This window comes from Amphiura filiformis, chromosome 1 (genome assembly GCF_039555335.1).
Source record: "Amphiura filiformis chromosome 1, Afil_fr2py, whole genome shotgun sequence".
Taxonomy (NCBI): domain Eukaryota; kingdom Metazoa; phylum Echinodermata; class Ophiuroidea; order Amphilepidida; family Amphiuridae; genus Amphiura; species Amphiura filiformis.
Genome location: NC_092628.1, coordinates 67892717 through 68011635, shown reverse-complemented (window position 1 = coordinate 68011635; position 118919 = coordinate 67892717). Strand labels below are relative to the sequence as shown.

The window sequence follows — 118919 nt, the reverse complement described above, 5'->3', positions numbered from 1 at the left end:
AAATGGTTAGTTAGTAAGCTAGTAAGTAAGCTAGTAAGTAAGCTAGTAAGTAAGCTAGTAACATTCACACTTATAGGCTGATACCATTTCATGGTTCAGCAAAAAATGACACCTGGGAGCTATTTGAGATGGGGTACACTTTCACTAAGCAAATGTTTAACAATATAATACAAAAATGTATTGAACTACAGTGTATTATTTAGGAGAAACCATTCATATGAAACTAAACAACAGGTTGAAATTATTTCAAGTATTCAGTTTTCTTTGCCAATATGTTTGACTAAAATATCTGCCTTATTTATGTCTTCAATATCTCTGTCTTTCCTTAAGTCCATATGCCTTGCTTTAATATGAACAGTATTTTGTATGTATATACTTTTGTCACAATCAAGTATTTGTAAAAATTGACCAAAAATATATAATTTGAGATTTATTGAAAAGTATATTTAAAATAAGAAATATAACTATATATTTATGAAAAATAATTGTTGTGGATGTTAGCGCAACAAATTGGTATCTGCAGCAAATGCCTCATTGGCGCGCTTCTGCAACACATTAAGTCAAAAAGACTACTAACTCATATTTTCTGTACAAAGTAATTTACCAAAAATATGGTTGATTGAATCATAAAATTAGAAAACTTAATAGACAAATTCAGTGATCTCAGCTCAAGTGTAAAAAAAATATAATTCTTTATAAATTGCTTTTAATTAAAAAAAGTGAAGGATAAGTCATTCAAATTGTCATTTGGTATTTTTGAAATGAAATATGTGGCAAAAAAAACAAAAACAGCTGTATCGACGAAGTTCAAGCCCCATTCAAAAACATTATACATGTAGCTATATACTGTCAGTATATAGGTATAAATTACAGATCCATATGTAATTTATATTATACTGCACAGCATATAAATTACAGATTCATTTGTAAATGTCTTATTTTGTCTTTAAAAATACACAGCTTTCGACTGGACTACCAGCAGGCTATGTTAACACATCTATGACAATGACAAACTACCAAAATCTAAATTTTGGATGATTTTTTATGATGGTCCATCCGGATGAGCAAATCACTGAATGGGCCTTTTATAATAAGTTTATTAAGTGAGTAATGATAGATGATTATGTATTTGCATCGTCCTCATGTCATCACATTGTATTGAACATAGTGCTGTCGTCGGCACCGTTTTTTAATGTCGACATGTCGATATAATTCGTATACCGACGTCGACAGTGTGTCGACATAAAAAAAAATTCTAAAAAAAATAAAAAATGACTTGTTATTCAAGGTTGGAAACCAGAGAAATACTGCTACTCAAAACAAACAAAAATGCCAATTTTTTTTTTTACAAAGTTGGATACAGTTGTATATTTTAATTGATTACCTTTGCTTCTATTGAACAGCTAGCAATGCATACTAATTCAATGTGTCCCTGACTGTTCAATAGAAGCAAAGGTAATCAAAATATACAGTATTTAGTAATTTATTCAACTTTGTAAAAGTAGCAGTATTTCTCTGGTTTCCAACCTTGAATAACAAGTAATTTTGGGCCTATAACTTGCTTTTCTGGCCAAAAATATTTTTTGAAAATTATAAATAAAATAAAAAATTTTTTTTTAGGAATTTTTTTTTTGATGTCGACATGTCGGGATATGTGCCGATGTCGACATTATGTCAACATAAGGCATGTCGATGACGGCACTAATTGAACACATTAATTTGTGTTTGTTTTGAAAATGGTAAATTATTTTATTTGAAAAAAGTTATTGAACAAGAACAATGATATACTGATTATATACATGGCTAATATTGTGTACATTCATTGTATTTGGAGGTTTTTATAAAACGGGTGTTTTTTTCTCTCTTTCTCTCATTTATGTTTCAACACATTTTTCCCTGGGGAGGGGGGCACTCAATACATATGTGTTGTCATCACCGAGCAGAAATCCAGTGATCCACAGGAAAGGGTACTTTTTTCAAGCATAGTCGCGGTCCGACCACGAATAGGGTAGCTATTTCATGCTTTTAGCGAAATTTTAGTCAAATTGAAAAGGTGATGCTCCAGGTCAGTGTTTAGGGTGTGAAATTTGAGGGCCTGCTTGATGATGACAACACATAAAAGCATATAAGTGGCCCCCTGGGCATTTTTCTTGTATTGGGGCATTCTACTAAATGGAAATCAGTGTATATTTTATGCAGGGTTAGTGCTAGAAAAACCTCCAGTGGTCCATTGCATCCCTATCCCTCTCAAAAAGTCTTGAGAGAAAAGACATGAACTTGGATCCAGTGCAGGCCCTGCTATTACATGTGTTGTCATGTTTATTGATTCATGTAAATAATGTTGCAATGGTCTAAGTGCCTTATTTTTAAAAAAATTGTCAATCACTTGGTTTAGCAGGTCTAGCGTTTCAAAAATGTGTAGAGCTAAACATATCTCTCCCAAGTAAGTTCAGGATAGCTGTCAGGGGAGGTAACCTGATATTTCATGAATTTTTGGTGAGCTACACACTGAACCATCTAACATAATTAAGGACCTGCCAACATTGCTGGGGTATCTGTAGTGATATTTTTCATGAAATTTTAGAAGTGGGTTAAAAGGTATGAAAACAAGCACACAGGGTCTTAATTAGGATGGTTTTACACTATAGTATGTCTCTTAAGTTTAGAGTAACACCGTGATTCAAATTGGCATGTATACGCGGTTGCGTCACCAGCGTACGGACAAATTGCCTTTCTACATGTGTGTCCGTGTGATTGGGTTAGTATGCGCAATTCAAATCTGCCGCTCGAAATGCAGCATGGATTTGCTCTCAACTTGAGATGAGACAGACCATAGAGTGAAATACTCGCGTAGGGTACTTTATGAAAGCATGTGTATGATATGATATTCAAGTTGAAATACAACAGTTCCTCCTGTGGCCGCCGGTCGGGCCTAAGATTTGTGTACAAATACAAATCGCTCATCCTATGATTGTTTAAAAAGCAAAGCCATAGTGAGCAAAAAAGGTCTGGTTTGGGATTGCAATTGAATGAAAACGAGCATAATTTCTTTGCACTTATATTTCCATTTTCATTTTTTAGGTGATGGTGTAGAATATTTCTAAAATACTTATTTTCTATGTGTGAATTTTGCAATCCCTTGGGACACTAAACATTCATCTACTTTTAATACTCATTCTTAGTCAGTGGGAGTGGTCTAGTTCGTAGACACATTTTTGATTGGACAATCGCAAGATTTGGTGCCGTTTATCAGGCCAGAGCGACCCCACGTCATCATGCGTCTTGATAATGCCTTACACGCTTGTAGAGGTGCTTGGCGTATGTATTGCGCTGTAATGCGTGAGACTAGTGCGGAATACGCGACGTGCTAGCAGTACGCGCAACAGAATACGTGAAGTTGTAAACAAGTTTCGTTCATTTTATAATGAGGGGAGTTTTTATGACGGTAACTTAGTTTTTGCTTTAACAAAATTGTTTACAGTTATTAAAACAATATTTAACTGACTAAGAATGACTGAGAATAAGCGATAGGAATTTTTATTTTGCCTATCCTCTACCTGATGATGAGCGACAGGCAGGTCCAATATTTTTATCGTAGTGGATACCGGCTGCGCCGGCATCCACTACTCAAAATATTGGACCTGCCTGTCGTCGCCGGTATCCACTACGATAAAAATATTGGACCTGCCTGTCGTCTATCACACGGTAGAGGATAGGCAAAATAAAAATTCCTATCGTTTATTCTCTATACACCCACCAGTTCAACTTCAGAGAGAGGAGTGCAGGTGTCAAGTGGAGCTGGTGGATGCATGAGTAAAAGAAGGTACAAAATGTACTCCATTACCTGATGTTAACACTACATGTAAACATGTAAAAAAAATATAAGTATTATTGATTCTTTTTGGTATGTAAAATAAGTTCAAAAACATAAGTATACTATAAACTTGAATTTATTTTATTTTCCATCAAAATAACAATTTTCTTGATCAATTTGCTAGTGTTATTGTAACTTATAGGTAATAAAAAATATACAACATATATGAAATGTGTCTAGTGTTATATTATGTCATGAAGTGAGTGATGCTCAATAGACGGGATTCTATGGGTGGATATGCACGTGGATATGGTTAGTGTTGAAGACAGTATGAGGCTAGGAGGGGAGCTAGCCTTTTATACTTTTAGTATGGGGAGACAGAGCCTAATTTTCATCCGCATTTGTAATTTTTTGTCCCATATTTAATGACATTTTACTCTTTGCCATCTATGTTTTATCCCCGTTCACAAGATTCAAGACTATGAATGAAGTAATGAAAAGTTTTGAAAATTTTCTATCGGACCAATCAATTGACCCTATTGGTCTGTGTCTATAGTAGTCTACTGTAGTAGATCACTTTAATTTATCATCCCCTCCCTCTGACCATGGAAAGGCAATCCTGTTCTGATCCAACAGCTCAGCCATCCATGAACCTCTTTTCTCTGGGCAGGGCAGTCACTGGAGATGTATTATGTTTTATGCATGGAAAGGTATGAAGTGTTTATCAAAAAAAAGGGGGAATGCAGAGCAGTCACGTCGATGTCTATAGGGGAAGTAAAAATACCTTGGCATTCCCTGGTCAGAGGGTGGGGACAAAGGTTAAATGGTGCAAAACTTTTGGAGACCTGCTATACCCACTGAATTCCATACATGGATAACGGACGGCGACCAAAAAGTGAAACCACTTGGCTGCCAAAAATTTTACATTTTATAACGAAAGATTATGCGCACATTTTGATTGTTAAATTAAAAAATGCACACTGCGTGCGCAAAAATTTAGTCACCAGCCAATTAATAATTAAATAACCCCCCTATTTTGGGTGTTAAAAAATTATCCCCCCCCCCCTATATTTTGTCTAAAGGTTTTATGCCCCCCCCCCCCAGTATATTCATGACCCACCCACCCCTTCCGAAGAAAATGACAGCCCCCTAAAGGTCTTTCACTGTTGTAGGCTGTACAGGGGTAATTGCTCCAATTTTCGTAATGGATGCAAACTGTTCAGGTTCATTCAGGAAAAGAATAGTTTAAACTAGGCCTATCTGCTATGTAAAGTTCATGAGATAGATGCTATAAATTGAAGCTGTGCCTCTATCGTTAACCTTTTTCCTGTGTAACATGATATAAACTAGACATTGCAGATAGTGCAAACTATTCTTTTTCCGAAACATCTAAAGCTAGGAAAACAATTTGCCTAAACTTTTAAGGAACCCCACCCCATTGTCCTCATACACGACAAGCTCTCCAATCTCTGACGACCTTTTGTACCTCATCTATAGGTCCTACACGCACAAACTTTACATTAACTGGAATCTGTGGGGCCAGACGCATAATTTGACATGTTTGAAAGTGTTATTGGAATCAAATTAATTTTTGCCCCCTATACGATGGGCCAGTAGGGGAGACCGGGGACAATTGTAACACGGGGCACTTTTTGCGTTTGCGAGTTATGCAAGATTATGTGTATTACCCTGCTCCATAGACAATGTGTTGTAATTTCGTTCTGGTATACCAGAACGAAATTCAAATTTCACGATATCTTTGCTAAAAAAATTAATCTGCAAGAAATTTTTTTGTGGATAAAATTATGCAGCCAGAGGTTTCCAGTGATATAAAAATCGCAATTTTTTTAGAAAAGTGGGGGATGATGCTGTGGCTCACGAAATGCCCTTTTAACTATTTTTTTTTTAATAATGGTATATATTTGGAAAAAATAATGGGTCAATCACTATTGTTAACAAAGTTTTGAACATGTAATCTAATTAGTGTGCAAAATTTCGCATTAAAGATGGCAACCTGGGTTGGGGACGGTTGTAACAGGGTCAATTGTAACACCTATTTTTATCTGAAATGAGGAGAAAAGGAGACAGAATGTGTTAATTTTCTATCCCACAATGCATCAAATGCCCATTTTCCTTACCAAAGTAGGCCTACCATAGGCCTAATTTGAAAATAAACAATATTTTTATCTCCACTGAATTTTAGATTGTTACAACTGACCCCGATTTTCAAAATATAGGGGCCCTACATTATGTTTTCTTGACCCAGAGATGTGTAACAATTGCCCCTTACCCTGGGGACAATCGCCTGCTAGCTCCTGCTGAAGTATTTTGTATTCAGAAGTACCTGTTTTAGGCATATAAAACCTGCTTGGATATTAAGATAAGACCCGAATCTCTCTAATTTATGCAAATTTAATAACCTGCTACCTGTCAAGCGCCAGTTACACTCAAAAATGCAAAATCTGTTACATCCATCCCTCCCCTAAAAGTGCAGATTAGCTGGTTGCCAAATCATTACTCAAACTTGCCGGATATAACATGATATTTCCAAAATAGAACCAGTCTATAAAGTAGGCCTTGCGCCTATTCAATTGGTCTTTAGTTCCCGCTTTTAGTTTTTATTTGTTCTTTTTATTCTTCGGTATTCTTTTTTTCAATGTGTCAACTCCAAATTTCTCCCTCGTCACCCACCCCTTTAGTAAGGAAGTATAGGTGGCGGTTGTTACTACCGGCTTTCTCTATCCGGCTAATTGTCACCAGGGCTGTAAATAAGACTACCGGCCAACTTGAAATCTCGAAACCGTTGTTTATAAAATCGAACAAAATTGGTTGAAAAATAACAGAAAAAAAGGTTGGATCCCCTAAACGTACAGACTGGTCATTTATAAATCTTATCAAGATGACACATAGACGTAAACATAAAGAGTCAGCACGTCATCAACTTGATCAAGTAAGTTGAACTCATACTCATAGATAGTGATCATGAACTGAGTGAGCTGTGTGAGTAACATGTAAGCTAAAAGCTTACATTTCGTGACTTTTAAACTAATAGTTCACCATCCCAGTGGGCACAGGTTAGGATTTCGACGTTGAATAAACGTTGATCCAACGTTGAAGTTTCAACCTAAGCTGATTTCAACATGATTTCAACCTGGAGGTTTAGTTGAAATCGGGTTGAAATTTCAACGACCGTTGATAAAAATTTAAAAAAACATTTAAATTTTAACCTGATTTCAACCAACTTTCAATGCAAAAAATAAGGAGGTTTGAAATTAGGTTGAAGTCCATTTGAAAATACAACATGAAATTGAATTCAACCTGGTTTTTACGTCGAAGTTTCAACGTGATTTCAACGTCAGGTGTGCCCACACTGCTGGAATGTAAACTTGTATGGCTCAAAATTCGGACTGCTTGATTAAGGGGGTACTACACCCATGTGATAAATTTGTGACAATTTTTGCATTTTCTCAAAAATAATAACACACTGGTAACAAAAGTTATGTATATTATTGGGGCAAGGAATCAATTATACTACACTGAAATTTCAGTGACTCAAGACAAGCAGTTCAGTATACATGATAAGAAATGAGGTACATCCTAGCGGTACCTTATCATAAATAACGAACCGCTTGTCTTGGGTCACTGAAATTCCAGTGTAGTAATTGGATTCCTTGCCCCTATAATATATACATCACTTTTGTTACCGGCAGTGTGTTATTAGTTTTTGAGAAAAATGCAAAAATGTGCAAATTTATCGAGGGGTGTAGTACCCTCTTTAAAATGAGTTGAATGCTTTAAAATTATTAATCATCTATGCCGCTATTTTGTACCAAAATGCTTGCAATTACAGGATTATTGGCGTGAATTGGAGGAACTGCAACAGCTAAGCTCCACACTATTGAATGATCTCATGAAACTAAGACTGGAACCATCCATTTCTAGGTAAGGTACTTGGAAATATTCTATAATTTGTTCATTTTTTATAATTCTATGTTGAAAATCTTGTTTGTATGTCACTCATGAAGGAGACAATTCACTGTAGAAGTACTAGGTAGTGATGTAACAGGATTAATTACCATAGCAATGGGTTACACTATTTTTGAATGTATTGCCCTGCACTAGGCGTTATGCCGGGTTACGGTTCGCTATCTCTAAGGTTCGCTATCTCTAAGGTTCGCTATCTCTAAGGTTCGTTATCACTAATTACGAAAAAGGTTCGCTATACCTAAGGTTGATATCACTAATTTTGAAAAAGGTTCGGTATTTCTAAGGTTCGATATCACTAATTTTAAATAAGGTTCGCTATCTCTAATTTTAAATAAGGTCCGCTATCACTAATTTATTGAAGGTTCGCTATCTCTCTAAGGTTCGCTATCACTAATTTAAAATAAGGTCCGCTATCTCTAATTTTAACAATCCCGGTATCCCTAAGGTTCGCTATCTCTAATTTTAAATAAGGTCCGCTATCTATAAGGTTCGCTATCTCTAAGGTTCGCTATCTCTAAGGTTCGCTATCACTAACTTCAAATAAGGTTCGCTATCTCTAATTTTAAATAAGGTTCGCTATCTCTAATTTTAAATAAGGTTCGCTATCTCTAATTTCAAATAAGGTTCGCTATAGCGGTCCTTATTTAAAATTAGAGATAGCGGACCTTATTTGAAATTAGAGATAGCGGACCTTATTTAAAATTAGTGATAGTGGACCTTATTTAAGATTAGTGATAACGAACCTTAGGTATAGCGAACCTTAATCGAAATTAGTGATAGCGAACCTTAGAGATAGCGAACCTTATTGAGATTGCGATCCTTAATTAATTAGGGATAGCGAACCTGAAACAAAATTAGTGATAGCGAACCTTAGGTATAGCGGACCTTTATTGGAATTAGTGATAACGAACCTTAGAGATAGCGAACCTTCAATAAATTAGTGAAAGCGGACCTTATTCAAAATTAGTGATAGCGAACCTTATTTTAAATTAGTGATAGCAAACCTTATTTATAATTAGTGATATCGAACCTTAGAACTAGCGAACCTTATTCTAAATTAGTGATATCGAACCTTAGAAGTAGCGGACCTTTTTTTAGGTATAGCGAACCCTTTTCTCTATTAGAGATAGCGGGATTCTGATCTCCATAGACTTTACACGTTAGTGATAGCGAACCTTAGAGATAGCGAACCTTAGAGATAGCGGACCTTAGAGATAGCGGGATGTCACCTTATGCCGTACAGTAATAAAGACCTGGATCATAGAAATTTCACATCATACTGATCGCCCACACCTGTAAGATTAGTGTCTTTGAAAAGAGCGGTATTTTAGTCATCTATCATACACAGGTGATGAATGTATTCTGCTAATATAGTGCAGGGCAATACATTCAAAAATAGTGTAAACCCATGGTAAATAATCCTGTTACATCACTACTTATACAGCAAATTGACCCTACATAATGGTAAAAGTGGTAATTTAAAAACTAATTTTTGTTGTGTAATTTTCCCACTTTGCCAACTTTCGCTTGTTCAATACATTTCGTGCATTTTCATGTTAGCTGCGTAGATTTGTGTGTATGTGTACTTTGCAATGTGTTATACATTATGCCGGTGAATACGCCTGGGGATCCAGGACCTTTTTTAAAATGAAGGTGCAGTCTCATGCCTGAATATATATACATGTATGACTAATACAATACAGTACTTTTGGTAATCACAATCAGACACACCCCATTGAATTACGCATGGACAACATGATTTTGGACCCTCTTAGTCTATACTTAAAACTAGCACCATTTTGTTATTTAGCTTCCTTTTTTTTCTTTTTTTCACCAAATGTCTTTAGAACGACATGTAACAATATTTGTTCTAAGCGCTGAGAAATTATCTGAGAGCACTCCTAAATATGCTAAACATGTATACGACTTTCTAGTTTCTATACTCAATCTGTTGCATAATTTAATTTACCAGTTGCATAAACCCCAGCTGCACATAAGGTTTGCAATTAGGGATTAGACATAAAATAAAAAGTGCTATAGAACTTGTTTTTTGATCATATGTATTTTCTGAAATTATTTGTAAATTGCAGTTCTACAAGGAACATGAGAAAAATAGACAGAATTATCGGCAAAGCTGAAGAACAGATTGAAGTTCTCCGCAAGTGGCATGCAAGGTACTCACTTTAATTATTATTTTGTTTGGGGTTTTTTGGAGGGAGGATTTGTTTGTTTGATTTTGTTGTTTTTTGCTTGTTTATTTGCTTGTTTATTTTTTTGGGTGTCATCATTGTCATGTGTCATTATCACTACTAGTTGGACCAAGCACATATTTCAAAGATCATATTGAAATATGTACATCTGAATTCAAAGTAATTCTGCAGTTGACTTATTTTCTTGCTCTTTATTTACCAGCTTCATTTCTAACATATTTTACTTTAGCCTTGTCAATTATTAATCCTTTATTGCTCTTATACCCACATCTAGACAACATGCCAGGCATCGAAGCAAGCACACACCAGCTCCATGGCCAGACTCCGATAAGAAAAAAAGGTTAATCCAATTCACTATCAACAGATGCAGCAGGTAAACAAATTAATGTTTTCATTCTAATAAGTTACCCAAAAAATTGGATAGCAACATTTGCACAGTATTTTTGTGGAACATGAGAGCACATCAGACACATTGCATTCTTTTCCTTCTGATTTCATTTGCAATATAATATAAATTTTATGGCAAATGTGACCTGCTACCACAAAATCGGCATAAAATCGCTGCGACTTTATACTCATTTTGTTGAGGTGGTATTTTCGAGATATTTGGTCTGACTAAGTTGATGTTCATTGTTTGCTGCCACCTGTAAAAACCATTAGTATTATCCTTCGTGAATCGTGAATGGCCCATTGTGCCCCCATTCACAAAGGACATACAGACATACTTAGTGGCTTTAACAGGTGAGTGAACACCAATGCAGTAGCCAGGGCGTATTGAGTGACTAACACCTTGCGACTTTACGCTGATTTCGTGGTAGCAGGTCACAAATTATTTTAAAAAAAATTTTTTTTTAATTTTTGATATTTAACAGTCCTGTGCATAAATTTTATTCACAATGCAATTCGATGTGTCTGATGTGCTCTCATGTCCCACAAAAAATACTGTGCAAATATTACTATCCGATCCCTTAACCCTAACTGAACCAGGTCTCACTAAATCTCACTATTTAAACCACTGCAATCAGCCAAAATCATATATACCCAGGGAATTGCTGGCCAGGCAAGCATCACCTGTGTGGCTACAGGCTGGTGATCTCCTGCGTCAGGCTGTGTGGCATCACTAGCATGCGAGGGGTCCGAGGTTCGAATCCCGGGGGTACCACATGACTTCTTTCTTCATCTTCTCTCCTTTTTCATTTCTTCTTTTCCTTCCAATAGCAAAAAAACCTTGTGTCCAGTTAGGGTTATGGGAGTGAATATTATTCATTATGTAACCATACTGGACATTTTCAATGCAAAACAATGTTGAAATTAAAAACAGCTTTTCCAAAACATGCACAGTTCACCATCTCAGGTTCAACACTGTAACGTTGTTCTTAATATACTAACTATTGTTTAATCATACTGTGATTAAATATTCCACAACTGTCTGGAAAGATATTGCAGGTGTTAATATGGTATTACTCTGGCCATTTACCAAATTTACTAGCGAAAAATATTCATATTAGAAAAGTATTGGCTCATTTACCATATGATCCAAATAGTAAATAATTATGTAACATGGTGGTGTGTGGAATAGACAAAGCAGAAAAAGCCGCTGTTATTGCAACTTGATGCCCAGTTGTTTTTCCATGATTAATTTAGATTTTAGACAATGAACGGTGTGCACAGAGTGCAATCATGTGTCAACTTCCTCCACACACACATACACCCCCTCACACTCATTGGTACTGGGTATAATATGCACACCTTCACATGCACATTGTGCAACAATGCACTGAAAGGGACCAATAAGCAAGTGTAATTGTAATTTGTTAAATTTTAGTTATTTTAATCCTTTAGTCACAATTTTAGTCACAACTCTGATGAGTGAGAAACACAAACTGCATGCAGATTAGAGTGATAGGTTGTATTCAAAAGAAATGTAAAAACTTTTTCAAGTCTGACGCCAGGGTCTGACGTCCCTGTCAATCAAACTCTGCGGTCCATGATTAGTTACCGTCACAGGCCGTACAGTTTGATTGATGGGGTTCGTTAAAGACACAAAAAAATTTTTAATGTCTATCTTTTATCACAATTAGACATACCATGCAATGTGTTACTATACCTGTTTACTTCTTACTTTTATCAATGACCATGTTGTTTACAGTTTACCACTGAAGTCCTGGATGTAATAGACAGAGGTCAGGAACTACATCTTCCAATCCAGAAAAAACCCTCCAAACATCAACATGAGTCATGGTGTCACAGGTCACATTCGCATGTTATCCCCACAATAGAACACTGGCAGGATCAACTTATCAGCCTGAGGGTAAGTAATCATGATCAGGGCTAGGAATTGGGCTAAAATGTCCAAAATACTATTTATTACATCTTGTTTTAATTTTAAATTAAAAAAAAAATCTTTTAGACAGTTTCAATTCAAAGACATGTTCATTTGTGGGCTTGCTGATGTTTTGAAACTAGTAAAGTCGATTAAGACGAAAAATGTGGTTTTTGAATTTCTGAATGTGATCTTAACAGGATGTACATGTACAGCATTAAAATGCTGTACATGTACATCCTTTGAAATTGTATTGGGGCTTACTTCTAGGCTTATGAAAGTTGATGTTAACGTTCCCATCACATATTTTTGTCAAGAGATGAGGCAACTCTTTTTCAATATTCATTATTTGACTTCATTATTACCTACATTGTCGATAAGACCGTGTCAAAACAGGGTCTAGGGATTAATACTTACAGACTTTTATCAACATATTGAGAAAACATTTCATTTTACTTGAATAAAACGAAATGTGCAAATTTTGTAATTGCCATGAACAATTAAACATGATGAAGAAATCTTAAAGATGTAGGCTACTATTGACTACATCTTTTAGTACCCCTATACATAACTAAGACAAGACCTCATCAGCAGGATTGTATACTGTATCTCGTCTGACTTTTTCATGAAAATAATGAAAGTTTTGGCCAAAATGAAAAAGTGATGCGGACAGGTGATGGGAAAATTGGAATCAACTAAACTTTCATTAGACTTTAAAACAATCATCACTATAAAGTACATGTTGGTGATATTTAGGGGGTAAACCTATGAAAAATTTAAAATACAGTGCAATTTTAACTAGAAAATGGCATCTCTGGTGCTTGTGGCTATACAGGTCCAAGTGTACATTGTATAATGCACAACAACGTGGTTGTAATAAAAGAACAAATTTGACCCAGATATTTCTGTTCTATATTTCATTTAATACTCTTTTCCAATTAATATTTCACATATATATGATTCCTTTACCATCATTCCAAATCCAAATTACAAGCATGCTGTGATACAAATTACAAATATATACTTACATGTATCGTATGACCAAAGAAATAAACAAGAGAATGTACAATCCACCATGATAGAATGTCACCCATTGAGGGGGAAATAGTGTACCCTTGATTCCATGTATCCAGCAACCATTATATTTTTAGCACATGAAACTCAAATGTATAAAGGCATATTTTCCAAAAGTTCTGGAGGTACACTATTTTAGTCCCAAGACATGACTGTCCAATATGGCAGATATTCCAAAACATATCAAATTGTTAACATTCAGGTGTTGAGGTTATTGTGGATTGAAAACAATATAAAGACAAAGGCCAGAGTAAACTAGGTTTGAAAAAGACATAAGGCATCTAAAGTTTTTACACATGTAGATCTATATTCTGTACAAAATTCTACTTCAGTGAAAACAAATATTAGATCCAAAATATCCATTTCAAAACCTCCATAAATACATGTTCAAAGGATTACGGGTGAAATTACGTACATTATACTGATTATAAACTCCTCAACAAAAGTTTGGAAAGTTTTTTCAGACATCTATATATCTCAGATTGTTTGTGATTATGATATGTTCATATCGTGTTGCATGTCAATGAACAGCTAATTCATTTCTCTTTATAGTGACACTACATGTACATTTAAAACAATCACCTTTTTCACGGCTGAGTACACATGTTGTGAATGTAGTGGGGTCTCAAACAGAATGTGCCAAATTGACATTATTCTGGCTGTGCAGCAAGCTGCATTCCCATATCTTTGCCGTCTGTGACCTAATGCAATCCTCCAAGATAACAACGCTAGCCCCCACAGATCCAGGGTAATCAATGACTACCTACAGAATATGGGAGTAGAGAAAATGGAATGACCTGCCATCAACCCAGACCTCAACCCGATTGACCACTTACATGTATGGGACCAGCTTGGTCATGCTGTGCATGGCAGAGTAGTCAAATTAATGCAACCACATTGAATGACCTGCAACGAATCCTGGTTGAAGAATAAAATGCCATCCCACAACAATGTGTGACCAGCAAGCCTCATCAAAATGATTTTGGTGTGGACCAGGAGCCAAAATGTTATGACCAGTGGCCTGGGTAAATGGCTCCTGGGTGCCTGGTTATTTTGAAGCTTGGTGACCAGGCTGGTGAGCAGCATGAGAAGGAGGTGCCAGGCTGTTGTGGCTGCATATGTTTTTTTCCACCCACTATTGAGGTTAGTGACTACATGTAGTGGTTGTTTGAGTAATGGTAAATTTGGCACATTCTGTTTGAGACCCCACTGCATTCACAAGACTTGTACTCAGCCGTGAAAATGGTGATTGTTTCAAATGTGGTGTCACTGTTAAGGGGAATAAATTAGCTGTCCATTGATATGCAGCACAATATGAACATAATCTGAGATCTATGCTTGAATAAACTTTCCAAACTTTTGTTGAGGAGTTTATATACAATAAGCCAAAGAATTAAGGTACCAGTTGTGTTCATCCCTGTATATCCTAAATAAAGACAAGTTTGTCAAAATTTAAATACCTGTACTCTTTAGCTCTGATGTAAGACCTTATTTTTGTTGAAATTGGTTTAGAATTAAAGAAACGGTGATCTAAAACCTACTGAAGAAACTAAATCAAAAGTTGCACTTTTGTGTTCTAATCAATGAAAGCATGACGCTAGTTATAACGTGCGAATCAATGGAAGCATTTCGTGAATGCTTTGTGTACAAATCAATAGGCAATTGCAATGGAGCAAACTGCAACTTTTAAATTGGCATCTTCTTTGGGTTTTCTGATCGTCATGTTTTTATTTCTAGAACAATTTCAACAAATGAGGTCTTAAATTTGAGATAAAAGATGCAGCTATTGGCTGCTGGTTCCAATTATGACATATCTGTCTTTGTTTAGGCTATACAGGGGGTGACCATAACTGGTACCTTAATTTTTTGGCTTACTGTAGTGTACAGTATTTTAATTTAAAGCATATCATATCAAAAATATTCATTCTTTTTCAACACAGAAAAATAAAATAATCACAACACAAATATTTTTGAAAACAAACAACAAAATCCTGTGAAAGCAACAGCCCACTTGTAGAAGATTACTCCCAAGTCCAGAAAAACTCACTCATTTTTTTAAGTAAGAAAATATCCTGTTTTGAGAAATGAAACATAGCTATATCTTAATCCTTTAGTTCTAACTGGCAATAAAAGTCTAATTTTAATAAGTTTGCACTGCAGTTTGGGGGGAAATGGGCCAAAAACATGCAATTTTGCATGATTTCTTATAATTTCAGTCATTTTCAGTCAAATTTATAAAAGATATTAGTAAATGTGTCTTCCCAAAATTTAGAATGCATAACATGAAATTAGTCTGGGTGCAAGTCTTTGGGTTTGATTGTCATTTACAAAAAACACTCTAAAAATGCATTGTTTTTGGCTCTTATCCCAAAATTAGCAAAAAATGCTTTAATGCCAGGTAAAAATAACTAAAGGATTATGATTTAGCTTTGTTTCATTTGGCAAAACAGAATAATATTTTTAATCCCAAAAAGTAGTGCTATATATTGTTCAAGAGTAGAAAATGACAAATCTATTGTCTTGAATGGCAACTAAAAGATAATAGCGTATCAAAAACATTACAAAGTATAACCAAAATTAAAATGATGGCTTTCACAGATTTAAGATTTTTAACAAGAAGTTTAACTTAATGTGAACAGCCACTAAAATTCACATAGTGACAGATGTTGATTGTAAATTTATCAAGAATAAAACAATAAGAAAACATAGACTTGCCATTACATGTGTCTACATGTATTAGAAGTATGCATTCGAGAAGTTATTTCCAAAATATTAACATACATTAGTAAAATTTTACTTCTCACATAATTATGTAGATCAAATACCACAGTTTTATTGTCACTATGTGATGACAAGTTTTGTGAAATCTCAACATACATGTACATAATGTAGTCAATGTGGATCCACTAGACTACATTATGTACAATTGTACATGTGTGATGCAAACGACGAACGAAACATAAAAGGATACACTGTATATGATATGACTGAAACTGATGTAATGCGAGTACAATGCTATGGAGAATATACATGTAAGCTGGTTCAAAACCATATGCTCCTGAGAATATTTCATGACTTTTTAACCTGTGCCATCTGAGCAGCCATCATGATCTGACGCATTGCAAGAAAACTATCTGGTGTTGACTTTATTAGAGAACCTAAATCTGATGGCGATGCTGCCATTTTACCAACAACACTCTCACTTGGAGCAGGTGCAACCGCTTTTGACAACTCACTTTCACCAACTTCCAACAGGTCTTGAGGTTCTTGTTTAATAACCTCCTCCAAAGTATTACTTGTGCCATGATTTGACTTACGTGATTCAGCATTTGCAAGAGATATATTAACTCTAAATGATTGACTAAAATCTGAAGGCTTGAGCAACATTTGACCTATTATTTTGTGTGATATTGTGATATTATTTCCCAAATCTGATGCTGCTGGAATCAAGCACTGTTCACCACGTTGAGGCAAAGTTGGTTTAACATCACCTCCAATAGCAGTTTTATCTACTTTCGAATTGCCATTCAGAGAACACTTTGGCCCTAATAAGCTCATTCCATTTTTCATCAACCATTCCGGATCAGCCTCACTCTGATACACTTTCTCCTCTTCTAGTCTTGCTTTTTCATGTTTTTCATGCATTTTCAAGTGACTTGTTAGTTGACCTTTCTGATTAAATCTCTTGTCGCATACATAGCAAGCATAAGGAAGGTTTCCAGTGTGTAATCTTGCATGCTGTTTCATCTGACTACTTTGTGTAAAACCTCTGCCACAGTGTGGACATTCATATGGTTTTTCTCCACTGTGAATTCTGAAGTGTTTAGTCAACTCATTTGGACGGGCAAAACTTGCCCCACACTCACTGCACTTGTGGTTTTTGATACCCATATGACGCATGAGGTGAACTTTGAGATGCGATGAAACCCGAAAACTTTTATCACATCCTGGGAAATCACATGAAAAAGGCCTTTCATCTGTATGGGTGCGCATGTGATCACGTAATGTGGCTTTTAAAGGGTACGTTTTGAAGCAGATTTGACACGTATATAGGCGTTCTTTTGTGTGTGTCCTGCGATGCGTCGTCAACTGACTACTTTGAGAAAAGGTTTTGTCGCAAAGTGTGCACTTGTAGGGACGTTACCCGGTGTGTGTGCGCATGTGCATACGTACTCCATCGCTACGTGCAAACGTCTTATGACACACTTCACATTCATAAGGACGCTCACTAGAATGCGTTACTTGATGATCTCGCAGAGCATCTTTACGAGCAAATGTCTTTTCACATTGGGAGCACTGGAAATCTCTTCTACCTGAGTGAATTGTTTCATGTTTCTTTAGTTGTGCGCTCTGTGTGAACGTCTTTCCACATTCTTCACATTTAAATGGGCGTTCACCAGTATGTATTCGCATATGAACCTTGAGAGCACTTCTTAAACGAAATTTCTTCAAGCATACTAGGCACTGAGGCATACCTTCTTCTTCACTTGGGTTTCGTGTATGACACTTCTCATGATACGCTAAAGCAGGTTTACTTCCCAATCCCATACCGCAATACTTACAAACCCAGGGTTTCTCTTTGGTGTGAGTCTTTTCATGATTTTTTAAGTGACTCTTTCTGATAAATGCCTTCTCACACACTGAACATTTATGCGGTTTATCACCTTCCTCGGGGTGGTGCTGTTTCATATGCCAGCGCACATTTCCACTTGACGTAAATCTTGCCTCGCACAAACCGCATTGAAAAGGTTTTTCTCCAGTGTGCATTCGTTCATGATCTCGAAGCGCTGAACTTTGCGCGAACCCGTGTTTGCAAAATTTACACATAAGGTCTCTCTCCTGTGTGAGAACGTCTATGTTTTTTCAAGTCGCCGCTGTAGTAGAACCCCCGATCGCAAAGATCACACTTATAAGGGGCATCTCCTGTGTGCTTTCTCTTGTGGATTTTAAGATGCTCTTTTCTTGTGTAACTTTTACCACAATGACAATAATGGCGCTCTTCATCTTTTGAAGGAGTCTCTTTCTTTATCTTGCTCCTTTCTCTTATCGTCCGTCGAACAACTGGCGTTGATTCAGTTTTGATTTTAATCCTAGCAGCTTCCTTTGCTAGTGTTTGTTTCAAACTTACTGTGTGGAGGTATTTTGACTTGAAATGTGCATTTATTGCCCAGCGTTTCTGATGACTTTTGATGTGTTGTTGAAGAAGGTCCACGCTATCATAGACTCTGCCACATCTCCAGCAATAGTGTGGACATAGTGCTTTCAGCGATGGATGAAAAAACTTTGGTAGATACTTCATCATGATTCATCACCTGTTCATCATCATTGATGGGTTATTTGGTGGGTGCATTGCATGACACAATCCTGGAGCCAAAAATAATGCATAATATATGTTTCTTATTAAGCTCCAAGTTATAAATTTGACAGCTATTAAATTACAATTAAAAACAGGGAAAATATGACACAACATCCAGTGGGGGAATAACACAAACGGTATACAAATGTAACTTAGAGACCTGCTTTCTAATAAAAAATTTGTCTTTTTGAAATGTCAGGTTTTTTAACTTTGTACCTTTTGGGTTATTCCCCCATTGGATGTTGTGTCATTATTTTCCCAGTTTTAAATTTTATTCATTGTTAGTGTGACACTGTTGTATCCCTTTGGATCCATCCTTTGGTTCCCTGCTGTCAGTTGGAACAGATTTTCTGTTTTTATAACTATTTTACAGTATAATTTGCCCACTGCAATTTTTTAGGAAATGACCAAAAACCCAGTACGATAAATCAATAACATTGCCTTATAATGTGTCTCGTCTCATGTTGAGAGTAACGCCATGTTGAATTTCGCAGTGGCAGATTCGAATCAATGTGTTTACGCGGTTGCGTCACAAGCTTACTAACAAATTCCCTTCTATGCATGCGTACATGTATATGCCCCAGGGGATTAGGTTTACCGTTAGCACAATTCGAATCTGCCACTGTGAAATCTATCCAACATGGCGTTACTTTCAACTTGAAAAAACTGTTCTGGCTCATGTGATGTGCATTAGCACTGTAAATCTGGGTCATTCACATATCAAATCAATGAATTTGTAACCAATACTCTTTATAGATACTAAATTGGATTCAGACTTTGTTTAAATACCATTTTATAGTCAGGTGCTACAGATGTGTACACACTAATTGTACCAATGATGGTAAATTAATCGGGTTATGTACTATGATAGAAATGTGGTGTTTTTTAATTAATCTTTCAGGGAATGTGCACATGGTGGAATTAAAGTTGTAATTATACACTATACAGCTTACATAATTTAAAAATAAGCAAGTAGTACATGTAGAACTGTAGTCCATTTGGCTTTCTCAAGACAGTAGCGTCCGTTAGTGATACAAGCATGATTTAAGGCAGTGCATCTGTACTCTGTAACATGTGATGCCACGGTAAGTGACTGGGTCATACAGATACACCACCTTTGATCGCACATGTATCACATGTAGATGCTACTGGCTCAAGGATGCTTCATTCTATATAAATCATTGCTGTTATCTTGGTGTCAACCACATTGGAACCTGTGTTGGGGCATCACTACTGACCCCAGGCACTGTCAATGGAATATCAGTATAATCAGGCTCCTCTTCTAATCCCTTTTTCTTCCTTATTCCCACAGTGATGCCATTCCTAATTTTCCATCGTTTTATCCATCCACTTGAAGCTTTGAAACCTTCGATCCCCAGGCGTTCGGCAGTTTCTTGAGCTTTTACCGAGATCTCAGTAAATGGCATAATGTGACCTTTATCATATTGAGTTTTAAAATAACATAATACTTCGCTATCTAGCTCTTGGCTCAGCATAGGATGCCCACCATGTAACTTCCTCTTATTCTTCATTTTATTATCCGTCTCGCTCAACTTTTTCAATTGTTCATATTTGCTATCCCATTGACGTAATGACTTTCTGTCACATCCCCAGGTAGATACTGTCATACATGTATTTCTTCCAGCACTGCGGAACCAGTCAACAATTTCTACTTTTTCCTCTACAGTCCAAGATTGTCTTTTGGTTGGACCACGAGGGTATGTGCCTTTATTATCATCATTATCATCATCATCATCATCATCATCCAATGTCTTGCCCCTTTTCCTCTCATTAATAGCACTTAAATGTGAAGCATACAAGTCATAGTTTTTATCCCAGTGTGCTATTGTCTTTCTATTACAGCCCCATTTTGCTGCAGTCAAGCTTGGTTTACTACCATTTGCACGATGCCAATCTAACACATCAATTTTCTCTTTCAAACTCCTTTTCTTCATCTTGAGTGATGCATCCTTTTTTGAACTTACTACAACTTTCTTCCTGCCCTTATCCACTTGAGTTTCACTCTGATGTACTGTCTTTTTATGTTGGTCAAGTTTTTTCCTTTCTGCAAATACCTGTCCACAAAATTTGCAAGTAAATTTCACCGTATTTGGATGTTCTGTTTGTTTGTGCTTCATCAATTCATTCAGTCCGTCGCCTACATAGCCACAGTCCCAACATTTCTGTGGATTTGTCATACCAGCATCATCACCTATATTTAACTGCACTGCCTCACAATCATCACTGAGCAATTCTGGTGGATTAGGTCTTTTATGGCAATTAAAACTCTTGATCCTTCCAAAACTTTCCCCACAGTACACACAAACATGACACGACTGACTGTTCTCCTTGATACAAGTAACACCAGTCCCTGTACTCATGTGTTTACGCCTAGCCTTCACTTGTTCCTGGTCAGTATGAAGATGAATAATAATTTCAGATGTGCTAGCTTTGTTAATGGTAACCTTACTATTATCCATGCCTTTTGATGAGCTACAGCTGGCCTCTTGTGATTGACTTGATGACATCTTGATATCGGATTTTAGCTGGTGAAGATGGCTTAATGGAATTTCACTGTCAGCCATCTTGTGACCAAAGTTGTAGCTTGCTCCTCAATAGAGAAATTGAACTGGATTTAGTCTGTGAAAATACAAAATATGGCATCATCATCCAGGGATCTTCTATAAATATATGCAATAAGATATTTATGTAGGTTGTACAGGAATTAAAGATGTCACGCTGCATGTGCGTTTTCCGTATTCCGACTTTCATGGAGGCTCAGTGATGATTGATTCTCCTACTATTTCCAGTGCCTTGTGGGCAAAGTAGACAAGAAAGTCCAGATATTATTATGGTGTAGTGTATGTAGGTTTTATGATTGTACATGTATGTATATATCAAACAATAGGGACAAATATAAGCCTCTAAGGGCTCATATTGAAATACCCTACCACGTTTTCACACAGAAAGAAGGCAGGATTCCCCTCGCTACGCGCGCGCCTTAGGAAAGCTCGGTCAGGAAAGCTCGCTCCTAATTTAAATCAGTGAAGTGGCTAATTGCAGTGCTATAATCACACAGGATTTTAACAAAAGAAGGCTAGCACAGGAAAGCTGCAGGAAGGCGCACACCTTCCTGTGTAAGGGAATTTCAAAAAGAGCCCTAAGTTAGCCAAGGGTTTTTCATGCGCTTGATTTCAGAGGGGCGTAAGTTCATAACAGGAACAGCCATGCAGAAAATGAACAAGCGTACCGGGACGTAGGCCTACTGATATATAATAGAATATCGATTCACGGTCAAGATATGAAACTTGGCTTAGCTCGGGAGTCGGGGGTCATGAGGGGCGTAACGGGCCGGATGCCAGGGGGCACAAGTCGTTTTCGGCAATCCCGTCCGCATAATGGCTCTTAATCAGTACTATTTAGTTCTAATAACTGGTGACATTATTTCTTTGAGGCTTACTGTATTTTGCGAAACAAAACAGATTTTTAAGGTGTCCCTAAACTAGTTTATGATTTGTTATTATTCATGTGTTTTATGATTTGTTATTACCGTAACCACTCGGGTATAAGCCCACCCCCAGTCCCCCCCTAGATGGCAGATTTCACTTCAAAAATGGGGGTGGGCTTATAACCGGGGAAGGGGCTAGTACTTGAATTTAGTAACAAGAAAAATCATCCCTATTTGTATATATGCCCAATGTACCAGTAATTTCTATCATCTTAGTCAATTTCTTAAAATTCTAAGTGTGGAATGTTAATTATCAACTGATATTTTTTTTTATTTGTTCTTAAAGGAGGATTTTGTGATCCTAGCATCCTCTTTTTATGACATTTTTCAGTAGATATCCAACGAAAAAAGCTTATTTCCAAAATTTCAGTTGATTCCGATTTTGCGTTTGCGAGTTATGCATGATTATGTGTATTACACTGCTCCATAGACAATGTGTTGTAATTTCGTTCTGGTGCACCAGAACGAAATTCAAATTTGGCGATATTTTTGCTAAACGAATTAATCTGCAAGAAATATTTGGTAGGCCTACATAAACATTATGTAGCCAGAGGTATCCAGTGGTGTAAAAATCTGAACTTTTTTTGGGAAAAGTGAGGGGATGAGGCTGTGGATCACGAAATGCCCCTTTAAATGTGAGAGAAAAGCAAATTTTAGTACTGGGCTTATAGCCGAGTGCACCCTTGTTCCCAGAATGTTTTGAAAAATAGGGGGTGGGCTTATACCTGAAGGTGGGCTTATACCCGGGTGGTTACGGTATTCATGTGTTTCATGTGTTTATTATTTAGAGGTTAATAACTGCGCATCGGTTATTTGGAGGGCATTGTGAAAAATCTATAAACATTTTGCCTTTGGAACTGAGGGATATTCCGAGGTCCAAAGCAAAATGTTTAGATTTTTCACAATGCCCGACATATTACCGATGCAAAGTTATTAACCTCATTCATAACCGTCACTTCACCTTACAAAATAACACAAAATTGTGCTCAAAAGTTGATAAAAGATGATTTTGACATCTTCCCTTTCCCAAAATCGATCAGGCTAAAACATGACGACCAATAACAAAAGTGCGTATCACAATCTGTGCAAATATGGTACCGCGCAATCCAAATATGGCAGCCAACAACACGCAAACGCCGGTCAATTGTGTGCGACATTGGAACAATTACGCATTTTGCTGTCAATTGTGAGATATTAATGACCTCGATTTGCGTTCGCATTTTCACAAATAACTAAATGTAATTGGATCGCACACATCGCGTTTATTAATGAGGTTATGAATCATGTGTTTATGCCCAAGGGCATAATAAACAACCGTTTTAGTCATGAAAATATATGAATGAACCCCGTTCAAACATACCAGAACATTTTGTGATTCTTATTTTGAACATCAAAATAATAACAAAAAATAACAAGGATTATAACATCATTAAAAACCATGAATTTTGCTACCCTGCGATCGCACATCATGTTCATACATACGGCTACGCACTATATATAACAGCGCGTGTGAATGGTGTGATTGGTCGAGAGCCGGGCATATAAACAACGTATATATGCCCGGTCCCTGATGTGAGATCGCCGGGCATGCAGGTAGGGAAAATGAAGGAAAATTCATGTTTTTTATTTTAATAATGTTACATTTTGTAGTTGTTACCGGTACTTGTAATTTTTTGTTATGAAATAATCACAAAATGTTCTGGTAAATTTAGCACTGCTGGTAGTCCGAATAATCAGACCCAGAACAAATGATTAATTTCTGACATTATCGTGTACTGGGTCTGAACTGTTTTCATTCGAAATCTTTATGGCAAATTGGACAATAGAAGCACATGGTGCTACTTCACAGTTTTTTAATCCCCTATTCATGTTGCGTGAATCACTGATTTAGTCTCTATTGTGGACCATCCTTTTGATACTTGAGTATTTGGACAAGCGGAACAGGTTTGACAGGCCCCTTTGTCTACCTCTCTGTTTGTAAACAAACGAGGAGGTCGAAATCGTCCTCCTCGCCGAATACGAAAGTCAGCATAATAGTACGGCACTACACTGCTGGTATGTATGGGGTTCATTCATATATTAAATCATATATTTTCATGACTAAACAGTTAATGTTTATGCCCTCGGGCCGCAAGCGGCCCCTTGGGCTGTTGGGCGTAAACAACCGTTTAGTCATAAAAAATATATGAAATGAATGAACCCCTAAATTCATGAATACAAATTTACAAAATAAAATATCAATTTTCATCTTGCAAGATAAATGAAAATTGATATCAATTCTTACATTAGTTACAATTCATATTTACCTTTAATGATTATATACTTGAAAACAAAACAATGTACACATCACATTCATAAGATAATCATACAAATCTGTAAAGCTACAGTTGTAATGTGTACTGCATCTGAATGCGAGACGTCTCACCCCGAAACCTATTCGCCCCAAAAAAGTTCACCCAATACACATTACATACCACGACCAGTTCGCCCCTAATACACGTACATACCACGCACCAGTTCGCCCCAATTGACTCACCGTGTATAACGTTGCCGTAGCGTGTTAAACATGATGTAAATTACTTATAAATCGCCAGTATAGCTATGTAATAATTTATATAATATATATGGCAAAACAAAACATTATATAAAAGAAAATAAAAACAACAAAAAACTCTTACTCTTGCGAGTTTTGTGTATTTTTATTTTACCGACTCAAACTCAGTTAAAATAAGTTTGAGATGTTCAACACTTTCAAAACTTGCAATCCTATAAACATATTAAATCAGAGAAGATCTTCTTTGACATAATGAAACTATTAAAAGGACTGAAAAAAAATATATTTGGCAATTTTGCGTACAAATAGCAAAACAAACGCCAGCAGCAGCTTTGAGATGTTTTGTGGGTTCCGTGCTGTGCACCGGGCTGTACACTGACTTTTGCTCGCTTTTTTTTGCACCGCTGTGTAAGCGGCGGATATTTGCTGCCACTTCCGCGAAAACGCCGGGTGTGATATGTGTTCAATCCTGGTTCAATCAATGGTACCGTGACCAAAGCACGCAAAAGTGCCAGAACACACCGACGGCGTACCTTGCTTGACAAGTCCCCGCGGCCGTGTGCCTTACACACTGATGTACGATCGATTGCTTGACAAGTAGGCCTAGTATGCTCTCAATTTGATTAAGACCCGGAGGTAGTGCCACAAAGAAGAAAAAATGCAATGATTTTGTTTGCAAAACTGGTTAAAGCCCAGTATTAATACGATTTCTGTCAAATTTTAATTTGGTTATTCTTTGCCAAATATTATTATAGTAACAACTGTCAGGAAAGTTTTCTGGTCATTCCAAACTGTGATGTTCTAAAATAATCAAAGATATAACAATTTTTAAATTCAGATAATTATATATTCATCCTCATATAGCTTGATATGCGCGTTACAACTCTTTACAATAACTTATTATATATATATATCTTTAATTGAAATGCTATTATTTTAATTATATAATCATAATTTTATAATGTTTCAGATATATTGTACATTGTAAATGACAGTTATCATGATTCATTTTGTTCTTAATTTCTGCAACTTGACTGTCAATCACAGACTAATTATGATTGATTTAAACACCACGGGACATCTTACTTTGTACGATGTGTCCTAATCCTCTCAATATGCCAACAATTTTAAGGCGGGATGTTTTAACTCGATGATGTTAATACAAATGTCGGCCTATATTTATTGATTTATATCATACGCTAATACATAATTATTCCCGGAATATCATGATTATATCGTTATGAACACGGCAAAGTGCCGAATACGCAAAATTGCTGTTCTGAGTAAACGCCTCGGCGTTTGAAAATCTTGGTACCATGCTCGACCAATGGGCTCAATCGATCCAATTTTATATCACAATTTTGCCCCCGAAATACCCATGACCGCAAATAATTAATTCCTCTAATTTAATTTTCTAGATTTTCTGAAAGTAAGACGAACTCAGTTTCACCCCATTCAAACTTGCTCAAAATGTTAATCAATGTAATTTGTCAGTCGAGTATACCTGTCTTAAAAGGGCATTTCGTGATCCACAGCCTCATCCCCCCACTTTTCTCAAAAAAAGTTGAGATTTTTATACCACCGGAAACCTCTGGCTACATAATGTTTATGTACAAAATAGTTCTTGCAGATTAATTCGTTTAGCAAAGATATCGTGAAATTTGAATTTCGTTCTGGTGCACCAGAACGAAATTACAACGCATTGTCTATGGAGCAGTGTAATACACATAATCATGCATAACTCGGAAACGCAATATCGGAATCAACAGAAATTTTGGAAATAAGCTTTTTTCGTGGATATGTACTGAAAAATGTCAAAAAAAGAGGATGCTAGGATCACGAAATACTCCTTTAATTGTTCATCGAGTGGTTACGGTATTTATTTTATTGAATTCATACTAAAATATGCAACGAAGGTACCATTGCGCCAATTCACCAATTCAAACATCTATTTATTTTTGGTAACAAAGGACCACTTCGTATAACTTCCAAATCTGGGTGCTTGATGTGTGAAAATATTGGACCCAAAACATAATAATGATAAGATTGGATTGCTCTTTGACTTTGTCCAATCAGGGATTTCCCTTTTAACAAAGGAGCACCGGCGCATTGCAGCGCACTGCTGCACAGTAGCATAATCTATCGGCATGATGAAATAACTGTCAATTATATACAAATCAGAGAGTGATGAATTTTATGATGGGCTACAACATCACCTGAATTCAGAAAGTCAATAAGAAGGAGAAACGTATCTTGATGGGGGATTTCAACGCCAAAATAGGCTCTGACAGTAAAGCTTGGACCCCCGCAATGGGCAAGTATGGTATTGGTAAGATCAACAGCAGATGTTGTTGAAGATCATCAACACCGCCTGGGTTGAAGGAAAAATCCCTGAAGACTGGAGTAAAGGTCTAATAACCCCTGTATACAAAAAGGGCGACAAACTGGACCCAGCCAACTACACACTCTAATGACGGCCTATTCATTTTTTTGAATAGCAAGTCTATTCATTTTTTTTTAAATAGAAACTCGTCAATTTGAATAGATCCCTTATCATTTTTAAATCGAATCATACCGTTTGATGCGATTTAGTATCAACATCGCAGAAAACTTTGAATCGACACACTCGTCAAAATGACGCCAACGATAATGAGGGATTTCATTGGTCAAAAGTACGCACGCTGCTGTATCCGGTGTCTTTTGCTTCTTGGTCGGCCGCCGTTACACATTTGTACAGTACGGTGGAGACATAGGCACGGATAAAAAACACAGGACAAACGCTATTTAACACCATAGATTATATATTTTCAAGCAAATACATTAGAATTTTCTTCCATCCACTTTTGAGACCGTAATTTTATAGATAATTTCTGTAGTATGTGTCACCATGCTCTCAAATACACTTGATGGCTATTCAACACCACGGTGATAGTCTGAGAGAGGAACAGTGTTGGTTCAGGATTTCCAGAGGCACCTCAGATGCGGTATTTACAGTACGCCAAATCTATGAAAAGGCTAAAGAAAGACGCATTCCAATACACTGGAACTTTGTAGACATTTTTAAACATTAAATAGGCTATCGCCCTTTTTTTACATTTTTAAAGTAAAAACAAAATTGAAGAAGAAAAAGTTTGTTCTCAGAGAATAAATAAATTGAATATCTCTCGTGTGAAATATTGTATTAGGCCTATATTAAAGCCACGATTTCTCCGTGATACGGAAAAATTCACGGAATTCGGGGTTTGCCCACGGAAATTTGAAAATGCCACAAAATAGTAAAAAACTGTGTAAAATGTCTAACTGTTGTGTTGATTTGCAAAATAAAACAAAGAAAAGTGATTATTTGGCAGTAATCAACCATTAAACAACCCATTTTAGCATTAATTCTAGGCCTACTACAGTAAAGGGTAATCACTTAAAAAACATGTTGTTTTCAATTTTCAGTGCTTTATAATTATTGGAAAACGGAAAATCACGGAAATCGTCCAATTTGTAACACGGAATTTTAATTTCGTAACACGGAGAAATCGTGGCTTTAGCCTATATTATGTTGTAAAAGAATTAAATGGGAAATATTTTCCATTTCGGATTCTAGCGGAAAGAAAACACATTCGGATTTATGCGCATAAAAGTAACATTTTCCAATTCGCGCTCAATTCTTTTTATTCTGTTCAATACTGTTCATGAAGGTGTGCGTTGTGTAACTTGGGGTGGAGGGGTGTATAACATAGTTGTTTTTAAAAGGTTTAGTATGCCTACAACGTCAGAAATCCCATTCTTGCATGAAAAGTAGCCTATACATTACCGGATACATTACCATGCATGAAGATATAATAATGTCTATAATACATGCTGCATGCATGGAAGACACCATTATCAGGAGTAGGCCTAATGTTGGAAACTCCATTCTTCCATACCAGAAGTTCAGCTTTTTCCTCTGGTCTTAAATTAAAATAAATATCTTGTTGTTTTCTTTGGTTTTAGATTTCAATAACATTTGTCAAAGTGTCAAAGTGATTTTCCATTTCTGCGCCAAATTTCAAGTTTGAGCATATGGGTGACCGATCATGACGTTGTGTGTGTGTGGGGTGGGGGTGGGTGTGGGGGGGGGGGGGATTTATGGGCGCAAAAGTGACATTTTCCATTTCCGCGCTCAATTCTTCTAGTATGTCAGTGTGTTATAATTATACTGCTGAATGAAGGTGAGCTTCAGTATGTGGGGGTGCGTGTGGGCGGGGCAGGGTGTGGAGGGGTGTTATTGTTAAACGTTATATGCCTAGAGCGTCAAAAATCCCACTCCTACATTAAAAGTATACAGTACCATGCATGATGATATATAATAATGTATGTACGTTCAAACGCATGCTGCAAGACACCATTAAATCTTTTGGCTGCCTGCAGATCTGAACATATAGGACTTTTCCCACAAAATGGTCTTGGGAGCAAAAATGTGCCTTTTGCATGAAAAAAAAGAAGGACGGGTCTTTGGATGTGGGTAAAGGAGCTCGTTACTAATAATATTTTGCCAAAGGATAACCAAATTAAAATTTGACCGAAATCGTATAATAGGCCTACTGGGCTTTAATCAGTTTTGCAAACAAAATCCCAACTTTTTCGGCTTCGCGTGCCTCCCAATATAGGCCTACGTCACATTTCAAAACACGGCCCGTAATTCTCGGGTCGTAAAAAACATACTCGATAAAATAGGTAAGTAACAAAAACCCATATGGATGGAAAAGTACATGAACAAAAATAAAATGTTTTCATAACATAAACATAGTCAGCTCAACCGAATCTCGTGGCTGAATCACAAAGGTTTCTAAACAAATTCATAGCATTACACGTTTATATATATATCACCAGCCAAATTGTTACAAATACTCAACATTTATTTAAAAACAGCACTGCCTACTGTCTACTGAAAATACAAATTGTATTAGTTACGAACAATGGATTGTAAAAACATGACAAATTCATAAAATAGTACATAAATACATTTTAATGGCATAAAATTCATAGAACACCGTCAAATTTGTTTACAAAGACATAGCAGTAAATAAACAAATTAAACAACACAATGTAAAGTGATTCAATAATATAATAATAATTAAGATATGATTAATACTAGTACTATTAATTCAAATGATAGTTATTTTTTATTGTTATCATAAGAAAATAATAATAATACTATAATTTTTACTACAATACCGTATTAATTATTATTATATGAATAGGTCGTATTGATTATTCCATAATACCCCGGCATAATACATGAATATAAATACAAACAATTGGAAGTTGTATTGATTGGCCATATGACCGCATGCACTGCATTCACGGCACTTTACAGTTTACACAGTGAGTCAATTGGGGCGAACTTGTCGTGGTATGTACGTGTATTGGGGCGAACTGGTCGCGGTATGTACGTGTATTGGGGCGAACTGGTAGTGGTATGTACTGGTGTGGGGCGAAACGTCCTGACACCCTGCATCTCTAGTGGTAGCAGAATTCAGCAGCTTGAGAAAACAATTAGGACAGGTGTTGCCATTTCCTTTTATAATTGAGGGTCAATGTGGCAAAACCAATCAATACCTCACATAAGGTTGTGAAATCGCCAGTGGTCCACTACAACATACAAACTACAAAGACTACAAAACCCACCCAGTTCTTCAAAATGTACTAAAGTGTCGCTTAAGTTAAAGATTATAAATAAGCATGATTACGGTGCTACTTTATTTTCCTTCTTCAAATGTTTTTTATCATGTACATGACATGGTATGAGATCAAATCACTTTTGATATTGGAATTATACATTTAAACATCAAACAATAAAGGAATACAATAATTTATTTTATTTTATTTTACATGTATTATTTTTGTTATGATTACTATAGTCCAGTTTTTTGTTATTTATTCAGGGATTTGTTTTATTAAGTTTACTTTGGTATATTTTGTTTGTTTAATTCCGGGGGGGCACTTCCATAACGGATATGCATCATGTGCCTCGGGATATACCCCCTATTTCAAACCGACGTGTACCCAATGACCCCCCTTTTTGTGTTATTGTCCTACCTAATACCCAATGACCCCCCTTTTTTTTCTATTTCCTGCTACCCAATGACCCCCTTTTTATTTCCAAAGTTAGGTAGTATTTGTGTTCTCCTCAAGAAATAATGGGATTTTTCAAATTCAATCATCCAGTTGCTTCCAATTGTATTTTGTTCCCAAGGTAGCCAAGTTTCTTTTTCACAGTTTTAGCACTTATTTGTGTGTACTCAATATGACACCTTTTTGGCAATCTTGTACCCAATGACCCCAATTTTACAATTTGTTACCCCAATGGCCCCTTTATTTAACGTTAACGGGGGGGTCAGTCCCATTGTGGCCTGTACACCATCCGCGATAATGAAAACGCGTAAAAAGGGTGGTTTTTCGAGGAAAGGCACGATACGCGCAGAAAACAGAAAAAAGGGTAGCAAAATTGCAATGGCTATAATACGCGGAAATGAAATTTAGAGTATGAAATTTGATGCAAGGAATAAAATCCCTGTTTAGGGTATCGTTTTAGCCAAGGATTAAATCCTTGTTTAGGGTGCTTTTCAAAAGTTGATTGTCGCAGATGGTGTACAGGCCACAATGGGAGTGACCCCCCCCCCCGGGCCCAGGGGTTTAATTAATTACCCTACACTAGTCCTCAAGCAATTTGCCAATCCCATCGCTTAGATACACCCTGAGCTTGGGCAGGGGCGTTGCTAGACAAATCAGATTGGGGGAGTGCACAGCATATTTTGCTGTCGGAAATATTTTTTCACCTAATAAAATTGTAAATTGTAGATCTCAAGGGTGCTCAAGAATATAGGGGAGGGGGGATGAGGATCAAATTTTTTCCTCAACTTTTTTTCTTCATTATAGTGACTACTTTTACATTAACAATATTGTATAACAACAACAGCCCAAGTGGAGTTGGTAACAACTGCACATTTAATTTTTATAATTTGCAGACAATCTTATGGTTTTGCTGACAACAGTCTCTTTTTGTTTGGGGGTGTCTCACCCCATCCCTTTGGGGGTACCCTGCTAGTATCCAAACTTGGATACTAACTCATGAAACTGTTACCAATTTAGGGATGCACCATTAGATTCTCAGGGGGTAGGAAGTTTTTGGAAAAAAAAATTCACAATGAGCAAAAAAAAAAAACTTTCCCCACCAACACTAAAAAAACCCGAAACTTTCCCCACCTAACTCACAGTATACTGTATAAATGCATGAAAATTTTTAAAAAAACTTGCCACCTTTGGCGACGAAAAAAACAACAACTTTGCCATGTTGCATCCCTTAATATTAAAGGCCGCATGTATAGTCTTCAAATCAGGAATGCCAGAAAATTATAATTATTGATTAAGGCAAAAAAAAGAAACAAGTTTGTTTCCAGTAGCGCGCATTGCTTTCCGGCGGCCGTTTTTTTGCATGTTGCTTTTACCTGTTGTAATATGTGACATGATCAAGGGGAATGAGTCACATGTCGACCCTGGTCGAAAATGAGTTTTACATTTGTTTCTTAAGGACATTTAGAGCTTTCAGAGACTGAAAACCCCATGTTAATACGACTTTTCTTTGCTAAGTTATGTCAATTTATCAATCGCTAAAAACAATATAAAACAAAAGAATTATAACACTTTCTCTGCCAATATCTCAAAATCAATATTAGCGACATCAGACTCATTTCCCTTGATCGTGTCACATATATCATTAAAACCAGAAAAAAGGAAAGGAAAGGAAAAATAGAAATATTTTAATCAGCAGTTCAACCAGGAACAATTCTTATATGCAAATCAAACATTTGAATTTTTTATGTTTTATTTTTTTATAAAAATGTTTAAAGGATCAGTGGTGTTGTTTGCATGTGTTTTTCTTGTATTATTCAAATAAAAAGAAATACCGAATTGCAGGTAGCAGTTTGTTGTATTTAAAAATAACACAAAGCGCATTGAACTTTATAGACCTGCAACTGGAAACAAGCTTGTTTTTATTTTGGCATAATCTTGATATTTTTTTTTCTTAATTTCTTACCTATTTACAGAACACAAAGTCTTCTCGTCCGGATCATGTGAAGATGGTTGAACATTTTCGTAACCTCTTTGATGTGCCAACAGAAGAGGGTGTTTATGCACGCATGAATGATGTGTACATCCGATTGGCTGAAATGCAAAATGTCTACCGCTCACTCAAAGGTGTACTAAGATTAAGTAAGTTTTATGTGACATTAGTTTAGTAATGGAGGAAGGGGTTCAAAATGTCAATTACGTATTGCTACTAAACAATTCCAGTTTCATTACAGACACGGAGGGAGGTATTGGGGAGTATGTGAATTTCAGGGGTAAAATCAACAAATTTTGCGCAAGATTGCAGCAAAAAGTGGAAATGTTCATAATTTTATTTCAGGTTTTTACTGGAGTAGCAATGGGGGAGGGGGCCGCCACTGCCCTTTGAAAAACAAATGAAAGGGGCCAGAAAAGTTTTAACATCCTTGAAAGTTTAGGTTTTACAGGGGTCAAAAATATATACATCCACACATCATGTCCCAAGCAAGCACAGTGAGCAAATGTTCCATATAAAATGTTCTGCTTGCCGTAAACAAATCTTAATGAAACAATTTAAGGTTTGAAAACTTGGATCCCTAAATTGACACCCCTCATTGGCAACTAGGACACCAAAGGTGTGAAATTATTCTTGTCTACAATAACTATATATTATTTTTAATATTGCAGATGATGATGCCCCAATAAGCAGTGTACTAAATGGTGTCAACAGACTATGTGAGCTTCATTCAGGGACAACAGCCCAACTTTTATCAGAACTGATGCAAGAAGAAAGACTGGATAGGTATGTGTGGGTGGGGTGTGTATGAAAGCTAAAGGGGATGAACCTGTGTTCACAGGCCAGGGTGTCCATCTCTTTCAGAGTGATTGGGCCAGGCTCCTCCACGTAAATGCTGCTGCTGGGGGATTGCTACACCATCTCCACCTGAAGTCTGTTACATTGAATAAAGCTGTTACCCATTTGTACATGTGGATGGGGAGAGGTAGGGGTGAAGAAGAGCCTTGCCAAAGTGCACAACATGTATTTATGTAAGCAACTTTATTTATGTGTGTTTGTGCATGCAAGTAAGTGGGGGTGTTTATGTTTGTGCATATTGTGGGGGTGTGGGATGGGTTTGTTGGGTGTGTCAGGACATGTATGTTCTTTTAACATTTTGTAAAGCATGGTGACCTTTTGTTTTTCTGTTACAGATTGATTACCAAACTAGAACATTATCATAAATTCTACCCAGTATTTGATGCCATGGCCAGGGAACTGGTGCAAGTTTTAGGTATGCATTTTTACTTTGTTACCTTTGCCTGTTGAGTTCAGTCACAACATTGAGTTGGCTATATAGTTCACCCAGTGTGTTGGTTGTGAAGTACTAAAATCATCCTCTGTGCCCATTCCAACATTCCAACACTCACACAAGACCAACTTGGATTTTTTTAGCATATTTGAATCAAATTGTATGCCTGCTTCATTAATTGTCGTACGCCATGGAATAGAGTAAAGATTATAAGAACGCTTCCGTCTGAAGTTCCGTCCGTCTGTCCGTCCTTCCTTCATTGTGAAAAATTATAGGCCTATCCACATTCTCAAATTGTGTTTGTAGTTGCTATTATAAACAGGAATAAATGTAATAGAGTTGGTATCATTGTGTGATGTTTTTGTTAAAGTTTGTTCAACAGAAAAATTATATCGGATTATGTTTTACTTTTGATGTTATGTATGTTTGTTAATTGGTTTTAATGGTTAAAGTTTCTTTTAGTAGAGAGAAACTGTAAAACTATACCATTGATTTAGAAACACTGTATATAATTGTTCCTGATTTTTCAATTGAGCACACATTGTTGTCTTTGACTAATATACTCTGAGTAAATAAAATGAGAGCTAAATACACTCAATTAGGCCAGGCAAATTTGTTGGGGAAATTGTAATATATAATACACCTACCCATCGTGCAGTGGGAGTTTTCATGATATTTTGCCAAATGTAATCACCACCTGCACCAGAAAGTCACTTTAATCAATTTGCCTTGTGGGATATGGTGCCATCAATCCCATGTCTAGCCACTAATCTACGCTCATAAAACTAATACCATTAGATTAAATGTCCATTAAAATGGTAAAATTCCAGATATTTGGGTTGGCCTTTTGGAAATGGTCCATGAACAGTTGATGAACATAGAATGTTATACATGCAATGTCAAATTGGGGGGCAAGGGGTATCATTTTTTCAATCAATTTAGTATCCTTTATATTATGCCATTGTGTCGTTATCATTATAGAATAAAATTTCCTTTAAAAAACAACAAAAAACTGTAACAATCCTGTTGACCCTGGCTGGAGAAAATTATAAATGACTGCAAATTAGTCTCTGAGTAAAGTGTTAGGTCAATGAATTATGCAAACCACACAAAATAACGTTGCACAAGCCAGTGATCTCCTTGCAATACAAACCGCACAAAATAGTGTACGACACGTTAGGCGGTCTACTTATTATAAATATGACCAGCTCCCATAAATTTTACAATATACATTTACTTTTTGCCATCATGAATATGTCATATGTTACTGGTTCACACTTGGTTTGCACACCTGTTAGCAAACCCAGTGACTTTGTGTTGTAATCATTTTGATTGTGGTTCCCAACACAGATAGTTTGAACCAGTTGACCTGGTAACAATCAATTTTGATGTCACACTACAGCAGCAAATAACAGAACTGCTTTTAACACAAACACACTCTCTCACCCCACACACACTTTTTATGTCTTTTTCATTTGTTTTGCAGATGTCTCCTCAATGTCTCAAGTAGTACCAGCAGTAAGAGCTTTGAAACTACTTAACCCATAGATGACATTTACCAACATCAAATACATGTAATTTGACATGGATATCATTGACTCAACACCAACTCATGAGTCTGCCGTGATCAATGCAAACAGCTCATTCATCTATTACCTTATAGTAGGCTAAACATTTCACTTGTTGCAAATGCATATGTAATATGAGGTGACAGCAATGTTTATAAGCAAAAGCAAGGGACTGGTGTATCAATATGCTTGAGGGAACAGCATATGACCATTTCACTTTTCAAGAGCCGTATTGCCCTATATCTGATTTGGTGCTCAACAAAATAGAATGCGCTCATACTGCTGGGCAAAGAATGTACTGCCAAACAACCAACTGCGACCTCATCTGTAGGGTGCTCAACTCTGCAAGCGTGTTCAATTGGGTGATGATGTTAGTAGGTGCATATCATTCAAAACATGTGGACATAAGAATCATTGAAATCCTTGCATGTGAAGTATCACAAGAAATACATTTCAGAGTTCTTGCAGCTGTATTGTACTGTTATAATTTAGTAACTATTTTTAAAAGCACTCAAAGATTCAAGTCCTTGCACACTTGTCGATACACACCTTGATGCTCATCATCATGTAAAAAGCCACGACCAATGTATATAAGAACTGTCAACTTACGTAATGACATTTAATTGACGTAACACTTTTAAAGACACAGACTCAATGTAAAGACCGATTCTTGTTTGCCTGTGCCTGCAGTAACCTCATAGTAATTAGAAGTATGCTGTATTTTTATGTTACACCCATTTTTAGAAATGGTAATAAACAAACCTTGAGGGAACCAGTCGAATATAGATTGTGCAGTTCTATGAAAATGATGAGCACTGTATATTTTAAGCTAAGACCCTACAAGATTTGCATTGCTTACATTGCCTCTTTTATAAAGAATTGCTGCGGTCCCTGTAATTTCATACTGGTTATCAGATGAGGTAGGATGTCAGTGTCTAATACCCAACCATCTGTCCTCCCATCATGGTACAAGGGACAGGATAATATCTTCCAACAGATGCTAAATTATAACAAGTAGCTCTTACACTTCTTATTGGAACCCAGTGAATTGCTTGATTTTACAGTCGAATTTAAGTTGTGCAGTTCTATGAAAATGATGGGTGCTGTATATTTTAAGCTAAGATCCTACAGGATGAACTTGGAATTAGTGTCTTAAGGGGTACTACACCCCTGTGGTAAATTTGTGACTATTTTTGCATTTTTCTCAAAAATTAATAACACACTGGTAATAAAAGTTACGTATATTATTGGGGCAAGGAATCCAAATACTACACTGAAATTTCAGTGAATCAAAACAAGCGGTTCAATAAATATGATAGGAAATGAGGTACATCCTAGCGGTACCTCATTTTCTATCACAAGTATCGAACCGCTTGTCTTGGGTCACTGAAATTCCAGTGAAATTTATTGAGGGGTGTAGTACCCCCTTAAAGGCTTCTTTTCATTTAGCTTGAAATACCTATTAAGACTGAAGTGAGTTTTTGTTTGATTTTAACTATACAGACAGCAAAAGAATTAAGGTACCAGTTGTGTTCACCCCTGTATATCCTAAATAAACACAAATATGTCAAAATTAAACCAGCAGCCATACTTGTACCCTTTAGCTCTGATTTAAGATCACATTTGCTTAAATACTGCATCTTAATGTTCAAATCAATGGAAACCATGACACTAGTCCTCTTGTTCAAGAACACTTTGCAAACATCATTAGGGCATCCAATGGAGCAATCTGCAACTGCTGAATTTGCATCTTTTTTTCGGATTTTGGATCACCATGTCTTTACTTCTTGACCGATTTCAACAACCGAAGTCTTTTAAAAATCTGAGCTAAAAGATGCAGCTAATTATATCTGTCTTTGTTTAGAATATACAGGGGTGAACATAACTGATACCTAAATTCTTTTGCTGTTTGTGTAGAAGCATGGAAAAACAGTGGCATAGTCAACGGGTATTGTATATTATGTATAGAAGCAATTGAGTAACATTTTAAAAATTGTATTATAGTATATGTAAGATATAGGAAAACTAATAATTAACTGGAGGTACCCTCTCCACATAATTTTGAATAAAACACAACCTGAAATAAAACGCATTACAACTTGTGTGGTTATCGTTCTCTTTCACATGTTCATATTTCAGTACATGTTTAAGCCTAGCCAGTGTACATGGTCCAATTCAAACAGTTTTGGCTGTGATTCACATTTTTTACAATAAGATGTAATAGTGTACCTTGGGTTTTGTTGACAATATCATCATTTTTAAACACAGCTATACAGTATAAAATTATGATCATTTCTGGAAAGAAACAAGGTTTGATTCGAAACACTAAAAAAGAATATTGCACATTTTGTACGCGAATATATATTATTTCTGTCCCAGATGATACAAATTTAGAACTTTGACTGAAAATAGCTCCAAAACCATGTCATGTTGGTGATAAAACAAATTTTAAACAAAGATAGTAAATGTGTATTAAATAAATAAAACAATGCAATGTTCTCTTTTGGTATTTCACAATCCCTTGAAATTGGAACACAAAATGTTCCTATTCTCACAGTGTACAGGATGTCCCAATAAAAGCAGACTCTACAAAAATGAGTTTTTAAAAGCTGTCCCATATCTTGTGTTCGTGCTACAAATGGTAGCTATTGTTCCTGAAAATTCCAAATTTTAAGTGTCAAAATACTTTTCAAGATACCGCTTCCAAAGTGAAAGTTTTTAGAAATACATCCTGCCATAACTGGAGATGCATGTAACTACTTTTGTGGGTACTGTATCTTGCAGATATTTGCTCAACTGAGTTAGTATTTTTGCAGGAATAACTGCTGACACATGGTGCATCACAAAATGAAGATTTTAAGAGGTCCAGCAGTCTTTTATGTAGGTATGATTTTAATCGGAGTGCTTCAGTTTACTATTTGCTGAAGTACAGAAACGTACTATTTTTCCTTTTTATGGGTGATTGTCATACCTTGCTAAATTGAACAAGGCGTTGACTACAACTACACTGACCCCTGTGAGAATGCAGAACACAAATATCTAACCCATAAGTGACAATTTTGGTGTTGCCATTTTTCATGCATTAAAAAATTAATATTTCTAGATATATTTAGCAAACCCCAATGTCAAATGATTAAAAAGATTTGACCTTGTAATATGTGAAAAAATATTACATGAAGCGACACTAAAACTGCCACTTCCACAGTATCTTCTTCTTACCCCCATACTGATTTAAAATATACCCATCTAACTAACCTTGACAAATAATACTAGATTAAACTAGAAACGTCGCGGTTTTCGACGCAAGGCGTCAAATGGGATGCCTCCACCAGGATGACCCCAAAATGACCTTGCAATGACCCCTTGGTGACCCCAGAAGACCCTGAAATGACCTTCTAAAAATTTGGCTCTAAATGTTGAGTGTACCCACCAAGTTTCATGCCCATACGACCAATTTTATTAATTTGACCTCAGATGACCCCTTGGTGACCCCGAAATGACCTTCCAAAAATTTGGCTCTAAATGTTGTCTGTAACCACCAAGTTTCAAGCCCATACAACCAATTTTATTAATTTGACCTAAGATGACCCCTTGGTGACCCCGGATGACCCCAAAATGACCTTCCAGAAATTTTGCTCTAAATGTTGACTGTACCCACCAAGTTTCAAGCCCATACGACTAATTTTAGTAATTTGACCTCAGATGACCCCTTGGTGACCCCGGATGACCCCGAAATGACCGTCCAGAAATTTTGCTCTAAATGTTGACTGTACCCACCAAGTTTCAAGCCCATATGACAATTTTTAGTAATTTGACCTCAGATGACCCCTTGGTGACCCCGGATGACCCCAAAATGACCTTCCAAAAATTTGGCTCTAAATGTTGACTGTACCCACCAAGTTTCATGCCCATACGACAGTTTTTGTAATTTGACCTCAAATGACATTTGACCTCAGTATATGACCTTGAACCCCACCCAAAAAAAAAGTATCCAGAGTTTTTGACCATGACCCACCTATCCTGAAAATCTGAAGTCAATCCGCCCATCCATGCCCGAGATACAGCATCCGGACGGACGGACGGACGGAAGCTCGGAAGCTCGGACATTGCAAAAACAGTATGCCTCGCGGTGGAGGCATAAAAACAAGTATCAACATGTTATTGCAAATTACCATAAAACTACTATGACTGCCAGCAGATAAGATCTTAACACTGCACAAAAGGAAAGGTCCACATTTGCTTGAATTGTCCTATCGTTTTACACAATTTATTACAATCCATTGTTATATGATAGCTGCAACGTGATAACTCACTTGTGAAATGGGGCTCCAGAATTTTTGAGATTTCAATTACCTTAAAATTGATGCAGGTCAAAAACTTGTGAATTCAGAGAACATGCATAAAGCTGGGGTTGTGTAGCTCTACACCATGCATAATTTCTACTTTGAAAAACACAACACAGTACTGCTTCTTAAACCAATCATCAACACCCAATGAATGACACACTCACTTCAGATGATGAATGTGTCACGGCATCACACCATTTTACAATGTAAACTGTCTCAAAGAAAGGCCACCTTTTCTGACTGCACCAATTTTCTTTCAATTAAAAACTGAAACATTTTGAATCCTCCGATTACAAGTTACAAATCGAACTGCAGCTATCAAAATATATTGTGTTAAAGTAGGAAGTTTTCTATATGCACTGTTTATTACCATCCTAGAATAGAACCATTGACCTTTTTAATACTTGTGCTGAAAGAACTGACTATGATTTGAGAGGTAGAAATGCTATCACTGCCAACAAGAGCACACACAATCTTAACATCATGCCACAATGGGTTTTGACAGATTTGTAATGCACCTGTTGGGAGTGACATTGTATCATCACAATTTTCCACAAACATATGCCTTTAGCTGAATGCAAGACTTATAATAGCCTATTTCTCATTTAAGAAATTTGGAGAAAGGTTTGGAAATCAATTCAGAAATCACATTTGACATGAACTGATGTGACTATAACAATGTAGCTACAGTCCAAGTTAATAATGTGTATTCTGCATTGGTTTATTTCATATGCTAAAATTGGGGCAACAAAGAGTACTGTATGAGGATGCTAATCTTTCTGCAGATCACAGTTCTTATACCAGGATGGTCCGTGTGTTCACTAACTGGCTGTCATTGAGTAATATGGTAATGTGCATGACAGTATCTTATAAATCTCAACATTATTTTGCAAATTACAATATCATGATGGCAGGCAATGCCTTGTTACAAATAAATAGTAATTACATTTACATAATACATCTTTTATGTATGGTTTACAGAATAATATCCTGTACAATATTTTACACATGGTGTTGTTTTTATTCATACTCAAGACTTGTGGAAAAAGTGCTATTTACAGTTATGTTTTATCATGGTAACTGACCTACAACCTTATACTACAAGCTCCATATAGCAATTAGGCAGGGACTGATCTTATACTACAAGCTCCACACAACAAACAGGCAAGGGGCCATAGTTTTGTTTAATAGTGTGGTGTATCCTTAGTGTAAGACAATTAACAAAATATCGCAGAATAACGCTTACAATTCCTCATTGTAATCTATACACCAAATTCTGAGCTCTCAGTTACACACAGAACAGTGCTCACTCGCAAAATTGAGATTCCTTCAACATGTTATGCTCCAGGAGCTTTATGGAATAAATGCCATGAATACACTATTTGGAGGTTAGCAAACAAGCTATGCTCCAGGAGCACTGCATGTTGAAGATATCTCAAAGATTTGTGCCCACTCATGGAAGGAAAGACAACTTAATGAGTAATATTGTACTGTTAGCCTACAAGCAATGACTGTAAAGATGGTTTATTTTCCCACCATAAGCTTCATAATTAGAATATTGAGCACAGGTATAATTATTGAAAGTCAGGTTGCTCTAAAAAGATACAAACATTCAGTAGTTATCCTGTACTATTCACTCAAAGGAATCTGATTTGACCATTGAATTACACAATTCAAACTGTCCCAAGTTTGCACGGTACTCATGGAAGTGAAAACAGTACCTTCAGATTGTTTCAGCATAGCCCTAGCAACTTCAAATTGAATCAATTTTAAGGTTGCATTCATTTGCAATCTACATGTACTGTTTTATTAAGATGACGCATGCTATGGACTACATGTGCAAAACTTTCTGAAGTATAAATGTCAATTATAATTGCATTTTGGCCTTCACTTTAGACGTGTCTAGAAACTGGCTACCCTAGGGAGCTCCAGGTGCCTTCAGGAGTTGAATTGTGAACTATACATTATTATTTAGCGCTAGCTTTGGATTTATAATTATTTTTATTTTTTCCCTGACTTACCCAGGTGAAAAATAAATTCAAAAATATCCAAAGCTATCATTAAATAGGGCACATCCACCTAATGAATGTTGCATCATCCTTAAATTTCATTGTTACACACTAATATACAATATAGAATAATTTTGTAGGGCTATTTGGCCATCTGTTGGTTAATCTATTTGTACTTCCACACATTCTGCGCTATTGCATGTATGTTGAAATATTCCTGTGCCTTTGTTTTGTACAATACAATGAAACTGAAAAATACCAGCGTTAATGCTGTTTTAGTACCCATGAGTAACAATACAACATGTCAGATTTTCCACAATCCCAATCTTATTTCTCTGGATTTAAAATAGACAAAAATGAACCAATCGATAGCTTTTGAAAGTTCATAAGATAACATGGAAAACACTGTTATTGAAGAGTATTGTAAAATGTGGCCTGGGTCATTGTTACAGATATCATCCACTGGAGATCTACCTCTTATTCTGAATTTTTGTCAGTAGATATCATGAGCCTTTGCAATATAGAACCTTTGGAATAATAATTCTTTGGGATATAGCCCTGGAATAATATATGGACCATAGTTGTATTAATGTGAGCAAAATACAATCAAGATCTTGTCTAAATGTCAATGAAATACAGGGAACTCAAAACATCAAACAATGCAGTTGTTTTTGAAAACATACACATTTGGATTTCTTAAGCAAACTGAAAACTGCTTGTTTGCAAGGCTTATCAACTCATACTGATGTTAGATGTTGAATATTGATTTCATGTGACAAATTTAGTGCTAATTATTTTTTATTTTCTAAAACATGGGTATCTACTAGCAACTGCAATGTTTTAATGTGATGTGTCACAAATATTCCATTCCTTTCACTAGTAGTCAGATCTTGTACTTTTTGATATGCAATAACAGAAAAAATAGTACAAGCTTTTTACCATGAAGTAGGTCTTCACAACAAGTTCAGTCAAAATCCTCTTGGGAACAATTTAAAAGCTCGCATACCTTCACTTTCCATAATTTTAAATGATACATTTGAGTTATTAACATATCACACATATGGGCTCCCTTGGAATAACTGGACTTTTTAGCACAAACAAAAAGTGCCCTCTCCTAAAAATTCCACCAGCAATTAAGGGAATGGACCATTCATAATCTCATTCCTATTGGGATTTTCAGAGGAGGGAGCTTTCTACTTGTACATGCGATTTATGGTAAGGCAAAGAGCCCAATTGCACCATTAGGTAAATATCTTTACAGTATTATGCTCCTGACATGGGCCCTGTAATATTTATCATAACCATGACGATTATGATAAAAGGTTGAGGTTAAGATAATATATTCCTAATCCAACCATTCCGCTATTAGGAGTAGGGTTATGCTTTGTAAACTATATTTTTAATGCCCATGCTGGCATATATACACAAAGGTATGTCAGTCACACAAAAAGGAAAGTAAACTTAGCATATGTGCTGTGCCCACCTGAATAAATAAGAGTTTCTCTTATTATGAATCAAATCCAGTACGATTTAACCGATTATGATCCTGGAAAATGATATTAAATCACAGAACCCTCTAGAAATTGAGAGGTCATGTCATCCAGCAGCAACTCGAGTGGTTTGTGGATCATCTGCCCCATGAAATAATTAAAGGTTAATGAACGCGTATTACTTATTGCTCGAGAAATTAGACAAAATAATGCATGCGCTGCTGTTGATGCGTCTCGGGGCTCGTGCATTAGACGCATCAACATCAGCGCAAGTGCATTATTTTGTCTAATTTCTCGAGCAATAAGTAATACAAGTTTATTAATCTATTTCATACACGAGAAGGAAAAAATATGTGATTATTACTTTTTTATAAAACAAATTATCACTAAAAATGTTGGAAAACAGAACCAAATATAAATGCATCAACCCGCCCAAAAATGAATCAATCCTACGCGACCTTGAACATCGCTGCTTGAAACACTGCGCCGTAGTAATGCTGGAGTGCACAATATACACAATCAATGCATGTTTCGTACTTTTCTAACAGCTTTTCTGATTGGCTGCTTTGATATAGGAGTGTATGAACTAGAGCTCTTGAATGTCCCAAAATAGTTTTGACTGGACTCAATTTAAGAAACTAATTAATCAGATACAAAAGTCCTGATGAACTAGCTCAAGAATAGCATCGCTGAGATTATATGCAGAAGAATGTTTGTTTGCAAGATCTTTCAAGCTTAAGAGGCTTTCATCTATCATTACTGGCCTGGCCTAAAGACCACTCTATCCAAACAAGTTTGTCATTAAACAACCACCATGAATAATAAATACCTCTTCTCTTAGCCATGTATTACTAATACATGTTACCTAAACCACCACCATGTTTGCCTATTTATAATAAATACAGAATAAAATGATTACGGCATATACACTAAAACAATCAATACTGCAAACGAATCACAACATAAGAGAATTACAATGGTTTGTCTGGCTACAGTGCCTGACATACATGTCATATTGTGCAAGCACTCTAGGCTAGATTTTACAATATAAGGTATGCCACTCACAAGCTGTACTTTATTCCGCACCATTCTCAAAATAATTAGAGGGCGTATGACAGGAATGGCGTACCAGATTCTCAAGTTGCGTTGCACTATATGAACAAAAAAATTAAGCTTTTACAAAGTTTTCTATATAGTACTTGCATGTTTGTTGCTAATGACATGTGCAAAGTGACTAAATAGTTACTGCCAGTTTAAAGAGATGATGACTTGTGCGGCCCATACACATTCAATTTTATTGGGCAATAACAAAGACCCTAGACAAAAAATCTACCACTGTGTACTATTAATGATCATGTGTACAATGCATGCACAACAATGGTAGATTTTATGTAGGGTCTTTGATATTGAGGGATCGGATAGGAATGTTTGCACAGTATTTTTGGTGGGACCCAAAAGCACACCAGACACATCAAATTGCATTCTAAATGAGAGAAAGAATTTTAGGTCTTTTGGGGGAAAAATTCAATACGAAAGGTCAACTTTAAGTACATATCATTAAGATTATAAAGTTTACTTCGAGGACTGTTAAATGTCAAAAATATAAATTGTTAAGAATTTGTCATAAAATTTGTATTATATTGCAAATTTCAAAAAATTAAAATTATTTGATGTGTCTGGTAAGCTCTTATGTCCCACAAAAAATACTGTACAAACGTCGCTATCTGATCCCTTAACATAACCATGATTTAAGCCTACCAACTTTGGGCATTGTATTAAACCAAACTGGTTTTAAAACTTGTCAGCAACTATTTACCACTTGCAAAATAAATAATGTGACAATGTATTGGAAACGAGATCCAAATTAAATAAAACACTATTAGCACACTGTGTTAGAAGATCAAAAGATTTCAAGACATCAGAGGAATTGATTAGACAAGTACTATACACTAAAATAAATAAGTTGCATTTGTACAAATCATGATGAAAGTTGAAGGTTTAACAAGCCTATCCAAATAGTACAGAGTATAGGACCATCCTATGTCACAGGAAGCGAATTGTGGTAATTTATGGACATTATGTGGTGTTGGCTATTTATGATAGAACTAGTGATGACATTTTGATCAAGTTATTCAAGGGCGATTTATGTGTACATATCTAGACATTAGATACCATCTCCCATATGGTATGATCAGAGTAAAAACCATATCTAGGGTTTTTTTTCACATGTGCATCACAGGAATCCAGGAAGAGATTCAAAGCATTCCACACTACTGAACCGACCATTGCATCAGTGTGACAAAAGTATACAATATGGGTGTATCCTTCATGAAAGCATACCCGACATTGGCCTATTGTCAAGACTCCATTGAGGCATTGTAAGCTTTATACCATAAGCTGTAGGCCTATATCTTGATACTAGGCTAACCCTGGTTAGGCTTACTTGAAGATATACCCAAATCTGAGTTTTCAGGGAACTTGTATGCACACAGAGTAGAGCTCCACTAATAACAATGTAGGGGTCTCTTGTACACAATGGAACTTGTACACATCAATATGCTAAAGGCAACCATCTGATGGGAGCTATGAATATCTTCTTTGAATATCTCCCTTACCACATTTACATGAGGATCTTTCAAAGCTCTACCTAAAGCCACACGAACATGCATCTTCTATGCCAAGAGAATACATAAAATTGGCCAATTATGCACTACATCTACTTCAGTAGCCAAAATTACTCATGCATGAATAGAGAGATGTGTAGCATTTACTGATTTTATTTCAAGGGTCTCCATCCTGGATAGTACCTTGGATTTTCGCCCATCCTCTCTGAACATTTGCACCAACAGCATATCCAGTTAGTTTCTCATGCACTCTGTGGTCTAGAATTGTAGAAAATGAAATATTTTCTTTGGAAGAACTACATACTGCTTTGAATTATGTTTTGGACAAATTATTTCAAAGCCTGCAATTGCAGGATTTTTAAGATTGACCCACCCTTATACTTTGTTCAACTGGTAATAGACAAAAAGTATTTGGTTTTTGCTAATGCACACATCAACAGAGTCCCAACTAATGCTCCAGTAAATTTACAAAGATCTCGCCGGTCACTAATACACATGGGAACTCTGCATGGGTGCTGTACCCAACGGTTTGTATGTCATTCTAAATCAATATATAATTTGTGTCTCGCCTATTACTAGTTGAACAAAATAGAGTACATGTGTTCATTTTTGTAACACAATCCCACTTCTTGAAAGTCGGTTTACTATTGACCATACCAAACTTGGGTGTATCCTTGGTGTAAAATAGTCATAATTTAGACTAGTGTGAAGACTCCATTGAGGAATTAAGCAGCTTACGAAATAAAGCTAAATATAGTTCTTCAATAGAAAATTTCTGTATTAGGCTAATTACAGACTCTTTTATACAAAGGATAACCACAAACATGATCAACTTCATTCCATTCAGCAGTGTTGTGATCCACAGCTTGGCAACCCCTAGTATAGCAATAAAAAGCCATTTTCAAGTAGCATCCATTTCTGTTGCACTTCTCCTGTCAGATGGTGTCATCCTTTCATCCTCCAGTTATCTTTCTCTCATCCATTTCCTACTCCTTGATTGCCATTTGGTATTGATTGTCATGTCACATGACCTGACCACCTCCCATTATGATATTTTTTTTTCAGGTTGTCTTAAGTTTTTGTTCTGCCACTAGCCAAAAGGATCCATTAATATGTGGCATGGCATTCAAGCAGTTTATTCTAATTTGAATTTGACATGATCTTGAGATAAATTGCTTGTGTTAACATGCACGTTACGAATCCTTAACTGTAGTTTCACCTCTGTTATGCACTCGCAAAGAATACATTTGTTGCTCATTGAATATATGGTCATTGAGGGTTCTACAATTATGGTGCTATATGTCATGAAATACAAGACATCAAAATAAATAACGATAAACTGGTTGACAGACATCAGACGTAAGGATAGACAGAGAGAAAAGCAAGGCAAATAGTGGCACTTGGGGTAACACATTACAGCACTGTACAACAGCGACAATAACGTGTTCGACCTCCGCCTGGGATGCGAGGTGGTGTGACTGGCGCAAAGTATGCATGAACAATGACATCAGGAAGTTGGCCCTGCAGAGGAGAATAAGTAACATATAAAAAGAAAGCAATGAAATAAATAAAGACAAAAAATGGTAACCCCCCAATAATTGGTATGAAATACAGGCCATATCATATTAAAAAATAAACTGGATGATGGACAGACAGACATATGGACAGACATAGAGACAAGCAAGGCAAATATTGGCACTTGGGGTAACGCATTATAGGATTGTGCAACAGCGACAATAACGTGGCCGACCTCCGCCTACGGAGGGAGGTGGTGTGACCGGAGCAAAGTATGCGTGAACTTTGACATCAGGAAGTTGGCCCTGCAGAGGAGAATAAATGAAAATATATATAACAAAATAAAATAGGTAAATAAAATAAGAAAATTCCATGGTAGAAACAGGGTCACGGTGCATTATAAGAAAATTTACACAAATTAATAGCCTTACCAAAATTCCTACGTTTTAGTTCACTTTTTTCCCTATATGTAAATGTTAGCTTCCAATTTGCCCAACATCCAGAGTCTCAGGTAGCCACCCATCTGCCCGTCATCTTAGACGGGAAGTTTGCTCATGGAACAGGCAAAAATTAATACCTATGACAGATGCTGTATTATAATTGTTAGTATTGAGAAGGCTACTGACCTTTTTAGTAAACCAGATTTGCAAAAATAAGGTCATAGCAACACATATTTGAACTCTTTGAATGGGCTGTAGAAGGCTGGTAAATGTTTTGAAGGTCAAATAAGAACAGGCAATTTTATTCAAATGACGGGCAAACCTCAATTTCTAGCTAAGACCCTGCCAACATCACATGTAACTTCTCCAATGCAGCTTTCAATTTGCCCAAGCATGGTGGAAATAGCTATTGCACAACTGGCCAAGGGTTGCCTTTTTGATATAAATGCTCCAACCCCATGACAGTCCCACATATATAGATGAACCGAGATATCAGTGGCATCACTTGAAGCACCTAAAGTGAAACTTGTATTTACTCAGGTTTGGCTACACCTGCTATAGTAAAACAAGTCAAAGTTTACTATATATATTAAATATAGGGTCCACAACTTATCAATTTTCCCCTAAATACTTTTTTAAATAAATATTTGATGAAATGCAAACACGTAAAAAGGTATGGTAGCCTTATGTGTTTTAAACAGATGGACCAAATTATAGCATCACACGTCTTTGCGTTTAGACACAATGCTTCATGATGTAAAAAAAAGAGACTGTTTTAAACAGTGTTAAAAGTTGCATCTGAGTCCATAGGAGTCAACTCTCAGACCAGGTCTATTCATGTGTTTTTTTAAGAAAACCTGACTGCTATGGACACAGGTGCAACTTTTAAAACAGCCTCTTTTCTTACACAATTAACCACTGTGACTGAATGCAATGATGTATGAAGCTATAAATTGGTTCACATGTGTAAAACAAATAGGGTTATACATACCTTTTTACATTTTTACAATTCGTAAAATTTTATTCTTATTTTGAAAAGTTTTAGAGGGAACTTATAAGCTGTGGACCCTATACATTGTATATTGAATTCTATTACCCCCTCGACCCATTATTCAAAATGGCGCACTGTGATTTGTTGAAACGCGTCACGTGAGAGCCCATTATTCTGCAATAATGGGTCAAGCGCCGTAACACTGTCACTTACACGTACGCGCTCCACCTTGAAGTAAACAACTTAAAATAAATATAAACAAAAAATGATATTTTCTCTTTAAATTATCTTTAAATCGCACTATTTTCTGAAAATAGAATAGAAATAAAGGTGCAGCATTATCCTTTACATAAATAAAAGTCCTCGGCAGTAAAACGTTTAAATAATGGGTTCGGCCGCCTCACCCATTATTTACGCTTTTACTGCCTCGACACATTATTTGCGTGTAAAGGATAATGCATTACCCTTTATTTCTTAAATATAAATATGATTTGTAATCCAATGTACTATTTTCCTATCAACAGGAAAATTGAAATTGTTAAAAATTTCCCATTCATTTTTTTAATGGCCGTGTAATTAGACTTGTAATAGCATTAATTACCACTTGTAGTATAGACTTACCCGTAGTCTCCTGATGCCAGCTCTTGTTATTAGTTGACAGTCATATAATTCAATACGTTGTAAGCTCTGGCAGCCTGTTAGATGTTCCAAAGAGGCATCCGTGATAAGCGGACAATTGTCTAACTCAATGACTTGAAGTTGTTCTGTAGCACATGCGCTTGTACCGATGTGACGTATTCCTTCATCTGTGATCAGTTCACAGTGTGATAAGCTCTGTGAAAAAAGGAACATGGTGTTAAATGAACCGCCAGCACCAATAAACACTTTCTGATCAACTTGAGAGCAGGCAACTTGAGAAGTACTTGATACAAAGGCGTATTTATGTGAGAATGGATGCTACCTTTATAGCTTAAATTGTCAGCAGGGAGGTTAATCGCTTTCTGGGTGCTTCCTCGTCAACAGCTTCACAATGATTTTTTTTTGTCTCTGCTATTAATGCCCAGTTATGCCATGTTGTAAAAATATTAAAAAAATAGGGATATTCTAGTTGAAATCCATACACCTTTGGATGACGTGCCCTTAATCTCCTATCCTTTACAGGGGTGTAGATTTTAAATGGAGTCGCCCATTCAGGTAACTCCATTTGAAATTCACAATCTCTGTGTGGCAGGTTAAGGTCATGTCTTCCATATGGGGGGGGGGGGCATGGATTTCAAATGAAATAGCCTGATATATCTGTTTAAATGAAGAGTTTTTTGGTGTCCTTTTTTTTGGGGGGGGACAGCCCTTGGTTATATCCCTGTCCTCATACCCATGTGCATCCACCAAAGTTACTGATGAATTATGTGTTATCCAGAGATGAAAATAAATGTTGATTTGAACTGGGTTTTTTTTACTTTAACATCTCATTAGGGTGAAAATACTGTGATCCACTCACATTATTTGCATAGTCTACACAGAATTGTCACTTATAAGTCCATCATTTTCTGCGAGTTCTCAGAAAAAAAATCTATCAGCTTCATATTTCCCACTTTCTTGTGACAACAACACACATGCATGCCAAAAGACTTGGGCCTTATCAGTAGCTACAGGATTTGGACATGATTATATTTACTCACCAACTTTTCCATTTTGGGACAGCCAATACCCAAATGACTTAAAGCTGCATCAGTAATCTGAAGGAAACAAATTTATGTATATCATAAAACAACTTGATTAAGGGGGTACTACACCCCTGGCCAATTTTGTGCCTATTTTAGCATTTTTCTCAAAAATTATAGCTCATTGGTGACAAGTAAGATATGTATATTATAGGGGCAAAGACTACAACTACTGCACTGAAAATTCAGCAACTCAAGGCAAGTAGTTATTGATTTATTGATCAAATATTGGTTTCCCTCATTTTTGACTGTAACTCCACAACTGTTGTCTGTGCTGAAATAAAATGTCCAGTGCAGTAGTTGCAGTCCTTGCCCCTATAATATACATATCGTACTTGTCACCAATCCGCTATAATTTTTTAGCAAAATGCAAAAATAGGCACAAAATTGGCCAGGGGTGTAGTACCCCCTTAAGTACACAAACCACAACTGATCAGCGTAATGTCATGCTGGTCTACAATATGTTATTTTCGTGAAAATTTGCTTCTGAATGTGCCCATAACATGATACTTTTGAACGTTAGGGAAATCTTACTAATGAGCAGCACAACATTAGGCCCAGACCACTAAGAAGATGCATTTGTGTTTCTCTCCTAGCTCTAACCTTCAAACTTAAACAGTAACCTCTCTTACAGACCTTTTCAGGATTTTATGAAAAACTGATCATGCACGAACATCAAAATAGCTTCAACCAATCAATTTCTGGCAATTTGAACACTTATTCTACTACTCAGTGGACACCATGTGTATTCAATACATTATATCAAGTAAGAGCAACACGGTATATATGATTGGTGAACAGCTGCTGAAAAGGTCAGCAAATGTATTTTACTGACAACTTTTTCATTGATATAAATCACCATACAATCCAAATGAAGTGTGAAGAAAAAAACAATACCTTGCAAATTTCTTTATCTAAATTTTATTCAGGATTTTGCATGGCAGATGATAAACTGCTACAGAGAGTGAATACTTATATTTTCAAATTTTAAACAAATTCAATTAAATGCAATAAATGTTCATCTGCTACATAGAACGAGCAGCAAGCCAACCTTATATCACACCAAGTAAACACTTACCAACACACACTCTTCTAGGTCCATTCTTTCCAATTCTGAACATGTCTATGAATGCAAATGTAGAAGGGGAAAAAAGAATGTTACACACTTTCTAAATATTTTCCTTCAATATCCGTATATATGCCCCTGCAGTATATAGCACAAATAGCTACTAAGTCAAGTTGTTATTTAGCATCACTGAAGGGCAATGTCAACACTATATACAGCTCTTCATTCATACAATCCTGCAATTTGCCAATGACATTGACATAGGCAGATTACGATATTCCATGATAATAATCTTTTAAGACATTTTTTGGGGTGCTTCAATTTTATCCCTGACATGACATATTCTCCCCATTACTTCAATCAATTTACTTCATTTCCACCTACATGCCTGATAACTGATGTTTGTGATTCCTGCTAGAAGTTTTCAAAATGCGGTGTGTGGTGCAAAAGGGCAACCCCGAACAGGCACGCAGGCCCACTGGATGGGGTCCCTTATACACACACCAAAATAAAAGAACTAAAATTACACAGTACATAAATTTTATAAACACATTTAAAAAAACACTATAAAATACATTAAAAATACAATATGATACTAAACTTGAGTTGCCAAATATAGGGTAAAGATATTGCATAATTCAATAAACATTGGTGAAATTGCATATAGAGCTATGAGCAATCACCATCAGTTTTGACCACATGCTGAGACAATTATTTTTTCAATTTCCTGCTAACGATTCTCTCTTTTTGGAACAATTATTGCTGATTATATTGTCCTATCTATTCCTGAACATACAAGTGTCATCCGTTATCCATACTAAGTGTACCGGTACTTATTAAATCATCTCAGGTAAAATATTTTATAATATTTTCTTGTAAAACATCACACATATAATATAGCATTTTGTATAGAAAAAACTTACCCTAGCTAATGCTTGAAAACCATTATCTGTAAATTGTGAACATCCAGCTACTTCAAGTGTTCTGTAAAATCATTTGACAAAAGATGGCAATTCCTCAATTCAGTGTACAATATATACTGGATGCACCTCGATATATAATGCAATTTTGAGATACATTTTGCATACATTACATTGTGTCACACACAGAGAAATTATTTTTGGTATAATATTGGCATGTGATATAAATTTCTCCATCAGGCGACGAAAAATGAAAACCATGTTCTACGCCCCGACTGACCCAGATGTTGAACAAATTGGGGAAAAAATTTTTCCTGTACAAATGAATGCCAACCCAAATTTCGGAAATTTCAGGAACAAATTTTTTTTTGTATATTCTCAAATTGCAAATTATTTACAGATTTTGGTGATTTTTTGTTTAAAAAAAAAAAAAAAAAAAAAGAAAAAAAAAGGCCGACCGACCCTACTTGAAAGGTCCGTCCGCCCGTAGAACAGGGTTTCTTTTTTTCGTCGCCTCACTGTCAGAAGTCATTGTAATCTGTTTCCCCAAACTGCTATTGTTTGGAGACATGTTTTACTTCCCTTTTTAAGATCCCTGTGCAAAAGTTAAAAGCAAAACCCAGTATTCATACCTTAGTTTATGACAAAATTACTAAGTGCTACAAGAGTTTGGTCTGTAAGATGGGTACAGCCAGACAGGCACAGGGACTGTAGTTGTTTTGCACCACGTGCTAGCTTCTGCATTCCTTCATCTGTCAAATTCTGCACAAAATCAAATTAAAACACAATACAATCTTCTCAGTAAATACAGAATTATTTATAGTTAGATCAGCTTGTTATCAGTGGGCCTTATAACATCGCAGATTAATATTAATATATTTTATTTTGAGAATGGTCTTGTGACATCTTGCAAAAAGCATCACAAATTATTAATTCAAGTCTATACTTTTGTTTACTTTGTTTGACACTTAAAAAATAGACCAGACAGGTCAACTATGACACTCGTAATGCAGGTTTACTTTTTGGCGTTGTGGTAAAAGCCTAATCAAACTATTCTTGAAATAGGTATTCATATCAGTGGTCAAGGCATTGCTTTCCACATTACGTTGAATTACATATTGTTAAAAACATGTAGAAGAAAGAGAATAAGAACATATATATATATAAAATAACTTTCAGTTTTATTTGTTTTCATCACACTGCACTCCCCCATCAGGGTTGTACATTGTTCTGTGATAATGAAACAGTGTGTACATTGATATTTGTCATTTTAACTACAACAACTTTAATTAAATTATCAGGTGTAATAAAGTAATTCTTAGATAGATTTTTTCCAAGATGTACAAGCCCCGTTTTATTACAAAGTCTTTATTTTCCTTAAAATAATAATGCCAAAATACGGTCACATGACACTGTGACCTTAACTTTAAATGAAGTTTAAGTTAGTACATGTAGAACAAGCAATAGTCCATCTATAAAGAAAATATGGTAGCAGGTACTTACATTACACTGTTGGAGATTGAGAGTTGTTATGTTTTTGCTATATGCTCCTAGATGGTGAAGAGCATCATCTGTAAGCTGTACAACAAGAGGGAGAGATGAATAATGACATCATTTCTTATCAACAAAAGATGCACAGGTTTGTTTTCATTGGTCCACTTGTATATTCGGATATTCAAACAAATGGTGTTACAGTTACAGTTTATACAAGAACATTTCAGAAATCTGAATGATGAACTGCACATCTTAATCCATTTATTTCTGCATCATTTCATTAGAGCTAAATCTAACGGTGCATGCATGCCCAAGGTTTATGCACTGAGATAACTATTTCAAAAAGTATTGTACAGATCTGAACAAACAGGAAATTAACCATGAAAATAATGAAATATCAAATAAATTGAAATGTGTCTAAACAAGGTCCTATTGCAAAATCCTAGATTGACGGTTATTACGAATATCATGTGTGTATTTGCATGCCTTGCCCAAACAAAACCTTGGTTGCTTTATATTAGAATATGTCTCGCTAAGGGCTCATATTGAAATTCCCTTACACATGAAGGTGTGCGCCATCCTGCAGCTTTCCTGTGCTAGCCTTCTTTTGTTAAAATCCTGGGCAGGGTGTATCACTGATGCATACAATCCATCCGTTTTATGACCAAGCTTTCCTGAGGCGTGCACTTAGCGAGGGGAATCCTGCCTTCTTTCTGTGTAAAAACGTGGTAGGGTATTTCAATATGAGCCCTAAAGCTTCTATACCACTGTCAGTGATTTGTGTGTGTGGAAGGGGTCATGTGCCTTTGCACAACCTTTGCCAACAAGTATATTAGTACATACTCTGGCCAACGCTTCTATCATATATTGTTATCTATAATATGTGGGTGTAGGGGTGTGTGTGTGTTGGGGTGTATACATATCTTACCTGAGTACAACCTTTGCCAATGAGTACTTTTATATTAGGACATCCTCTAGCCAAAGCTTCTATACCGTTATCTGTGATTTGGTCGCACCATGATATATTCAAAAGTGTCAGCGCATGACAACCATCACTGTTGTAACAAAAACACCACCAAAAACAATTCAATTATAAAGTTCTTCAAGATGATTTTAAAATCTTCATTATTCTATCATATTCAAGGAGAAATTGCTGTTATCTTTATTTTTGCTTGTCTGCTATAGCCATGTTATCTGTGACTTACCTAAGTGATTTCAATGCCTGGTCAGTGATAACTGTACATGAACTCAGGTCAAGAGCGTGTAATTTAGCGCTGTATTTACTGAGGCTGCTAGCCGTATTATCTGTTATCTTCTTGCAATCATCAAGCACTAGGTCCTCAATGTTTCTGCAATTCTGGGCGAATGTGCTATGATAAAAACACAATGATAGAAACAGATAGATTGGTAAATGAGACAAATGTACATTCCTGTTATGTCTAATCATGGCCTGCATACTCACTGGTTTATACAACCATTTGGTCCCAGTTAAAACAATGATTCACCATGTATGATGATCAATGATCATTAAAAAGTTGACATGATATTATTTGTGAACATTATTAGCTACTGACAGCCACCAATCAGTGAGCACCTGCTAGGCGGGCATTTCTTGTCAATAGGATGCAGGTATGGGTTAAGATTCCACTCCTACTGATTGAAGGAGACTCTCTCAGATGACAGAGAGGGGATGGTACCACAATCCAATTGGCAACTAGTAAAGCATGCATGGATGTATTCAAAAGTTGGCAAGAGTATGTTGGGTATACAATTTTGGAGGGGGGGGGGAATACATTAAAAAGACTGTTTGACTAGCTCATCTTTTCTTGGTGTCATGGGGGCCACACCTGTTGATCAGTTTCAGCACTTTTCCAACATGGCTGTACCCTACTGCTGTATTTTACATTGTCCATCATTGTTAAAGAGTCGATTTGGGGTTAGGACATCTATGCAAGGTCGGTATGCTTTAAGCACTTTCAGGAAACAGATGGGTGACATGGAATATAAAATTATATGCATGCAATGCATCAATAATTAGTAAGCTTCACACATTTTTTTCTTGTTGGTAATGAACCTACAAAAATTAAAATGCAAATACAACATGTGACTTCTTTGAAAGAAGACATACAATACATGTAAATAAGACTTCTTTTAAAGAAAAACATTTTAAGTTTAAACAGCAAAATTTTATTGTATGAGTGACATGGCTTTGTAATGTGTTTTAACACATTACACAAATTATTAAAATAATTTGGTGTATTTTAACATGTTTTCTTGGTGTTAATACATATTGCACTACAAAATTTAAAACAGAGGTACACAAAATATGACTTCTTTGAAGACATTAAATGCAACTTGTTAGAAAGAGATACATTTTACTTACTTAAGTGCTTCATCTGTGACACTCTGACATCCTCGAAGACTAAGGTGTTTTAGGAAACCCCCACATCTTTTAGATATATGCTCTACTACTGGTCCCTGTTAAGAAATTTAGGAAAGTAACTCAAACTTAATTATTTTTATAGTAAACAATATATTCTGAGAAACTGATCCCCTCTACTGTCGCTTCCCGGGTTGTATTATAAATTGGGCTTGATCCTCGGCCACACGACAGCACACTTTCAAGCTAACAAAATAAAACCAAAGAAGAAAACACATTTATAGAACACATCATTGCTGTAAATACATGTATGTTTCTTCATTTTAAAGATCCATTCATTTCAACTTCAAAATAAGCACAATACAATTTTTATAATGATAACAAAATCCATTACAATAGATAAACTCCTCAGGTTAAGGTCATTCTCCTGCTATAGACAACTGATGTATTCAACCTGCTAGTAGTTTTTACTGGCAATGTCTACAAAGTAAAACTCGATTGTAAGTATCCAGCATAACATGATATAAAACTACTAAAAGTTGTAATATGTGGGATTTTCCCCACTAAAACGGTAGTAGTAACATGACGATGTAGACATGGTTGGCTACAATTGACATGGCACTTGGCAGAAGTACTAATAGTGGAGAGCATGTTTCCCTTAACAATTTTTTCTGCAAATTTTAGACACATATAATTGCCTTCATAGTTCATTGTGTTTACCATGTATGTACATCAACCATGTCTCTATAGCAACAATTATCTCTTTTCCTGATGTATCCAGCGCTTAAGAGACTTGGCATTTTGCACTTTATGTTTGTCTTGTTATTTTTACAGATCAATTCCATTTTGTTGTTAACAAAATGACTTTCTTGATTGAAATTGATTTACTAAAAAGTATGCAAAGTAAACATCAATTTAACAGGACAGAAAATGCATGTAGTCAAGAAATATATTATTTATGATGTGATCAAGCAATATAGGTCGCAAGTCGGACATTCTAGTTTGCAGATACAGGGGAAATATGTGACAGTATTTCTTATGCAATTCTTGTTTTGTGATGACTAAGCTTAGAATAACTTTCTAACAATAAATGATAGTTGTACAGGATTTTCAGTTAAATTAAGCTAACAAATGTCTGCGTTTCGAAACATAAAAATGTGGAATTTGATTTGATCTGACTTGAGACTGATTTTGCTTGATCACATCACATTTGAGTCTATTGGACATAGCCCCTCACATACGCCTCATATCTAATTTGAAGGGAAAGAAAGAAATACAAGATATGTATGTAGGACACAGAGCCAACTTGGTATGGAAGAACTGGACGGTGGATGAAACCTAAATTTGATTTGAAAGAGCCAAACCGATTTAATTGGTAAAGCATAGTAACAATGTGATAATAGTTGTCACAGCAAGACATCTTTCAAACCTGTATAATTCAAGATGTAAACAAACTACAGATATAGGTCAATGAGTGCTGCTAGTGATAGACACATAGATAATGAAACCAATTGTACTTATTGCTGCCTGGTGACATTATATACCATAGTGCCTCTTGTTTTTAAAATGATTTGTTTACCCATTGACTGAAATACATGAATATCACTAATATTTTAGGTAGAATAACGTACAAGATCTTAATGGTGACTAGTGGAAATAAAGGAAAGGATCAATATTAATGAAGTTGGTTTTTTTTTTATACAATATTAGTAAAACTACAATAATTTGATTGTTCAGTTGTTGAGTGTTTCTAAGTGTTGTGACAAATAAAAAAAACAAAAAAAACACATGTTTGTAACCTGTAGGTGCCCTGAGAATGTAGATGTAAAATGCATTTTTTATTTTTATTTTTAGAGCCATGATGTATGGTATAAACATATGCCTCAAATTACTTACATTAAATGTCAAATCAGTGCAGATTACCATGTTAAGTTGAAAATTGATAGCTTTAGGAAAACTGATTGTTATTCTTTGCTTGAAAGCGAAATTTTTCTTTCCCAAATGAAAAACGAAATGTGGTGAAATGGCTCAAAAACCGAAATGTGCACGACCTACAGGAAACAAACTTGTTTTTTAAGCCTTACAGCAGCTACTGTTGTGTCAAAATTAATCTATAATTTCACATTTCCTTGACCTGATGATTTGATATATAGACACAGTGGACTTATTATTATTTGTCATCATCAATTTGAACATCTATGTGACAGGAATAGTATACACTCTACAGCATGCCAATAAAACTATAATTTATAAGTAGAGTAGTTAACTGGCCATTTAATATACCATGAACTCATATCATATGACATTTATATACAGACTGAACAAGGTAAACAGTAAGAACAAAAAAACGTAAATGCATTGTTTTTACACTATGACGCCACTGAGGCACCATGTGTTATTGTCACCACAAAGATTCAAAATACAAGATTACATGTGAATGCAGATGTGGCACATTCATGTACAGTGGTCATTTTGTTGGGTAAATATTATGGTATTCTGTATAGCAAATTTTCACCTTTTTTATTTTCACCTTTTTTTATTTTAATCTTTTTGATCTTTTTATTTTTATTTTTTGATCTCATAACTAACTTAAAAGCCAATGCCCATATAAAGGCATAAAAAACTTTTGGCGTAACATGCCAAAACAATTAGGGTCAGCTGATCAGCTTTTTGATGTTTTTTTTTTCCTTTTTTTCTTCTTGTTTTTAAAGGAATCAATGTCTCAAATGACATCACTTATAAAGGATATTTGGAATGCCCCCCTAAAAAAATAAATACAATATTTTAAAAAATGTAAAGAAATAAACGCAATATGTGACACGATCAAGGGAAATGAGTCGGATGCCGCTAATATTGATTTTGAGGTATTGGCAAAGAAAGTATTATAATTCTTTTGTTTTATATTGTTTTCTGCGATTGATAAGTTGACGTAACTTCGCAAAGAAAAGTTGCATCAACATGGGGTTTTCAGTTTCTGAAAGCTCTACATGTCATCTTTAGAAGCGTATGTAAAACTCATTTTCGACCAGGGTCGACATGTGACTCATTCCCCTTGATTATGTCACATATATGTACATCAGTACTGGATTTTCAAAATAGTACTAGAATAAACAAGAAATGTCTTTAAAAAGACAATGCCACGGATGAAGACCATGTTTCATAATTTGAATTGATAGTTCATGATATGCTGGTAATTTGTTTACCTGACATTATGTTTGAAAATATACCTTCTGGTCAAGGTCTGGCCAATTATTTTTTGTCTGGTAACAGTAAGGTGTGGGTCAACCTCGTTTTAGGGCTGGTCAGAGTACGCCAATCAAACAAATTTTAAGCCTTTTTCTACAATATAGCGAGTTGCAAGTCGCAATACACTGACACCATAAAACTGTTCCAAATTTCTAAAATTAAAATCACTAACACATTATGTTTCAAATATAATGCAATTACTTCCAATTTGCTTTATATGTATTTCCAAATATTTTAATTGATTGATTGTAGTAAATGCATTTAATGGATATTTTTATGGCCTACCTTATAATGAAGTTAAGTGTGCCACATAATCTTTTCTGCTTAATATTTAGAATTTTACTATGCATTTCACATGATCTCATCATTTTTGTTTGTTCAGTGAATTTGCTAGACTTACTAGCTTGTTTGCTTTCATAGATGGAGCGCTTATTTATTCCTACCCTTGATTTTTGTTATCACTTAGGCTCATCGCATTACTTACAATTTGTTCCTCTACACAATTACATTTATGCCTGAATAAAATAAAACTGTTTTGAATTGGAAAATTTACTAATAGGATAAAGTGACTTGTTGCCAAGACAACATATTTCTACCTGAAAGCAGTGACACCCATATTTGTAATACAAAAACAAGCAAATTTTGCTTGCGCTTAATTTTGTAAATTTGCCCACCATATTATAAGAAAATCGCTTGGCAAGGGATTTAGTTTTTTCTTACAATGGTCTTCTAAAGACATCCTTTTTTGAATTCAATTAATTTTATTGTCAAAAGGCAATCAACTTACGGTAAATTGTGAAAGTAAGATTGTACGAAAATACATTATCTGCGTTCAACAAGTAAGATGCACATGATAGGTAGGGTTGCAAATATGCATCACAAAATGACATGGAGAGGTTGAAAGAAAATACATGAAACTGCACAGGAAAGAAGTCAAGTGAAAATATGAGGAATGGAATCACAGAGCAAGTGAATGTCTGGCTGGCTGGCTGATGAAAATGTCTAGTAAAAATAAAAAAAAAAAAAAAAAAAAAAAAAATAAAAAAAAAAAAAAAAATCGCATTTCGCATTTGTTTTTAAATTTCTCGTCAGCTTTGAGACAAACCTTTTTTTTTTTTGGCCTAATCATTATATTAATTATACTGTAAGAACCAACTCTGGTGAACTATTCTGTGAGACATGTAACTTAATTTTTGAAATTTTAGTGAAAGACTGGTTAATCCTTTACTTCAAAGTGTTTGTATTATTTTATTTAATAACAGTTTGTTAATAAAGTGACACCTTAAAACACTCAAAATATGACATGTTTCCTTTACTGAGATATTATTTGAGATGACCCACACGTTCAATCAATCAATCAATCAATCAATCAATCAATCAATCAATCAATCATTGACAATCAATCAATCATTGACAATCAATCAATCATTGACAATCAATCAATCAATCCCAAATCAATCAATCCCAAATCAATCAATCCCAAATCAATCAATCCCCAATCAATCAATCCCCAATCAATAAATCAATCATTCACTACATTATGTCACCGTTTTACTTGCCTCTACATCAGTCTGGAAGTCAAACAGATCAACTCTCTGCCAATTACTGCCATCTAAAGCTAAGACATTCCAAGCCTACACCATGAGGAAAAATAAAAATAAAAAAACAACTTTATAATGACATCAATGTTGGTGAATAAAGGTTTCTAAGCTTACGTGCAAGAAGCAAATACTACTGAAAATACTTCTAAACCAAACTCTAGTCCAAACATTAAACCAAATCCCAATTTAAAATATTAATATGAAATTTGCTAAAGGTCAATATTTTTAAAGAATTAATGTTCTTCAAGTGTCATAGCAATACTTGGCGGTAAAATGTGGTTGGAAAATATCCGGAGGGGGGGGGTCACTCCCATTGTAGCCTGTACACCATCTGTGATAATAAAAACGTGTAAAAAGGGTAGTTTTTCGTGGGTAGGCACGATACGCGCATATCGTGTTTAGGGTGTCAAAAACATGAAAAATTGGAAAAAAAGGATAGCAAAATTGCAATTACTAATACGCGGAAATGTAATTTAGGAATGCAAGGAATATAATCCCTGTTTAGGGGTATCGTTTTAGCCAAGGGTTAAATCCTTGTTTAGGGTGCTTTTCAAAAGTTGATTATCGCGGATGGTGTACAGGCCACAAAGGGGGAAAATATGTTTCCAACATGTTTCGGATTTTTTAATATTTTGATTTGTATCACTCATATTCTTCAAATGTCAACAAGATTTGCATTTCACTTTTATCAGGGGAAAGCATACTGAAAATTCTCAATATAAAACCTTGAAATTGCACCCTTTGTATCTCACTTTCCCTCCTGTTAAAAAGCTAGTAGTTCTTACTACAGTGGTTGATGCTCAAGGCCACATGCAGGGTTATCATGTGATATTAGTGCGATTTTTTTTTGTGGAAAATATTCATATTGCAAGCACGAAATATTACATTTTATAGATTCTACACCAAATATTGAAATATTCAATATGTTCAGCCAAGTTTAGTGCCAGTAAAGAAGGCTTTAAGGTAGTATGAACGGCTACGGTGTCATGCTCAGATTTGCTTTAAAATGATACAGAATGTGGAGATGGGTGAGAAAAACTCCCCTGCCAATTTTTAATTTTTTCCAAAAGAGCGTTTTTGACTTATGTAATTTTTTGTGATTGAAAACCCCATAGACTTTACACACGGCATGTTTTTGGCGTGTTGCCAAGTTCTTCAAATCAGCTTAATTTTTGAAAACAAGTAATTTATTTAAATGTGATTTTCTCTCCTTTATACCCACTGCATAAATCTGCTTTTTAATTTATTTTATTGCAAAAATGCTATTTAATAAAGGACAGCAATTTTTTCCAAGATATTGGCCTTAACAAAGGAGATATAAAATGGTAATGTTAGTACTTTTTTCAATTTTCTTGACTTTTTCTAGACACATTTAATTATCTAAATTCTAGAATTTTTTTGGAGCTAACTATAACCAATTTCAACAAACAAGGTGTCATATGAAAGGTAATCAAATTTAGAAAATTCTCTCGCCAGCTTTTTTTAATTAAGTGTTTCTATTTTAAGTTATAGGTGTTTCTAAATTTCCTAAAATCAAAATTTAAAAATTAATTTTCTAAAAATTAAACACTTTATCCAAAAAAAGCTGGCGAGAGAATTTAGATATTAAGCTTATACACCATCCCTGAAAGTTATGAAACCATAGCACACTCCATGTTGGCAAAAAAAAATATAATGTGGAAAAATTTAGGTAATTTTCAAAAAATAAAGAAATACATAAGAAATGGTAAAATTTTTATGAAACTCTAAAAATAGGTGGAGTGAAGACTTATCTTTAGTTTGTTCTAAGTTTTAAATTAATACACAATTCCAATTTGCAATAGTGGCTATTTTGCTGCAAGCTTGATTAGCCGTTCATACTACCTTAAGAGTTAAGTGCTGGGCCAACAAGCGTAGTGCCACCCCTAGACACATGTGGCTCTTGGCAACATTCAATATGACAAAGCCTTTTCATACAATAATAATTGAACAAAAGTTACTAATAACATCATATGAGCGCCTGTTAAATTGTATAAGCGGGATAGCATTCCTGGTCATAGTATCCATCATCCCTGGTCAGAGTATACATCAGGTGAATTTTCGACAAGAAAGAAGTAAGGAAATCTGAATATTGACCTACATGTAAAATTTTTAAATTTGCTTTGCCCTAAAAGTGATAATTTTCAAAATATTGGTTTTGACTGGGTTTGTAACTGGGGGATGTAAATAGCCAGACTCAGGGAAATGCCTGATGCTCCCCTCCCTTTATATGAAGAGCTGTATTTTGGTAACTTATATTCTCTTGTTTTCTTTCCTCTAAACATTATGGTCATGTTGCCAAGATCACTTTTAACCGATTCATGTTAAGAATCTGTGACATGTAGCCTATTTTTCCTTAATATCTTTATCAAGAACTCATTCCAACTCATTTCAAACTTATAAGATCTTATAGACGGCATTTACTAAAAAAATCTAGAGTTCGAAAGTTCAAATGACACATGAGCTAGCATCCCCTATATGTACAACAGATCAATCCAAGAATTGCTTATTGACCGGGGGTACACTCCGCCTCACACACCTAGTCATACTCACAATATAGAAATTACTGGTCAAATGAATAGAAATAAATTATACTTACCCTGGATACTTGTGCACAGCGGCACAGACTGACAACATCCAAGTAAGAAAATATTCTGTAGATAAAAAACAAAAATGCAATGGGAAATAGAGAAAAACAGGCAAGAGAGAGACGGGTGCACAGACAGACAGATAGAAAAACACAGAGAGTGAAACAGAGACAGACAGGGAAGGGAAGGAGTGAGCATGAGAGACAGGAAAACAAAGAATGCAAGGGAAGGGAGAGAACAAAGGTTATCAAATGGATCAAAATACTTCATGGTATTTAACCACAATCAAAATAATGCCAACAAAAATCTATGATTTAGCGATATTAACAGTCCAATCAACTAGGAGTACGAATAAGTAACATTTTTCCAGGTAAAAAACTGCAAATTGTTTTTATAATACATTGATCAAGAAATGAGTCAATAATCACACTTATAATTAGAAAGAAAAGACCACGCCCTCTGGGGATGGAGCTGGGTTACATGTACCACCAGCAAAGAGGATGATTGGATACCAATCAATCTGAAGAAGTATGTTGTTAAAGACACACAAAACTGTCAGGTCAGTGTCAAAAGCTTGGTTTTGTAATATGGAAACTCCAAATCACATTTATATTTTTTTAGGTCTTGCAGTTCTTGAGTTAAAGATGATATAAAAACAAAGATTTTTGGGCATTTTTATCCTCCTGAGAAAAATCATGCACATAGGGTGGAAATGACGCCCCTTATGTCAAGCAATGGGATCTCCTTTAACGCGGCTGTGTACTCTAGCCATTGTTTCTTTCTCAAAATTGAGTTTTTATGATATGTTTGTACCTTGTTATGTTTTTTATAAATACAAGGAATGAAAATCCAGATTTGTAAACTCCAACTGCAATATTTTAAGGATTTTAATTCACTATTCCACTCGTGTTTGAAATTGAAAAGGAAAGAAAATCTTTGTTGTACCAGCAAGGTACACGCAGCAAGAACAACTCATCGCGTTGCGTATCGCGCAATTTGTTAACGCACAAACACGCTGACGATACGCTGACGCTTATCTGCATGCGCTTGGCGCATCTTATGGAAACACCACGGAAGCACTGATTTCACAAAAACCTAGTGGTCAAATGGCTCCGTTTTAGCTGACAAAATGTGGGTTTTTTCAAGTTCTTTCCCCCGATTTAAATATCAAGTTAGGAATGGATTTCGCTCAAACTTCTCAAGGGGCTGTGGATTTACCCGATGTTCACGTAATATAAGTTACAAAAACGAAAACTGCCGCATTCTCCTGTGAGATTCGATGAAAGTGCAAAATGTGACCACTTTAAACTTCAACGGCCATTATTTCAATGTTCATTTTCTCGGTAAAATGACGATTTAGGTACTACGATAACTCAATAAATACAGCATCTTTAGGTAAGCAAATATGATCATCGTAAAAAGCATGATCGACTCAAGAAACGGTTTTCTCATTTTTTTATATTTTGGTCTATTTCCGATTTTGGGCATTATTTTGTGCAAATAGGCGTGTGTGAATGTTAAAAAATTCATTTTGGTTTATATGGTCAATATCTCAAAAATAAGGCCAATATCAAAAAATAAAAAACCGCTTTTTGGAATGGAGCCTCAAGATTGAGCTAAAACAAAATAAAATATTTTGGAAAGAGTGTTTTTGTTATGATGTACCTAACAAATATTGCCAAAAACTCACTTTTTGTGATTTTCTTCAAAATTGTTGTTTTTACCCCAAATCTGTATTTATATTAAGATTTGTTGATGTCTTGCACTTATAATAATGTATACTTTTATATTTCTTGCTCTAATAATTACAAAGTTATTGCACTTTTACTACATGCATGTCTGAGAGTACACAGCCACCTTAAAGAACACATACCATTCCACTTGTGTGTCAGCTTTATTTGTCTCAATATTTGAGTGCACACACTGCTAGGTCATGCTCCCCTCTTACCTGCTTTAAGATGATTGTGTTTGTGCTGATGGGTGCACCTTTGTTTATGTACTAGTAGTAGTAAGAGTATGAGCGGCGTGAGCCGCCAATATTCTTACAAACTAGTAGCACATACATGTACATACCAAAATGCTCTTATAAGAGGAGGTGTGCTCTTATAGCCATCTGTCTTGGTCTCAAACTTGACATAAAACTCCAATTTGTTTATCTATAAACCTGTCACGAACTCCAATTCTTTACCTTTAGACAAGAGTTGATCTACATGCACATGGGTCTGAGGGAGCAAGGTAGATGGTCATTGTATGTGTCTGGATTTATAGACTGGGTTTGACAGTTTGTTGTTGTGTGACAGCTTTGATTCCTTCCTATACATTAATTTTTCATTTTTGCGTTCAGGGATCTAGAATGAGCTTTTATGGCGTTTAGTATGAAAAGAAATAGGAGCCTGGCATACAACTTATGATAGAGTTTTGGAATTACCAACTTATGATAGTCTTATGATAGTTTTACGATAGTTTTGGAATTGACAACTTATAGTCTTATGTTATTTTAGGTTGAATTTCAACAAGCATACATGTAGAGGCAACTTGGCCCTACATGTATGATCTGATATGCACCACTTATCATGACAATTAATTCACTCAATACTTACCGTAGAGTTAGTTCCTTTGGTAACTTTTGATTTATAAGAGCATCATCCTCTGACATCATCTGCAAAAAAACCCCACAAAATTCTGAAGTTAAATCTACTACCACAAAGAATATTTACACTCTTTCTAAAATAATTTTTGATTACAAAGCACAATCAATTGAAGGGGATATTGCAAGTGCTGCAATTGAGGGGAGGACACTATACAATGTAAGTCAGTTTTACAAAGAGCAGGACCTACATAGTACATGTACCCTTATTCAGTTACAAACCTCAATAACTGTAAAGCAACTGATATGATTTTGGGAGTGGTACTGATTCACAAACATTTTGCTCAACACCTGTGAAAAGCGACTGGCAAAGAGTAAAAATAGGAGCTTTTCTACCAGGACTCAGTTTGGGAAAACAGTAAGTCCTGGTTCACCTGAATTAAGTTGGGACCACAACTCATTTTAAATAGTCTAAACAGGACTCACATTTGTTTTAGTAAGTCAGAATTTATGCCAAAATGGCCTAATCCAATGGCACATACAGTTCAATAGTCTATTCTCCAATAATATCTGATCTCCAAATGCTAACTCTAATCTCTCAATCCTAACCCTAATGCTACCCCTGATCTCCCAATCCTAACTCAATCTCCAAATCCTTATAGTCAATCCTAACTCTAATCACAATCATGACTGTAATCCTAAGTTCCTAACTCTAATCTCCCAACCATAACTCTAATCTCTCAATCCTACCCTAATCCTAACTCTGATCTCCCAATCCCAACCTAATCTCTCATTCCTAACCCTAATCCTAACTCTGACCTTCCAATCCTAACTCTGATCCATCAATCCTAACTCTAATCTCTCAATCCTACCCTATAATCCTAACTCTGACCTCCCAATCCCAACTCTGATCCATCAATCCTAACTCTAATCTCTCAATCCTAACCCTAATCCTAATTCTGACCTCCCAATCCTAACTCTGATCCATCAATCCTAACTCTAATCTCTCAATCCTAACCCTAATCCTAACTCTGATCTCTCAATTCTAGTCCTAATCGTAACTCTGATCTGCCAATCATATCTCTCAATCCTAACCCTAATCCTAACTCTGATCTCCCAATCCTAACTCTAATCACTCAATCCTAACTCTAACTCTGATTTCCCAATCCTAACTCTAATCACTCAATCCTAACCCTACATTTGTAATACTAACTCTAATCTCTCAATCCAAACCCTAATCGTAACTCTAATCTCTCAATCCTAATCCTTATAACTCTGATCTCCAAATCTTAACTCTAATCTCTCAATCCTAACCCTAATCCTAACTCTCATCTCTCAATCCTAGTCCTAATCGTAACTCTGATCTCCCAATCATAATCTCTCAATCCTAACCCTACTCCTAACTCTGATCTCCCAATCCTAACTCTAATCTCTCAATCCTAACCCCAATCCTAACTCTAATCTCTCAATCCTAACTCTAATCTCTCAATCCAAACCCCAATCCTAACTCTAATCTCTCAATCCTAATCCTAACTCTGATCCATCAATCCTAACTCTAATCTCTCAATCATAATCCTAACTATGATCTCCAAATCCTAACTCTAATCTCTCAATCCTAACCCTAATCCTAACTCTAATCTCTCAATCCTAACTTTAATCTCTCAATCCAAACCCCAATCCTAACTCTAATCTCTCAATCCTAATCCTAACTCTGATCTCCAAATCCTAACTCTAATCTCTCAATCCTAACCATAATCCTAACTTTAATCTCTCAATCCTTACCCTAATCCTAACTCTAATCTCTCAATCCTAATCCAAACTGATCTCCAAATCCTAACTCTAATCACTCTGTACTATCCCTAATCCTAACTCTGATCTCCCAATCCTAACTCCAATCTCTCAATCCTAATCCTAACTCTGATCTCCAAATCCTAACTCTAATCTCTCAATCCTAACTCTAATCTCTCAATCCTAACCCTAATCCTAACTCTAATCTCTCAATCCTAACTTTAATCTCTCAATCCAAACCCCAATCCTAACTCTAATCTCTCAATCCTAATCCTAACTCTGATCTCCAAATCCTAACTCTAATCTCTCAATCCTAACCATAATCCTAACTTTAATCTCTCAATCCTTACCCTAATCCTAACTCTAATCTCTCAATCCTAATCCAAACTGATCTCCAAATCCTAACTCTAATCACTCTGTACTATCCCTAATCCTAACTCTGATCTCCCAATCCTAACTCCAATCTCTCAATCCTAATCCTAACTCTGATCTCCAAATCCTAACTCTAATCTCTCAATCCTAACTCTAATCTCTCAATCCTAACCCTAATCCTAACTCTAATCTCTCAATCCTAACCCTAATCCTAACTCTGATCTCTAAATCCTAGTCCTAATCGTAACTGTGATCTGCCAATCATATAATCTCTCAATCCTAACCCTAATCCTAACTCTAATCACTCAATCCTAACCCTAATCCTAACTCTAATCTCTCAATCCTAACCCTAATCCTAACTCTAATCACTCAATCCTAACCCTAATCCTAACTCTAATCTCTCAATCCTAACTCTAATCTCTCAATCCAAACCCCAATCCTAACTCTAATCTCTCAATCCTAATCCTAACTCTGATCTCCAAATCCTAACTCTAATCTCTCAATCCTAATCCTAACTCTGATCTCCAAATCCTAACTCTAATCTCTCAATCCTAACCCTAATCCTAACTCTAATCTCTCAATCCAAACCCCAATCCTAACTCTAATCTCTCAATCCTAACCCTAACTCTGATCTCCAAATCCTAACTCTAATCACTCTGTACTATCCCTACTCCTAACTCTGATCTCCCAAACCTAACTCTAATCTCTCAATCCTAACCCTAATCCTAACTCTGATCTCTCAATCCTAGTCCTAATCGTAACTCTGATCTCCCAATCATAATCTCTCAATCCTAACCCTAATCCTACCTCGACTGATCTCCCAATACTAACTCTAATCCCTCAATCCTAGTCCTAATCCTAACTCTACCAAACACTAATCCTACATCATTGTAATTCTTATGTTGTTACAAGGCATCCAGTCGCTTAAGTACATGTAGGAGCATCTGCTAAGTACGCACATGCATCAATGTCAGGTCTTTCCCTTGGTTTTAGAAAATGAGGTTATATTTTACCAACTGCTCCTGTTTCAATGTGATGGGTCATGTACACACATACATTATTCATACATAATGACAATGTTACACACTGGTGTCACTTTCACTGCCTACATGTACAATATTTGAGCCCAAAATAAAAATTAAATTTCCATCTGTTCCAATTGCACAAAACAATACTGCAAAGATCATTTGCATAAATATTCCATTGTTCCAGTCATTAGAATACAATCAGCACAACAGCTTTAAATTATATCTCATAAATGTTATGCACAGACAAAATTACCCTGATGTTTTTGATGCCGAAATGGGAACATTCTTATCTATTTTGACAACAACAATAAATGTAAGAGTAAAGAAAATGTATGGCTAACTTTCATCTTACTGGCTTCATCTTGGCTTAATTCAGTTGTGAAATTACCCAGTTCTGAAGGTCAGGAAAACCAGGGGGAACTACCATGGGCCTGGGCCATCTACACATGTAACATGTATATTGTATGCATGTAAATGTGTCAATGTCACTACACTCAGTGGTAGCACCAGGAATTTTTTTGGGGAGGGGCACATTGAGGGGGCAAAGTGAATTTCAGAATTTCAGGGGGGCAAAATCAAGAAATTTTGAGCAAATTTGAAATATTTTGTAATTTTGGGTTTTTACTGGCGTCAAAATGTCTGTTTTCAAGAAAAAGGATTGTTTTGAAACTTCTAGTTGGTGCATTTATGGGTCGTTTTAATGATCCCGCTATTTCACAAGGCATGTTTCCCTGATATGTATTGCATTATCAGGAACATCACCCAAACATAAAATATTAGAAAATTACAACCAAAAACATCATACTCTAAGGGTTTATTTTGTCAAAAACCTGTAAGGGTGGTACATTTTTACCTTTCAGATAAAATCCTACTTAGGGGTGACTTTAAGGTACAATCCTGTTCAGGGGGTAAAATTGTTTATGGGTGTATTTTGCTCAAAAGGGCCAATCCTGTTCAGGGTATGTTTGAAGATCTCTGGCCATGCATGATGTGCACTGTGAAACTTGAGTGGCCACCCTGGGCAGATTCTATACATTTGGCTCATTCTTGTTTCAGTCTAGTACAAACTGTGCTGCTTGCGATGGAAGAGCACATACATCTAATATGAACCACCACCTTAACTAAACGCAACCCAAAAAGTATCGAAATGATTATAGATGGTCAGATATATTGGGAACTGAAATATATATAGCAAAAACTTATTTGATGTACATATAAAGCGCAGCTTTCTCCTGCACATTTTGATATCTCTTTTGTTGCTCTACGATATCATTTGGTCGAGTTATGGGCGCTTGAGTGGCTTCAAGTCGGATTTCGAAAGTTGTACTTAGCTCCTATTCAAGCCAATTCGTTGTACTGTGACCAATAAATGACCATTGCTTTTGTCCGCCAAATTCAAATGAGTATGTGTGGCGACTGGCCTACAAAGAGCCCAGACCTTAATCCACTAGAACACTTCAAAATATGTCCTTTACCCAAGGCAGTCACTTGCCGTGCCCTCTAATGAAGTTGCCGTCGGTGCCCCAGCCCTGCCCCTTCATTATAAAATCATCTATCTATGCTTGTGTGTGTTTTCTTCACTTTTGAGAAATTGCCTTGGTGCCCTTCTCAAATTTTCAACAGTTGCCATGATGCCCTCTTGAAATATTACAAACTGCCGTGCTGCCTTGCCTTTTCAGTGAAAATCCAAGGCAATTTTCAAATTGCCCTAAAAAAGTTGCTGTGCCCCTTCAGATCCTTAATTCGAGGGCTGGTTGAAACAAACATCTAAGTTTCCAAAAACAACTTTGTCATTCCTCAAAACTACAAGTAACTTCATTAATAAAAAATTGAAATCCTACTATTACCCGTTATTGAAAATTTTGTTCGATTTATGTCAACCAAAAAACGCATGCGAGTCGAGTTCAGTTGACCAAAATGGTATCTCCTGCATCCTGGTCACCTCAGATATGACGTCAGTATCACAATCGGTGGATCGGATTGGTTGAAATCAACGCCACGTTTTTGACCTTACAGGGGTCAGAGATATGCATATACATATCATGTATGAAAACAGCGATGCGGATATAGTATCATCACCGGGACTGAGAAATGCGACATTTTCGATGTTTGTACCGGGGAATTTCAGACACGGAGACTCCGCGGAGATTTCGACAAATTCGTCCAAAGGTAACCAAAGGGTTGGGGATCGCATTTTTAAGGGGGTACTACACCCCTGTGGTAAATTTGTGACTATTTTTGTATTTTTCTCAAAACTTAAAAACACACTGGTAACAAAAGTTATGTATATTATTGGGGCAAGGAATCCAATTACTACACTGAAATTTCAGTGACTCAAGACAAGCGGTTCAGTATATATGATAGGAAATGAGGTACATCCTAGCGGTACCTCATTTCTTATCATAAATAACGAACCGCTTGTTTTGCGTCACTGAAATTACAGTGTAGTAATTAGAATCCTTGCCCCTATAATATACATAATTTTTGTTACCAGTGTGTTATTAGTTTTAGAGAAAAGTGCAAAAATAGTCACAAATTTATCGAAGGGTGTAGTACCCCCTTAACTATCACTAAATGTTTCGGAATTGAGGTCGGCTAAAAAGTAGACAGTTTCGGGGACTGTAGATGTCACATTTTGAACAGTGAGCGATAAGTGTTTATCTTTACTCAGGGTAAGCCCAGTACCAAGTAGCTGAGTTTATCTAGCCTTCCCACTAGAGGAGTGATACATTGAAAATCTGGGTCCCCCCCTCTCCCCGAGCTCTTGGTCCGCAAAAGACCTGAGAAGAAAGATTAATAACTTACCGTACTAACAACCATATCTGTTTTTGGTCATTCCATAAATTATCAAGATTAATATTTTCATGATTGATTAAAAAAATTTCACATAATTTCAATGTCGTTCGGATGATTTGTATGTACACCAAGTTAAAATTTCGCCCAAAATTGCCATCGTCTTCACGAACCGTGTTAGTACGGTAGGCTGGCCTACTGGGAATGTTTTTCTTGTTATTTTGCAATAATCTTCTTCTTCTTCTTCTTCTTCTCGTTTACTGGCGGGGCTCAAACTTTGAGCATATAAGCCAGGCATGTGTGGGGGTTATGCTGGTTAGTTAAGGTTTTGATGAGTCTGCAGATGTGCCTTGAAGCTCTTAACACTTTGAGAAGTGATGATGTTGTCAGTTAGGTTATTCCACTCTTGTATGGTACGTGGGAAATATGAGTTCTTGTAGGTGTTTGTGCGGCAGTGAGGTATTTGGTAATTTTGTGAGTTCTTGCGGCGAAGGCCTTGTCGGGTCACCGGCGTTAGGAACTGGTCACTGGGTATGTCGACAAGTTCTTGTGTAATCTTGTACATAAGTGCGAGACGTGCTGCAGACCTTCTGTCCTGGAGAGGTGGCCATTCAAGGTCGCTGAAGGATTTTGGTGACAGTTCCCTCAGATTTCTCATAATTATGTTTGACAAACCGAGCTGCACTCCTTTGGATTCTGTCCAGTTGTTTGCAGTGACCTTTGGTGTGGGGATCCCACGAAACGGCGCCGTATTCAGTATGCGGTCTGACGAGACTGGTGAAGGCAGTCGACTTGAGCAGTTGAGTGCGCGACTTGGGTGTCCCACTTCATGTCGTCTTGCAGATGTATACCAAGATATGGGTGGGAATTCACGACTTCCAAGGTCTGACCACTGAGTTTATATTTGTTGTACATAGGTGACCTAGCTGATGACATATGCATAACTTTGCATTTACTCGCGTTAAAACGCATCTGCCACTTAGTTTGCCATTTACTCAGGGTGTCAAGATCCTTTTGAAGGTCTTCAGAGTCTTTAGCACATGAGATAGTCTTATACATTAAACAATCATCCGCAAATAGACGCGGTGTTGAAGAAAGATTCTCCGCAAATCGTTCACATAAAGTAAAAATAGCAGTGGCCCCAGGACAGTGCCCTGGGGTACGCCAGAATCCACAGATAGATATGAAGATGACTGCCCTTCTAAAACAACTTTCTGCCGTCTATTTGTGAGAAATGCCTGAATCCAACAGATGAGTTTGTTGTTGATACCATAATATTTCAGCTTATTTATCAGTCTAGCATGCGGCACGGTATCAAATGCTTTGCTGAAGTCGAGTATGATTACGTCGACCTGTTTTTTGCTGTCCAGTGCATGAGCCAAATCATTTGTTGTTAAAACTAACTGAGTATCACAAGATCTGCGCTTTCTAAATCCGTGTTGGTAGTCGGATAAAATCTGATGATCATCCAAATAATGAAAGACTAATTAAATGTGCCAATTTAGTATTTGGATTGCAGTTTAGAATGTGTACTTTAATGATTTTTTACCAGTCTAGATTTATATTGAAAGATAACATTATATACTAGAAAACATTTACTTAATTAAAATTAAATGTGCAGTGAGTAGTGCAATGAGTGTGGGCTCCAAAAACCAAGCATTTAAACGTGTAATCTTCTCAGACCCGATATATCGATGTCCCTACCCTGTGTAAAGATAGTCACTTGTGCTGAGCATGAAATTGGTCACTTATCGCTCACTGTTCAAAATGTGACATCTACACCAATTACAGTCCCGAAACTGTCTACTTTTTAGCCGACCTCAATTCGAAACATTTAGTGATAGTTAAAAATGCGATCCCCAACCCTTTGGTTACCTTTGGGCGAATTTTTCGAAATCTCCATGAGTCTCCGTGTCTGAAATTCCCCGGTACAAACATCGAAAATGTCGCAATTATCAGTTCTCGGTGATGATACTATATCCGCATCGCTGTTTTCATACATGAATATGCATATCTCTGACCCTGTAAGGTCAAAAGCGTGGCGTTGATTTCAACCAATCCGATCCACCGTTTAATAAGCAGCTTGATACTGACGTCATATCTGAGGTGACCAGGAGGCAGGAGCTACCATTTTGGTAAACTGAACTCGACTCGATGCGTTCTTTTGGTTCACATAAATCGAACAAAATTTTCAATAACGGGTAATAGTATGATTTCAATTTTTTATTAATGAAGTTACTTGTAATTTTGAGGAATGACAAAGTTGTTTTTGGAAACTTAGATGTTTGTTTCAACTGATGATGTAGGATCGCAAGGTGAGTGAATTCGTGAAGAGATTTGCTTGTTTGAGTGATAGTAGGATACGGGATGTAGGCTAGTCCTCTGTGTTTGACCGGCTCCGGCGTCTCAATTCACTAACGTCTCAATTGTACCTGCTTACCAGACAGCAATACTGCGTATTGCTGTATGGAACCAGATATATCGATGTCCCAATATATTGGAGAATATCAGTCTGAGCAACCTCAGACTAAGCATGTAAGTAAGTATTCATCAACATGATCAATACATGGATCTTGAAATTCTAATCCAATTTTATTTTGGGACTGCCAAATCAAATTGATCAATCCGAGTCTAAAGACTAAGTCATAATCATGATCAATCATCAATTCCGCATCTCACTAATGGACCCACTGTACTGACAACATTGGTGACCTACAAAATCTTCAAAGATCTTACAAAATTAGGAACGTTCTTCGCGTCTATATACCTATATAATTTTATGCACTGTCTTGGTAATTGACGAAACGTAAACAGCAAAGGTCACAACGCAAAGCCAAAATAAAACATTCCGCGCCATTCGCTGTCAGTCTTTTGTCCATTTAATCCCCATAATGACCATCTTGGTAAAGTGTACGATTAAGAGCTTACCTCATTTCTATTTCTGAGACTATTCGACATTGTTGGGTGCTGCCCGTTTTGTCTTTTGTTCAGAATTTCCGTGTGTTTTTCCGTGAACTTTCTTATCATTGTTATTCTCGATCGCAAATAAAAACATGGCAGGCCTTTTAATACAGGGCTCGATTCGAGCAAACGTGACTGCTATTGGCTCAGTGTGATAGTGTTGGTACGGGGGAAAATGATTGCAAAATGGCCCAGTTCATGAGAAATTATTACCTTGTTTCCATATACAACTTTAAAATGTATTTCCCGTATGCATTTGACACTTTTTATGCTAAAATAGTGAATGGTTTGGCCAAAACTGATCATAAATGCCAATGTATTGTAGCCAATCAACGTCTGTGTAACAAGAGAAATTGCCCATCAGCTGGGAGTAAGTCCAATGTTTTGACTCAAGAGCGCATGCGTAATTGTTGCAGGTGTAAATAAAAACAAAGATCTCGATCTAAAGTTTAAAAGTTTTAGTGGACGAGCTCGGTTAGGCCTACTTGGTACTTGGTAGTTGCACTGGCCAACACTCCTGGCTGGAGTCAAAAGAGAAAATTAAATTTTAATTTTAAAATGGAATTATTCTATCTAAGGGAGTGTTCATAAATACTTTGGTGGGGTGGGGGTGGACAATTTGGGTCCTAAGGGAGTGTTCATAAATACTTTGGTGGGTTGGAACCCGGGGTTGGAAAAGTTGGAACCTCGTACGTCAAAATGTTTTTGATCCCCTAAAAAAGGGTGGATTTTTTTATCCCCCTTTTTATGGTCTAAAATTTTTTTGATCCCCCCCCCTTCGTGTCCTAAAAAAGAAACCAAAAATATACATCATTATTAACACTGGCATAGATTTATTTTTGACATTGGAGTTGGAGAAAATTTCTTGAAGTCCAGTTAATCCAGCACCTTTTACCAACAAAATAAAGTTGATGGTACAAATGCGCGCGAAGCGCGGAAAAAAATGTGCCATATTGAAGCTAAACTGGTAAAATATAGTACAAAACTGGAATTAATTTGCCCGAAGCGCAAAAAAATTGGCACTTTTTATTTTAAAATGACCAAATATGGGGTTAACTTAGAAACCCATACAGGCGTCAACATGGGGGATGATTGTATGGACCATCCCCCTATCAAAATATTGGGGGGACTACCCATCCCCCGGGAACTACCCATATGGTCATTAACTCATTAGCTAAAAATTACCATTTGGAGTTATTACTCATTGGATGATATTGTCGATATACTTGCCTCATTTTAATGAGCAATGGCCAATTCTCTTTAAATTGCAAATCTTGTGCAAAAAGTTACCATTTTCGTCTGTTTTGTCATACGGTTGCAAATTCAATGAAATATGACTTTGCTAAAGAGCGCTTACAAATTGATATGAGCTGATATGATAGGATTCTGTGATTGATTTTTGTCAAAACTTCAAGTGTTCCCTTCATCCAATCAGAAACAATTATTTTTATATCAAAGGAAAGCTAACACTTCCCTCTAAAAACACTTTTCCCCTAGGTCAACAGATAAAGCAATTCAATGTTATAACATAAGGCGAATGTGGTCAATCTGTTGTAACGTTGAAAACTACCTATTCAAGCACATTTTTTGACCAAAATGTAGGTTTTGAAAGTCAAAACCTCAAGTGCTCCTTAACAATAATTTTCAAATTTTATGCCATTAAATGAAAGAGCACACTTATTATATTGTCCATATACTTGCCTCATTGTAATGAGCATGGCAAATTCCGGGGGCCAATTCTCTTTAAATTGCAAATCTTGTGCAAAAAGTTACTATTTTCGCCTGTTTTGTGATACGGTTGTAAATTCAATGAATTATAACTTTGCTAAAGAGCGCTTACAAATTGATATGATAAGATTCTGTGATTGGTTTTTGACAAAACCTCAAGCGTTCCCTTCATCCAATCAGAAATAATTATTTTCATATCAAACGAAAGCTAACACTTCCCCCTAAAAACACTTTTCCCCATTAGCTCAACAGATAACACAATTCAATGTTATAGCATAAGGCGAATGTGGTAAATCTGTTGAAAACTACCTATTCAAGCACATTTTTTGACCAAAATGTAGGTTTTAAAAGTCAAAACCTCAAGTGCTCCTTAACAATAATTTTCAAATTTTATGCCATTAAATGAAACAGCACTCTTATATTGTCCATAATATACTTGCCTCATTTTAATGAGCAATGGCCAATTCTCTTTCAATTGCAAATCTTGTGCAAAAAGTTACTATTTTCGCCTGTTTTGTCATACGGTTGTAAATTCAATGAATTATGACTTTGCTAAAGAGCGCTTACAGATTGATATGCCCTAAATTTTGATGCTTCCACCGCCACTGATTCCAATCATAAATGGATGGTTACATAAACATGCGTATGAGCTACTTTACAAAATGATAACATTTCCACAATTCCACATCTTTTATATCAATGACATGGGTACAATGACATGGGAACCTCGCTCAATGGTTCTAAAACTAAAAGGTTCTGAAAGGATTTTTTTTTTTTTGTTTAAGAAAAAACACATTTTTTAACAGAGCCTCAGAAAAGGTTCCTTTTAGATTTGATGTCTTTTGGTTTTATGTATCTTTCCAGTCAATTATTTATCTTCCGCTAAGTCTGCTTTTTTACTGTAAATTTCATTTTTTGTTATTTTATCCAATCATGTTTTTATGTTTGATACAACAACTCAAACTTCCTATTTCCTGTCACTTGCATTTAATGCCGCAACATACAGGCTTCAACTGATCTTTTCAGAGCCACCAAGGATGCAAATTGTGTAAATAATCATTTGTCTGTCCTATTGTTCAAAGCATTAGAAGAGAGTCCACCAGTGTGATAAATAAAGGTATACATTTTCAAATACGCATCTTTCCATTCATTTGAATCCAGCTCACGTCTAATTCTACCATTGTTTTTGTCACTACTTTTGATTTTCTTTTATTACTTATTTTATTTTGATAAATCAAAATTTTAAACAAATTGTTATAGACCTGTACGCTATAGAAAATAAAAGTGGGGAAGAGTTACAGCTACGTGCAGGAGAATTTCTTCTGCACTGAAAAGACCACAAAATCTCGCAAGTTCTTGGTTAACCGGTGTATCTTCGAGAACCGGTGCGAACTCCTGAGACAGCCAAGAACCCTCTAGATCTTTTTGTATTAAGTGTGTATCATAAATTATTATTTTTACTTTTAAAAATTAATAAAAGTGCTATGCCGTGGCATATTTGCCCCCTGTCAATAAAAAGAGGTAAATAATATTTTTCTGAATGGCGATGTTTATGTTGGGATGACGTTCAAAATGAATGGAAACTAAATACCAGCAAAAATATTTCCCCATTATTAGCTAATTTAATATTACCTAACACAGGCCAATAACACACACAGCTGGTTTCAAACCTGACACGACGCGACTCCGCACCTTTTTGGTTTCAAAATCAGATAGGCCTATTATAGCAGAATAACATTGATTTCTATTCGAATTGTTCCCATTGTCCATTTGTATTATAATGTCATCTTGACCGGTTAACTGGACATCCACCTGTCCATATCTTTCCTCTTTAATACATCCGTACGATGACGGAGTGTACTCTTCAGAGGTTCTTACTACTATCTGTGGTACTGGTTTTGAATAACTATGTAGTTGACGGTGGATCTCTGTCTCGTAGTCCTTTTAGTCGACATGGTCGACACCGTCGGCACTCTCCTGGAATAGAACAGGCAACTAACACGGACAAGGTAAGCCAAAATCTAGTGATCTCAAATCTGAATAGTTACACGAGCTTACACGCATAGATTCTTAAGGCAGAGACCAGTCGGGCTCCCGAACTAGGGGGTCAGTTAGCTGTCAGTTCCTCCCAATCATCATGGTATGGTAATGTCAAAAGTAGGCCTACGATAGAGCATATTCCGAATATTCAGTCCCAGAACAAAATATTCACAGTACTGACATGATCGTATTTTGGTACGGTAGATAGAGCCCTACAATAACATAGAAAGCATAAAAAGATTAAATTCATAACGGTATTTAGGTAAAATTTACAATTATATAAGGTAAAATCCACGATTTAAGGTAAAATTCATGCAAATTTAACAGTTTTTCATTGACATTCCCCAAAAGACTGCTTTGTTTTTGCACAGACCTTAAAAAGGCCTAACATCGGTAAAATAACCAAATAACACTATATAGGTCTACTTGGTATTAAAGGCACATAGGCCTATACAGGGTGTATCAAAATAAAGTATCCAGTTTGAAAAATGCCACTAGATTAAAAGGTATGATGTATTTGGTCAAAATGATATGTTGGCACTGAATCAACATCTTGTCCTCCCATAACTGTAAAATCACTGGCTTAATTGTGACCATTAAAAAGGACTCGGTGGCTATTTTTTGGAGCCGAGTTAAAATTTAGTTGCGCGAAGTCAATTGAAATCAAAGCAACATGAAAATCACATGTTTAACCACTTTCTTAATAGTATATATTTGACAATCCGAGTCTTCCACATGGCCACCAGGGCATGGCCACCATTCATCTGAACGCAGATATCAGCTCTCCTGAAGATGACATTCACACTACGTCTTATGTGCCTGCATGAGATGTCAACTTGTGCTATTATGTGTCTTGGAGTTCATCAAGGTCTGCAAGAGGGCTTCTGAAAACCTTTAATTTCAGTATAACCCCACAAGAATAAATTCAGAGGTGTAAGATCATGAGATCGTAGGGACCATAGCTATTCCGCTTGGTGCTTCAAAGCAATCACACGATTGCCAATTCTGCAATACGTTTTGCCAATTACTTAGTTAAAAGAAGGTGGTGAAACTGTGATTTTAATTGACTGCATTTTTACACGGTTCATACAAAATCCACCGGGTCCTTATTAATGTTCACACGCCAGTGATTTTACAGTTGTGTTGTGGGAGGACAAGATGTTGATTCAGTTATCAACTAAATTATTTTGACCAAATACATCATACTTTTAATCTAGTGGCATTTTTCAAACTGTAGGCCTATACTTATTTTGATACAACCTGTATAAGTGATTCGACAAATTAGAAAATCTACAAAATCATCAAAATTCAGATTTTTATTGTAACTCTGCAGGTGATATGTCAAATTGCACCCTTAGGGTGCAATTTGACATTTGAGTCAATGATGGAAGAGTCTGACAGACCGTCACTTCCAAATACGCGCAATTAATTGGAGCTTTATATTTGTGATTTGTCAGCAAATTAAAACGATTTCCCATTGAATGTTGAAAAGTAACCTATGGAAACATACATATTTTGAAAATGATTATGAGTCTATCATGAGTCTGAGTCTCAATCTCACATTAATAACAATTTGAGTTCTAAAGGAGCAATTATTTTTGTTTCACCCCGTATATTTTCCGAACCACCTGTATAGCCTACATAGGCATACAAACATTGCATTCCTTATTTCAAAAGCATTCGGAATATATACAAGATCATTCTATATTTGCTTATGATAAAGTTACGCGGATGTTTTTATGCCAACAAATGTTTGCAACACATTATTTTTCATATTAACATGCATTTTGTTCAGTAACAAACGTGTGCATGAACCCGCATGTGATTCGCGGTATTACGTATATTTTACTAAATAATACTGTGTGCATTTGTCACCATATGTTCTTAATAACTGGAGATTTAATGGTAAATATATATATATATATATAATTATACCCGCAGCCGTGTCTTCGACTTTAAATCACTAATTAGCTAAACAATTATAAACTGAATAATATAATTGTGATGACGTTTTGTTTGAATCGTTGGATCGTTTTGGAAACAATGCAAGTGTCTACAAAATTAATGTGATCATTAACATACTACACCCGGAGTCAAAAAAAAAGCGATTATATTAGCCATTGTTTTATAAGGATTCCGTTCATTGGTATATTCAAAATAATCATTACTTTTAGAAAGGTCATATACAAAAAGGCTTTCAAAAGACAAAGTAAATTTTGCATTTGATCATATCTACACGCACGTATTTGAACAAATCATCTTTGGAATTGTTCACGATGACTCGGGCGCAACTTCAAATGCAAAGTAAAGATGAGAATTCTCTTCAGTGGCGTAGATTTCTTTTTGACATGGGGATGAGGTTGGAAAAAATCTTGAAATATGGTGAATCCGGCACCTTTTGGCGACATGCAGAATAAGTTTATGATACAAATGCGTGCAAAGCGCGCGAAAAAGTTTGGCCATTTTAAAGCTAAACTGATGAAATATTGTGCAAAAGTGGAATACAATTTGGGCTTTGGGGGCTCGAAAATGGCAAAATGTGAGGTTAATTTGGTCAGAAACCCACATACAGGCGTCAACATTAGGGGATGATTGTATAGACCATCCCTCCCCGGTGTACAGGAAAAGTCTTCGAAAAGAGAAGGGAGACCAATAAGATCATACATGAAGAACAATAACTTGTTTTACAAGACAGACACAACACTTGTTATTTAATTTCAAATTTAAGGTGTTCAAAGACGCATAAATTCATGCCAAAGTTCTTATCCTCTTTTAATAGAGCATAATAATATTATGCCAGTATCCTCTTATCACTTGTGATGGACCTCAAGGAGGAGACCGCCCCTGGTAGCAATCTTGTGAGGGGCGACCGACTTGTGCGGATACAGGTAAGCGTCCTGACTCACCTTTCAGCCGGTGGGGGTGACTAGCTGACAACCAGTTTTGCCAGCTACGAACGAGTCAGGGTGGCTAGGAGAGGATTGACTCGCCCGCCTAGCTTACATTAGAGCGAAACTGTTTCATGATGGAAAGCCAAATTAGCACCAGGGTTAAAGCCCCTGCCTCTACTAACCCGCCATCTCTCCCCGTGGGCCTGCACCCAGCACGGCAGAATGACGCATCAACTCCAAACCCAATTGGAAGATTTGATGGTTTTCCTATTAATCTGGGACCAACACCAAGTCGACCCCCAAATGGAAGGGCTGATGCCGATAAACCACAGAGAAAGGAGGCACTATTAACTGTGAAAAAGCAAATTGGAATTGGGACATGGAATGTCCGAACACTTCACCAGCAGGGTAATTTAGAAATTCTTATTCATCAGCTGAAAAGCTTCAGATGGGAAATAGTAGGCATTGCAGAGACACACTGGACAGATGCAGGGGAATTTACATTTGAGGGACACAAAATCCTATGCTCTGGAAATGATACAATACATAGAGGAGGTGTAGCATTGATTTTGAATAAATCTGCCCAAAATGCTCTTCTTGGATATAATCCAATCTCCCAGAGATTGATTACAGCAAGATTCCAGACCCAGTCAGGTGCCATAACAGTAATGCAAGTTTATGCACCAAATACTGCTGATAAAGAAGAACTTGTAGACGAATTCTACAACCAGTTACAGACAGCTATGGACAACACCCCCTAAGACATTCTGATAGTTATGGGGGATCTAAATGCAAAAGTAGGCACAGACTACACACAATGGAAACAGGTAATTGGACAGCATGGATTTGGAGAAGCAAATGCCAGAGGAGAGAAACTACTCAACTTCTGTGCAGCAAACGATCTTGTTATCACCAATACCATGTTCAAACAGACCAAGAGTAGTCGTCAATGGACGTGGGAATCACCGGATCAGAAAACTCACAATAAAATTGACTACATAATGATCAACAGCAAATGGAAAACCTCCATCGACAACTCAAGAAGTTTTCCCAGTGCAGATGTTGGGTCTGACCACCAACTGGTTATAGCAAACCTACGGCTCAGATTCAAGACAAAAGCAAGACCAAATTATCCCAAACGATACGATGTTCAAAAGCTCAAAGACACTATTACTCAAAACTCCTATGAAGTTGAAATTGGAGGAAAATTCTCCCCATTGCTGGATGATGCTGACACAGATGTAGAAACTCTATGGGAAGGCATAAAAGCAGCCTTCAACGAGACATCTAAGAAGGTTCTTGGCAACAGAAAGGCCCAGCATCAAGACCCATGGATTAGTGAGGAGGTTCTCCAATTAAGCGACGAGCGAAAGCAGGTTAAGATAGAAAAATGACAGATTCCACCAAGAGAGCTCGGTATAATTTCCTCAACAGAGAAATTAAAAGGAAGACTAAAGGATGCAAAGATAAGTGGATCAAAGATCTATGTAAAAAGGTGGATAACGCACACCAAGCGGCAAAATCCAAGGAGGTTTATGCAACTATTAAGAAGATCACAAGGAAATCGAGTATCAAAATGCAAACAGTGAGGAGCAAAGATGGACAAGTCCTGACTGATTTATCTGACGTGAAAGATAGATGGAAAGAAAATTACGAGGAGCTGTATAATAATAAAAACTATGTCAATGTGGATGCAATTCAAATACCCCAGATGCCTAAGCTGGAAAATGAACCAGACATCCTAAGAGATGAAGTGACTAGTGCTGTTAAGAAGTTAACAGATGGAAAGGCACCGGGTTATGATAGTATAACAGCGGAAGAACTGAAAGCATCTGGAGAAACTGGCATAGATATTCTCTATAGACTCTGTAATCAAATTTGGAAGGAGGAAGTCTTCCCAGCTGACTGGGGTAGAGCGATTATTAATCCCATCTTTAAGAAGAAAGACAAACTTGACTGTGGCAACTACAGAGGCATAAGTCTACTGAGCCATGCAGGAAAGGTATTTGCTCTAATTCTCCAACGTAGAATCATAAAGAGGACAGAAGAAATTCTGTCAGAGTCCCAGGCAGGCTTCAGACCGGGAAGATCAACAACAGATCAACTGTTCACCCTCAGACAGATAGCAGAGAAACACCTTGAGAAGAAGAAAAGCCTATTCTGTTGTTACATCGACTTTGAAAAGGCATTCGATACAGTGTGGCAGGAAGGTCTTTGGAAAGCGATGCAGTTCTTTGGATACTCAAACAAGCACATACAACTTCTTCAAGCACTGTATAATCAGTCTACAAGTGCAGTCAGAGTGAACGGCGAACTGACAGAGTGGTTTAGAACAACGGTGGGAGTACGTCAGGGCTGTGTACTGTCCCCACAACTCTTCAACATCCTCCTGGAAATCGTAATGCTATACGCAACTAATGACACTACAATTGGCGTCAACATACAAGGTCACCTGATAAATAATCTTCGCTTTGCAGATGATATTGTGCTGATAGCCGAAAATGAAAGAGATCTGCAAACACTGACCAACAAAGTGAACCTAAACAGCTCAAATTTCGGCTTGAAGATTAACATCGCCAAGACAGAGGTACAAGTTATCAGCAAGCAACCACAGGAGCTAAACATCAACATCAATGGGGTGAAACTTCTTCAGGTAGACAAGTTCATATACCTTGGAGGTGCCATTACTCAGAGGGGAACATGCTCAGAAGATATCAGGCACAGAATTGAAAGGCGCTTGGGGCGATTCAAAGTCTCAACAAAATCTGGCATGCTAAAGACATCACTTGCTCAACAAAATCGAACTCTACAAAGTACTTGTCCTGTCCATCCTTATGTATGGCTCAGAAACATGGACACTGAAAAGATAGACGAAAATAGGCTGCTGACTTTTGAGATGATCTGCCTCAGGAAAATCATGGGTGTCACCAGACTAGACAAAATCAGGAACACCGTCATCAGAGAAAGCCTAGGTCTGAAGGAGACGATAATTGACAGAGTGACCACAAAAAGACTGAAATACTTTGGCCATGTCAACCGGATGCAACCATCAAGATACCCAAACATTCTCCTGACCTCCAATATCCATGGTGACAGACCACGTGGAAGACCAGCCAAGAAATGGACAGATTGTGTAAAGGCAGACTGTGCTACTAGAAACCTGAGCTCCCTGGCTGAAGCTACCAGTCTATCACGTGATCGGAGGATCTGGCAAGCCATCCTGAAACAGAAGCCATCACACATTCCCAAAATGGTGTGGACGGCTTAGGTCAAGGTCAATAATATAGGCCTATTCTGATATTGTAGGCCTATTTTAACAAATTGTTCACTCTTCCAAATTTCTAGATTGAAAAACAATGAACAAAATTGGTATTTTCTTATTACAGGTTGATGTGAAAAAGCCTGTCTGTTTGGAACCATCGTGCGTGATATCCAGTGCCCGCATACTCCAGACACTCGATACTTCGGTGCACCCATGTGATGACTTCTATCAATTTTCTTGCGGTGGTTGGTTGAAGGATCATGAAATTCCTGGTGGTAGATCCGCATATGGCCGATTCGAAGAAGTTCGAAAACAAAATAACAGGATAGTTAAGGAAGTGAGTGCGGTGGTGAAAAACTTACTGTTATGCTAGAACATTTCTAAAAAAACTTCATGGGTCTTTCGGTACAAGCAAGGTTTTTTGTAAACAATGTGAACAAAGGCAGGTCTTACCGTAAAATGGGGTAACTTTGGGCACTTTTCAGAGTTTTTAAACCACTGCTTCCAAACAAAACCAATTATATTTCTAATTATCTCTTTTTCATGACATTAGGGTTCCCTTCTACACCTTGAAATTGAAAAAGATTTTTAAATAATTTTGCAAGGGTGCCCTAGGGGTTAAAAATAGCCTGACAAAGTTACCCCGCATTTGGGGAACATTGGTCAGAGTATTACATTCCATGAAGAAAAAAAAATCAAAAAAATTGATCTTCGCTGTATATGGGCAAGTTGTTGCTTTTTATGACATTTGACCCCTTGTAAAATTAATCAGCACACATCCTTGATCACAAATATCGATTTTTATTATTTCTGAAAAAATGTAAAAAAATGCTCATTTTTGGTCAAAAATCCTGATTGTTTCGCAAATTTCAAGGAAATTGGACATGAGCGACTATTATTTCTTCCAAATATATTTCTTAACAAATTGACACCAAATATGACTAAAAAAACAATATTGCTGTACGAAAATATGACCATTTAAAAAAAAAATTTGACCAACCAAAGTTACTCCGCTGACCGAAGTTACATTTTACGGCGCGTCTTTTGGTGAAAATATCCTTTAAAAAACATATTAAGCCCTTGAGACAAAAATATAAACAGTGTAATAGCAAATTTGCGGATGAATGTTTGGTAATGGGGCGTTTTGTTGAAAGCAGTGTAATAAAGTAATTATATTATAGGCCATTTATATTATCTTCTTTTCCCATTAACTGTTGATAAATGCATCGTCCTGCTTTGATTGATTCCATCAGCGGTTAGAGAGTGAAAGTGACATTTTCAATGGGAGTATCAGCGAGGGGGTAAGGAAAGCCAAAGATTTCTACAATGCTTGTATGAATAAGACTTACATCGAAGCAGCAGGAGGACAACCCCTCGAAGAAGTAAGTCCATTATCTGTATGTGTAATACACATTGTGTATGTCTGTTGCATAACGCCTATTCCTCTTCCAATGTCGGGGTGTATAAAGGGTATGGGGTGCATGGGGTGGGTGTGTGGTGTGTAGGTAGAGTTAGTCGGGGTGTGCGGGTGTGGGGTGCAGGGGTGTGTGTGCCGTGTGTGGGGTGTGTGTGGGGGGGGAGGGGTTATTGTAATTTTACATGGCATGGTCCCACCGCCTGATCTTTCTGTGCTTGAATTTTATGTAACAGGTTATAGAAGCGCTTGGTGGCTGGAGTCTTCTGCGTAATGAGCGGTCAGCAATGCGAAATCACCCCAAAAATGTAATCCAGGAATCTGCTCCCGGTGGCTTCATCCAGCGAGTTACTGCTTATAACATAAAGCGAGTTGCTGATGTTGACGATCTCATCAGGAAGCAAGTTGATAGTGACGATGCTGATAAAAGCCACTGGCTGGGTGTCCTGGTTTTATCACATGTATTGGCACTGGATCCTTTGTTTGGAATGTGGGTAACTGTCGATGATAAGGATTCAGACACACATATTATTGCGGTATGTGTATACAAAATTTGACATAATATAAAAAATATGCTTAATTTTTTTTAAATTGGTTAATTCAGTGATTTGCTCACCGGACGATCGTACAAATCATCAAAATTCAGATTTTGGTACCTTTGTCATTGTCATAGATGTGCTAACATAGCCTGCGAGTGGTTCAGCCGAAAGCCGTGTATTTAAGACAAAATAAGAAATTTTACATGAATCTGTAATTTAGATACTGACAGTATCTAAATTAGCTATTTGTATTTGAATGGGGCTTCAACTTCGTTAGTACTGCTGTTTTCTTCACTTTTTTGCCAAATTTGTCATTTCAAAAATACCAAATGACAATTTGAATGACTTATCCTTCACTTTAAAGCAATTTATAAACAATTTTATTTTTTTTACACTTGCATTGGGATCACTGAATGGGCCTTTAATTTAAATACCCAGAATAGTAATCACACGGTTTAATGTGGTCTAAATCAACTGGCTGAACACTTTGTCACAAAGAAAGCTACATGAGCTCGTCCACCCCACACCCATGCAACCCCCCGGTGTCTAATTTTTCTTTCTTATCAATCATTTCAGTTTTCTCAATCTGGTCTACAACTTATGTCTACTGACTTGTACAATGACACGGTAAGTTCCTTGTAAAACCTATACTTGTATCAAAATGATAGTAATGAAAGTGGCAAATATAATCACGAAGTTTATCAATCTGTTGGAGATTGCTGCTACAACCAGGTGACTTATCAATACCTTGTAGAAAATGTATTATGTCAATTAGTTAATCAATCCTATATAATTAGCTTGTATGCTAGGAATCTTATCAACGCATCAATCTCCAGTAGATCGCTTATATAGGCCTACCAGGTAGTTTATCAATACCTTAATCTACAGTAGATACCACGTATAATACCATGTAGATAGAATACATCAATCTATAATATATAACTCATATTTACCAGGTACCCAGCGAACACAAAACGTGTTAAGAAAAAGTTTAAATGTCAGGTTATATAAAGGGAATAAAACGTTTTAATAACATTCAAAAAACATTTTTTACAAACTTGATTCAAAATATTCTAACATAATGTTATTTACGTGTTGACAAACTACTTTGCACAAAATAATGTTTACCTCAAAATATTTTTACAAAATGTTTTTACAACATTGTTTTACAGTACTTTTTCATATAAAATGTTTTGAACACGTTTTTATGACCTTATTATTATAATGCAATATTTAAATATTATTAAAACGTTTTGAATAAACCCAAATGCGGTTATACCTCGTTTATAACGTGTTAAAGAACAATTTTATGTTTGCTGGGTAGTATACCAATATCTAACTCTATAGTGGATAGCTTATATATACCTATAGACTATGCCATAGTCGAATTTTGATAAATAAAAATATGTTATTATTAATCATGATGAACGCATCCTGTTGGAACTCGAAATTATACTGATGTGTATTATAATTAATAGTAATGGTCTTAAAGAGTTTATATTATTAGTGACAGTAAAAGTAAAGTATACTTATGTTATTGAATGCAACATATCTTGCATAATCGCTCACTTTAATACTGAAAAATTCTGATTTTAGAATCTACCAGTTTATTTGCGAAAGCCCGAGTAAAAAATGAAGCTAACAAACAGAGGGAGTACGGTGACTGAAAAGATCGGATGTGAAAATCTATCAATTGCACACAAATTAATACAAATCAGAGTTTTATGCTTATATGTAAATATGGGCAAGTGGACTACGGAGAAGTCTAATATATACCAAGTAGTTTATCAATACTCTAATCTACAGTAGATAGCTTGTATATAGCAGGTAGTTTATCAATACTCCAATCTATAGTAGATATCTTATACATATCAGGTAGTTTAACAATACTCCAATCTATACAGTAGATAACTTATATAAACCAAATAAGATAGTTTATCAATACCTCAATCTACAGTAGATAGCCTATATATTCCACCAGGTAGTTTATCAATACTCCAATCTACAGTAGATAGCTTACATATACCAGGTAAGGTAGTTTATCAATACTCCAATCTATAGTAAATATCGTATATATATCCGGCAAGGTAGTTTATCAATACATCAATCTACAGTAGATGGCCTATATATTCTATCAGGTAGTTTATCAATACCTCAATCTACAGTAGATAGCTTATATCAGGTAGTTTATCAATACTCCAATCTACAGTAGATAACTTATATAAACCAGGTAAGGTAGTTTATCAATACATCAATCTACAGTAGATAGCCTATATATCCTACAAGGTAGTTTATCAATACCTCAATCTACAGTAGATAGCTTATGTGTACCAGGTAGTTTATCAATACTCCAATCTACAGTAGATAGCTTATATATAACAGGTCGTTTATCAATACCTCAATCTACAGTAAATAGCTTATATATACCAGGTAAGGTAGTTTATCAATACATCAATCAACAGTAGAAACCTTATATATTAGGTAGTTTATCAATACATCAATCAACAGTAGATAGCCTATATATTCCATCAGGTAGTTTATCAATACCTCAATCTACAGTAAGCTTATATCAGGTAGTTTACCAATACTCCAATCTACAGTAGATAGCTTATATATACCAGGTAGTTTATCATTACTCAAATCTACAGTAGATAGATTATTTATACCAGGTCGTTTATCAATACTCCAATCTACAGTAGATATCTTATATATATCAGGTAGTTTATCAATACTCCAATCTACAGTAGATAGCTTATATATACCAGGTAGTTTATCATTACTCCAATCTACAGTAGATAGCTTATTTATACCAGGTCGTTTATCAATACTCCAATCTACAGTAGATATCTTATATATATCAGGTAGTTTATCAATACTCCAATCTACAGTAGATAGCTTATATATCAGGTAGGCCTAGTTTATCAATACTCCAATCTACAGTAGATATCTAATATATACCAGGTAAGGTAGTTTATCAATACATTAATCTACAGTAGATAGTTTATATATACCAGGTCATGAGGTAGTTTATCAATATCTCAATCTATAATAGATAGCTTATATAGCAGGTAGTTTATCAATACCCATATCTGCAATAGATATATTCCATCAGGTAGTTTATTAATACCTCAATCTACAGTAGATAGCTTATATATCAGGTAGTTTATCAATACTCCAATCTACAGTAGATAACTTATATATACCAGGTAAGGTAGTTTATCAATACCTCAATCTACAGTAGATGGCCTATATATTCCATCAGGTAGTTTATCAATACCTCAATCTACAGTAGATAGCTTATATATACCAGGTAAGGTAGTTTATCAATACTCCAATCTACAGTAGATAACTTATATATACCAGGTAAGGTAGTTTATCAATACCTCAATCTACAGTAGATGGCCTATATATTCCATCAGGTAGTTTATCAATACCTCAATCTACAGTAGATAGCTTGTATAGTTTATCAATACCCCTATCTACAGTAGATAGCTTATATATACCAGGTAAGGTAGTTTATCAATACTCCAATCTATAGTAGATATCTTATATATATCGGGCAAGGTAGTTTATCAATACATCAATCTACAATAGATAGCCTATATATTCCATCAGGTAGTTTATCAATACCTCAATCTACAGCAGATAGCTTCTATATCAGGAAGTTTATCAATACCCCTATCTACAGTAGATAGCTTATATATACCAGGTAAGGTAGTTTATCAATACTCCAATCTATAGTAGATATCTTATATATATCGGGCAAGGTAGTTTATCAATACCTCAATCTACAGTAGATAGCCTATATATTCCATCAGGTAGTTTATCAATACCTCAATCTACAGTAGATAGTTTGTATATCAGGTAGTTTAACAATACTCCAATCTACAGTAGATAACTTATATATACCAGGTAAGGTAGTTTATCAATACCTCAATCTACAGTAGATAGCTTATATATAGCAGGTAGTTTATCAATACTCCAATCTATAGTAGATATCTTATACATATCAGGTAGTTTAACAATACTCCAATCTATACAGTAGATAACTTATATAAACCAAATAAGATAGTTTATCAATACCTCAATCTACAGTAGATAGCCTATATATTCCACCAGGTAGTTTATCAATACTCCAATCTACAGTAGATAGCTTACATATACCAGGTAAGGTAGTTTATCAATACTCCAATCTATAGTAAATATCGTATATATATCCGGCAAGGTAGTTTATCAATACATCAATCTACAGTAGATAGCTTATGTGTACCAGGTACTTTATCAATACTCCAATCTACAGTAAACACCTTATATATATAACAGGTCGTTTATCAATACCTCAATCTACAGTAAATAGCTTATATATACCAGGTAAGGTAGTTTATCAATACATCAATCAACAGTAGAAACCTTATATATTAGGTAGTTTATCAATACATCAATCAACAGTAGATAGCCTATATATTCCATCAGGTAGTTTATCAATACCTCAATCTACAGTAAGCTTATATCAGGTAGTTTACCAATACTCCAATCTACAGTAGATAGCTTATATATACCAGGTAGTTTATCATTACTCAAATCTACAGTAGATAGCTTATTTATACCAGGTCGTTTATCAATACTCCAATCTACAGTAGATATCTTATATATATCAGGTAGTTTATCAATACTCCAATCTACAGTAGATAGCTTATATATACCAGGTAGTTTATCATTACTCCAATCTACAGTAGATAGCTTATTTATACCAGGTCGTTTATCAATACTCCAATCTACAGTAGATATCTTATATATATCAGGTAGTTTATCAATACTCCAATCTACAGTAGATAGCTTATATATCAGGTAGGCCTAGTTTATCAATACTCCAATCTACAGTAGATATCTAATATATACCAGGTAAGGTAGTTTATCAATACATTAATCTACAGTAGATAGTTTATATATACCAGGTCATGAGGTAGTTTATCAATATCTCAATCTATAATAGATAGCTTATATAGCAGGTAGTTTATCAATACCCATATCTGCAATAGATATATTCCATCAGGTAGTTTATTAATACCTCAATCTACAGTAGATAGCTTATATATCAGGTAGTTTATCAATACTCCAATCTACAGTAGATAACTTATATATACCAGGTAAGGTAGTTTATCAATACCTCAATCTACAGTAGATGGCCTATATATTCCATCAGGTAGTTTATCAATACCTCAATCTACAGTAGATAGCTTGTATACCAGGTAGTTTATCAATACCCCTATCTACAGTAGATAGCCTATATATTCCACCAGGTAGTTTATCAATACTCCAATCTACAGTAGATAGCTTACATATACCAGGTAAGGTAGTTTATCAATACTCCAATCTATAGTAAATATCGTATATATATCCGGCAAGGTAGTTTATCAATACATCAATCTACAGTAGATAGCTTATGTGTACCAGGTACTTTATCAATACTCCAATCTACAGTAGACACCTTATATATATAACAGGTCGTTTATCAATACCTCAATCTACAGTAAATAGCTTATATATACCAGGTAAGGTAGTTTATCAATACATCAATCAACAGTAGAAACCTTATATATTAGGTAGTTTATCAATACATCAATCAACAGTAGATAGCCTATATATTCCATCAGGTAGTTTATCAATACCTCAATCTACAGTAAGCTTATATCAGGTAGTTTACCAATACTCCAATCTACAGTAGATAGCTTATATATACCAGGTAGTTTATCATTACTCAAATCTACAGTAGATAGCTTATTTATACCAGGTCGTTTATCAATACTCCAATCTACAGTAGATATCTTATATATATCAGGTAGTTTATCAATACTCCAATCTACAGTAGATAGCTTATATATACCAGGTAGTTTATCATTACTCCAATCTACAGTAGATAGCTTATTTATACCAGGTCGTTTATCAATACTCCAATCTACAGTAGATATCTTATATATATCAGGTAGTTTATCAATACTCCAATCTACAGTAGATAGCTTATATATCAGGTAGGCCTAGTTTATCAATACTCCAATCTACAGTAGATATCTAATATATACCAGGTAAGGTAGTTTATCAATACATTAATCTACAGTAGATAGTTTATATATACCAGGTCATGAGGTAGTTTATCAATATCTCAATCTATAATAGATAGCTTATATAGCAGGTAGTTTATCAATACCCATATCTGCAATAGATATATTCCATCAGGTAGTTTATTAATACCTCAATCTACAGTAGATAGCTTATATATCAGGTAGTTTATCAATACTCCAATCTACAGTAGATAACTTATATATACCAGGTAAGGTAGTTTATCAATACCTCAATCTACAGTAGATGGCCTATATATTCCATCAGGTAGTTTATCAATACCTCAATCTACAGTAGATAGCTTGTATACCAGGTAGTTTATCAATACCCCTATCTACAGTAGATAGCTTATATATACCAGGTAAGGTAGTTTATAAATACTCCAATCTACAGTAGATAACTTATATATACCAGGTAAGGTAGTTTATCAATACCTCAATCTACAGTAGATGGCCTATATATTCCATCAGGTAGTTTATCAATACCTCAATCTACAGTAGATAGCTTGTATAGTTTATCAATACCCCTATCTACAGTAGATAGCTTATATATACCAGGTAAGGTAGTTTATCAATACTCCAATCTATAGTAGATATCTTATATATATCGGGCAAGGTAGTTTATCAATACATCAATCTACAATAGATAGCCTATATATTCCATCAGGTAGTTTATCAATACCTCAATCTACAGCAGATAGCTTCTATATCAGGAAGTTTATCAATACACCTATCTACAGTAGATAGCTTATATATACCAGGTAAGGTAGTTTATCAATACTCCAATCTATAGTAGAAATCTTATATATATCGGGCAAGGTAGTTTATCAATACCTCAATCTACAGTAGATAGCCTATATATTCCATCAGGTAGTTTATCAATACTCCAATCTATAGTAAATATCTTATACATATCAGGTAGTTTAACAATACTCCAATCTATACAGTAGATAACTTATATAAACCAAATAAGATAGTTTATCAATACCTCAATCTACAGTAGATAGCCTATATATTCCACCAGGTAGTTTATCAATACTCCAATCTACAGTAGATAGCCTTACATATACCAGGTAAGGTAGTTTATCAATACTCCAATCTATAGTAAATATCGTATATATATCCGGCAAGGTAGTTTATCAATACATCAATCTACAGTAGATAGCTTATGTGTACCAGGTACTTTATCAATACTCCAATCTACAGTAGACAGCTTATATATATAACAGGTCGTTTATCAATACCTCAATCTACAGTAAATAGCTTATATATACCAGGTAAGGTAGTTTATCAATACATCAATCAACAGTAGAAACCTTATATATTAGGTAGTTTATCAATACATCAATCAACAGTAGATAGCCTATATATTCCATCAGGTAGTTAATCAATACCTCAATCTACAGTAAGCTTATGTCAGGTAGTTTACCAATACTCCAATCTACAGTAGATAGCTTATATATACCAGGTAGTTTATCATTACTCCAATCTACAGTAGATAGCTTATTTATACCAGGTCGTTTATCAATACTCCAATCTACAGTAGATATCTTATATATATCAGGTAGTTTATCAATACTCCAATCTACAGTAGATAGCTTATATATACCAGGTAGTTTATCATTACTGCAATCTACAGTAGATAGCTTATTTATACCAGGTCGTTTATCAATACTCCAATTTACAGTAGATATCTTATATATATCAGGTAGTTTATCAATACTCCAATCTACAGTAGATAGCTTATATATCAGGTAGGCCTAGTTTATCAATACTCCAATCTACAGTAGATATCTAATATATACCAGGTAAGGTAGTTTATCAATACATTAATCTACAGTAGATAGTTTATATATACCAGGTCATGAGGTAGTTTATCAATATCTCAATCTACAATAGATAGCTTATATAGCAGGTAGTTTATCAATACCCATATCTGCAATAGATATATTCCATCAGGTAGTTTATTAATACCTCAATCTACAGTAGATGGCTTATATATCAGGTTGCTTATCAATACTCCAATCTACAGTAGATAACTTATATATACCAGGTAAGGTTGTTTATTAATACCTCAATCTACAGTAGATGGCCTATATATTCCATCAGGTAGTTTATCAATACCTCAATCTACAGTAGATAGCTTGTATACCAGGTAGTTTATCAATACCCCTATCTACAGTAGATAGCTTATATATACCAGGTAAGGTAGTTTATCAATACTCCAATCTACAGTAGATAACTTATATATACCAGGTAAGGTAGTTTATCAATACCTCAATCTACAGTAGATGGCCTATATATTCCATCAGGTAGTTTATCAATACCTCAATCTACAGTAGATAGCTTGTATACCAGGTAGTTTATCAATACCCCTATCTACAGTAGATAGCTTATATATACCAGGTAAGGTAGTTTATCAATACTCCAATCTATAGTAGATATCTTATATATATCGGGCAAGGTAGTTTATCAATACATCAATCTACAATAGATAGCCTATATATTCCATCAGGTAGTTTATCAATACCTCAATCTACAGCAGATAGCTTCTATATCAGGAAGTTTATCAATACCCCTATCTACAGTAGATAGCTTATATATACCAGGTAAGGTAGTTTATCAATACTCCAATCTATAGTAGATATCTTATATATATCGGGCAAGGTAGTTTATCAATACCTCAATCTACAGTAGATAGCCTATATATTCCATCAGGTAGTTTATCAATACCTTAATCTACAGTAGATAGCCTGTATATCAGGTAGTTTAACAATACTGCAATATACAGTAGATAACTTATATATACCAGGTAAGGTAGTTTATCAATACCTCAATCTACAGTAGATAGCTTATATATAGCAGGTAGTTTATCAATACTCCAATCTATAGTAGATATCTTATACATATCAGGTAGTTTAACAATACTCCAATCTATACAGTAGATAACTTATATAAACCAAATAAGATAGTTTATCAATACCTCAATCTACAGTAGATAGCCTATATATTCCACCAGGTAGTTTATCAATACTCCAATCTACAGTAGATAGCTTACATATACCAGGTAAGGTAGTTTATCAATACTCCAATCTATAGTAAATATCGTATATATATCCGGCAAGGTAGTTTATCAATACATCAATCAACAGCAGATGGCCTATATATTATATCAGGTAGTTTATCAATACCTCAATCTACAGTAGATAGCTTATATATCAGGTAGTTTATCAATACTCCAATCTACAGTAGATAACTTATATAAACCAGGTAAGGTAGTTTATCAATACATCAATCTACAGTAGATAGCCTATATATCCTACAAGGTAGTTTATCAATACCTCAATCTACAGTAGATAGCTTATGTGTACCAGGTAGTTTATCAATACTCCAATCTACAGTAGATAGCTTATATATAACGGGTCGTTTATCAATACCTCAATCTACAGTAAATAGCTTATATATACCAGGTAAGGTAGTTTATCAATACATCAATCAACAGTAGAAACCTTATATATTAGGTAGTTTATCAATACATCAATCAACAGTAGATAGCCTATATATTCCATCAGGTAGTTTATCAATACCTCAATCTACAGTAAGCTTATATCAGGTAGTTTACCAATACTCCAATCTACAGTAGATAGCTTATATATACCAGGTAGTTTATCATTACTCCAATCTACAGTAGATAGCTTATTTATACCAGGTCGTTTATCAATACTCCAATCTACAGTAGATATCTTATATATATCAGGTAGTTTATCAATACTCCAATCTACAGTAGATATCTTATATATATCAGGTAGTTTATCAATACTCCAATCTACAGTAGATAGCTTATATATCAGGTAGGCCTAATTTATCAATACTCCAATCTACAGTAGATATCTAATATATACCAGGTAAGGTAGTTTATCAATACATTAATCTACAGTAGATAGTTTATATATACCAGGTCATGAGGTAGTTTATCAATATCTCAATCTATAATAGATAGCTTATATAGCAGGTAGTTTATCAATACCCATATCTGCAATAGATATATTCCATCAGGTAGTTTATTAATACCTAAATCTACAGTAGATAGCTTATATATCAGGTAGTTTATCAATACTCCAATCTACAGTAGATAACTTATATATACCAGGTAAGGTAGTTTATCAATACCTCAATCTACAGTAGATGGCCTATATATTCCATCAGGTAGTTTATCAATACCTCAATCTACAGTAGATAGCTTGTATACCAGGTAGTTTATCAATACCCCTATCTACAGTAGATAGCTTATATATACCAGGTAAGGTAGTTTATCAATACTCCAATCTACAGTAGATAACTTATATATACCAGGTAAGGTAGTTTATCAATACCTCAATCTACAGTAGATGGCCTATATATTCCATCAGGTAGTTTATCAATACCTCAATCTACAATAGATAGCCTATATATTCCATCAGGTAGTTTATCAATACCTCAATCCACAGCAGATAGCTTCTATATCAGGAAGTTTATCAATACCCCTATCTACAGTAGATAGCTTATATATACCAGGTAAGGTAGTTTATCAATACTCCAATCTATAGTAGATATCTTATATATATCGGGCAAGGTAGTTTATCAATACCTCAATCTACAGTAGATAGCCTATATATTCCATCAGGTAGTTTATCAATACCTCAATCTACAGTAGATAGTTTGTATATCAGGTAGTTTAACAATACTCCAATCTACAGTAGATAACTTATATATACCAGGTAAGGTAGTTTATCAATACCTCAATCTACAGTAGATAGCTTATATATAGCAGGTAGTTTATCAATACTCCAATCTATAGTAGATATCTTATACATATCAGGTAGTTTAACAATACTCCAATCTATACAGTAGATAACTTATACAGGGTGTCCCAGAATGATCTGTACCGGGAAAGATGGAATTTTTTAGGTATGAAGGGCATGTTGAATGGTCATATTGTTTTGCATTTTAAGTTCTACATATAGTTAGCTTTCTCAGATTTGTTAGTTTTTAAAAATTTGACGTTTCTAGTAGAAGTTATAGAAGATTGCGTAAAAATGATGAATTCTAAGTTTTGACAACATAACCTATTTTGAAAATCTGTAACATTACTAACCGCTCAGCACAAAGTTATTTGGAAAAAGTTATGCAGGTATTTTAGTTGTGCCCTGTTCATATTTCCACTAAATAGCCGATATCTATCTATTATTTATGACGTTACGAAGCAATCATTATATGGAATTAAGGATTTGTGGCCTAATCCCATTCTCTCTTTGGCGGTAGTTTTAAATATAGTTATTGTGGTGTGAGGTCCATGTCATTTGAAATGCTTGCAGAGATCGAATTGGTTGTGGTACAGAAAAGTCGGCTCCTCAATTTACTGTACAGCAGCGTGGATTTCTTTCAAAAACTTACTGGCAAACCGGCAGCTATGTTGAGACGCAAAGAAGATTCATTAGACGATAGTGTATAACGTAAAGAAGTTTCACGAGCACGGAACTGTCAGGAATCGGCAGAGTGAAGCTTCAGGTGCTCGTAAGACTGTAAGAACTAGAGCGAACATTGCAGCTGTCCGGCAAGCTTTAAGGCGCAACCCCAACAGTAGTTGTCGTCGAAATGCTGTGCCAAACATCCCACGTTCTTCATTTCATCGTATCGTGCCATTTTTCAAAGGTATGCGAGTCGTTTTTCATCGATTTTACATTATTGCATGCCACGCCAAAACAAATAAAGGTAGCGTGCTGAAATTAACAGAATAGGTAGGAGACATATCCAACATTATAATGCTGGTATCAAAAATAGATACACTGCCCGTCTTCTATTTTTAGTTATTTTTGCAAACACGGTACAAATCATTCTGGGACACCCTGTATATACCAGGTAAGGTAGTTTATCAATACCTCAATCTACAGTAGATAGCTTATATATCAGGTAGTTTATCAATACTCCAATCTACAGTAGATAACTTATATATACCAGGTAAGGTAGTTTATCAATACCTCAATCTACAGTAGATGGCCTATATATTCCATCAGGTAGTTTATCAATACCTCAATCTACAGTAGATAGCTTGTATACCAGGTAGTTTATCAATACCCCTATATACAGTAGATAGCTTATATATACCAGGTAAGGTAGTTTATCAATACTCCAATCTACAGTAGATAACTTATATATACCAGGTAAGGTAGTTTATCAATACCTCAATCTACAGTAGATGGCCTATATATTCCATCAGGTAGTTTATCAATACCTCAATCTACAGTAGATAGCTTGTATAGTTTATCAATATTCCTATCTACAGTAGATAGCTTATATATACCAGGTAAGGTAGTTTATCAATACTCCAATCTATAGTAGATATCTTATATATATCGGGCAAGGTAGTTTATCAATACCTCAATCTACAGTAGATAGCCTATATATTCCATCAGGTAGTTTATCAATACCTCAATCTACAGTAGATAGTTTGTATATCAGGTAGTTTAACAATACTCCAATCTACAGTAGATAACTTATATATACCAGGTAAGGTAGTTTATCAATACCTCAATCTACAGTAGATAGCTTATATATAGCAGGTAGTTTATCAATACTCCAATCTATAGTAGATATCTTATACATATCAGGTAGTTTAACAATACTCCAATCTATACAGTAGATAACTTATACAGGGTGTCCCAGAATGATCTGTACCGGGAAAGATGGAATTTTTAGGTATGAAGGGCATGTTGAATGGTCATATTGTTTTGCATTTTAAGTTCTACATATAGTTAGCTTTCTCAGATTTGTTAGTTTTAAAATTTGACGTTTCTAGTAGAAGTTATAGAAGATTGCGTAAAAATGATGAATTCTAAGTTTTGACAACGCAACCTATTTTGAAAATCTGTAACATTACTAACCGTTCAGCACAAAGTTATTTGGAAAAAGTTATGCAGGTATTTTAGTTGTGCCCTGTTCATATTTCCACTAAATAGCCGATATCTATCTATTATTTATGACGTTACGAAGCAATCATTATATGGAATTAAGGATTTGTGGCCTAATCCCATTCTCTCTTTGGCGGTAGTTTTAAATATAGTTATTGTGGTGTGAGGTCCATGTCATTTGAAATGCTTGCAGAGATCGAATTGGTTGTGGTACAGAAAAGTCGGCTCCTCAATTTACTGTACAGCAGCGTGGATTTCTTTCAAAAACTTACTGGCAAACCGGCAGCTATGTTGAGACGCAAAGAAGATTCATTAGACGATAGTGTATAACGTAAAGAAGTTTCACGAGCACGGAACTGTCAGGAATCGGCAGAGTGAAGCTTCAGGTGCTCGTAAGACTGTAAGAACTAGAGCGAACATTGCAGCTGTCCGGCAAGCTTTAAGGCGCAACCCCAACAGTAGTTGTCGTCGAAATGCTGTGCCAAACATCCCACGTTCTTCATTTCATCGTATCGTGCCATTTTTCAAAGGTATGCGAGTCGTTTTTCATCGATTTTACATTATTGCATGCCACGCCAAAACAAATAAAGGTAGCGTGCTGAAATTAACAGAATAGGTAGGAGACATATCCAACATTATAATGCTGGTATCAAAAATAGATACACTGCCCGTCTTCTATTTTTAGTTATTTTTGCAAACACGGTACAAATCATTCTGGGACACCCTGTATATACCAGGTAAGGTAGTTTATCAATACCTCAATCTACAGTAGATAGCTTATATATCAGGTAGTTTATCAATACTCCAATCTACAGTAGATAACTTATATATACCAGGTAAGGTAGTTTATCAATACCTCAATCTACAGTAGATGGCCTATATATTCCATCAGGTAGTTTATCAATACCTCAATCTACAGTAGATAGCTTGTATACCAGGTAGTTTATCAATACCCCTATATACAGTAGATAGCTTATATATACCAGGTAAGGTAGTTTATCAATACTCCAATCTACAGTAGATAACTTATATATACCAGGTAAGGTAGTTTATCAATACCTCAATCTACAGTAGATGGCCTATATATTCCATCAGGTAGTTTATCAATACCTCAATCTACAGTAGATAGCTTGTATAGTTTATCAATATTCCTATCTACAGTAGATAGCTTATATATACCAGGTAAGGTAGTTTATCAATACTCCAATCTATAGTAGATATCTTATATATATCGGGCAAGGTAGTTTATCAATACCTCAATCTACAGTAGATAGCCTATATATTCCATCAGGTAGTTTATCAATACCTCAATCTACAGTAGATAGTTTGTATATCAGGTAGTTTAACAATACTCCAATCTACAGTAGATAACTTATATATACCAGGTAAGGTAGTTTATCAATACCTCAATCTACAGTAGATAGCTTATATATAGCAGGTAGTTTATCAATACTCCAATATATCAGGTAGTTTAACAATACTCCAATCTATACAGTAGATAACTTATATAAACCAAATAAGATAGTTTATCAATACCTCAATCTACAGTAGATAGCCTATATATTCCACCAGGTAGTTTATCAACACTCCAATCTACAGTAGATAGCTTACATATACCAGGTAAGGTAGTTTATCAATACTCCAATCTATGGTAAATATCGTATATATATCCGGCAAGGTAGTTTATCAATACATCAATCTACAGTAGATAGCTTATGTGTACCAGGTACTTTATCAATACTCCAATCTACAGTAGACAGCTTATATATATAACAGGTCGTTTATCAATACCTCAATCTACAGTAAATAGCTTATATATACCAGGTAAGGTAGTTTATCAATACATCAATCAACAGTAGAAACCTTATATATTAGGTAGTTTATCAATATATCAATCAACAGTAGATAGCCTATATATTCCATCAGGTAGTTTATCAATACCTCAATCTACAGTAAGCTTATGTCAGGTAGTTTACCAATACTCCAATCTACAGTAGATAGCTTATATATACCAGGTAGTTTATCATTACTCCAATCTACAGTAGATAGCTTATTTATACCATGTCGTTTATCAATACTCCAATCAACAGTAGATAGCCTATATATTCCATCAGGTAGTTTATCAATACCTCAATCTACAGTAAGCTTATATCAGGTAGTTTACCAATACTCCAATCTACAGTAGATAGCTTATATATACCAGGTAGTTTATCATTACTCCAATCTACAGTAGATAGATTATTTATACCAGGTCGTTTATCAATACTCCAATCTACAGTAGGTATCTTATATATATCAGGTAGTTTATCAATACTCCAAATACTAGATAGCCTATATATTCCACCAGGTAGTTTATCAATACTCCAATCTACAGTAGATAGCTTACATATACCAGGTAAGGTAGTTTATCAATACTCCAATCTATAGTAAATATCGTATATATATCCGGCAAGGTAGTTTATCAATACATCAATCTACAGTAGATGGCCTATATATTCTATCAGGTAGTTTATCAATACCTCAATCTACAGTAGATAGCTTATATATCAGGTAGTTTATCAATACTCCAATCTACAGTAGATAACTTATATAAACCAGGTACGGTAGTTTATCAATACATCAATCTACAGTAGATAGCCTATATATCCTACAAGGTAGTTTATCAATACCTCAATCTACAGTAGATAGCTTATGTGTACCAGGTAGTTTATCAATACTCCAATCTACAGTAGATAGCTTATATATAACGGGTCGTTTATCAATACCTCAATCTACAGTAAATAGCTTATATATACCAGGTAAGGTAGTTTATCAATACATCAATCAACAGTAGAAACCTTTATATATATTAGGTAGTTTATCAATACATCAATCAACAGTAGATAGCCTATATATTCCATCAGGTAGTTTATCAATACCTCAATCTACAGTAAGCTTATATCAGGTAGTTTACCAATACTCCAATCTACAGTAGATAGCTTATATATACCAGGTAGTTTATCATTACTCCAATCTACAGTAGATAGCTTATTTATACCAGGTCGTTTATCAATACTCCAATCTACAGTAGATATCTTATATATATCAGGTAGTTTATCAATACTCCAATCTACAGTAGATATCTTATATATATCAGGTAGTTTATCAATACTCCAATCTACAGTAGATAGCTACAGTAGAGATCTTATATATATCAGGTAGTTTATCAATACTCCAATCTACAGTAGATATCTTATATATATCAGGTAGTTTATCAACACTCCAATCTACAGTAGATAACTTATATATACCAGGTAAGGTAGTTTATCAATACCTCAATCTACAGTAGATGGCCTATATATTCCATCAGGTAGTTTATCAATACCTCAATCTACAGTAGATAGCTTGTATACCAGGTAGTTTATCAATACCCCTATCTACAGTAGATAACTTATATATACCAGGTAAGGTAGTTTATCAATATCTCAATCTACAGTAGATGGCCTATATATTCCATCAGGTAGTTTATCAATACCTGAATCTACAGTAGATAGCTTGTATACCAGGTAGTTTATCAATACCCCTATCTACAGTAGATAGCTTATATATACCAGGTAAGGTAGTTTATCAATACTCCAATCTATAGTAGATATCTTATATATATCGGGCAAGGTAGTTTATCAATACATCAATCTACAATAGATAGCCTATATATTCCATCAGGTAGTTTATCAATACCTCAATCTACAGCAGATAGCTTCTATATCAGGAAGTTTATCAATACCCCTATCTACAGTAGATAGCTTATATATACCAGGTAAGGTAGTTTATCAATACTCCAATCTATAGTAGATATCTTATATATATCGGGCAAGGTAGTTTATCAATACCTCAATCTACAGTAGATAGCCTATATATTCCATCAGGTAGTTTATCAATACCTCAATCTACAGTAGATAGTTTGTATATCAGGTAGTTTAACAATACTCCAATCTACAGTAGATAACTTATATATACCAGGTAAGGTAGTTTATCAATACCTCAATCTACAGTAGATGGCCTATATATTCCATCAGGTAGTTTATCAATACATCAATCTACAGTAGATAGCTTGTATACCAGGTAGTTTATCAATACCCCTATCTACAGTAGATAGCTTATATATACCAGGTAAGGTAGTTTATCAATACTCCAATCTGTAGTAGATATCTTATATATATCGGGCAAGGTAGTTTATCAATACCTCAATCTACAGTAGATGGCCTATATATTCCATCAGGTAGTTTATCAATACCTCAATCTATAGTAGATAGCTTCTATATCAGGAAGTTTATCAATACTCCAATCTACAGTAGATATCTTATATATACCAGGTAAGGTAGTTTATCAATACATCAATCTACAGTAGATAGCTTATCAGATATAGTTTATCAATACATCAATCTGCAGTAGATAGTTTATATATACCAGGTAGTATAGCCTATATATGGCAGGTAGTTTATCAATACCCATAAATATTCCATACTAGGTATCGGTAGTTTATCAATACATCAATCTACAGTATATCCTTTATCAATTTTCTTTGTAGTTTAGTTGCCTGATGAAGACATAGTCGAAAGCTAGCAATTATCAATATCAATAAAATTACTGCTACGTCCGTTGTATCGCATTTCTCCCGTGAATCTACAGTATTATATATATAGCTTACATACACCAGGTAGTTGTTTATATCTACAGTAGGTAGCTTATATGTATAGGTAGTTTATCAATACATCAATTTACAGTAGATAGCCTACATATACCACCAGGTAGTTTATCAATACCTCAACCTAGTAGATAGCTTAAATATCAGATAGTTTATCAATACCCCTATCTACAGTAGATAGCTTATATATATCAGGTAGTTTATCAATCGACAGTGGATAACTTATATGTACCAGGTAGTTTATCAATACTCCAATCTACAGTAGATAACTTATATAAACCAGGTAAGATAGTTTATCAATACTCCAATCTAGAGTAGTAGTGGTTGTCATTTACAGTGCCTGGGTGCCTGTATAAGTTCTTGACCTGTGTCACTTCTCATGGGCTATTGTTCACTCTAGCATTTTATTAAAATTTAAAAAAAAAATCAATACACCAATCTACAGTATTTAATATCTTACATAATACTATCTCTCTCTCTCTGTGTCAGGTGGCGCTGTGTAGCGCTGCTGTGGTCTTCACAAGAGTACGCCATCTCACTCGATCCGATGCCAAGTGTGTTGCACCTTGCATTCCCTGGTTAGAAACCAGCTTCACGTCATTAGTCCAAGATGTTGGTGGACGCCCTCTTCCTCGTTTGCCTTCCATGGCCCCTTGCAAAATCTGTTTTTCTACACCTCCATGTTTCCTGACAATATGGCCAAAGTACTTCAGCTTTCTCTCCATTATGCCGCTTCTGATGGTTAGACTTGTACCAATCTTGTCAAGGATCCAGGAATTTGTTCTCCTGTCTTTCCATGTCACTCGTAGAAGCCTCCTGTAACACCACATCTCAAAAGCATCTACTCTTTTCCTGTCATTCTTGGTCATAGCCCAAGACTCGCATCCGTAAGTTGCAATGGAAAACACAGTTGCACGGAAGTAGGCGTACCTTGAGGTCAATGGATAGGCCTCTGCTTTTCCATATGCTTGACATGCCCTGCACAGTTGTCCTTGCAATAGCCAGTCTTCTCTTAATTTCAGTTGTGCTGTCACCACTGTTGTTAATCATTGAACCCAGATATTCAAATTGCTTCACCTCCTCAATCTGTTGTCCATCTATCACAAACTCATCACTTTTTCTCTCTCTGTCTACAACCATTATTTTTGTCTTCTTTGTGTTCAGGAGAAGGTGTTTTTCTTCACTGGCCTCTTTGATGCGCTTCAAAAGATCAATCAGCTCTACTCTGCTGCTACAAATAAGAGTGGTATCATCGGCGTACCTCAGGTTAGTAATTCTTGTACCGCCAAACTTCACTCCACCTTCAAACCCCTCCAAAGCTGTTCTCATTATGTCTTCAGAGTAGATGTTAAATAGGTTTGGTGATAGCACACAGCCCTGTCGTAAGCCTCTTCCAATCTTGAACCAATCTGTGTCTCCACTACTTGTTCTGACTGCCGATTCTTGGTCTTCATATAAGCAGCTGATCAGATCCACAAGATGACTTGGAAAACCCATCTTTTCATAGTTTCCCACATCTGAGGGTGGCTAACACAGTCAAAAGCTTTACTGTAATCTATGAAGCACATGTAAAGAGGAAGTCTATGCTCTCTGCATTTCTCAATCACATTCCTGATATTGACAATTTGGTCCCTAGTACCCCTTCCTTCACGAAATCCTGCCTGCTCATCAGATATTTCCTGCTCCATTTTGTTCTTCATTCTCTTGATGATGATCTTCAGAAGCACTTTACTTGCATGACAAATCAGGCTGATGGTCCGTGATTGGCACACTCTTTTTCAAATTTCCTTCTTTGGCAGTGGAATAAATACTGCCCTGCACCAGTCTCTCGGCCATTTCTTCTTTTTCCAGATGATACCACATAGACGCCACATTAGGTCTATCCCTTCTTTCCCAGTTGCCTTCCACAACTCAGAAGCTACATTATCAATGCCAGGTGACTTAGCATTTTTCATTTGTTCCATGGCAAGCTCAACTTCAGATCTCAATGGTGGAGGTTCTTCCTCACTCGTTTCACACTGTACATACACCTTGTCATCTTGTGCCTCAAACAGCTGGGAACTATACTGAACCCATCGCCTTTTGATGTCTACACTTTCGGTAAGAGTGTTACCTTTCTCATCATTTATAACATCCATCCTGGGGGTCCACTTCTTGGTAAGTTCTTTGGCAATACCAAAAGCTATTTTTGAGTCACCCTTACATCTTTCCATTTCCACACACTTCCTTTCGATGTAGTTTCTTTTGTCCTCCTTAACACTTTTGGAGACCTCTTTGTTTAAGCGTGCCCATTCTTCCTTTCCTCCATCTGCCTTTGCTCTCTTCCTGTCATCAGCTAGGTTTAAGGTCTGCTGAGAGATCCACGGCTGTTTCCGTTTCATCTTTCTAGGGATGTACTTCTTTGCTGTGCTCTGGACTGCTTCTTTCATGTCTTCCCACAATTCATTTGGGGTCTGCTCCTCTTCATTAACTTTCAGTAACTCATCAAACCTGTTCTTCACATCTACTGAATATTGAGTGGGAATGTTGTCAACATCATACCTGGTAGGTGGTGCATTGTCTCTCTTAGCTCTCAGTTTTAGTTTTACTTTGGCTACAAGTAGCTGATGGTCACTACCACAGTCAGCGCCTGGTCGTGTCCTGACATTTTGGAGTGATGTTCTCCACCTCTTCCTGACCATGATGTAATCGATGATGTATAGATAATACTATAGGTAGTGTATATCCTCAGTAGATCGCTTATATGTACCATGTAGTTTATCAATACATCAATCTATAGTAGATGACAGTTGATGATGGTGAAGAGGCCATGGTACACCACTGTCTACAGAAGATAGCTTATCAGGTAGTTTATCAATACTCCAATCTACAGTAGATCTACCACTGATACTACTACTACTGATATAGCTTATAGCATTTTAGAAGTTTTATTTAATATAAATATGTAAGTCACCAATTAATTGCACTCACCTCTAATAGTTTATTATGTTCCTTTACAGGATTTGATTAATGCCTACATAGAACTTGGTGCTATGACTGCCCTCCTGTTGAAATACGGTGACTACTACAACCCAGAAGGAAAACAGGAAGTGAAATTCTTTGAAGATGCAATGGACAAAATGAAGGGAATTGTGGAGTTTGAAACTAAACTTGCTGAGGTTTGTAATATAATATGTGAACTTGTCTCAAATGTGTTTGGAGGCAGGATATTAAGATTAAGATAAAACTACCCAACCATGCCACAGACATTCTTTTCTTCTTCTCCCCTTTTTTTGACCTTGGCCAAATCTGCAGAGTTTGAGTTTTGAGGACCTTCATTATACAGACATGCTCCTTAGGCCAAGAGAAAGCAGTTGTGTGTTTCTGCATGCTACATCTCCAAAATGCATGGTTAGGATCCAATTGATATTTTTAAAATCATATATACAAAACATGCTATGTTTTGGCATAATTACTTTAATTTATTTTAAAGCTCTAAATAGGTCTTCCAGTTTTAAAACTATTTAAAAATGTGTTAGAAATCACAATTTCAAATTTCTGAAAAAAAAACCCCATTCTGCCATTTTCAAAATTGAAGTCACATTCTTTTGTGCAGTAAAACTCTTGTTCCTTATTTCAAGATAATGGTCACTCAAGTGTGGACAAAAAAACCCCATTGGTAGCCTTATATAGAGTCAAAATTACAGCATGATCCTGTCAGCATTTCCATGACAGCAGTGCAAAATGATATACACTCCTGACAGGTAGCCTACATGTATCCCTCCTAAAATCTTCAGGAGAAAAAAACCCGGCAAAAATGACCTTATATACTAAAAGAACTAACATTTCTGATGCAAAAAGAAACCTGGCATTGTTTTTATACCCATTTTTGAAGACTTACAGCAACTTTGCTACATATTCCACAGGTATTAGTGATAAGTTGGGATTTGATCATCCTATTCATGCAACTGGCTTTTCTGCTAGTCCTGCCTGTTTCCTGCTCAAACGATTAGCTTTGCTTTCCTGATCGATGTTGACAATTTTTGTCACTGCAGAAAATTAGCTGTTGTGTCTGTTGCAACAGCAAAATGCCCACAAGATGGCGGACTGCATGCTTTGCCTTTAGTCTTGCTCTATAAAGCCTAGCGTGGAAACCTAAAACGAATCAAGCCCCTCCATCCAGGGACAGCTCTTGTGACCATCTTTAGCAGTTTTAGTTGAAACACCCCTAGGCCCTGACTGCAATCACACCTGTCTCCAAGAGTGTAATTTGTACAATATTTTGAAATGTTAAATTTCAATTCTTTCATAATTTTCATTTCTGACAGGCCTTTGTTCCTGAAGATGATCTAGAAGATCCAGAAGATGTTTATAATAAAATGAGTATGGAGCAATTTGCAGACTCCATGCCAGAGGTAGGTACTTAGGCATAGATCTAAAATAATTAGAGGCTCTATTACAAAACTGTTATTGGGCACTAGAGTGTCAACATATCAGCACTAATCTGCAAGATCTGTGCTAGCTGCTGGTTCATCATTGCATTACATACTTACTCTTCTCACCTTCAAAGCATTGAACGAGCTGAAGATGCACCTTTTTTTAACTTGAATAATAATTAGATTCATGGACATGTTGCCAATTGACTTATTACATGCATATCATCATATGTATTCATTTCAGTTTGATATACCTCTGTATCTCAACCTAATGTTCAACACCACATTATCTAAGGATGAAGATGTTTTGGTCTATACTCCAGAATACTTTGTGAGGCTTAATGACATCATCAAAGAGACACCAGAACAGTAAGTTGTATCCATTAATTCATCTATGTTCACATTCCTTCCTGCCTTCCTTTCTTCCTTCCTTCCTTCCTTCCTTCCTTCCTTCCTTCCTTCCTTCCTTCCTTCCTTCCTTTCTTTCTTTCTTTCTTTCTTTCTTTCTTTCTTTCTTTCTTTCTTTCTTTCTTTCTTTCTTTCTTTCTTTCTTTCTTTCTTTCTTTCTTTCTTTCTTTCTTTCTTTTCTTTCTTTCTTTCTTTCTTTCTTTCTTTCTTTTGTCTTTTCTTTCAATCTTTCTTTCTTCTTTCCTTTTCTTCTTTCTTTTCTTTTTTCTTTCTTTCCTTCTTTATTTTTCTTTCTTTCTTTCTTTTTTTCCTTTTCTTCTTTCTGTTTTCCTTCTTTCTGTTTTCTTTCTTTCTTTCTTTTTTAATTTCTTTCTTTCTCTCCTTCCTTATTTCCTACCTCCTCCACCCCTGTTATCCCTCCTTTCCTTCCCCCATCCCTTCCTTCTTTGTAAACTCTTTCCTTTCATTTTTCATTGGTATAGAGAAGGTATTCCATTGTTAACAAACTAATCTTGCTCATCTTTTCAGAGTTATCCAAGACTATATCGTTTGGCAGACCATGTTTCCTATGCTGCCCTATCTCTCATCTTCATTTCAATCAATTTATGCGGCATTCATGCATGTGTTATATGGATCAGGGGAAAACGGGGGTGGTGGTACACCACTATGGGAGATCTGTGTTAGTGAAACTCAGGATGCTCTGGGTGAAGTTACTGGGGCATTGTTTGTACAAGAGCACATGTCAGCTGATACAAAGATACAGGTAAGAATCCATGGGGAGGGGTGTGAGGAGTAAGAATCTGTGGAGAGGGGTGTCAGGAGTACCGGTAAGAATCTGTGGAGAGGGGTGTGAGGAGTAAGAATCTGTGGGGAGGGGTGTGAGGAGTTAGAATCTGTGGAAGGGGTGTGAGGAGTAAGAATATGTGGGGAGGGGTGTGAGGAGTAAGAATCTGTCAGAGGGGTGTGAGGAGTAAGAATCTGTGGGAGGGGTGTGTGGAGAAAGAATCTGTGGGAGGGGTGTGAGGAGTTAGAATCTGTGGAAGGGGTGTGAGGAGTAAGAATCTGTGGGGAGGGGTGTGAGGAATAAGAATCTGTGGGAGGGGTGTGAGGAGTAAGAATCTGTGGGAGGGGTGTGTGGAGTAAGAATCTGTGGGAGGGGTGTGAGGAGTTAGAATCTGTGGGAGGGGTGTGAGGAGTAAGAATCTGTGGGGAGGGGTGTGAGGAGTAAGAATCTGTGGGAGGGGTGTGAGGAGTAAGAATCTGTGGGAGGGGTGTGGAGAAAGAATCTGTGGGAGGGGTGTGAGGAGTTAGAATCTGTGGAAGGGGTGTGAGGAGTAAGAATCTGTTGGGAGGAGTGTGAGGAATAAGAATCTGCGGGGAGGTGTGTGAGGAGTAAGAATCTGTGGAGAGGGGTGTGAGGAGTAAGAATCTGTGGGGAGGGGTGTGAGGAGTAAGAATCTGTGGGAGGGGAATCTGTGGGAGGGGTGTGAGGAGTTAGAATCTGTGGGAGGGGCAACCAAGGCAAAAACTTGTTGGCTATCACTTTGCATTTAAACATCCTTGGCTACCACTCCAATTATGGTGATGATAGGAATGGCAGCAACTTTTGCCTGTACCGGGCCCCAGACAGTAGCCCCAAAGCGCCACATCCATATGGTGTGAAAAGATACAAGAGTGAATCTTTTTGCATTGGAACTATTATGCATTGACAGCAACTTTATGTTGAACATTGGTATTTTTGTTAACCCCAATATGTAATAGTCCTAATGCAAAAAGATTTGTCCATGTATCTCTTCACCTGAATAGTCACTTAGGGGGCACGGGCCCTTTGGGGCTACTGTCTGAGCCTCTGTACAGGTTAAAGTTGCTGCCATTGGTATTTTTGTAGATCCCAACATATAATAGCTCCAATGCAAAAAAATGTATTATGACACTACGGAGGAAAAGACTGTTCCATACACTACATTTACTTGACCATTGATGATTTAATGTCTCTGGTTGAAATCATTTCGTCGGACGCATCACATACTGGTCTATCTCGAAAAACATGCATTTAAAAAAAATGGCAATTGAAAATCTTCGTGTTAAGTTTACTTTTTCTATTATTTAATAAGACTATAGATTTTCATGAAAGTGGTTTTAAATTAAATCATATACTTAAAAGATTTATTTAAGTGGAATCTTGAATTATATTTACGTATGCAATATTGCTTAAAACTACACTAAAGTTGTAGTTCTGTATGTGAAATAGTTAATTCCCTATATCGTATTTAAAGTGCATCACATACTGGTCTATCTTGTGGGCTATCTCGAAGTTCGCGAACGGTGACGCTGATTTTAGACGATCACATACCGTCTATCTCAAGCTTATCGAGATAGACCAGTATGTAATGCACTTTAAATACGATATCGGGAAATTAACAATTTCACATACAGAACTACAACTTACGTGTAGTTTTAAGCAATATTGCATACGTAAATATAATTAAAGATTCCACTTAAATAAATCTGTTAAGTATGTGCTTTAATTTAAAACCACATTCATGAAAATCCATAATCTAATTAAATTATAGAAAGGTAAACTTAATACGCAGATTTTCAATTGAGATTTTCTATAAATGCGTGTTTTTTCGAGATAGATCAGTATGTGAAAACCGTATTTTGTAAAAATCATAGATAGTTCCAATTTAATATTTTATAACTAATTATTTAGGAAAAATTGAGGTCTGTAATTTGTTGAATTAGAAGAGCTTCGTAAAAAAGAACCATACACCAATTTTCTCAGAAAAGTCAAAAATTCAAGATAGACCAGTATGTGATGCACCCGACGATTTGTAACTTAACTTATGTACATCGTAACTTTATCACAGGTGGAAGAAATCCTGACAAACATCCGTCAAACTTTCATTGGCAATCTGCCATCATTAGACTGGATGGAGGAGTCTACTAAAGCTAAAGCCAAGACTAAAGCTACTGCTATGACGGATAAAGTAGGCTGGCCTGATTGGCTGCTCAATCAGCAACAATTGGATGCATCTGTGAAAGCGGTAAGACTGTGACCAGCTATGAGTTATACCAAGGGGAATTGAGCAGGAATTGCTGTGATGAAATTAAAACAACACAAATGGATTCCCTGTTATGAGCAAAGTTTTAATATTTAAGATTTAAAGCTCTCTGTTTAGTTACCGTACATTTTGTCCCCTCATTGAGCAAAACTATACTAGAAATTTCAGTATTCAAATTTCGTATCACATATTTCAAACTACAATTTGAACGCATGACTTTGGATACAGTAATTAAAATACTAACCAATCACGAGTGAGTTGGTATGGTTGAATTCACTTCCGCATTATGTACGCACAATTATACACACTTGCGTACATCGCGTAGTGTCATGCTATATTCATTCAGTTGAAATTTCTAGTATGATTACCCCCTCATGATCCAAAACAAACTTTATTCCCCATTTAATTCATGCATTTTGCCCTGGTGCAAACATTGATCAGTCTATGAAATGGTTTTACTCTGCTTAGAACAAAAAACAAAACAAAAACAAAACAAGCAAGCAAGAACAAAGAACAAATTAATAAACAACAAATAACAGTTTTTTCATATTTTTCCAAGGGGGCACTGTGCTTCATTTTTTCATTGAATAACACGATCTTTGGCCTTGCCTAGCAACGACCATGTGATTGGTCACTTCTCAAAAGCTGTGTTTACGCCGTAAGTGTTGGTCTTTGCGTAGTACGCTCGATGCAAATACCTGTGCATACCCAAGTTGGCTCTCATGATCGAGAATTAGATATTCTGCCTATAGTGTGACAGTTCTCACAGACAGGGCCGTTCCTAGGGATTTTGCCGCCCTAGGCAAAGCCTCTCCCTGCCGCCCCACCAAAGCATACCAAAAGGTGTTAATTACCCCCTTAAAAACTCTATCAGTTTTAACGTATTTGTATACTGCACACGACCGTTTTCCTTAGTGGCGTAGATTTCTTTTTGATATTGGTGGTTTGACAAAATGTGGTGAAACATAGTGAATTCAGCACCTTTTGGCGACATAACAAGTATATGGTAAAAATGCGTGCGAAGCGAGCGAAAAATTTTGCTATTCTGAAGTTCAAATATGGTGCAAAAATGGAGGAAAAAAATGCACTTTTGGGACTAAAATGGCCAAATATGAGGTTAATTTGTCAGAAACCCACATACAGGCGTCAACATGGGGGGATGATTGTATGGCCATCCCCTCTGGCAAAATATTGTGTAATTGTCCCCCAGCCCCCCGGGATCTACGCCTATGATTTTCCTTCTTTTCTGTATGTTTTATCCCACTTTTTGTTTTTCTTCGGCACTTTCTGTTTTATGTTTCTTTCTCCTCTCTTCTATTTTTTCTTCTGCTTTTTCACTGCCCATTTTCATCTTCCTTTTCTCTGCCCCATTTCTTCCCCGTGATTTCTTCTTTCCTTTTCTCAGGTCCCCCTTTCTTTTCCTTTTCCGCCCTATTTTCTGTTTCTATTTTCGGCCCTTGTTATTTTTCCTCCCATTTTTTTTTTTGTTTTATCGGCCCCTTTTCTGTCTCCATTCCGGTGTTTTCGCGCCCCTCTGCGTTTGCCCTAGGCGACCGCCTTACCTGGCCTAATGGTCGGAACGGCCCTGCTCACAGAGAACACATTTTCAGCTTAATGATTTCTATGGCTCCATGAAACCAATATTATGTCATTTTCATGTCTTACCTTAGATCAGAGTGCCTGATGACAATCCATATTATGTTGTTTAATTCATATCTTACCTTAGATCATTGTGGATCCTGATGACCAGTTTCTTAATATGCTTTGGGTGAGACTATATACCATGGAGGCAAATCTCAACCTTCTTGGAAAGCCTGTCAACAAATCACAGTAGGTGGTAGTACGGTGTGTGTGTGTGGGTGAAGGGGGTGGGGTGTATGTGGGGGTACAGGAGAGGCCCCCAATGCTTCTTGTTATGATGTTATGTCACAGAGACAGTTGCAGTATAGGATCACAAACTCTGTAGTCAAAATTTTGCTTTTGACCAAGTTTTGAACAGTTCTAGTCCTGTACTTCCATCCCAACAAAGAACCATTGAGAGAACCAGTGTAGTGGTGGTGGTTGTAGTATCCAAGGGGGCATCAAGAAAAGTGCACCAAGGAAAAGAAAAAGAAACCAACCTCCAACCCTGGGGAACTAGGAGCACACCTAAGATTTTGTTATTATTGAGGTATTATAGGACTTAAAAAAAATTAATGAGAGCAGGTAGGGCAACTATTTGATTATATTTCATATGTTAATATTGCATACTGTGAACATTTCAGGAAAATATAATAAGGGCATTATGAAGGAATTGGCTTTAATATAAAAATACAAAAATGGCCAAATATGAGGTTAATTTGGTCAAGAACCCACTTAAAGGCATCACACATGGGGGATGATTGTATGGACCATTCCTCCTATATAGGCCATTTGGCTTCCTCGAGATGGTGGCGTCCGTGTGTGATACATGTACGATCAAAGGTGGTGTATCTGTAGGGTATAGTCACTTATGCATTGCGCACTACAGATGCACCTACTTTGATCACACATGTAACACACAAGGACACTCTCTCAAAAAAGACAAATGGACTATAAGAATTTTACTTGGGATTGATATTTACAATCTGTTGCTCGATCTTTTCCTGTCTGTCAGCCATGTTGTCTTACTGTCCCCAATCTTTTCCTGTCTGTCTGCTTTGTTGTCTCACTGTCTTGCTAATGTTAATTGTTTTCTCTTTATCATTATAGTTTTCAAATGAGTTCAGATGTAGTTAATGCCTACTATGATCCTACATCAAATGAAATGGCCTTCCCAGCAGGAATTCTTCAACCCCCATTCTACAGCTCCAACAGCCCTATGTAAGTGTGTCATATCCTATATAGATGTACATGTATGTAAGTACACTATCTTTGTCTCTGTTGGTACTGCCTAGTCCAGCTTCATATTAAAAAAAAACATGCAGTGATTTATAGTGCGCTACGCACAGGCACAACGCCTAGACGTTGATCCACAATCCTCAGCACACTTTACATTTCATAAATAAAATATGGCATGACCTACAGTATAATATAAATGCTGAAACTTACCAAAACTTATCAGCGGCATACCGGGTAATTTTTTTTTTTAAATTTTACAAAAGGGGCACACTTTCCGAATTTGTCCCACTGACCAGGTCCCATATCCATACTGGGACAAATGTGTGTGCAAAAATGTGCAATTTTAATGCTAAAATGGGTCAAAATGGGGTTACATGACCATACGATGGTACCCAGCACTTTAAGCAAGTCCGCTACCCCCTTCCCACGACCCCCAAAATGGTTGCGACCCACAATTTGGGAACTGCTGGCCGGCTCAATTTTTATTAAAATTGTGGTTATATAAAATAATGTTAAAAGATTCACTTGTCACATTTCTTATCTGATCCATTTCAGAGAGCACAAATATTTCACAAATCTTAATTTGAGTTAATAAAAACAATGTAGGATCAAGCTACAGGCTATTTTGTTGTTATTGTTCACATCTGTGATATTGCATGATCATTGCAGGGCTGTGAACTATGGAGGCATAGGAGTCGTATTGGGTCATGAGCTCACCCATGGGTTTGATGATAATGGACGCAAGTATGATGAATTTGGCAACCTGAATGACTGGTGGGATGACAAGTCTACAGCTCAATATGAGAAAAGAGCACAATGCATGACGAGACAATATGATAACTATCAAGTCGCTGAAAATGTCACAGTAAGGAATACTCTTTTTAGGTCAATTTTCTTCAATTTGGATTGGGTTTTTCATAAAACATTTCATTAGAAATAGTTTTGAAGTAGAACTGCCTCAGTCCTAATGACAAAATGCAGCATGCAAAGCCTACCCTACTCAAAAAAATTTGAAAATACAAAAGACTCCCTATTGAAGCATTTTCATTAAATTTACCCAAGCCAGGCTAAGCACAAACAACAGCATTCTTCCCATCTATACCTACCAGGCCCACACATGCAATATGGGAACATCACCACTTACCTGCAGGCAGCAGGGTTCTTTACTGAGTTAGCACAGGCTCTGTGCTGTACTCTGATACCTATGATGATCCAAGATACCTCGCTGCACTGAGTGCTTGATTTGCTTGCTATTTGAGAGGCGTCACGGTTTGTGAGCCTCGCTACGCTCGTTGCTTGCTTCGCTCGCTATTCGAGAGGCGTCACGGTTTGTGAACGGGGCTAGTTCTATACTGGGTCTGTAGTCCAACCAGGGGAACCCCAATTCTTAATTTGTTTGCACAGCAAAGTTGTACTCTATCCATCAACTGCTGCTATTCTCTGTCTTCCACAAACCGCAAAAGCCAGGTAATCAGCTAGTGAAAACATAAAAGAAAACAAAATATGCAAAACCAAATACCTTATTTCTACTCACTATTTTTGATTCAGATTAATGGTCTGGCAACTCTAGGAGAAAACATAGCAGATAATGGAGGCATTCACACTGCTTTCAAAGCCTTCCAATCCTACATGAACACCAAACAAGGGCAGAAAGAGCCCCTTTATCCAGGGATACAAAATTACACCCAGGAACAACTCTTCTTCATCGGGATGGCACAAATTTGGTGCGTCAAAGCTACTCCTGAAAGCACCCTCCTTCGGGTATTAACAAATGAACATGCTCCTCGAAAAATTTAGGTAAGTTTGTGATTAATAAGATCATAGTCAAGTTTAATGATTAATTCATATATTAAATTATTCTTCTTTCTTAATATTCATTTTTCAACTTAGCACGATGTTTTCTTTTGATTTTACTATACAGAATAAAAGGAATGGTAAGTAACATGCAGGAGTTTGCTACAGCCTTCCAGTGCCCGTCAGATGCTCCTATGAATCCCAACAAGAAATGTGTAGTGTGGTAATCATAGTAAAAAATAGACCTTTTCATATCAAAGTTTTCCGAAGTGATCATCATAGGCAGTTCTTAGGCGCACACTTACACCAGTCGTGTGTTGCGTCAATGCACGTAGGTGAGGAGCGTTTATGTGTATTTACGCGGGCGTGTAAAGACGCTTGCATCCATGTGATTATTTTGCGAACATTTCCGATTCCGATTCACACGATATGAAAAGGTCTATAGACTAAATGATATAGAAGAAAAATTGGCAACAACCCATCACAAGTGACTTCACTTGAAATCAGTAAGACTTCATCCAATGATATCTGTGACCCAATTTTGTCCACTCGGGCTAATTTCGGCAAAATACAAAACTATAAAATAGCCAGAAAGTGTTTTGTCTCAAGTTGAGAGTAACGCCGCATTGGATTTCGGAGTGGCAGATTTGAATTGGTGTGTTTACGTGGTTGTGTTGCCAGCATACAGACAAATCCTGTGGAATTAGACTAGTGCGCGTAATTCAAATCTGTCACTGTGAAATCCAACATGGCATTACTCTCAACTTGGGCCGAGACAAATTAAAGGTGTGATTTTTTAGCCAATTGAGATTTTGAAAGTTTTTCCATATCTAGCCAGAGATAAAAGTATTTTTCTGAAGTTGTGTCATTACAATATCAAAACAATTGACTAAAATATAACTAATGCCAAATTAAAAGTCATTGACCTTTGATCAAGTTTCATTTACTACACATCACTTCTAACCCTCCGCTATGCTTATGGAGAGAACATGAGAT

The 118919-nt window shown here is 36.1% G+C and overlaps 5 protein-coding genes across 5 annotated transcripts; 2 read left to right on the top strand and 3 right to left on the bottom strand.

Moving 5' to 3' along the window:
• The first annotated feature begins 6556 nt into the window (after positions 1-6556).
• LOC140162574 (uncharacterized) lies at positions 6557-37177 on the top strand. The gene is made up of 10 exons (XM_072185837.1): positions 6557-6764; positions 7665-7756; positions 9892-9975; positions 10286-10384; positions 11057-11120; positions 12161-12322; positions 32908-33073; positions 33596-33710; positions 34118-34197; positions 35702-37177. Exons 1-10 carry the CDS (start codon positions 6714-6716, stop codon positions 35761-35763), a joined length of 975 nt encoding a protein of 324 aa, XP_072041938.1. The 5' UTR covers positions 6557-6713; the 3' UTR covers positions 35764-37177.
• Positions 16170-18893, bottom strand: LOC140151754 (uncharacterized). The gene has a single exon (XM_072174094.1). The coding sequence runs from the start codon at positions 17399-17401 to the stop codon at positions 16478-16480; it is 924 nt and encodes a 307-aa protein (XP_072030195.1). The 5' UTR covers positions 17402-18893; the 3' UTR covers positions 16170-16477.
• On the bottom strand, positions 19712-24679 carry LOC140151744 (uncharacterized). Its single transcript, XM_072174083.1, has 2 exons — positions 24579-24679; positions 19712-21404 (listed from the first exon to the last, which is right to left on the bottom strand). The coding sequence occupies exon 2, from the start codon at positions 21347-21349 to the stop codon at positions 19952-19954; it is 1398 nt and encodes a 465-aa protein (XP_072030184.1). The 5' UTR covers positions 21350-21404; positions 24579-24679; the 3' UTR covers positions 19712-19951.
• A 10487-nt stretch (positions 37178-47664) lies between the features above and the next one.
• LOC140151736 (uncharacterized) lies at positions 47665-75907 on the bottom strand. Its single transcript, XM_072174076.1, is given in 15 exon segments — positions 47665-48072; positions 49820-50032; positions 50878-50934; positions 51998-52042; positions 52909-52969; positions 53538-53553; positions 53556-53667; positions 54409-54483; positions 55328-55454; positions 55605-55769; positions 56783-56877; positions 61585-61659; positions 64244-64298; positions 66833-66891; positions 75729-75907. Coding segments are annotated over 15 exon segments (1362 nt in total). The 5' UTR covers positions 75828-75907; the 3' UTR covers positions 47665-47964.
• A 3226-nt stretch (positions 75908-79133) lies between these two features.
• LOC140151724 (endothelin-converting enzyme homolog) lies at positions 79134-117926 on the top strand. Its single transcript, XM_072174065.1, has 14 exons — positions 79134-79498; positions 85807-86019; positions 86936-87064; positions 87333-87632; positions 88212-88262; positions 108382-108540; positions 109690-109776; positions 110042-110166; positions 110734-110968; positions 113076-113252; positions 114997-115100; positions 116001-116111; positions 116799-116994; positions 117678-117926. Exons 1-14 carry the CDS (start codon positions 79337-79339, stop codon positions 117924-117926), a joined length of 2298 nt encoding a protein of 765 aa, XP_072030166.1. The 5' UTR covers positions 79134-79336.
• Positions 117927-118919: the final 993 nt, after the last annotated feature.

Excerpts from the sequence above, each read along its gene's own strand:
- LOC140162574 (XM_072185837.1), top strand. The coding sequence starts at position 6,714 with ATGACACATAGACGTAAACATAAAGAGTCAGCACGTCATCAACTTGAT. Across the intron at positions 11,121-12,160 it reads GTGATCTCCTGCGTCAGGCT|TTTACCACTGAAGTCCTGGA; the intron begins GTGTGGCATCAC and ends TGTTGTTTACAG. Across the intron at positions 33,074-33,595 it reads CAAAGGTGTACTAAGATTAA|ATGATGATGCCCCAATAAGC; the intron begins GTAAGTTTTATG and ends TTAATATTGCAG.
- LOC140151724 (XM_072174065.1), top strand. The coding sequence starts at position 79,337 with ATGACGGAGTGTACTCTTCAGAGGTTCTTACTACTATCTGTGGTACTG. Across the intron at positions 86,020-86,935 it reads ATAACAGGATAGTTAAGGAA|CGGTTAGAGAGTGAAAGTGA; the intron begins GTGAGTGCGGTG and ends TGATTCCATCAG. Across the intron at positions 87,065-87,332 it reads GAGGACAACCCCTCGAAGAA|GTTATAGAAGCGCTTGGTGG; the intron begins GTAAGTCCATTA and ends TTTATGTAACAG.
- LOC140151744 (XM_072174083.1), bottom strand. The coding sequence starts at position 21,349 with ATGGCTGACAGTGAAATTCCATTAAGCCATCTTCACCAGCTAAAATCC.
- LOC140151754 (XM_072174094.1), bottom strand. The coding sequence starts at position 17,401 with ATGCGCACCCATACAGATGAAAGGCCTTTTTCATGTGATTTCCCAGGA.